The sequence below is a fragment of the Vulpes lagopus genome, chromosome 10 (assembly GCF_018345385.1).
Source record: "Vulpes lagopus strain Blue_001 chromosome 10, ASM1834538v1, whole genome shotgun sequence".
In the NCBI taxonomy this organism is placed as follows: domain Eukaryota; kingdom Metazoa; phylum Chordata; class Mammalia; order Carnivora; family Canidae; genus Vulpes; species Vulpes lagopus.
The window spans coordinates 57,029,569-57,137,410 of NC_054833.1; the positions used below are offsets into that span (position 1 = coordinate 57,029,569).

The 107,842-nt window shown below is 56.6% G+C and overlaps 4 protein-coding genes across 11 annotated transcripts; 3 read left to right on the plus strand and 1 right to left on the minus strand.

Annotated features, from left to right (window-relative positions):
* Positions 1-5,710: 5,710 nt before the first annotated feature.
* Positions 5,711-27,426, plus strand: SLC13A5 (solute carrier family 13 member 5). 2 transcript variants are annotated; one of them, XM_041772494.1, is made up of 12 exons: positions 5,711-6,174; positions 11,175-11,303; positions 11,484-11,620; positions 13,223-13,410; positions 13,973-14,141; positions 15,130-15,252; positions 16,157-16,372; positions 16,988-17,088; positions 18,092-18,210; positions 20,149-20,310; positions 22,579-22,716; positions 23,446-27,426. In XM_041772494.1, exons 1-12 carry the CDS (start codon positions 6,073-6,075, stop codon positions 23,575-23,577), a joined length of 1,716 nt encoding a protein of 571 aa, XP_041628428.1. In that variant the 5' UTR covers positions 5,711-6,072; the 3' UTR covers positions 23,578-27,426. The 2 variants fall into 2 exon arrangements, with proteins under 2 accessions (XP_041628428.1, XP_041628429.1); XM_041772495.1 differs by having other exon boundaries at positions 13,274-13,410.
* Positions 27,427-43,606: 16,180 nt separating this feature from the next.
* MED31 (mediator complex subunit 31) lies at positions 43,607-50,845 on the plus strand. Its single transcript, XM_041772326.1, has 4 exons — positions 43,607-43,742; positions 44,496-44,573; positions 44,861-44,957; positions 50,409-50,845. Exons 1-4 carry the CDS (start codon positions 43,715-43,717, stop codon positions 50,599-50,601), a joined length of 396 nt encoding a protein of 131 aa, XP_041628260.1. The 5' UTR covers positions 43,607-43,714; the 3' UTR covers positions 50,602-50,845.
* A 1,078-nt stretch (positions 50,846-51,923) lies between these two features.
* Positions 51,924-54,444, minus strand: TXNDC17 (thioredoxin domain containing 17). Its single transcript, XM_041772327.1, has 4 exons — positions 54,192-54,444; positions 53,313-53,394; positions 52,697-52,772; positions 51,924-52,102 (listed from the first exon to the last, which is right to left on the minus strand). Exons 1-4 carry the CDS (start codon positions 54,334-54,336, stop codon positions 52,034-52,036), a joined length of 372 nt encoding a protein of 123 aa, XP_041628261.1. The 5' UTR covers positions 54,337-54,444; the 3' UTR covers positions 51,924-52,033.
* Positions 54,445-54,660: 216 nt separating this feature from the next.
* Positions 54,661-99,656, plus strand: KIAA0753 (KIAA0753 ortholog). 7 transcript variants are annotated; one of them, XM_041771049.1, is made up of 18 exons: positions 54,661-55,012; positions 59,454-59,616; positions 63,852-64,458; positions 66,954-67,060; positions 67,721-67,783; positions 68,165-68,380; positions 69,848-70,058; positions 78,391-78,614; positions 80,790-80,956; positions 82,314-82,433; positions 83,276-83,365; positions 85,759-85,837; positions 86,682-86,765; positions 90,142-90,252; positions 91,074-91,155; positions 94,698-94,818; positions 95,115-95,339; positions 98,561-99,656. In XM_041771049.1, the coding sequence occupies exons 2-18, from the start codon at positions 59,524-59,526 to the stop codon at positions 98,676-98,678; spliced, it is 2,718 nt and encodes a 905-aa protein (XP_041626983.1). In that variant the 5' UTR covers positions 54,661-55,012; positions 59,454-59,523; the 3' UTR covers positions 98,679-99,656. The 7 variants fall into 7 exon arrangements, with proteins under 7 accessions (XP_041626983.1, XP_041626985.1, XP_041626986.1 ...); XM_041771051.1 differs by having other exon boundaries at positions 54,661-55,008; XM_041771052.1 differs by lacking the exon at positions 54,661-55,012 and adding an exon at positions 57,647-57,739.
* Positions 99,657-107,842: the final 8,186 nt, after the last annotated feature.

Sequence of the window (107,842 nt, forward strand, 5' to 3'; positions counted from 1 at the left end):
GGCCTGTCTCTGGCACTCGGCCCTCAGGGGTCAGCAGTGTGAGGCTGATTCCTGCGGAGGTGAAGCCCCCTGGGTTGTGCCCTGTGGCCCAGAGCAGCATGTCCCCGGTGGTGTGCACGTCTTCAGCCCAGCCTCAGGGTGGGGGGGAGCATGTGGGGCAGACCCCCAGCCAGGCGCACCGTGGTGAGGCCACACACCGCCTGCGGTATGTGGCGCTGGAATTAATATTTGTCGTTGTAGGACTGACCTATGGGGAGGGGACCACACTGTATTTTAAGCGGCCACGCCCTGTGGGGCTGACCGGGCTTTTTAGCAACCAAAGCCCAAAGCACGCTCACAAACAAAGCAGTGTCCCTGAGGGACCACGTGGAAACAAGGGACACCCATTCTGTGACCCGGCTTGGGAGACGCCCTCCCAGGAGGAAGGTCACGATCCATGCCCGCTGTGTGCAAGCAGGCTCAAGAGGAAATACCCAAAGCCTAAGCAACGCCGCTCCTAGCTCCTTTCCCATCTCACCAGCAGCGCTGGTTCTTTGCTGTAGTGTCAGCCGTGCGGCAGGAACTGGGACAGAGTAGATGTGTCCATCCCTAAAGTGTGTTTTTTGTTCACCTCAATTTTTTTTTTAAATGATAGTCACACACACACACACAGAGAGAGAGAGAGAGAGAGAGAGAAAGGCAGAGACACAGGCAGAGGGAGAAGCAGGCTCCATACACCGGGAGCCTGACTTGGGATTCGATCCCGGGTCTCCAGGATCTCGCCCTGGGCCAAAGGCAGACGCTAAACCGCTGCGCCACCCAGGGATCCCTGTTCACCACAATTTTTAAAGGATTTTTAAAATGTTGAAAGAGCCTGATTCATAAGGAGGACTTGCAAAAATAGTCCAGAGGCTTTCCCAACACTGTCCCCCAGACGGGCGCTGCTGAATGTCCTGGGAGCAGGTGTCGCCCTCACGGAGCTCAACGGGCACTGGCTGGCTCATTCAGTGCCATCAACTTGTGTCTGACGGCCCTGACGCCAGCGTCCAAGGCTGCCGTGACTCTGGGAAACGCATGTCTCCGTTCCCTCTTCGGTTCCTGCAAAGTTGTTTTGACTTTATTAGTGTCACCTCCCGATGTTCCTTTGTGGATTCTCATGATTTACAGTCACCAGGTCAGCCTCGGAAGGTTCGCGGTGACACACGTATGTTTTGGTTATTGATTGTTCCTCTAGGCCGCGAATACCACCCCTTCCCTCCTTTGCCTGTTGGATCTATCACTTGTTCTGGTTTCACACGACCTGCCTGGACTCCCATAGGGTAGGGGAAGCCCTGGCACCAAGGATGGCCTGGTGCTGCCCTGAGATCGCAGCTGTGCTCAGACTTTTCCGCGTGATTTCATAGTGTTTTCTCCAATGGCTTCACGTCAAATTCCCACAGCTCCCTTTCCTTTTGTGTGAGACTCATTAATACTGTAAGATGTTGCTAATTGTACCTAATGATGACAGTGCAGCCACTGCGCTGTATGCGTCCAACACTGAGATTGCCTAGTTTCAAAAATTTTAAACTTTACTTTATTTGATCCATTTGGATTAGGGACAGAGTGGCTGCCATTGGGCCTCCGAGGAAACCCCCTAGTGGTCCCACAGGAGCCATGAGGGTTTGTTTCCTGCTGTGGAATCGTTTCCCGCCCCGGTTGTAAACAGCGTAGACGCTGATGGATAGAGTGAGCAAGCTCTGGAGACCTGTATCCGGCTTGGAAGTCCCGTGTATTAAATTTCAGGCCACAGGGTACTGATACTGTAAACTCCGACGTGAGCAGGAGAGGCTTGATGAACAGAGCTTCCCGTCTCCTTGCGGTAGAAATCTGTGGTTTGAGATAGATGCCACATGTATACCACCACCATACAGAGTGCATTAGATGCTACACTTTTTAAAAAAAGATTTTATTTATTTATTAATGAGAGACACAGAGAGAGGCAGAGACACAGGCAGAGGGAGAAGCAGGCTCCCTGTGGGGAGCCCGATGCGGGACTCAATCCTGGTCACGACCTCACCTGCTGAGCCCCCCAGGTACCTCCACATGCTACATTTCTGACGTGTCGTCTGTACACCTTACAAGGCATCCGTGTTGTTTAAAAGTCTGGACATAGAGTCCACACATCTCTTGCTCAGTTTCTAATTGGCTGATAAGGGATTAAACAGTGTAAGTCAAAACTGTCGGAAATAATCAATTTCTGGCCTATTTATAGCTAAATAAATTAAATAAATGCCAATTCTGTGTATTTAACAGCTGCCCTTCTACAAAAACGTCAGCTCACAAAGTACATCAGGAACTAAATACAGGTTATTTTCATGGTCCAGCGCTGCGCTCGGTTCAGTAAGGTAAGTTGGTGCCGCCGGCAGACTCGCGGCAGTGTACACACTGGGCCGCGATGCCAAGGGCCAGCGAGTCATTCAGGCCAGTCTTCGCCATCCAGATCGGAGTCCGAGAGGCGAGGCTGTTCAGGATCCTCGTCGGCCCCCGTGGGGAGTAAAGGGGCAGCTCCACTGGGGCATCAGCTTCCCCACGAATCCAGCTCCCGCGGTGACCGGGGGTTTCCCTGGGAGCAGGTGGTGCCGACAGCGGAGGGCAGGGTGGAGGCGCCGGGAACCTGGTGGTGGCCCCGGGGCACTCAGCGATGCCACCGAAGGCAGAGCTGGGCTTACACCAGAGCGGGGCCTCCCACTTGGGGGGGGCTGGAGGGTTGCTCATGCCAAAGCTGTCAGGAGAGCATCTGTAGCAGATTCTGGCTGTTTGCCGGGGCCTCGGCTTGTGTGTCTGAGTCAAGGCGCCAGCGCCTCTTCCTGGAGGACACCCCGGCCAGCAGGCCCGACCCAGACTTCACTCTACCCCCACGGCCTGCACTCTATCCCCCAGCCTCGTCCGCCAGGGCCTTTCCAGCCCTATCTGAGTGGCCTCGTGGCTCAGTGTGTTTTATTTTAGTCGTCCTAGCAGGTGTGCAAATAACGGCCGCTTTGACAAAATTTGCTAATCAGTGACATCTGCCTCTTCCGCCCTGAGTAGAGTGCAGCGGTATCTGCCGAGGAGGCAGATTTTTTTTTTTTAAATTAGTTTCTTTTTAAATTTAAATTCAGTTTGCCAACATATACTATAACACCCAGGGTTTATCTCATAAGGAGGCAGATTTAGTTGAAAAACAATGAACTTGGCATCAGCGGTGTACCCACTATGAATATTTCTTTCTTTCTTTTTTTTTTTTTTTATTCACAAGACACCCAGAAAGGCAGAAACACAGGCAGAGGGAGACGATTCCTAAGAGCATTTCAGGCTACATACGGAGCGACACTAGTCTTCACGCATTTTCCAGAGCTCACTGTGATGACCCTGTGAAAACGTTGAGCTTGCTTCACATTCTTATTAACATTCTCACTTTTCCTCATAAAAAATTTAACAGGTGTACTTTCAGAAGCTGACTGCTTTGCAAACTGCTTTTGCTCAACAGATGGTTTTGTGAATCAACAACTTTGCTCAAGAGGTAGCGCAGAGGACCCAGCAGGGCACCCGTTTTGCTGTGGTTGTGCCTGGGTTTTGTGGGATTGAAAAACTGTTCCTATAGTTGTATAGTTTCTGGAGTCTGCCTTTATGAGAAATTGCATTGGCGGCCTTAGTGTACCTAACAGAATTCTCATCTCTAGTCTCATCAACATCCCCATTTCAGTTTATTAGAAATTCACCCATAGTTTGGTGAATTTTCAAAAACTTAAACTGCATACGATACTAATTAACTATGGTCCATAATTCTGTAATGCAACTTTTATCCCCATGTGAATAATTTAATAGAATTTCAATCTTAAAACTGAGGTAGTAGAAGTCTACCTATTGGTACAAAATTTTTTTGATTAGGTGTGTTTCATCAATTTGATCTCAGTTCCAATTTGCAGTTGTTTTTTTCTGATCAGAATTATGACAAAATAGTCCAAGATGATTTTAATTATAATTAAGAACAATTCCAAAATAATTTTAATTTTGTGTATATCAGTAACATATTTTATTTTAGTAACACCATGTTTTTAGGTAGGGAACTATTTACTGAAGAACTGAACATAAATTCAAAAAATATAATCTAAGGTTTGATTTTGTATTTTGAGGAACATGATTCAAAAGAAAAAAAACAAGAAAAAAATACAAAACACATTCTGATGACTGATACTACAAGCAGCCACATCCCAATACAATGTTTGACACCTAATATAATTAATTTTTTGATAAGTTATCAATAAAACATATAAATTGATATGCTTTTTTCATTACTTTATTTGTTACCATGCAATGTAACAGGCCAAAAGTACATTACATTATTTGTAAATGAGAATTTGATAAAAAATATAGAATGTTCTTTTGGTATATATGTTTGCATTCAAAAATCAAACCCATGCACTAAATTAAAACGCAAGTTGAGAAACCCCTCCCCCACCATCCTAGCTCTCCCTTGATCCCTTCCCCCAACTGTCCCCAAATAAAACCCATGTCCATGGGAAAAAAAAAAAATCAAACCCTTAGGGGCACCTGGGTGGCTCAGCTGGTGAAGTGTCTGCCTTTGGCTCAGGTCACGATCACAGGGTCTGCATCAGGCTCCCTGCTCAGGGAGGAGTCTGCTTCTCCATCTCCCTCTGCCCCCTTCCCTGCTTGTGCTCTCTCTCTGTCTCTCAAACAAATAAATAAAATATTTAAAAATTGAAACTTTATGTTTAGTTTTGGGGAATAACTAAATAAAACTCATGAATAAACAATAAATTTCATTAATTTGTTAGATATTATCATCAAACTGTTCTTATGTATTAACCATATTTTGGGAAGGAAACCTCTCTCCACTGCTAAAAACTACTAGGGTTTAGGCTCTGAGTGCACCAGGCACGGAGGGGGCTGCCGGCTAGATGAGTCAGGCAGACAGTAGGTAAGAACCACACCAATACATATATGGGTACTGTTGTGCTGAGGGCGGGGGAGGCGGGGTGCAGTGGGGAGGAAAGGGCCAGGGGACCTCCTGGGGTCACAGGGAAAGTCATTCAGGTGTTTGGGTCCCCGCAGCACATCCAGGCTGGGAGAGCTGCGGCTCTAGCAGCAGGCCACCTGGAGACAGGCCCGTCACCACTAAGGGGCAGGCTGGGGTTCACTTAAGGCTGGGTAGACTCTCCAAGGACAGACCCGGCTGGCCCGGGAGAAGGGAAGGAGGAAGAGAGTGACAGAGGAGGAGCTGTCTGCATCCCTGCGTCTCCAGCACCCAGGGCAGGCACGGCGCAGAACAGGTGCTCAGTACCTGCATGCGACACACCCGGCGCAGCCTGGGGCAGGTCCCTTCCTCTCCGGACGCCCGTTTCCCTCTGCAGGGCGGTCACGGAGCCCAAAGGCGCTTGGGCGGCCCGAGGACCTTGGGCTTGCCCTCCCTCTGCGATGGCTGGAGAGCGCGCCGGGCGCGCGGGGCGCGCGGGGCGGGGGAGGGCGCGCGGGGCGGTTGTTGGGGGGATGCTGGGCCCAGAGCAGCGCCGGGTGACCGGCTGACCGGCAGGAGTAGGGCCTGCGGCGCGGAGGGCGCGGACGCCGTCATCGTCTCTGCCGGACACCCTCCGGGACACGGGAGCGGAGGTAGGGGCGGGAGACACGGCGAGAAGAGGAGGGAGAGGCCGGGATTCGTTCTGAGGGACCCAGGGGCCGGCGGAGGGGTCCCGAATGGCCCCCGTTGAGCCCAGAAGGCGGCAGGTGCGGACGCGGACGGGGGCGCACGCCAGTGGAGCCCCGCTGACCCGCAGCCCCCGGCCCGCCTCCGTCTAGGTGGAGGCTCTGGGAGGTGCCAGGGCCCAGGGCGCGCCCCGAGCGCCTCCCGCAGGCGGATGCCGGGTGGCAGGCGGAGTTGGGGGCAGGCGCGCCCCCCTGACCCCGGGGGTGGCCCCGCCCCGTGGCCGCGGGGAGGCCTCGGCGCGGGGGGCGGAGTTGGCACGGTCCCCCAATCCGCGATGGCTGCGGCCCCGTCTTAAGCCCGCGGAGCTGCGGGCCCCCCTCACTCGCCTGTCCCGCTGGCCTCCCTCCAGCGCTATGGCCTCGGCGCTCAGCTATGTCTCCAAGTTCAAGTCCTTCGTGATCTTGTTCATCACCCCGCTACTGCTGCTGCCACTCGTCATTCTGATGCCCGCCAAGGTCAGTAGGAGCTCCGCGGACCCCGGGCGCCCTATGCCAGCAGCGGCCCCGGCCCCGGCGCGCAGAGGTGGAGCGCTGAGCTGGGTGCACACCGGGAGGTTGCCTGCCAGACGGGAGGTGCCGGCACAGACTTTGGAGGGGCGCGGAGACCCCGGGGTGCACCCCACTGGGCACACAGATCCCAGGGCACAGGACCTAGAAGGTGGCATCGATCTTGGCCACGCAGCTGTTCGCAGGCTCAGCCCCATCTCAGAATCTCCCAGAAGTGAAGCATCGCATCCCTGCCCATCACCCCCAATGTCGCCTGGTGCCCATGGGGAGCCTGGGCACCTGGCTTTCCCTCCATCTCTCCCTTTAGCAAATGGAGACTTGGCAGCCATGGGTGACTTCCCAGGCCAGCCGGGGTCCCAAAAGGAAAGATCTCCTCCTGAGTGGATCTGGAGTGCTGTCTTTCCACCCCCCACCCTGCCCCCCTCGGGTCTGGTTCCCTATCCAGGATCTGCTTCTTCCCTGCTCCAAAGCCTTGGAGGCCACAGCCCAGCCCAGAGCCTCTCCGGCTGAAAGGAGGTCGGAGTTGGCTGCTGGGCCGAGGTGGGCAGCGGCTGGGTAGGAGGCGGACGCGTTCCCAGGCTCACGCCTTGGGTGGCACGACCCAGGGCTGCAGGGGAAGCCGCATCCGTCGCCTGCGCCCAGCGCTCCCAGGAGGGAGGGAGGCCTGGGATGAATGGCCTTGGCCGCCGGGCGGGGGTGGGCCAGGAGCCCTGGCCGGGGCTGGCTGCGCTGGGCTTCCTGGCTGCGCTGGCTGGTGGAAGCTCCGTTGGCAGAGGCCCGAGCCCTTTGAAGCCTTTTGTGGCTGCTGGCTGCTCCTGCCTCCTTCCCTCTTTCAGCGCCTTCTCTCTGCGCCCGGACAGGAAACCTCCGCTGCCACCCCCACCTCCCACCCCTGGCCAGGTTTGGGGAACAGAGGAGCTCTTCAGGGGATGCTCTGTGGGCAGTCCTGAGGCAGGGCGGTGGGGGGACGGAGGGTGTCGAGGGCCCACCTGCATGAGGACTGCACTCCCACCACTCACACGTCCCTGTGGATTTAGCCACGACCTTGTCCTTTCTCCACCTTGGTGTGCTCATCTGTACAATGGGTTTGGTTCTGACACTTTTGACTCTGGGTGCCATAAGTCCTAGGGTGGGGGAGAGAGGACCCTTGGGCGGGCTGAGCATGACCCTGGTGGGGCCGAGGACAGCACCCGCCACCTTGCCCCGTACCAGGGCCACCCCTTATTTCCATAGACACAGAGGGAGTGAGGTTCCCTGGAGTAATAGTGTCGGCTCTGGCTCCGTGGACCTTCTGGCTCACAGAGACTGTGATCTAGAGCCCATTCCCATCCTGACACATGCACACCCATGCACGCATGCACGCAGGAAGATCCATGCTGGGACCCTCAACTCAGGCTGTGTCTGCCGCTCCGCCACCTGCCCTGGGAGTGAAGGTCAGGCTAGGCAGGCCTGGCAGGTCAGGCCACCCTCTGGGAGGATCAGTGATTGGGTGCCGGAGCCCCGTGGTCTTGTGCTGGGGTCACCCCTCCCGAGCTCCCTGCCCCCACAGCTGTGCTGCTGTGCAAGGGAACCCGGGGCTACCGGCAGCATGGGGGGAACCCGGGGTACCCGCGGCATGGGGCAGGGCCTCTGGGAAGCCAGTAGGTGCCTGGCAGTGTGGGCTACTGGCTGAGTGGGGCGCAGCGGCTCCCGCATGGCCATCCTCCATAGCTATGGGGGCCTCCTCCCTGGCTTTCCTCCCATTCCACCTGGTCCCCTTCTGGCTTCAGTCCTTTCTCTAGGTCCTTTCTTCAAAAGATGGCTCTTTAACAGCCCAAGATGGCTCATGGTATTGGTGGTTTTATTAAAACTACTTGATAGTTCTTGTTTCCCTGAAGCAGGAAGGAGAAACGAGAAAGCCCTCAAATACTGCCCTCGGACCCACACACGGCTGCGCTCCGCTGCCTGCATTTTCCCATTACGTACTGTGTCCTGGACTCCCTTGCCTGTGAATAATTAGATAAATAGAGAGCCATGGGTTGTATTCGGTTGTGCCTTTAACATATAGTTGTTGAGTCATCGCGGGTGCTGGGGGTTGAGTGCTGGGTGCTGCCCTGTCCACCCACTGCCCGCCTGTCTCTGCATCAAGCGCCCTTCTAGACATACTCCTAGCTGGTTACGTTTGGTGCTTCCAGGGACAGTGCTGCCAAGCACTTCCAGTGCCCAGGATGTTAACTCTTGAGGAAGCAGGGTGAGGGAGGACTGGGGCTATGCGTGGGGCAAGTATTTTGTGGGTGACATTGTTGGGAATGGCAACAGCACGATGATGATAAAGAGGATTTGTGGACAGTGTTGCTGGGTTTTTAAAAAAATTTATTTATTGGAGACAGAGAGAGAGGAAGGGGCAGATGGAGAAGGAGACTCAGATGCCCTGTGGAGCAGGGAGCCTGACGTGGACTCGACCCCAGGATCCTGGGATCATGACCCAAGCTGAAGGCAGACGTTTAACCCACTGAGCCACCCAGGTGCCCCTGTTGTTAAATTCTCTGTAAGGCCCCCCCTTATTGGCTGTCCCTGGAGGGGATCATTCCTACTTCCCTCCGCCCCCAGCACCAAGGTCCAGGGGCACCTGGGATGCTGAAGATGCAATGGCAGGCAGTGGACATGGGTCAGGTCTGTCTGGTGCCTAAGCTGGGGCTGGTAGCTGCACTGCTGTCCTGCCCGGAGGCCATGGGTCCCACAGGTGTGGACACTTACAGGCCCTGAGCCCCGTGACCTTGGAAAGCCTGGGGGTACTCTGTACGGTTGCAACCAGAGAGGGTTTTCCAAGCGTGCAGTAGGGCAGAGGCTCCATAGGCTGCACCCTACTCAGTTCCCGCCTGCCCCCCCCGCCCCCATGCAGAACCATTGGAGCCAAGATGTCAGGTTTGGACAGTAGGGAGCCACCCTGGGGTGCCCCTGGGAGACCCAAGGGAGGTTTCTGCTTTATGACTGATAACAAGTACCGACGAAGAACTTCCAGGGCTTCGTGCAGTGTTCCGTGCACACAGTAGGTGCCCTTCTGAGTGATGGGAGAGTGAGGGGTGCAGGTGCATTAGCTTTCAGGCAAACAGCTGGGTACTGCTGGCCCATCCCCCTCACACACACGAGCAGTGTCTGCTGAGCGTCCGGCCCATGCCAGGACTCCCAGGTTGCTCACTGTTTGGGTGTGTGCTGGGGTAGGGTCAGATGGGGGCAACCCAGGCAGGAGCTGCCAGGGGCACAGGTGGGTGGAGGGGCGCAGGGCTGGGCTTTGGGGAGCTGGGTGGTCAGTGAAGAGAAGAGCCCAGGCTCTGCCACAGCTGGTGGGTGCGGGGGCTCGGGGTGCCTGTTGGCAGGGAGGGGACAGCGCAGGCCTGCAGGACCCGCTCCTCGCAGAGGTTCCCCGAAGCCATACTGAGGCCTCTTGGCTTTGTTCTCAAGGCGGCAGACACAGGGAAATGCCCCCAACAGATTTGTAGGTGGGAAGACAGAGCCCCGCGGTGCTGGACAGGGAGATCAGACTGGGAGGGTCCGGGTGGAAGGTGGACGGGGAGGCCAGATTGGGAAGGTCCAGGTGGGAGGGTGGAAGGGAGGTCAGGTTGGGAGGGTCTAGGTAGAGGGTGGACGGGGTGGAGATGCACAGGGATGGTGCTGGGGAGTAAGAGGAAGGAACTGCCGGTATTGGTGGCAGATTTGTGGCGGGGCTGGGAGCCAGGAGAGGCCGGACAGGCAGGTGCTAGTGCTGCCCTTGAAAAGGCTGGGGACGCACAGAACAGCCCAGGGAGGTGGCCAACATTACCCACACCTCCAGAGGTTCCCAACTCAGGACGAAGACCTCGCATCAGGAACCCAAAGCCCGCCAAGCTAGGAAGCGTCCAGGCATGGGCTTGCATGGGAACCAGGTCGGCCTCCTGGCAAAGCCAAGGTCCCGGGGCTCCTGGTGAAAGGGTGCAGGAGGTGGTTCACCGAGATTAAACACAGGGAACGAAGGTCCAGGCCTGAGTGAATGGAGATGCGAATGAGAACACTGAGTGCCATCTTCCCTGTCCGCCCGTCCTCCCTGTCCCCTCTGTCCCCTCCATCATCGTCATCATCGTCGTTGCCGTAAAACCGCTGCTGATGCTCGGGAGCAGCACTTTCTGAATGAGCGGGTTGGCGGCTGCACGTCTGGGAGTGGGATTCCAGGCCGTGTCTGAGCGGCTCAGAGTAGTGAGTGGAGCAGGTGGGGTGACCCAGGGCAGACACAGCACATCCCCCCAGGAGGCCGTGGCAGTGGGGAACCTGTCTATGGAATCAGTGGAGCACATGCTACTCTAAGAGTGACCCACGTGGGACTAAGAATGGCACAAGTCCTCCTGGATGCCACGGGGGCTGTGTCCCTGTCAACCCACCGCATGTTAACGTATCCAGGCAGAAAATGCAGGCAGCATGTGTGCCCTGGGGCGCCTCCCAGACACTCAGGTCATCCTGCAGTGATGCATCTTCACGAAGGCTATTTGACAGTCAAGCGTCTCCTGTGACTGCTGGAGTCCTGACCCAGGTCAAGGGCAACAAATGGAAGGGCGGGGTGGGTGCTCTTTGCCTGGAGAGCGTGCCACTGCCCAGCACCATGAGGCCAGCGCACTGCGCAGAGAGCCCGGGGAAAGATCCACACTCAGGATGCCCAGGTGGCTCCTGCTGCGTGCAAACCGCTTTGGCGCCACCGGAGGGCGGAAGAACCGCCAAGGGGAGCCTTCGACATGGGGGCTTCTGTGTTCAAGTCCTCCCGGTCCCCGTGCGCACACTCCTCTCCTCAGGGCTGCACTGGAAAACAAGGGTCCCTAGTGGGCAGGTCCTGGGCCGCAACGCTGTGCTGACAGCGGCGGGGAGGCGACGGTACTCCCTCCAACACTGCGGCCCCTGTGGTGGACACGCCGCCAGCACGCAAGGTCTCAGGGCTGGCTCCTCAGTTTGTCAGGTGCGCCTACGTCATCATCCTCATGGCCGTTTACTGGTGCACAGAAGTCATCCCTCTGGCAGTCACCTCCCTCCTGCCCGCTGTGCTCTTCCCGCTCCTGAAGATCCTGGACTCCAAGCAGGTGAGCATCCCCCGCCCCAGCCCCTCTCAGAGCCACCTAGGCCCCAGGGGGGAGACACAGACCACCTGCCTGACCATCCGTCTCTGCGCTGAGGGGCCCCCATGGGCGACATGTGGTCTTCTCACCTATCCTGTGGTGAGGTGGCCGGGGTGGGCCTGACGGGCCCCATGCTGTCCCCAGGTATGTGTCCAGTACATGAAGGACACCAACATGCTGTTCCTGGGTGGCCTCATCATGGCCGTGGCCGTGGAGCATTGGAATCTGCACAAGAGGATAGCGCTGCGCACGCTCCTCTGGGTGGGAGCCAAGCCTGCACAGTGAGCGCTGTCCTATGTCTCTGTCTCTGTCTCTGTCTCTGTCTCTCTCTCTCCATGGGGCCCCAGGGACACAGGCAAGGGCGGCTGCAGGCTGCCTGGGGCTTGGTGGGCAGGGAGACCCCTGGGTGAGCAGGGGTGGGTTCTCTCTGAACGCTGGGGAGGTGGGGCAGGGAAGACTGCCCCCACTAGCTCCTTCAGAAGATAGGTTCCCCAGGAAACAGGGTGGACGGAGGCTGGATCAAGCTCTACCTGACACCCCTGGGGGTTTTGTGGGGAGAGCACAGGGAGTGGCCCAACAAGCCAGCTCAGGGGACACAGGGAGGTCACCCCTCCAAAGCTGCATACCTACCCCCCCACACCCCCATCCCCCTCAAAGGAGCTGCGGCCTCGTCTTCCCCCACGTGGCTCAGCCCTGCCCTGACGTGAGCAAACACCCTGGTGTGCTGAGCACTCGTGTGCCTGGGTGCTGAGCAAGATGGGGCTGGATGACGTGCTGACGGCTCACAGGCCTGAGCCTCTCCCCCCACTGGGTTCTTGGGCTGCTCCTCTCTGGAGGGTACAGCGAGCTCACTCAGCGATGGGCCCTGCACACCTGGACCCCGTGGACCCCAGATGAAGGGCTTGTGAGTCCTCCTGTGTCGGGGCCCAGATACTTCACAGGGTCGAGGGCAGAGCCACTGTGCGTCCTGGGACCTCAAGGCCTCAGCAACGTCCTGCCGGGGTCCTGGGAGGGTCTCCGTCCTCTCTGCCACCAGGTCGGCCTCCTTCTGGGGTGTGAGTCCAGGGAGGTCACACACACTCCTCCACTCCCTGTGCCCTGGTTCCTCCTGGGACCCTGCCTGTGGCCGTCCATGGCACTGCCCATCTGGGGCCGGGGGTCTTTACCTGTGCCTTGCAGAGCCCAGATGCGTGTGTCACTCAGTCATGTGGACCCTGGCCGAGTCCTGGTCTCTGTTCTGACAGGTCCCTGCAGGCCACCCACCCAGGCAGCAGGCTGGCCCCCAGTTCAGCCCTGGGCTCCCCTGCCCCGGGCTGACCAATGACCCCGAGTGGGTCCCATAAGCACCTTGTGCTCCTGGCCCTGAGCCATGGAGAAGAGTCAGACCCTGCCCCTACCGGGGACACAGCTCCTCTGGATCCAGCCGGGGACAAGCGTCCATCCCAGGGAGGATGGACAGTGGACGGTGGATGGTGGAGGGTAGATGGTGGAGGGTAGACAGTTCAGGGGATGCTCCACCCGAGCTACCGGGTGCTGGGAGGGAGGCCGTTGGACAGGGAGTAGGTCAGGCAGGTGACAGAGGTGGGCCCTGGGGCCGACTGCCCAGCCCTGAACGGCACTGGGGCCAGCTGTCCCCACCGGGCCGGCACCTTTGGGTTGTTATGTGGTCCTACCTGGTGGGAGCCCCTGATGGCCATGACTGTGTGGCATCAGGAACATTTGGAGGGGAGAGGCACAGGGGCAGCCCTGCAGTGACGCTTCCCTCCATGCCGTCCGGGCAGAACGGGCCCCGGTGCCTGGCATCCTCGCAGGGCCACAGAGTCCACCCCCACTGTTGCTCCCTGCGGGACTCTCTGGCCTCCCTGCCCACCCCTCCTCTGCAGGCTGATGCTGGGCTTCATGGGCGTCACGGCCTTTCTCTCCATGTGGATCAGCAACACGGCCACCACGGCCATGATGGTGCCCATCGTGGAGGCCATGCTGCAGCAGATGGAGGCCACCAGCCCAGCCACCGAGGCCGGCCTGGGGGCCCTGGAGCTGTCGGACAAGAACAAGGCTGGAGAGCTGCCAGGTGAGCCCAGGAGCCGGGCGACCACAAGCCCCCCTCCTCTCTGCAGCCTGAAGCTCTGTGCCTGGAGCCTCCTGAAAACAGGCGTTCAGCTAAATGCTCAGAAAGCGCTGTTTCTGTAAGTTGTAGGAACATGACTGTTGCAGAAAAGTTAGATCCTGCAGTAGAGCTTGTGGCGAGGTCCCACGCTCGAGTCCCAGGGTCCTGCCAGCCACAGAAATCGGTGTCTGAGCACCAGATTCACCACTTGGGCCTGCTGGGTGTGCCTCCTGCCGTCCACGCCGCTCCCATTTGGGGGGCCAGCGGCTCTCCGCTTCCACGGGCGGTGGGGTGGTGGCCCCACCTTGGCTCCCCGACGAGGCCCTGAGCTCAGGGACGGCAGAGAGCAGTCCCCGGGCCAGGTTCCTGCCACAGAGCTGCCATGGACAGACGGACGGGGACCATGAGGCCCAGGGGAGCAGTGGTGGGCTGGCCCGTCCCCCAGCAGGGCAGGGCAGGGCAGGGTCGGGAGCTGTGGCTGGCGGCCCGCCCCAGCTCAGCCCATGGCATGCCCCCCCCCCCACAGGGAGCCAAGTGACCTTTGAAGGCCCCTCTGAGGTGCAGCAGGCCGACTGCGACAGGAGGCGCATATGCAAGGCCATGACTCTGTGCGTGTGCTACGCGGCCAGCATTGGGGGCACCGCCACGCTGACTGGGACGGGACCCAACGTGGTGCTTCTGGGCCAGATGCACGAGTGAGTGGTGGGTGAGCCTTCTGGGGATGGAAGGGGCCCCCGGGGGAAGGGGGCCTGCAGCAAAGCAGCTGTCCAGGACCCCGCAGGGGTGGGAGCTGCTGTGCACGGACCTGGACACTTCTGCCATGGGATACGTCCAGCCCTTCTTCCCCGGCTCTCACTCAGACTAGGACCCTATACCCATCACAGAGCTCAGGTCATGGGAAAGCCTGTGGGGCTGGACTCTGGTCCCGGGTCACTGCTTGCAGAAAATAGACGTCCCTACAGCTGGCTCACGGCCCTTGGTAACAGTGGTGCCCCGTGGTGGCCGCTTACTCTCGGTGGACCCTGGCCGGAGCCTAGGGCTTGTCTGCACCCTCCTGCCGGGACCACACAGGGTCACAGGCCTCGGGCGGTGGCTGGGATCATGGGGAACCACCCCGCCATGGGGCAGCCCTTGCAGAGTCCCTGGTTGAAGGCGGAGGAGCCGGGGCCCAGTGGGTGGGGCAGCTGGGGGTGGGCAGGAGCCCAGTCCGCAGACACTTGAGGCCCAACATGCTGGCGGTTTTGATCTTGAGAGGACTCTCCATAATGATAGCCTGCGGTTTTCCCTGACGCTGGCTGGGGTGGCGTAGGGACGGATGTGCCCACATCCACACCCAGGGCTGGGCTGGGCTGTAGCACGAGGGCTGCTCAACCAGCACCAGTGGGGGTCCCCGTCCACCCTGGGGACCTCCACAGGGTCTCTTTCCTGTGACCCTCCAGGTCCCTGGGGTGTGGGCTCTGAAGTGTCTAGGCACCCAGCTCCCGTGTGTAGGAAGGCGTGTTCCTCTGGAGGGAGGGGCCTTGACTTTTGCAAGGCCCTTCGTGGGGTCTGGACCCGCAGGCAGGGTGATTGGCTGCCCCCCAGGCTCGTGGTGTGTGTATGGGGGAGGTCTCGGGGCCGGGTTGCCACTGGGCATCCCCTAGGGGCCGGGCCGGGGAGTCGGACCAGCATCTTCCTCTCTAGGCTATTTCCTGCCAGCAAGGACGTGGTGAACTTTGCCTCATGGTTCAGCTTTGCCTTCCCCAACATGGTGGCAATGCTGCTGCTGGCGTGGCTATGGCTTCAGTGTGTCTACATGAGGTCCAGGTGAGCACTGCCGCCGCGCCCCTGCCACCCCTCACCCCCGGGAGAGCCGCTAGCCCGCCCGCTGCTGCTCTTCTCACAGGGGAGTAGGTGGGGGCCAGTGGGTCAGAGCAGCTCAGAAGAAGCCCTGTGCACACATCTCTGCAGGACAAACTTCCACATGGCTGCTGTGCCCGTTGGTCCCCTCAGATTTCCAGCCTCCTGACCTCACATGAACCTAATTACTCTCAAAGGTCCCACTCCTCATGCCAGCACTCGGGGGGGTTAGGGCATCAGCGGGTGGATGTGGGGGACACAGTCCTATCTTGGGGGGCCCAAGGTGCAGCCAGGGGTCAGGGGCACCAGGTGTGGCCTCTGCTCAGGTGGGCGGCTTCCCCGAAGCCCCGAGGCCCCTGAGCTCCCTGCAGAGCGAGCAGGGGGCGCTGGGCTGGCCCCAAGGTCACGAGGGTCTCACTGTCAGGACCCCCAGCCGTGGCCGCCCAGCCCATGGCCATGTTCAGGGCTGCTGTTCGCTGACGCTGCCCATCAGGTGCTCCAGCTCAGGGGCCCAGCCAACCCAACGTGGAGCATGGGGGGGTGGGGTAGCCTGGAACAGTGGGGGTGGCTAGGTGTCCTCCGGCCCAGACCCTGCCTGCTACGTCCGGGGCCCCAGTAGGTGCTGCCCCTAGGTCTTGTGGATGCCCTCACTGGGGCCAGGGAGGTCATCCTCACTTGGGTCCCTTGTCTGGGTGGTCGTGGAAGCAACATCAGGGTGGAAAGTACCCTCCTGAGTTCATGGGTGGCCTCGGAGGCCATGTCCAGCCATGGGACCCAGGACCAATGGGACGTCGCTGCTGGCTCACACCTGGCTTTGCTGACCAGCCTGCCCCACTGGCCTCTCACCATGGCCCCCACCCCACCCCCCCAGTCTTAGGAAGTTCTGGGGCTGCGGGCTGCAGAGCAGGAACCATGAGAAGGTAGCCTATGAGGTGCTGCGGGAGGAGTACCGGAAGCTGGGGTCCTTCTCCTTCGCCGAGGCCAACGTCCTGCTCTGCTTCGTCCTGATGGTCGGCCTGTGGTTCTCCCGGGACCCTGGCTTCATGCCCGGCTGGGTGTCCCTGGCCTGGGAGGACGGCAAGACCAAGTAAGTCGGGGGTGCATCTGTGCTGCCTGAGTCCTGCAGCTCTTTGTCATCTCCCTGTCCCCACGATAAACCCGTGGACATGTCCCTGCTGGGCAAGCAGGGTGGCTGGGTGGGGATCAGAGTCAGGAGCTAAGCTGGGAGCCCTGGCTTCCAAACCTCCGTGCTGCCGTCCATCCCCTCCGAAGGCAGATGCCGGGGCCCACAGCCTGTGCAGAGACCTGCAGAGAGGCCACTTCTTGGCAGGTCGGCCACTCTGTGGTCAGAGGGAACGAGGCCCCTCGCCGGGCAGGCGATGCAGGGGTGGGAGATACCACTCGTTTTACCTGTTGCCTTTGGTGCACTGCGGGGGTTAGGACCCTGGGGAAGCAGGACCCTGGCAGTCTGATGAGAAGAGGTCAGGACACGCCTATGGAGCCACACAGACCTACGGGGAGGGGAGGACGGCAGTCAGGGTCACCCTGCTGGGGGCAGAGCTGGGCCAGCGAGTGGCTGTCCTGGTGTTGGCTCTCGAGATCCCAGTCCTTGCGCTCTGCCCCACCTGCGGACACAGAGCAGGTGTGTAGACTGGCGGCCCCCAAGCCCAGCTGGGCATGTCCTGCGTGCTGTCCCCTGTAGGTACGCGTCTGACGCCACCGTGGCTACCTTTGTGGCCACCCTACTGTTCATCGTGCCTTCCCAGAGGCCCCAGTTCAACTTCCGCAGCCAGACGGAGGAGGGTAAGGCTGGGGGCTGGCCCGGCGCATGTCAGGATGGGACCCCAAGGGAGAGAGCCCCCAGCCTGGGTGGAGAAGCCTGGCTGGGCTGTGAGGTCGGGGCGGGGGTGTCCCTCAGTCCTGGCCTGGGGACTATCCAGGGCCAACCCTCCTCTCCTGTGCTCTGCACACGTTGGGAACCTTACCAGCCCTACAACAAGCACAGCAATGCCATCAGTATTTGGTGTCTCTCTTCCCGTTTATTTTTTTTTTAAAGACTTTATTTATTCATGAGAGACACACAGAGAGAGGCAGAGACACAGGCAGAGGGAGAAGCAGGCTCCATGCAGGGAGCCCGATGTGGGACTCAATTCCGGGACTCCAGCATCACACCTTGGGCCGAAGGCAGGCTCTAAACTACTGAGCCACCCAGGGAGCCCCTGTCTTCCCGTCTTTGCAAGGATGCATGTGTGTGTGTGTGTGTGTGTGTGCATGTGCATGCGTGTGTGACTGACACCCATAGAGCTCAGATTCCTTGTGGGTTTTTGTGTTTTTAGGCTGTGTACCTATCAAAGACACAGCCTCCAACTCTTATTTTCTCATAAGAGCCTCTTGTCGTATCAACTGGCTGTGCTGTTCTCTTATGGAACGTTCTGGCTCTTTCGGATTTTTCATGTTTATAAACGCGTGTTTTCATGAGCACGCTTCTCTGAGAGTGTTTCTTTAGGGTGAGTTTCCAGGAGCAGGGCTGTTGTGTGAGTGTATATGTCTCGACGACTCTCAGATGTGATGTGTTGCCAGATTGCTTCTCAAAGAGATGCTGCTGATGTCTCTGCTACTGGGAGCATGTGTGGGTTTTACCACGTCTTCACCGCAGTGGGGGCAGTGATTGCTTTGAGTTTTGGCTGATTTATGGATGTGAGAGGGGCACCTGTCGTCCTCACGGTTTTCGTTCCCCCGATTAGATCTCTCTTGCGTCCTGGTGCTGCCCTGGGTTGTGCATGTGTATTCTATGGTTTCTTCTCAGAACGTAAAGCTCCGTTTTATCCTCCTGCGCTGCTGACCTGGAAGGTGACCCAGGAGAAGGTGCCCTGGGGCATTGTGCTGCTGCTGGGAGGCGGCTTCGCACTGGCCAAAGGATGTGAGGTAAGACCCCCTCCCCACCGCCTGCTGCAGGCTGCCGGGCCCCTTTTACACCAGAGGGCATCACAGAGCTGCTTCGTGCCTCCCCCGCCCCGGGGCCTGTATGTCGTGGCTCTGTGTCTGTCTGCTCCAGATTAGCTGCCGGTGTCCTGAGGGCAGGGACTCTTGTCACCAAGGAGGAGATGGATGGGTGGACGGACCTGGAATATAGAAAGTGCTCCTTGAGTGGTTGCAGCAAAGAGTGAATAAGAGACCAAGAGGCTAAGTTAGCCCAGAGATGCAGAGGATGCTGTGAGGTCTCCTCTTGGGTTTGGCGGCAATGATCCCTGCTTTGATTTGTTCTGGGAGGTCTCTTTCTCTACTAGATCTTGTTCTTCTATTTGCTGGACTCTTTGTTGATACAGTTGACATTTAACATTTTTTTCTCTATCTAAAAATATATTTCTAGAGAAAAATATTTCTCTAGGTATATGGCAGCGAAGGAGGAGAGGAACAGCTTTGGGGAGAAAACACCCAAAAATGTAACCTTCTTACTCCCGCCGCCCCTTCCTCAATAGCAAAGAAATGAGGCAGAGAGAGGGATGAGCCCACTGGTGCTACGATCCTCCATCCATCCATCTGTCCATCCATCTGTCCATCTACCCATCCTTTCATCCATCCATCCATCCATCCATCCATCCATTGATCCATCCATCCATCCATCCATCCATCCATCTATCCATCCATCCATTGATCCATCCATCCACCCATCCACCTATCCATTGATCCATCCATCTGTCCATCCATCCATCCATCCATCCGCCATCCATCCATCCATCCATCCATCCATCCATCTGTCCATCCATTCATCATTCCATCTTTTGGTCCCTCATTCCATCCAACCATCCATCTATCCATCCATTCTTTCATCCCTTCATCCCTCCATCCAGGAGTAGAATGTCATAGACAGACTTGGTCTATCTTGTTTTTGCTGTTCCTTCCGCATCTAGAATGGAGCCTGATGTATCACAGGGACATGAATATCTTTTGGATGAACAAATCCATCCATCTGGCCACCTCTCCATTCAGTCATTCATCCATCATCTCTCATTCTTTCATTCATTCATTCATTCATTCATTCATTCATGAAATGTTCCTATTATGCCCATGTTAGATCAGGCCTGGGAGTTACAGAAGAGGTTGAGAATGTTCCTGCACTTGAGGCCTTTGCAGACTGGAGAGGGGGTCATATCTGGAAGACTGTCAGCAAGAAGTGACTTCCTTGTCACTAATCATGCATTGTCAGGCTCAGGAGCAGAAGATGAAGCTGGTGTGGCTCGAAGAAGCCACTTCACTGAGAGTCAAGATGGGGGCATGGACTTTATTCCAGGGGCAACCACTGGAGGGTTAAGGCCAGATCTGCACTTGGGGAAACACCCCGATGTGTGGAGTAGAGATCCGGGTGGCAGGGGAGGGCTGAGAGAGTCCTGGGGTGCTCTGTACCTTCATCTAACTGAGTCTTAGCACGAGGCTCCGCAAGCCACGCTCTCCTTCCTCAGACTCCCTCTTCCTCTGAATCCTCCATTTCTGGCTCAGATCCCTCTCCTGAGCATCAAGAGCTTCAGGGGGCTGAGAGAAGATGGCGGCAAGGCTCTTGGGGTGCCTCGGTGGCTGAGTGGGCATACAGGCACACAGGATGACACTCAGGTCCCAGATTGGAAGGCAAGTGGACAGGAAGCCCCAGGAAGCAGGCTCTGGGCCAAAATTCTGTCAATAGACCATCCGGGCTGGAAACAGATCAAGGAGACAGCAGGGTAAGGATGGAGCTTGAGTCTGGGATGTGGCAGAGAGAGGGTCATGGGTACAGGAGGGGCTGAGCTCCCCGGAGAAGGACCAGGGCCGTCTCCCGCCCCGAAGATGCAGGCCCGCCACCCTTGGTGACTGCCTTCCTGTGCTTCCCAGGCCTCGGGGCTATCAGAATGGATGGGGAAGCAGATGGAGCCCTTGCACTCTGTGCCCCCCGCAGCCATCACCCTGATCCTGTCCCTGCTTGTCGCCGCGTTCACCGAGTGCACAAGCAACGTGGCCACCACCACCCTGTTCCTGCCCATCTTTGCCTCCATGGTAAGTGACCTGCCGGGGAGATAACCCCTAGCCGTCAGGTCACAGGAAGCGGTCAACCTGTGACCCCATCCCAGGTCCCTGGAGGGACCATGAGTTGGGGGCCAGAGCCTGACCACTCTTCTGAGGTCCTTCTTTGTACCCCGCTTGCTCCCCAAGGTCCAGGCAAGAACCGGGCACTTAGCATTCGCTTTTAAAGGTGGCTGATTATTTCTCGAGCCAAGCAGATGGGATTCGCAGTGAGGAGGGGTGGGCCAGCACTGTGGGGGTGATGGAGGGCCTGGAGTGCATGGGGTACAAGGCACGATGGCCAGAGCCCACCCGGAGGCGTCCTGGGGAGCCAGGTCTCCAGGGTGGTGAGAGGTGGAGATGTCCGGGGGATGGAGCCTCCCAGGCCTCCGGGTGGTGGTGGTGGAATGGTTGGCACTGGGGGCCAGGCTGGCATGTATCTGAGATGGAACAGAGCCGAGAGCGGCTTTAGCAGAGGAGCAGCTGTGACCTTTCCTTGCACTTGCTTCCACCACTCGCTGTGCGGTGTTCCGACCTCGGGGGGGGGGTGCAGCCAGAGCTCTGGGCGGGGGGTCAGAGGACCTGAGTGTGAGCTGTGGGGTCCTCGAACATGTCGCCTCGGTTCTCACTTGTCCTCAGGGTCCAGTGAGGGACGAGGGGCCGTGGAAATCCCCATGAGCGACAGCACAGGCCTGGGAGGGAGCCCGACGCACAGTGGTCTTGGCTCAGGGTTCAAGTTGCCAGATTTCTGTGCAGCTGCCCCACGTTCATGCATGTGGACGTAAAACCTTCTGTTCTCGGTGAAGGTAAAAGCGTTGGCTCCCTCCGTCCTAAGCAGCCCCCGCCCACCCCACCCCCCAGAGCCACACAGATGGGGCTTCACCTGAGGTTGTGGCCAGGCCCTTTGAAAGCAGACTTTTCTAGAAGTAGACCTCACAGCTACCGCCCCGGCCCCCCTGGAGCCCCTGCCCCAGCGTCCGCCTGCGTGAGGGGATAGGAGCCAGCTGCCTGGCTGGGTCACAGAGGTACACAGAGCATGCTCATTGGGCACACCCCGGACCAGGGCAAATGGGGTGGGCAGGAAGCAGACGGGGACCCTGCCCGGGCTTCTCCACCATTGCCAGACGGCGTGCATTTGGGAGCAGCCTTTCCAGAGGGCGATCATAACCCGGAGCCGCTCATGCTCGCCCACCCGGACTCAGCAGTTTCGTGTCTGGGGATGTACCTCAGGAAGCTGGTCGGCTGTGCTCACAGGCATATATTACAGGATTGGTGGTTGTGGACTTGCATTCACAGCTGCAGGTGTGGGCGGGAGGGGACACAGTCATATGCTGCAGTAGTATCAAGGATTGGGGCAACACAGGTTTTTTAAAAAATATTTTATTTATTTATTCACGAGAGACACAGAGAGAGGCAGAGACACAGGCAGAGGGAGAAGCAGGCTCCCTGCGCAGAGCTGGATGCGGGACTCAATCCCAGGACCCCAGGGTCATGCCTTAAACCAAAGGCAGATGCTTAACCGCTGAGCCCCCCAGGTGTCCCACATGTTCTTTATCAACAGTGTCATTCCGTGGTCCTGCTCTGCACCTGAGTGTCATTCTCCTTGAAGTGTCTGTTGCGCTAGCACTTAGGACATGGCTGTTTGTACACGCGTGTCTCACCTGACCGCCCGCCTCCGTAGTGGTTGCTACACTGAGGAATCTGTCCCCGGGGGTCTTGCTGCTGTAATGTCACACGGGCATCTGTCCTCACATGTGCAAATCCGCACGGCGGGCTGTTGATTCCGACAGAGACGGGAGCGCATTGCGAATCACATCGCTGGCTCACTGAATGAATGCGTCGTGCATGTCTGGTCTGCACCCGGCGCTGCTGGGTGTGGCTGGAGGGTAGAAAGGTTAGGCACCGCATTCCCCAGGGCGTGGATGCACCCACACAGGCAGGAGGAAGTGGGCTCTGGAGGCCTGTGGCAGGGCGGGCAGGCGTGAGCACATGGTGGCTGTGGGAACAGGTCTGGTGTGGTCCCAGCACAGCGTGGTCTGTGGCACGTGGCTGGCAGCTGAGTGAACAGGGCGTTCGGAAGGGCCTCCCCAGGGAGGTGGCTCTGAGGTTCAGCCCTGGGAGGCTGGCATGGTTATTGTTCAGACCCAGAGCGGAGAGTCCAGGGGCCTGTGGGGCAAAGGCATGGGGCCGGGATGCACGCAGGGCACAGGGGAGTGTCAGCCTGTGGTGCCTGTGACCTCGCAGCCCTGTGTGTCTCCCCAGTCACGGTCCATCGGCCTCAACCCGCTGTACGTTATGCTGCCCTGCACTCTGAGCGCATCCTTTGCCTTCATGCTGCCCGTGGCCACCCCACCCAACGCCATTGTCTTCACCTATGGACACCTCAAGGTTTCTGACATGGTAAATGCAGCCCCTCCGCCTGCGCTGGGGCTGGATGCCTGTTTACTACGGACGTGGGATGTTGGGTCCCGTGCTCTCGATGGGCATCTATGCACAGCTTCAAATCTCTGTTGATGCTGTCTCAAGATCTGCAGATGGTGGTGTCTCCCAGAGCTGAGAGGCAGGCTCTGGAGGCTGCCACCTTGGGGAGCCCTTGATGAGCCCCCCGGAAGGCATGAGGGCAGGGGGCCCCTGGGGGCTGGGATGGATGTTGCAAACTAACGAGGACCCATGAGACCGGTCCAGGGCAGGTAATGGCGGAGATGCAGGAGCAGGGATAGGGACAGGGGCCCTGCTGGGAGCGAGGGATGTCTTGGAACAGATGCAGACAGAGGAAGACCCACCCCCTCCTGCTGTGGCTCCATCACCTGTCACCACCCGTCACCACCTGTCAACGGAGGGGGAGGGGGAGAGAGGAGGGGGGCATGTTTGGGGATCCCAGGGGCCCTGGGGGTTGTCTCACCCCACCTCCTGTGGGCTGTTGGTGGTGCTCATGGGGGCTCAGGGGACCCACCTGTGCTGCCCATTTCCCAGGGGTGCTGGTGGCACCTGCTCTGCCTGGGGGTAGGGTGAACACGCAGCCAGCCGGGCCCAGGACGGGCTCCCTTCCCTGAGGGCAGCAGTTCCCCGTCCCATTCCGACAGCCCGGCTGCCCAGGGGGTCCTGACGCTGACCCTGGTTCTTCCCCAGATGAAGACAGGACTCATCATGAACGTAATCGGAGTCTTCTGTGTCTTTCTGGCCATCAACACCTGGGGACGGGTCATATTTGACCTGGACCGTTTCCCTGCCTGGGCCAACGTGACGAATATCGAGACCTAGGGAAGAGCCCTGTGACCGCCGAGTATAGCGCCCCCGCCCTCCAAGGAGCCCCACGCCTTCCCGCACACCTTGCAGCAGAGTCTTGGGGTCCACTCCCCAGAGTGGCCCAGTGATGCCCACACCCCCACGGAGACTGAACCCAATGGGCTGCCTCTTCCTGCAGGCCCATGCCCAGCATGGGGAGTGGGGGATGGGCGGCGGCAGGGCGGAAGCGCAGGGAGCCCCTTGGGATGCTGGGGGGGTGTCTGCTTTTCCCCAGGGTTGGGAGGGGGGCACCTGCCAGCCCCAAGCTGGGCTCTGCTGTCCACCCACCGAGGCCCACAGTCGGCGGAGTGGGGGTTGGATCCCAGCTCAGGAAGCAAGAGAACAGCGGCCACCCAGAGCCTGTGCCTCCCCCAGCTCTCTGTGGCCCCATCCCGTCTCTCTCATTACTTGACAGGGGACACCCCCCCCAAGGGGCAGGCTGTCTGGTCCCAGGCAGCTTCCCACCGCTGGGGTCCGAGCCTCCTGGAGCCGCAGGGAGCACAGTGCTACCCTCGAAGGCTGACCCTGGGGCTGCTGACTTCTGGATGCTGCGGCCCACAGCTCCACACCGGCTGACGTGCTCTGTTGTGAGGGACGACGTGTACCCCTCCACTGTCAGGGCCATCGGGCGGTGGGTCCCCCTCCCTGGGGCCCTCCAGCGCCCTTACTTCCCCCAAGTGGCTGGGCTGGGGTCACATTCCTTGCGTGGGCAGCGATGGCTGCTCCAGCGGCAGGTGCAGAGTGGACACAGCTGTGCACGGCAGAACCAGAGCGGGGCCGCCAGAGCTGGTCGTGCTGGGGCTCGGGCTCCCCTCATTGCCAGGCTTTGGCAGCCACGCCTGGCGGTAACAAGGCTTCGCTGAGAACGAGCCGCGCTAGGCAGCCCCCAGGCAGTGTGGCTGCGGGGACGCCCACCCCTGCCTACCAATGCCTTACCTGTCCTCCTGGGGCTGCTCTGAAGGCCACACAGGAGCAGGAACACATCAGGTTCATTGGTGGCACTTGTCAGGGCCGGAGGACATCGGGGCTCAAGGAAAGGCCCCCCAAGGACTAGAGTGGGATGGTTCCCCTGGCCCAGTGTGTCCCCATGGGAAACTGGGCCTGGCTCTCTGCCATGCAGCAGGCAGTGGCAGGTGCCTGAGTGAACACGTGCTCAGGGCCCACCTCCTATCCATGCTGCTCCCCCTGGTCCTCACAGCAGCCCCATGATGTGGGCTCATGCTCTGGGGACACAGAGGCCCCAACAGGCTGAGCTGTTACAGGATCGTTGTCGCCCTCACACCCATGGGTTTTGGTCGCGGCCATCTGGGAGTGAAGACGTGGGGAGGGGAGTGGGCAGCAGAGCAGGCATCCTGGGTGATGGCACGAGGCCCGCAGGGATGGAGGGAACCTGAGCACGTGGCCCCCTCGGCATTCAGTGTTTTAGAGGCTCCTTTGAGGAGCTGTCTGGGGCCGTCCAAGAGTGGGCCCCATGGGTCGGCCACTGAGTGTGCTCGTTGGGGCCCTGATCACACTCCTATGTCCCCAGTGGGGGCCTCTCCGCGTGCGGATGGCCTCTGGGATGACCTCTGGACACTGACCCCTCCATTCCTGACACTGACCCTCACATCACAGCTCGTTGTTTAGCTTCAGGGACATCTTGGCAAAGTTGCTCCCACAGAGGCTATGAGATGGGATGCTGCTGTGGTGTCGTCTGCACCATCCAGTTCCCTGTGTCCTCGGGGGTCCCTGGCCCTGGTGACCCATGTGTCCTTTTAACACGTAACCAAGTCATGTGTCCAGACTTGTGCATCAAGTGAGCGGCTGTGACAACTCCAAGTAGACTTTCCACCCTCGCACCCGCTGCTCCTTGTGTACCCACCAAGGGCCTTGTGCACAGGCTGGCGAGGGGCCATGATCCCACCTACCCCAAGGCCTGTATGCTCAGGGAGGAGCCCCTGCGGATGTGGGCTTGGGGACTGTGGGCATCTGGCCCTCCCCTCAGAGGAGCCGGCCCGCTCCCGCTGTGGACGTCTGTCGGTGCCCGAGGACCCGTGCTGCCTGCCTCTCTGGGGCGGGGACGCCAGCTAACCCCGAGTGGCCCACAGCGGGTGTGCAGGGAACAGCACTGAGCCATCACTGTGGTCGTGAGTGAGGTCATGACGGCCACCATCCAGGGTACTGGCAGAGGGTGGGGGGTTCCGGAGAGCAGACTGCCAGCCCAAGGACTCGGACCACAGGCTCTTTCCAAACAGCTTCTCCTAAAGCCGCTGCTGCTCTGACCGTTATGGCCGATGGGGATGGTGTGTGGCTGCAGGTGATGGCAGTGTGAGCGTCTGGGTGTTCACAGTCAGCGGGACAGGGAGTCTGAGGTCCGCAGGGTCCTGAGAGCTCGAGCTGTGTGCACATGCAGGTCTACACCAGAGGCAGCAGGAAGGGTTCCCTCCTTTCAGGACAGCAAATGCCTTCTCTGGAGGCCAACTGTCTGCCCTGTGTGTGTATCTGGCCAGTACTTTGTCCTTAGCCACTGGCTGGCTGGTGGTGCGCAAGAGGTGATCCCAGCACTATTGCCACGGGCCCATCAGGATGCATCTCCTGGGCTCGGCGAGTTGGCCTGTCTGTTGAAACCAGGAAACATTCTCCCCCCAAACCTAGAGAAATGTGGGGGTGCTGCTGGGTGGGCAATGTGCAAGGCACGGGCTCCTGGCGGGGCCTCAGCTTCTATCAGGAAGGGTCCCCAGGCTGGCCTGGCGTGGAGTCGGTTCCCTGGCTTCTATCTGGGCTCAGTTGTTTGCCGGAAGCCCTCCCACACCTTCTCCCCCATTGATGTTGTGCCTCTAACGTCTTGGAAGGAGGTTGTGCCCAAGACCCCGTCCTCTCCTCTGAGTACCTGGCTCAGGTGGCTGAGGTCAGCTAGGGTCGTGATCCTGTGACCAGGACTACTCCAAGCCGCGCTGCCAGTGATAGAGGAACCCCACCAGGGTCACAAGTGATGCCAGAAATCCTCATCCTCGGCCCTGGAACTGGGTGTCTCGCTGATGCTCTGAGCCCAGACCCTCCTTAGGGGAGGATCCAGGTTCTGGCTTCCCTGGCCAGCCTGCCCAGATGGCCACGTCCACCCCGGAAACACAGGCTGCCCCCGGCTGCCTGCCACCCGCCAGCGCTGACGGCCCAGGGCAGACGAACATCGGGACTCAGCTTCTGAGACACTTTTTCATTTAAAAAGTGAACACTGTTAACCCAGCATGAGAAATTCCATGGGCACAAAGCCACTTCAAGAGGCCCCCAGCGGTTCCAGAATGGGATTTGCTGGCAGCATCTTTCTTGTCCTTCCAGAAACAGCCCGTCTGCATGAGCTTCTCCTGTAGACATGCATCTTCTCCGTCACACAGGGGCTGTGTCCTGCACAAAGCGCCCATCCATGTTTCCACCCCTCCCCTTAATTTATTTGGAGAACGTTCCATTTCAGGACATGTGAATTTTGACTCTTTTCTCATCCAATAGCCTGTTTTGTTTTTAAATTGAGGTAACGTGAAAATCCAGCCAACTGTGCGGGTCGTGAGCACACTGTTCCATGCATTGCTCACAACTGTGTGCAGCTTATGAGCGACACCCAGCCCCGCCTGTCCCCCGTCCCCATCTCCTCTTCCCTCCCTGTGCCCCCCCCCCCCCGCCACCACTGTTCCCCTAAACCTCTGCATCTGCTGAACAAAATGCTTGTGATGTTTGTTCCTTCGCAATTGTTGCTAAGTGGCTCCTAGGGCACGGCCGCGGTCTGGCCGCTCCCCCTGGGCGGCCTTGAGGGGTGTTCCGGTCTGGCCTGAATAAAGCTGTGTTCTCTCTGCAGGAATGTGTTTGTGAGCTCGAGCTTGCGTTTCTCCGGGTGAGGGCACCCCCAGGGTTAGAGGCCCCAGGTAGTTTGAAAGCTGCATCGTATTCCAGGGAGAGCGCAACCCGGCAAAGACACAAGCCCTGGGGACGGGCAGCCGGTCAGTGCTGGCCACGCCAGGCTTCTGCTAACACTGCAGTGACCGAGTCGATGCTGGCATCTCCCTGAACCTGTGTGAGGCGAGTCCTTTCCAGAATGGCAGGCTGGATGAAGGGGTGTGTGCATTTAAACCTGGGGCATGAGCACCTGGGGAGTCAGCAGTGCGGCATCTGCCTTTGTCTCAGGGCGTGACCCTGGGGTCCCAGTCGAGTCCTGCATTGGGCTCCCCACAGGGAGCCTGCTTCTTCCTCTGCTTGTGTCTCTCCCTCTCTGTGTCCCATGAATAAATAAAATCTTAAAAAATAATAATAATTAAAAAATAAGCCTGGGCCAGATACTGACCCTCTGCTACCCAAGAGAGTGGTGCCACCATTTATTATCAAAAACTGCACACAATGCCTTATTCTTGCACATCTTAGCAACATTGTGTACCATCAAACTTCTCAATCTTAACTTGAAAAATACTAAGTAGTTGAAAAATATTATCTCATGATTTTCATCCCATTTATTTAAATTACGTGGAACAAGAAGCATCAAAACATTTTTTCAGATATTTATCTGTTTGTGTCTCTTTTTGGTAACTCCGTTTTCTCCATTTTTCCTCCCCCAGAGGTCTTTTCTTACTCATTTGTAAGAACTCTTTATATATTAAGGAAACTAGTCAGTGAGCAGAGGAATAGTGAGAGTGTCTGTTAAGATCTGGTGAAGCTGGTTACTCTCTGTTTATTGTTTATAACCTACCCTCCCCCCTGGCAATTCTCACAAACTTTTCATAAGAATTTCTGAATCAGCTTCTCCAGTTCCAAAAACAACGTGGTCAGCATGCACCTCTCAGGCCATCTCTCCTACGCCTCTCCCTCCCTCTGTAGGGTTTCCTGGCCTCTGCGCTGGGGGTGTCTGGGGCCAGGATCATTCTTTCTGTGGGGAGCTGTACTGTGCGCTGTGGGATGTCCAGCAGCGTCTTGACCTCTATTCACCAGATGCCAAGAGCAGCCTCCATCTGCACCCCCTGGCTGCGATGATGAATACTCATTGCCAAGTGTCTGGGAACCATGGACTCAGCCTGACCTGGCAGCACGGGATAGCTTGCTGCTCCCAGCACCTATGGGGTGCTGTCCCACCTCTACCAGCCCCAAGCTGCCCTAACCAGCCTCGAGATGCTGTAACCGGCCCGAGCTCCCCTAACCAACCTCAAGCTGCCCTAACTGACCCTGGGCTCCCCTAACCTGCCCCAAGCTCCCCTAATCAGCCCTGAGCTCCCTGTACCGGCCCTGAGCTCTCCTAACCCGCCCTGAGCTCCCCTAACTTGCCTCGTGCTCCCCTAACCCACCCCGTGCTCTCCTAACCCACCCCGTTCTCCCCTAACCAGCCCCTAGCTCCCCTAACCCACCTGGAGCTCCCTAACCTGCCCCCTGCTTCCCTAACCGACCCGGTGCTCTCCTAACCTGCCCCGTTCTTCCCTAACTGGCCCCAAGCTCCCCTAACCCACCTGGAGCTCCCCTAACCTGCCCCAAGCTCCCCTAACTTGCTCTGTGCTCCCCTAACCTGTCCCGTGCTCCTCTAATTGGCCCTGAGCTCTCCTAACTTTCCCTGTGCTCCCCTAACCTGCCCTGAATTCCCCTAACTTGCCCCGTGCTCCCCTAACCCACCCCGAGCTTCCCTAACCGCTCTTCCTTTCTCCCTGTGGCTCTGTCCACCATCCAGCTAGGACATAATTTACTCCCGACATCCTTCCTCTGTCTCTCCCCCGCCTTCAAGAGTGGAAGGTCTTACTCCCACGTCCTCTGCACCTAGAGCACACCTGGTACATACATAGTATAGGCTGACTCTTTGGGTTTTTCCCATTTAATAGTTTTGTCTTTAAATTGGATAAATTAGGCTCACCTGTGTGGCTCAGCGGGTGAGTGTCTGCCCTCAGCTCAGGTCATGATCCCGGGGTCCTAAGATCAAATCCTGCACTGGGCTCCCTGCTCAGCAGGGAGCCTGCCTCTCCCTGCCCCTCTGTGCTCTCTTGCTCTCAAATAAATGAAATCTTTAGACATTTGGATAAATGAATAGATCAGAGCAGGCTCATAGATTAGGTTAGATGAGAAACGACTACTGATTCATTCTGCACAAAAAGATGGTATTTTCCCTCATATTAAAGTGTCCTCTTCTGCTCTCCTGCAAAGTGGACAGTCCATTGTAAATAAGAAATACTGAATGATTTTTATAGTAAATGTCTTGTCCAGCCTGTTTTTTTTTTATTTCCCCTAAAATTTCCCCTATTCCCTATTTCTCCTTCCCCTTGGGAAGCTTGGGAAGCACCGTCCCCTCATCGGCTGTGGGGCCAGGCCTCAGAGATGTCCCTAGCCCTGACCCTGGGCCTGGCATCATGTGTCTGGGAGCTCTAGCTGTGTCTCTCCCCAGCTCTCCCTCAAGTCTGGGGGGGTGGGGGCACGTGTGTCCACCGTCCTCCCTGAGGGCCTCCAGCCGACGGCCATGCTCAGGCCCCCATGTGGCTTCTCCAGAGATCTGGGGCTCATCTCTGAGCTCCCTGGGGGGCAGGTGACAGACGGGAGAGTGACCTTTGCTTTCTTGGCCAGTTCCCGAGCCTAATGGCAGGGGCTTGTGCCAGGGACAGACTGTCAGGGGTCAGGGTATTACAGGAGGGCAGGACCCTGCCTCCCATCTCTCTGTTTTCCCCGTACCTTCTGGACAGGCCTGTCCCCCACCTGGTCTGCAGGGTGGGAGTGGGGGAAGGCCGGGCACGGCCACTGCAGAGCTCTGGCTCTCCTTCCATCATCACTGCCTCTGCTGGGGCCTCCTGTTCGGCTATTCCTGGGAGGATGCCTGTCAGGGCCACACGGGCCCCGGGTCCACCCGAGGTCACCCTGAGTGTGCACGAGGTGGCCTCCAGATGGGTCTGAAGCTGTTACCTGGCACCACTCCGGGCAAAGAGAAGGCCCACAGAAGCACAAAGCTCCAGAAATATTACATAAAACAAGCTGATACTTGGCGGGGGTGGAGTGGGGGGGTGGGGAGCTGTAGGGGGGTGCTGGGCAGAGGCCCTGACCATGGGCACACTGAGTGCCCGCTAGCATACTGTCCATCCTGCCCCCAGCCGGGCTTTACCCAGGCCCTCCCTCCAGGGCCCCAGCAGCCTGGACAGAGCCCAAGCTGGGAGGCCGGCTTCCAAAGGCGGGGGTCTCCTGCCCACGGTGGGCTCTGCGGTGTCCGTGGTTGGCCACTTGACATTTATAGCTCCAGCGCTTCTCAGCTTACTGTCCCTGCGGTGGGGTCTGGCTCTCGGGACAGCACCGCTGCGGTGAGCCTGCTGCTGGCCACAGCCCAAGCCTAAGCTGGGAGGGAGGCCTGGTTCCTGCCGCTGGTTGCCCGGGGCCCTTTCCAGAACCTGGCTGGCTGCTGGGAAGCTGCCGGGATGCTGAGGGGCCCCTGGGACCCCTGGCCCAACAGGATCTCCCCCTGGCCTGCGTGGCACTCTGGGCCAAGGCGTGCTAGTACAGGGGTGAAGGAGCAGGGACACCAAAGAAGGGCTTGGGACAGGGCTGTATGGCCAGGGGCAGGGGTCTCTGTTGGGGGCAGGGGTCTCCGTTGGGGGCAGGGGACTCAAGGAGCACACAGGAAGCCCCCGTGTGTATGTGCCACTCCCCACTTGCAGGGTGGCCCACACAGCCCTTCGGGTGGCCAGGACACTCTCCCTGCTGCCTAGTGTGACCCTCCCTCATGTGAGGGAGGGTTTCTCTGTCCAGGGGTCTGAGCTAGGAGGGACTGAGGAAGTGGGCCGGGTGTCCCCAAACGCTGCAGCCCCAGTGCAGCCAACCCGGAAGGGATGCTGACTCCAAAGACCCACACTTCACTGTGCCATGTGGATTGGGGGTGTCTGAGGAGGGAAGGGGTGGGTCCTGCTGCCCCACAGAGACCCGGGAGGGGCCGGGCCTGGCTCCTGGCACCCAGTGTCCACTCTGCTCTGCTATGACTCAGGGAAGGGGCCACCGAGTCACAGACCAACTCCCTGCCCTCCCATCCCCCCACCCCCTCCCCCAGACCCAAGGCCTGACTCTGGCCTGCTCTTTGTGACCTCTGGGATTAGAAGATCATGTTGTGGAGGGAGGGAGGGAGGGAGGGAATGAAGAAGGGAGGGAGAGAGGGTCAGGCACAAGACAGGCCTCGGGTGTCTGGAACTCACACCCTACAATCCAGGGAAACCCCAAAGAGCAATCAGGGCAGAGGATGGGGGCAGGTGAGCCCTGATTATGGGGTGGGGTGTGGAGGGGGCTGTGGGAGGGCAGGGCCCGTCTTGGGGAGGTGAGGACAGCTACCTAAAAATGGAGCTGATTTTCATATAAATAGAACACCTTTTGGGCGTGTTTCTTTTTTAAAGTCAGGATTTATTTCAGTGCCCCCATCCTTAGCAAATAACCCTTGATGGGCCAGCCCACGGTGGTTTCAGCCTGATGACATGGATAGCTTCTTCCTGGGCTGCCCTCAAGGATAAGCCGGTTCTGTCCCACAGTGAGGGCTCAATGCCTGGTGCAGGCTGAGAGATGGGGTCACGGGGGTGGGCTCCAGTCAGTCCTCCAGAGCGCATGAACCCGAGGAGACAACCCGCGGCAGCTTGTGTGGACTGGTTCCTTCACTCAGGGTGTGTGAACCCACAAAGCTTCCGCTATTGATTTGAAGCAGTTATGAAGGATGAATAATTTTGCAGGTTCTCCTTACTTCTTTCTGTTTTTTTTTTTTAAGATTTTATTTATTTATTCATGAGAGACACAGAGAGAGGCAGAGACACAGATAGAGGGAGAAGCAGGCTCCCTGTGGGGAGCCCGATGTGGGACTTGATCCCAGGACCCGGGGATGACACCCTGAGCAGGAGGCTCAACCACTGAGCCCCTTGGATGTCCCTTCTTTCTTTTTTTTCTTTAACACACAGTAAGCACTTGCTAAGAGACGAAGAGATAGACACTGATCCTGCCCATAGAATTCCTCCAGCAGAGTCAGGAGCATGTGCAAGAGGAGACTGGCCAAAGGTGGGGAGGGAGGGGAGCCATCCAGGCCACAGGGGGCTGGCCCTGGGGCTTGGTTGAGGGAGGGGAGCTGTGTATGGCTGGACAGGTGTGCAGAGGAGCAGGTACTGGTGTCGGGCTCAGGCCCAAGTGCTAGTGAGGAGGCCCAGCTATGGGACCCCCGAGTGGCAGCCTGGGGTGGGGGGGTGGGGAGGGCTCGTGGTTTCAGGCCAGCTGCCTGTGGGGCAGGGGTGGGGAAGGCTGGGGCAACCTACAGGAAGCCTGGGGGCCTGTCTGGGCTGCGCGGATTATGTCTGAAGTGGGAATCACAATAACACAGGTTCCCACCGGCGGGGTGATGTGACTGAGCCGGGTGTGCACACCAAGGGCCAGTCCTTTCGTGTCTCGCAAGGCTACGGGTCGCAGGACGGTGTGGGGGGCCTTGGGGAGGAAGCAGCAGTGCAGCTGCAGGTTGGCCAGCAGGGGCCCAATCTCTTGTTCCCTCCCTCGGGCAGGGGAGTGTCCCTGGGGCTGACAAGTGCTCTCCCCTGGTGGGTCTGGGGACAGAGAGGGACCTAGGGGCCCTGTGTGTTAACTTGGCCCCTTTAGCCCAGCTTGTCTGTTGACGATGGTCCCTAGGGGCCAGCACTTGGCCTGACTCCAGGACCCCGCTCAGGGCCAGAGGTAGTGCAGCACTGGGGAACCTTCTGGAAGGCAGAGGCTGAGATCACCCCGACCAAGGGCAGCTCGCCTGCTCCACAGACAGGGCTCCCATCAGCTGTCCAGGCTCCTGGCTCGGGCCCCAGGCTGAAGCCCATTGGCTCCTAGGAGCCAGTGGTCTCCACCGAAACCGGTGCTGACTTGGCTTTGAGTGGGCTGCCTGGGAGGAGCTCCAGCAAGCCTGGCCCTGCGAAAAGGCCCGTTACCTGCCAGAGCTTGGCGTTCAAAATAGAATCTTGAGGAGCAGCAAACCCTTTAATTCAATGTGTCCCAACAGTGGGTCGGTGTAGGGATAACTATGATCCAGCCAGGCCCAGGCTATAATCACGGAGTCAGAATGAAAAATTATAGGCATTGTGTGGGCTTGTTTTAAATATAACGTAATGCATACTGCCCTCCCTCTTATTTGCTGGATTTGAAGTGGACTCCTTGGCAGTTGGCACAGATTTTGCCTGACGTGTAGCACATAAAAATGGCCCTTGCGCAGTGAAAGGGGCGTGGCAGGAGGCCTCCCCAGCCCCACGATGGTCCCTCCTGCCTGAGGCTCACAGCCCGTGGCCACCTGCATGGTCAGTGTAGGCACAGGCTCAGACCCCATGGTCCCACAGCTACCAAGCCATGTGTGAGCCCCGGCAGGTCACAGGTGTGTGGGTGGTCACCAGGAGGAGGTCGCACGTCCCAGGGCCACCCCGATGTGCCCCTTGCCCTCAGCTGACCCTGTACGAGGAAGCCGAGGACAGACAGCATTTCACACCCAACCAAGTTTCCCCAACATTCTGTGCCTCGGCGCTGCTGTGCGTGGTGAGGCTGTATGTCGGTCCTGCCTTTCTGGAAAGCCAAATAATACATATCCCTCCAGGTGGGAACCTAACCTAAGGGAGGGATCACATCGCGGACAAAAGTTGGTACTTAAAATATGTTGACTTTGGTGTGTTCTTCTACTCTTGGGAGGCAGTGAGATTTCGCAGTGTGTCCCATGGAGCCATTTCACACAGTCACTGAAGGTGTTGACGAAGGAAAATGCTCGCTAGAGAGTGGACACGACGGACACAGAGCTGTGTGGGCCGCAGGCTTGAGAGGAGAACATAGCAGAGGCACGTGAGGACAGGTCACAGTGATGATAGCTGTTGCACTTATAGGATCCCATCTCATTTCTGGCGTCTCCCACAGTTTCCAAATATCTCATATTGAGCATGACTTTAACCTCCAAAGAGCCGAGCGTGGAAAGTGTTAAATATGATGAGAGGGTGGGCCTTGCTGTCTGGGCTCCCGTCTGGGTTAGCAGGCCATCCGCAGGGTCTGCAAGGCGACCACAGGGATTTGCTGACCGGGGGGCTCCGCCGAAGGCATCCGGGAAGGTGAGCTTTCTGAAATCTTTCCATGAGCCCCGGCATGGGCATGGCTGCCAGCCCTGCTCTGGCCCAGCCACCCTGTGAGGGCCCACGACCCCCTGCCCAGCTGGGGCCAAGTGGGCTCTCTGTGGGCAAGGAACTCATCAGAGCAGGAAGACAGGCCAATAGCCCTTCTGCTGTCCCCACGTCTGGGCTCTGGGGACCCCATTCATGGGCCGTGTTAGACCACACACCCCCAGCTGCTGGACACCATCGGGTGAGGGTGGGGAGCCTGCAGAGCCTTGCTGGCAAGGGTCACGGAGGGACAGCCTGGTCTCTCCCAGCTGGTTCTCAGGAGGTCAACCCAGCTAAGGCCACCTGCAGAGATGAGATGGGGAGGGAGGCCGTAGAGGCCAGTGGCCAGCGTCCAGGTCTAGCAGGCAGCTGGTCAGGGCTTGTGCAGGACTTCCATGAACCAGCCACGTGCCTGCCCCATTAGCCACTGTGGGCAGACGGGACTCAGGAACTGAAAGGCTAGACAGATGGACGCAGTGCTTGTGAGATGGAAGATGCCCCTGCCAGGGGACACCTGGGTCTTAACCCAGCTCAGGTCTTAACCCCAGGGTCCTGGGATGGAGTTCCACATCGGGCTCCCTGCAGGGAGCCTGCTTCTCCCTCTGCCTGCGTCTCTGCCTCTCTCTCTCTGTGTCTCATGAATAAATAAGTAAAATTGTTAAAAAAAAAAAACAAAAACAAAAACGCAGCCCCTGGCAAGAGTGGGTGACAGCATGTAGGCCGACAGTGGACGTGCTAACTCATCCTGGCTGTAACAGGGAACTACTTGGGAAAGCCTCCCACTGTGCCATTTTGCACCTCCCCAATTAACACACGCTGAGGAAATTAGAACATTTCAGAGGCGTGGTAAAACCCTTCGACACCCCACCGGGAGGGAGCTCTGTCAATCAGCTCAGCCTTTTAGGGAAGAAACAGGGCAACATGGCTCTGGCTCCAGAGCTCCTAAAATGCTCATGCCACCCTTAGGTGGTCATTGCACCTCTGGGGACCTGGTGGATGGAAGTCACTAGCACAACGGAGATGCCACAGGTTTGTCTGTAAAAGACAACTCATGCTGTGTGATCCCTTATGTCCAAGGCACCGTGGCATGGCTGCCGTGGAGACTTAAAAACAGGGACTCTGAGAACGACAGTATGTGCAAACAGGCAGAAAATGAAACCACCTACATAAGAAAATTAATAAGTACGTATAACAGCTGCCTGAATGTGTGGACGGCTCCACCCGTGCTGGCGAACCGTGGCCCCGACGCCCTGCTGGGCACACAGACACTCCTGTCTCCCCCCGGGCATCTGCCCTGCCGCTCCCTGTCTGCGGTGCCCCGACCCTGAAGCCTGAGCCACAGACCTCAGCCTGGTGGGGACGCGGTCCCGGCCGAGCCTGCCCACCTGGCCAGCCTGGGTGAGGCCTGCTGACTCATGCTCAGTCACACCTCAAGCAGCGGAGCCAGAACAGATAGGGCAGAGCTGGGAGTCGGGCTGAAAAGAGGGATGCAGTAATTGTGAAGGCCCCGGAGAGGCTGGCTGTGTACGAGCGCAGCAATCCGTGCAAGCCCGCCGATGCCTGCCCTCCCTGGCGGGAGTGTCATGGGCTGGGGGGGGGGGGGGTGGTCAGGTATTGCAGGCTGGACTGTCCCTCCCAATCCGAGTCCCCATCTCATGGCCCTGGCTTCCCCGGTTCCTGGTGACCAACTGTCATGGAAACCAGTGCTGCATGGGGACTTGGTAGGTGCTGGAGAGCCGGGCAGGGAGGAGAGAGCATGCGGCATGTGAATGAACACGTGGCCTCAAACAGTTCTGTCTTTATTCAGGGTCTGTCCATCCTTTCCAAGAGTGCCCGTCCTGGTGCTGGGGAGATGCTGCACCCCTGCATGCCCCACTGCACAGGGCCAAGACGCTAGGTGACTGCGCCTGTGTCCAGACAAACTGGACCTTGTTCATGGTCCCTGCGGGCTCACTGGACACAAAAGGGCTTTATGATGATCCCTGCCCTTCATGAGCTTTTCGTCTCACGGGAGACACGGCAGCCGACTTCATTAAGCATAGTCTGAGGGCGGTCACACAGGTGTCATCAGAGGTGGCAGTGGGGCATGGAAACACCCAGGAGGTGGGCTGGGGGTCAACTGAGGCCGGCGCCAGACATGGAGCGGGGCCCTTGGGGACAGGCTGCAGGTCACCTGGTAGAAGGCGCATCGGGGCCCCAGGGTCCACGGAGGCCTCCCTACCCCTATCGCCAGGGAGCAGCAGACACTTATAGGGACGTGGCACAGAGGTTGCTGCCCTCCACAATGCCAGACCCTGCGGTTTCACTGAGCCCTGTGCCCCTGTGTCCTTCCCTGGAGGAACCATGGGTCACCAGAGGGTGCATGGTGGCCAGGAGTGAGTACGGTGTCCGGGGGCACCTGATGGCGGAAAGCTGCAGGCCAGGCTAGGTATCGTGCAGAAGGCAGGAGGAGGGGGAACAAGAGCGTGAACTGCTTTAGAAACACAGCCTGGGGGCTCCTGGGGGGCTCAGAGGTGGAGCATCTGCCTTTGGCTCAGGGATGACCCCAGAGTCTGGGGATCGAGTTCTGCATCGGGCTCCCTGCAGGGAGCCTACTTCTCCCTCTGCCTGTATCTCTGCCTCTCTGTCTCTGTGTCTGTCATGAATAAATGAATAAAATCTTTAAGGAAAGAAGAAAAGAAACAGCCCAAGCGGGGAGGGTACCTCTGCACCAGGGCAGCTGCTGGGCTGGCCAGATGCAGGGATGGGCGCAGTTGCATGAGGTGCTCACTGTGGGGAGGAAGTCAGGTGACAGGGATGCAGCAGGACCAGCAGGTGGAGGAGTGTAGGAAACAGACCCGAGGTGATGGTGGGAAGTCGAGGGGCAGGGGGACCAGTTCTGTTGGAAAGACGTCGTGGATCTAGGCCACCAAGGACAGGAAGTCCTGGCGCTCGGGAGGGTCCAGGTGGAGGGTGGTCAAGCCAGGCGGCAGTGAAGGCCAGCGGTAGAGCATGCAAATGAGGAAGGAGTTCTGGGGACCCGAAGTCTGGGGTAGAGGAGGGACAGGACACAGAGACCAGAGGAGGGATATCTGTGGGGGCGCATGGCCCTCAGGGTCAGATGCCACGCACAGGTCAGGGAGGGTGGGCTGTAGGCCTGGCAGGGGCAGCAGGGAGAGCTCTGGGAGGAGCAGCCAGGCCCTCGGGTCGGGCAGCTCTGCAGCGAGCGCACGCAGCTCTGGCTTAGGGTGGGGCAGGTGGGAACCAGACAGACAGACAGATGGGACATCTTTATGGATCTGAGGGAAGGAGCAGGAGGAGAGGGACCAGGCCCCACACACTCCACGTCGTCTCCTCACCCTCAAGCCTTGGGCCCTCCTGGCCAGCAGGACTCTCTTCCCCAAGGCTGGTCTAGCCTCACATCTGTCAGTCCGTCAGTCTGTGATCCGCGAGGAGGAGCTCACGGCCCGCACAAGGTAGGCAGCCTAGCCCATCGCGGACGGCCCAGCAGTGTGGGGATTTCAGTGGAGCCATCTTCTGTTTGTCTGTAGATTTTTTTTTTAAGATTTTCCTTTCTTTCTTTCTTTTCTTTCTTTCTTTCTTTCTTTCTTTCTTTCTTTCTTTCTTTCTTTCTTTCTTCTTTCTTTCTTTCTTTCTTTCTTCACTTTTTAAAAAGATTTTATTTATTTATTCATGATAGAGAGAGAGAGGCAGAGGGAGAAGCAGGCTCCATGCCGGGAGCCCGACACGGGACTCTATCCTGGAACTCCAGGATCGCGCCCTGGACCAAAGGCAGGCACCAAACCGCTGAGCCACCCAGGGATCCCCTAAAGATTTTATTTAAAGAAATAAAATGTATTTGCTTCCCCGGGGAAGTCACCTCACCTCTCAGCACCGTGTCCTGACCTCCCTGGTTCGTGGTGGGGGCGGGCACGCAGTGCTCTGACCGTGGACGGGGGAGGGAGTGCTCGGCGCATGTCCAGTCCCATTGGGATACACGTGGCTCCTTCTGGGAGAGAATGGGGAGCAGGGTCGTTCCCCCCACCCAATTGTGCGGGCATGATGTGAGAAGATGCTGATTTTCCAAGATGAATATGGCGGCAGTGGCGGTGGCAGTGGCGAGGGCCCCAACCTACATCTGGGGACCTCGGCCCGAGTGCAACTAGACCAGGGTGTCTTGGGTCCCGAGACAAGAGTCCAGCGTGGGGTGGACAGCTGGGAGTGGCTGTGCCTCACTGCAGGGGGACTGGTGCCTTGGAGGTCGTGGGGCTCCTGGGGAGGAGTCGCTCAAAGGCAGTTGGCCAGGGTCAGGGGCAGGCCTGGCCAGCCCAGGCTTCCCCAGCTGAGGATGGACCTCACCGCTGTGCAGGGATCCACTGACCTCTGCTGTCCACTGCCCGTCATGGCACTTCCCTGGGGCACCGCAGCGGGAGGGGGCAGACCGCAGACGCCCACTTCCTCCACAGTGACTCCCCCTCAGAATATATTTGACGCTGTGACAGCTCATGAAGTTTTGCGTGCACACTCAGGTCCATTCCACATTTCTCTGTGTTTATTCCGTTAGTAAGAAAAAGGCTGGTTTACAATCCACAACATGCATGTCACAGTCCCAAGATTTTCTTCTGATGTTCAGAAAACACTCACTGAGTGTGCTTTCTTGTTTAAATCAATTCACCAGAATGTGTTTATTTTTATTTTATTCATTTATTTATTTTTAAAGATTTTATTTATTCATGAGAGACACAGAGAGAGAGAGGCAGAGACACAGGCAGAGGGAAAAGCAGGCTCCCAGTGGGGAGCCCGATGTGGGACTAGATGCCAGGACCCCGGGATCGCTCCCTGAGCGGAAGGCAGACGCTCAACCGCTGAGCCCCTCAGGCATCCCAACAATGGGCCAACTTAGCAAGAAGAGACCGTGAAGCTTCTGTCCCTAAGAACACCTTTGACAAAGCCATAATGAGACATTTCCCGAGTCCCGGGAATGTTATTCCTGTCTTTCTTTCTTTTTTGTTTTTTATTCTTGTCCACGGTGTTCCCCATAAGTGAAACGTAGGGACCCCGTTGCTCACCTTGACTTGGTGACCAAGAATTCTGGAGGTTCTGGGAGGCCGTGAGCAGCGGTTGCAAGAACCTCTGCTCCTTGCCAAACTGTGTTTGGCTGCCTCAGACTGCAGTTTTTCCATCTGTGCCATGAAGATCAACTGTGATGGGATATTTGAGGGCGGGGGGAGAGACAGAGACTCTCCAGCAGGGTTCACGCCCAGCGTCTAGCTGGTGGTGCAGGGCTCCACCTCACAACCCTGAGACCACGACCCAAGCTGGAGTCAAGACGCAGATGCCTAACTGACCAAGCTACCCAGGCGCCTCCCTCCTCTTCCCCTCAAAAGTGACATCTTTGTCCAGGCTACCGTGTGTGGAAGCCTCTAGAAGCTGGATCAAGTGTCCGGAGCAGGTACTTGTTGGGCTGCCCTGGGATGGCAGGGGCAGCAGCAGCAGAGTGCTAGGAATCTGTACTCTGGGCATGTACGTGATGGCCAGAGCTGGATCTTGGGTGGTTCTTCCCATGGCTTGCAGGATCGGAGGTGCTCTTCCACTTCTAGTACGTTCAGCACAACTGACAGCAACACACACATGCTGAATTTTGAAAGCTGTTCTCTGCTTGCACATAAATAGATGGATCATGAGGATGACAAGTGCTGACCTTACCGCCACACTAACTGGGTTGGCAACCACTGAAGGCAAGTCCTGGCGCTTCGCAGGCTCGGGGGTTCTGAGGGATGAGTCCATGGAGCCATTAATTGAGTCGCTGGCAGGGGCCACTCTGCACTTTGCTTTCTGGAGGCCATGATGGGCTTGGCCTTGGACACCACATCACAGCTACAGAAGCCCCCGGGCTCCTTTGGAGCTTCCAAAGCACCTGCACAGGCTGCTGCAGGTACATCACAAGTCACGGCAGAGAGAAACTTCCCTAACATGCAGGGTCACGTGAGCGGAGGCTGTGGAATCTGATATGCAACACAGTATAGGTGACAAATATCTCGTGACACCCTTTTCCTTCCTGACGCTTGTCTTTTTTTTTTTTGGATACTTTCTTGCTCTGTGTGGATTTCAGCTTTGAAACAGATAAATGAATTTGGAAGGGACAAACCTACACAAAACCATTCATATGGAATATGTGTAACAAAACAGAAGGAAGGTGCCAGAAGCCTCTATCCTTTCAAGAGAATCGGTCAAAAAAAAAAAAAAAAAAAAAAGAGAGAGAGAGAGAGAGAGAGAGAGAGAGAATCGATGGTCTAGAAAGCCAGCTTTTGGCTTTTCCACAGTGACCTTCCAGCCAGTCTTCCAGAGCCTACTAGAAAGGGGGAGAGAAGCAGTGAATGCAGAAAGGTCTGGAAGGGTATTACTATCAGCACCAGGCTGATATTAGTGAATTAATGAAATAATTAACCTCAGCACCAGGCTGCTGACACTAATTATCCCCATGGGATTGCAATGGAAAGGAATGATGACAAATTAATAAATTTCCCTTTACATATTTTTCAATCATTTCATGTTACATTGAATGCATATCACCTTTGTGATGAAAGCATTAAGTAGAAACCCTGTCAGAGAAAACCAACTATTTTGTTCATCAAAAAAACAAACACAATTAAGAGAAGGTCTGTATGTAATGCACGTGGTCTGTCATGTTAAAACAATGAGTAAGCTCACCAAAGCCTAATGATTAGTTTATAGCACAAGTTTTCTGAGTCAGAAGACTTAACGGTGGCCTTTGGGGTTTTATAACACCCCTTGGCCTGAGATGCTATTCCACTGGGCAGCCCAGGGCACTGCCTGGTCATTAAATGAAGTTGCGTGAGGGTGCGTGGGTGAAGTTGCATGGGTGGCTCAGCAGTTGAGCATCTGCGTTTGGCTCAGGGTGTGACCTCGGGGTCCTGGGATCGAGTCCCACATCGGGCTCCCCATAGGGAGCCTGCTTCTCCCTGCCTCTCTCTGTGTGTCTTTCAGGAATAAATAAATATAAAATCTTAAAAAAATAAAAGTTGCATGAGCAATGACTTAGCACTGTGTCTGGCTGCAGCAGGTGCTCCGCCTGGCAACGAGGTCCTGCAGAATCAAGGTCACTAACACCCTAAGCTAGGGACCACCTGTCTTTCCTCAGGGACAAATATCACAGAAGTCATTGGCAGCAGGGAGGTAAGGTCTCCTTGAAACCAACATCTCTCTCTTGAGAGCCCGTCTTGACCTTTGACAGAGATCACTACCTCTAATTCTCTCCCTCAGCAAATCCTGCTACAAAGTGGGGTGCTTTCCCCCCATAGCTGGAGGACTATGCTCTAGCCCTCTACAGCTGCTAGAATCTTCACAATTTTCAACCTTGGTACTGCTGATATTTGGGACTGAGTGATCCTTTGCTGTCGGGGGTGGGGTGGGAGGGAGACCTTCACATTGTAGGAGGTTTAGGGCATCCCTGGGCTCCACTCATTAGGTACCACCACCACCCCTCAATTTGCCACAAAAATGTCTCCAGAGAGAGCCAGATGTCTCCCTGGGGGGCACAATCACCCCTGGTCAAGAGCCCCTATCCTACATCCTCCACACAGAAGCCAAGATATTTCTGAAAATGGGATTGCATTACGCAACTCCCCTGCTGAAAACACTGCGGTGTCTTCCCATTGACCTTAGAATAAAACCCAAGCCCCTTTCTATGGCTTCCAAGACCCTTTGTGAACTTGCTGCTGCTTCTTTCGCTAACGTCCTCTCTCCTGTACCACGCTTGTCCCTCACATAGCTCCAACAACGCTGGTCTTCTTTCTGTTCCAGAACATTCCAAGATTGCTCCCGTCCAGCCCTTGCATTGCTGTCCCAGACCCCTGCACGGCTCACTGTTCACCCACACAAGCCTCAGATCCAAGTCCCCTAACCAAGGCCTTCCCTGACACTTCTGAGGGAGGAACCCCTCCCTAGACTCTCTGTCCCATTACCTGTTTCCTTCAGTTACTCATTGCGATAGAAAATGGTCTTTTCATCATTTGCCATGTGCCCCTTCAGCAGTGTGAGCTCCTGAGAGCCTGGGTCCTGCCTACCTTGTCCAAGTGCCCACAGAGGAGGGGCTCCATAAATAGTACTGCCCTCCCCGCCCTCTGCGAGACTCGGGTCGGGTTCCCTTCCTAGATCACGCCTCATGGTAGATGTTGACTTTTATCTAGTCTGACCTGTATGGAAATGTGTGTGACTGGGGGTGCCCGTATAGGGCACAGGGCTTAGCATAAACAAAATACCTGCTTGGTTTGAAACACAAAGGCCAACTGGTTAATTAATGGAGGTCTGTTTCTTGCCCCTCGGGTTTCCGGCCGCGGTGTGATCCTCCCAGTGGTCACGGTTTGGGTTTGCTCCCTGTCCCGAAGTCTGGATCGTGAGGTTGGAACAACAGCCTCCCTATCCATCAGCCCATCAGGCTGACGGAGCGTCGCGGGCCTGCAGACCTCCAGTGCTGGCTTGCTGCAAGGGGGCTCCCGGGGTCAACGGTGCGGCGACCCGGCTGACGCGCGGCGGAGGGGGCTGGCCCAGTTCCGACCCCGCACCTGCGGGGACTTGGATCTGAGGCTTGTGTGGGTGAACCTGCCGCACCTGCCGCACCTGCCGCACCTGCGCTCGGGTGGGGGTGGGGGGCCCTGCGGGTTGGATCACCTGCGCCGGGCCGCGCTCCGGCCGCTGGGCGTTCTCCCGGCTGAGGACTGCCCCCGCGGGAGACCCCACCGAGGCGATGTAGGCGCTCCCGGAGGCGCTCGGGACCCCCGCGGCTACGTCACTGGGCGAGCAGAGAGGCGGGGACAGGACCCCTCCCGCGCTCGGAGCGCCCCAGCTCCGCCCCTCGCCCCTTGCGAGTCTGCGCGAGGCCGGTGGGCGGGGCCTGAGAGGACCGCCCCGCCTCGCATCCCATACTGCCCCGCGACAGGAAGTGGGGCCGCAGCTTCCGGGGCCTTCGGGAAGCTGCTCGTCGTGCTGGTGACGTCTCGGCGCTTTTGCTGGCGATGGCCGCCGCCGTCGCTATGGAGACAGGTAGGTAGCGGCCGGAGCCCTGGCAAACACAGCTACAGCTACAGCTGGCTGGTTTCCTCCTCCAGCTTCCCCCAGGACTCCTGTGTGACGTGACTTCGGCGGGGCTCCTGTCCGCGGCTACCTCCTTCTCGCTTGCCGCGCAGACGCCGACCACCCCCCAGCCTCAGCCCCTCCCGGGCCCCGACCCCCCGGCCTCCCGACTTCTCCTGGGCCCCGAGCCCCCGGCCCCCACCCCCCGGCCTCCCGACCCATCCCAGGCTCTGGCCCCCCAGCCTCCGGGCTCTGACACCCCCCTCCCCCGGGCGTTCCAAATCCTGCCGCCCGAACCAGTCCCCCTCCCCGCCAGGTCCTAGCGGGAGCATACTCGCCCCCTCCTCTTGCTTAGCTTGCAGCCCTCCGCCACTGGTCACCCTGGAGGTCCTGGGGAGTGGCTGCCAGAGGGTGAACATCCTGCCTAGGGGGCGCCCGCTTCCTTGGACTTCTCCTTAAGGAGTTACTGGTCTCATTAATCAGGGCCCTGCTCTCTAGACTTGGGAGGAAACGGCCCTCTCTTCCCACATCCAGCTTAGGACAATCATCCCTGCCTTATGCCTTCAGAGATACTCTCAGCAATACTCAGAACACTCCACTGCTGTTTTCTTTCTACAAACCAGCACTTTAGATAGTCACCTTTATTTTTTGTTGTTGTTGTTTATTTTATTTTATTTTTTAGTCACCTTTATTTTGGATGATTTTTGCTCACTTCCCTCCTAGATGATGCCGGAAATCGACTTCGGTTTCAGTTGGAGCTGGAATTTGTGCAGTGCCTAGCCAACCCCAATTATCTTAACTGTAAGTCCTTGAGCTCTTACTGACTTGAGTAGCTGTTAGTGATCTCTGGCAGAAGAACTGAAGTTCCTAATGATACCTATTTTTATATGTTCTCAATCCAGTGGAATTAACTGCTACGCTTATACTGGTGTGTGTGAGAACAAATTGGGACTTATGTTCTGCATTTAGTGTGTGTTGGTGGTGGGGAAGTTATATAAGTAGATGCTTTATGTGAGGGGTCACAAATCAGTAGTCCGAGGATTGGTTTGCTCTACAGATTTTTTTGTTTGTTTGTTTATGCCTTTCAGTTCTTGCCCAAAGAGGTTACTTCAAAGACAAAGCTTTTGTTAATTATCTTAAGTACTTGCTTTACTGGAAAGAACCAGAATATGCCAAGTATCTAAAGTAAGTTTAATTTTTATAGTCCTAAATATGTGTATAGTTATTATATTAAAAAATACTGATATTTGACAGATTTTCTCGTTTCACATTGGAAAAAAGTATATTTTGAATCTCTCCACTTCTTTCAGTTGCCTCCACCATAATACAAAGCCACCCCCTCTCCAGCTTGGATTATTGCGGTGTCCACCCCCCTGCTTCTCCCTGCTTGTGCTCTTACCTTCCTCCTGTGTCCTCCCTCCCCCAAGCCAAACCAAGCAAAACAGTTTTCCACAGGGAAGCCAACTTGATCTTTCAAAAATGTAAATTATGACGTGATATTTTCTTGCTTAAAACCTCCCAGTGGTTTCCCATTGCATGTGAAACAAAATCCTCTCTCTTTTCTCAGGTCTCTCTTTATCTATCTACCACTCACTCCATCTCACTGAATTTCTGACCCTAATGAACCCACAGTCTGTAGATGCAGTGGTATTGCCTGAGGCTGAAGATTAAAGAACATCAGGTACTTAGAAAGAAGGTTTTCTGGAGGAGGTGACCTTACCTGACTCTTAATACAGGCATTCCTTGGATACTGTCAATGTGGTTCCAGGCCACTGCAATGCGGTGAATATTGCAATAAAGTGACCCAAGTTTTGGGGTTTTCTAGTGCATATAAGGGTTATGTTAACACTGTAGCATTAAGTCAAGAAAGAGGTACATACCTTAATTTAAAAATATTGTTAAAAAACACTGTCATCTGAGGTTTTATGGAGTCTGATCACAGATCACCCTAACAAATACAATGATAAAAGTTTGAAATGTGAGAATTATCAAATAATGACAGAAAGTGAGCAAATGTAGTTGGAAAAATGGTGCCCATAGACTTGCTTGCTGATGGGTTGCCACACGCCTTTAATTTGTAAACAAAAAGTCCAAAAAACAAACCCAAACCAGTGTGTCTATAACTGCTGTGCCTCCTCTGTGTCAAGCATCCCACTTGTTTCAACCTTGAAACCATCCCTCTTCTTTGTCTTCACTAGATAGTCAGAAAGCAATAGTTGAACTTCTTGTCTTTCTTTTAAACAAACAACGTTTGATAGGAAAATGATTCAGACTTGTACTTTATCCAAGTCACTTTTTATTTTTTTTATTTTTATTTTTTTTCCAAGTCACTTTTTTGATCTGTGTCAACTGATTCACAAAACGCACATCCTTCTCCCTGCAGGACCCTGTACACCCTGACTGCTCCTTTATGAACAGCCACTTATTCATTGAATAATCCGGAGAAAAGCTTTTTCATTAGCTGTTGTGTGCATGTGTAGACTTGGAGACTCCATTTTGACCTGGAGACACAAGCAAGGTCGAGTTCAGGGCTGGCCGTCTACACTCTGCATGGGTCCAATGAGCACCTGTTCTCCATTTAGGGACAGTTGCACCATTAGCTGGATACTGGAAAGTTTTTCCTTATTTTGGGATATAATAGATCTCTGTGTAGCTTCAACCCATTTTTCCAGTTTTGTTCCTGAATTAACCCTGAACCAGTCTGTGCCCTCTGGAGGCACCTGCCTGGAGGCTCACATTTGGGAAGGGTTACAAGTTGACCCCTATGGGCGTTCAGCCGGCACAGGGTTTGTTTGTTTCATAGTCACCAACATTTGAAGATCGTCAAGTCTCCTACAATGATCCACATTCTGGAGGAGCTGATAGCTTCAGGTCCTTGTGCTTCCAGGTCGGTTCCTAGCTGAGATGAGCCGCCTCGCAGGCCTGCACCACCTGACCTGCTTCAGCAGGAGCCAGCACCTGCACCCATGGTGGGCTCCTCACATCCGTGCTTCTCACCACCTTCAGCCACTTCTCAGCGCTCTCCTTTGGCTATTTGGCAGTTGTGCCTTTCACTGCGCAGCCAAGATCTAAACACAGGCCTTTAGATGTGGTTAGGGTACGCTGCAGCAGACACATTTCTTCACGTGGGCATGACCCTGGAGTTGATGTTACTGTGCTTGGGCGGGGGAGGGGGGAGGATGCCTTTGCTGGCTTGCTGGGAACTCCTTGTCTCCTCAGGCCCTTCACTTTCAGTTCTTCTTTTTCTTTGTTGGTGCTATTAGCTGAGTTCTCCATTTATGTCTTACTTTTTATTTTTATTTTTTTTTTTTATTTTTTTTTTTTTATTTATTTTTTTTTTTTTATGTCTTACTTTTTAAAAATCTAAGTGCAGAACTTCCCTTTTGTATCTTTTATTTCCTCTTATTGGTTAATGCTGTAATTGTAGCTCATAAAAATATCTATTCTCATACTGTTATTTAATGTACTCTGAGCATTGTTTTTGCAGGTTTGAGATATGATCACTGCTTGTTTAAATTCCATTAATGACTAAATGCTACTTGAGACCATTCTCTTGGTTGTCACATTAGTTTATTTTCCAGATGAGGAAGCTAAACCTGAGAGAGGTTGGGGACCTTCTATGAGGTCCCCCATCTGGTGAGTGGCAGAGGTGGTCTTTAAACCCAGGTCTCTTCTTTTCTTTTCTCTTTTTTCTTTTCTTTTCTTTTCTTTCTTTTCTTTTTTCTTTTTCTTTTTCTTTTTCTTTCTTCTCTTTCTTCTCTTTTCTCTTTTCTCTTCTTTTCTTCTTTTCTTCTTTCTCTCTCTTTTCTCTTTTCTTTCTTTTCTTTTCTTTTCTTTTCTTTCTTTCTTTCTTTCTTTCTTTCTTTCTTTCTTTCTTTCTTTCTTTCTTTCTTTCTTTCTTTCTTTCTTTTCTTGAGAGGAGTGGGGGAGGGATGAGCAGAGGGAGAGGGGGAATCTGAAGCAGACTCCATGCCCAGTGCAGAGCCCAACAGGGGCTCAATCCCCCAACCCTGAGGTCACGACTTGAGCTGAAATCCAGTCAGATGCTTCACCGACTGAGCCCGCCAGGCACCCTTCAAACCTGGATCTTCTTAACTACCAATGCCTGCATGGAAAGGAAAGAGCCAGGTTAGGTGTGAGCAGGGGCATTTCAGGCGAAGCTGCCAACAGCTACAAGCAATTGTACTTTTGGAGTGTAGACAGTGTACTTTTTTAGAAGGACCCCATACCCCACTGGTGTGGTCCTCAGAGCAGCAACATTGTTGTCACGGGAGCCTGTTTAGAAATGCAGAGCTCAGGCCCCACCCCGACCTACCTGATCAGTCAGAATCTGCACTTAAGGGGATCCCTGGGAGGCTCGGCAGTTTGGCGCCTGCCTTCAGCCCAGGGCCTGATCCTGGAGACCCAGGATCGAGTTCCACATCCTGCTCCCTGCATGGAGCCTGATTCTCCCTCTGCCTGTGTCTCTGCCTCTCTCTCTCTTTCTCTGTCTCATGAATAAATAAATACAATCTTTAAAAAAAAATCTGCACTTAAGAAATGATTCATATGCTCATTAAAATTTGAGAATCCTTAGTAATATACTGTTTTCACACTTCAGCCATTTGTATACTGCTTGCACAGTTACGCCTCTGTGTGTTCTCTGTAGAAGTTATCTTGGGCAACCCTGGTGGCTTAGTGGTTTAGTGCTGCCTTTGGCCCAGGGCATGATCCTGGAGACCCGGGATCAATTCCCACGTCGGGCTCCCTGCATGGAGCTTGCTTCTCCCTCTGCCTGTGTCTCTGCCTCTCTTTCTCTCTGTGTCTCTCATGAATAAATAAATAAATAAAATCTTAAAAAAAAAAAAAGTTTTCTTAATGGACTCACTTAGATTTTGTACCTTTTCTATTTGAAATAATGTCACGTACAAAATAGCTGGAAAAAAATAGTAAAGAGAATTCCTGTATATTCTTCACCCAGATATTGTAAATGTTAACATCTTCCTGAGAACATTGATGTTAATATATTCTGTAGTCTGCAGACCATTCTGATTTTTTTTTAAAGATTTTATTTATTCATGAAAGAGAGAGAGGCAGAGACACAGGCAGAGGGAGAAGCAGGTTCCATGCAGGGAGCCTGATGTGGGACTCGATGTGTCCCCCCATTATGATTTTGTTGGCTGTCTCATTAATGTGCTGTGTCTGAGGCAGTACCCAGTCTAGGCTTCTAGGTGACATTTTGTCTCTGGGTCTTCTTAGTCTTAACCTGAGTTTCCTGGTACTATTTCCCTTATACCTGTGACCCCAAAGTGATACTGTAAGCTTCTTGGTATATCCCACCAGGGTTCCTAGGAAGTCAACCTGACCTACTACTTGTGATGTTAATTTTGATCCCTTGGTTGAGGTGGTGGCTGCCAGGTTTCTCCATGTCAAGTTACTAGTTTTCCTTTGTATTTAGTAAGTATCTTGTGAGGAAATTTTTTGAGACTATGTAAACTCTTTGTTTCACGTTATCCTTCTACCCCCTAATTTTGGCTCTATGGAACAATTTTTACTGCTCTATGGAACGATTTTTACTGTGATTTTCTATAATTTTTTTCTATGTTTTTTTGTTGTAGTTTAGGCATAAGGAAGGAACATTCTCTTATTCCCTGTTTATTTAAAAGTTATATCCGTGTGGACTCTTGGATTCTATTTATCTCTTGGATTGTAATCATGTGTTTTCTTGGTGCAGATTTGGCCTGTAGGAGCCCCTTCAGGTTGGCTCCTGAGTACCTGGGACATATGCCCTTAGTGTTTTGAGTACTTGGCTTTCTGGTACTACATAAATGTCCCCAGCTCATCTTATGGAATCAGCCATTTCCCCCATGGAACGCTGGAAGATACTGTTGGAAATGTATGATCTGGGTGCTGAGTGTGCTTATTGGTACCACAGGGTCCTTTCTTCTAGGCCATCTTTGGAAGGGGTGTGTGTGTGTGTGTGTGTGTGTTTGTATTATTGTGTCTACTTCTAATCTTGAAAAGTGATCATGCTGATGTTTTCAACTGCTGCTCCATAACATAGGTCCATCCTAGCCTCCCGCCTTTCCCGGTAACTCCTTTTTTCATAGTCGGAAACTTGGCTTTTGTTATCTACGGTGTATTATTCACTTACTTGGCTGCTCAGGTTTAGAGTGTATGTGAAGTAATTCCAGAATTGCTCTATCCTCATGGGACTCTAGAACACAATGTTCATACATAGTTCTTTGTGAAATGGACTCGCTTTTGAATAAAAGTTGTCTTTATCACTATTGATGGAAAACCAGTAGTTATCAATTAAACAGATAATTACTAAAATAGAGTGTTCATCTTCCTCACCTTGGATGCCATTAGAATAGAGTAGCTTGGTTTGCCCTCAAGGCTTGATTCTGCCTACCAGTTATTGTGTGGTCTTGGGCAGATTGTTGAATCTTTCTGAACTTTTTTTACTTTTTGAAAATTTTGCATCTTGCTGGCTCTTGCTGCCTGGCTTCTCTGCATTAGCAGGGAAAGAGAAGTGACCTGAGACAATGTTCTAGAAACGGCCGGTTCCAAGATCACTTTGAGTGAGTGACTGGACTGCAGCTTGGTGCTGTTGACTGGATCACGTGGATGACTAACTTATGCCCTTAAATCCAGGTACCCTCAGTGTCTGCACATGTTAGAGCTGCTTCAGTATGAACACTTCCGCAAGGAGCTGGTGAATGCTCAGTGCGCCAAGTTCATTGACGAGCAGCAGATTCTGCATTGGCAGCACTACTCGAGGAAGCGGATGCGCCTTCAGCAAGCCCTGGCCGAGCAGCAGCAGCAGAACCACGCGGCGGGAAAATGAAACCCTGGGGCCACCCCGGTCCTGATGTGTACATGTTGCTTTTGTACCATGAACACACAGACTCTCTAGCTGCCTTGGCGGGGGTAGCACCTAGAAGCTTTAGTGTACTGTTTCATCCAAATAACTTTCTCTTGTTAATAGATTACTTCTGTCAACCAGCGTTGTTCTACTTTGGTTTCCTTGTGAATTTGTAAGTTACTAGTACTTAACCAACTGAATAAAAACAAACGTTAGGTGATTTAAACCAGCCCAAGGATGCAGTGAGGGATGGGGTAAGGTGGGGGGGGGGGGCACCAAACGTTCCGAATTCTGAGCCGAGCTCTGTTCCCCACATACAGTGGGGCCTGGGCAAGTCCATTGCCTCTGACCTTCCTGTCTTCTTGTCTACAGAATAAGAGGAACAGAGTCAGTGATTTCCTTAAATGAGAGCAGGATCTGCAGGAAGGAGTTACATCACCACTTGCTGTGCGAGAGGGCTTCAAGAAACAGTTGTTGGCAGTCACTGACCTACTCGTGGTGGGGAGATAGATCAGTGGCTAACTTCTAATTGGACTCTTGACTTTGGACTAGAATAAGGATGAGAAGCCTCAAATATGTGCAGTCATCCAACCGCTAACATTTATGTGGCATGTGCTTCATCTGTTCATGGTTCACCTGCAGAACCAGGCTTGTCTGCAGTTACACAGCTCAGAACTGCTCATCAGTGTCACTTATGCATGAATTGGGGCTCTTGCCACTATGAGGTTATATAACAGTCTCCAAGCTCTCTCTGCCACCCACCTCATCCAGCATAGTAAAAGCAAAGTGCCTGCAGTGAGTAGAGGCTGGATTAAGTGTGCTCTGCTCTCCACTGGTTAGGTTCAGTTCCACTTTCTAGAGCCAAAGAAGATGCTTTAGGAGTAACAGTTCTTTATAAATTTGTAGCATTTATGGTAAAAGATGCCAACTCCTTTTGAGATTTGGAATTTGTTTTCTGTACTGATAGAGACTTTTAGACATTTCTGTCACCTCCATAATCCATTCCCTTGTGCTATTACTGTCACCCTTGAAGACTTATCTTACCTACATCTTAAAGATTCCCATATATTACAAGCAAATTGAGAGGTTTATGAGCATTTTAATAACACTTAAAAAAAAAAAAGATTTTATTTGACAGAGAGAACACAAGCAGGGGGAAAGGCAGAGGGAGAAGCAGACTCCAGGCTGAGCAGGGAGCCCGATGTGGAGCTTCCAGGACCCTGAGATCATGACCTGAGCTGAAGGCAGACGCTCAACCAACTGAGCCACCCAGACGTCCCTTAATGGCACTTTTTAGACATAAATCATTTTTTACATCATTTATTTATTGCTAACATAAATTCAAAGCAAGTATGCAATTGCCTTTATACTACAGCAAATCAGGAATTCAAGACACAATTGCTATCATCAAATCTTAATCTTCAGAGAACAACATCTCCACGAGATTGGCCTGAAGACACTCAGATTCCACCAGTTTTTGAGGCTGTAAGAGAACAGTCTAATCTTACCTGACAGCTACAAAACTGTTATTGGGAGGGAATGTGGTGTTCCACCTGGAGTGACACAAATCTCACAGCAGAGAACTTATCGCCTTTCAAAAACTATCAACTAGTTGTAACAAGTCTTATGAAATAGTTAAGCTACTTGGCTCTGCATACTAAGACAAGAGACAGCAAGCCCAGTGCTATTCCCTCCCCTCAGCTCTTTAATTTAGAATGCCAGGGCCATGGCTAAACTTTCAATGAGGATTCTGGGTGAAATGGGAAACAAGTACTGTGCTAGTGTAAGAAATGAGGTGTTTACCACCATTCTGAGCAGTGAGCGGCACTTAAGAGAATTTTAAAATGGAGTGCCTTTTACAAAGCATGAAGATAAAATGTTTAGATATTTGCATTATTAATAGTCTATTGGAATTAGCCCCAGGGATGGACAGCCAGTCTGTTTATTTTTAATGCACTCTGAAGACCAATGTGATATTTGGGATGAAACGCCAAGATCTTTTCAAATTTGAATCCAGAACAAAGAGTTCTGATGTGGTGAATTGTAGCCCCAGCATGATGAAAACAAAGACACTTACTGTTCCATATTTAAGTAGTGTAGGCACTGCTGTTACTTTCAGGTTTTTTCTGAAGTCATTATTTGGATCTTTCCAACTGTTTTGAAAAGAAAAAGTGATCATGGTTTCTTGTAGGTTACTTAATATTTGATATATTCCCACATTTAGTCTTTTAGTAATCACTTTTTGTTGTAAACATCAAACCTTGAGGGTTATGACTTTGGGACTATGCACAGTTTTTCTTCTTTTTTTAAAGATTTATTCATGAGAAACAGAGAGAGAGGCAGAGACAGGCAGAGGGAGAAGCGGGCTCCTTGCAGGAGCCCGAGGATCACGACCCCAGCAGAAGGCAGACGCCCAACTGCTGAGCCACCCAGGCGTCCTCACGTCTTTTAAAGCGTGACTATGATCTCAAATAAACGTAGACTGCTAAGTTCTGAACTAATAATAAGCCAAATTCATTGACGTCACCTGTAACATAAGCAGATAAATGCTCAAAATTTGTACATTCACTTCTAATGGCACGACTTTCCCCACTCCTGAGGACGGAGAACCTGAGTCCGGAGGCCCCTCCCGCCTAAGTCTGCAAAGGTCCAGAGCCATGTCTGGGAAGTAAAGGGAAGGCACACACACTTACTAAGGTCTCTCTCCCACTTGGCAGTAAATGAACACACATCCTTCACTAATATGCTTCAGCCCCTCTCGCACGACAGGCTCAGCTTGAAAAACAAAACAAAAAAGGTATAAATAATTACATATGAGCTGTGGAACGTGGCACAGAGAAATGACATCTGGGTGAGTAGGCAGGCTTGCACCTGCCCTGAGAGCAGCAGTACCCGTGCCCCGAGAGCGTCCTGAGCGCCCTGGAGAGGCAGGATGGCTGATTCACAGGCATGGAGTGCCGGGGAGTGGGGGGGGGACCAGCAGGGCTAGGGACCCAAGGAGCTGGATAGGGTGCTGGACGGGCTGAAGCCGGGGGGGTTGGGGGAACAGCAGGGCTAGGGGCCTGGGGTGCTGGACGGGGTGTTGGGGTGGAGCGGGAAGGCGGGGGTGGGAGGAGCAGGGCTAGGGGCCGGGGTGCTGGACGGGCTGGAGCGGGAAGGCGGGGGTGGGGGGAGCAGGGCTAGGGGCCGGGGTGCTGGACGGGGTGTTGGGGTGGAGCGGGAAGGCGGGGGTGGGGGGAGCAGGGCTAGGGGCCGGGGTGCTGGACGGGCTGGAGCGGGAAGGCGGGGGTGGGGGGAGCAGGGCTAGGGGCCGGGGTGCTGGACGGGGTGTTGGGGTGGAGCGGGAAGGCGGGGGTGGGGGGAGCAGGGCTAGGGGCCGGGGTGCTGGACGGGCTGGAGCGGGAAGGCGGGGGTGGGGGGAGCAGGGCTAGGGGCCGGGGTGCTGGACGGGGTGTTGGGGTGGAGCGGGAAGGCGGGGGTGGGGGGAGCAGGGCTAGGGGCCGGGGTGCTGGACGGGCTGGAGCTGGGGGAGCAGGAGGACTAGCCACGGGCGCCCCCGCCCCCCGCCTCACCCTGCACGCAGTCGGGGCACCAGCTCCTGCCCCCGGCGTCTTTGGAGCCGGTGAAGTAGGCGAAGATGGTCTTGCCGTGGTGCTGCTCCACCGCCCGGCTGAACTCCTCGAAGCCGGACACGCTCACCTCCTCGCAGCCCGCCATCTGGACAGCGCGCCGCGCTGGGCTGGCCGGGACCCCGAGAGGCTGGGGCTCCGGGCCGGACAGCCTGCAGGGCGGGGCGCGGCTGCTTCCGGCGGGGTTGGCAGCAGGGGCGGGGCCGGCCGCAGGGGCGGGGCTGGCCGCAGGGGCGGGGGGGCCGGCATCAGGGGCGGGGCGGGCAGCGGGGGCGGGGCGGGCAGCAGGAGCGGGGCTGGCAGCGGGGGCGGGGGGGCCGGCATCAGGGGCGGGGCGGGCAGCGGGGGCGGGGGGGCCGACGGCAGGGGCGGGGGGGCCGGCGGCAGGGGCGGGGCCGACGGCAGGGGCGGGGCGGGCGGCAGGGGTGGGGCCGACGGCAGGGGCGGTCCGCGGCGCTACGGAGGCCTCAGGCGGCCATACGGCGTCGGTGTTGCCCCTGTGCGCCCGTCTCTCCGCGCCCCCGGCGCCGGCCCTACGCTGATAGCCGAGTCTCTGCCCCAGCCGCCCCGGCCCCGGCCCCGGCCCCATGAGCGGTGGCTGCCCGGCCCGCCGCCACGCCGCCCGGGGACCCCTGGCTGGCTCGAGAGCCCTAACGGCTCCCAGGCCGCCCCGCGCCCGTTGCTATGGCGACCGGGCGAGCGGCCGGAAGCTCGGCCTAGCCGGCTCCCAGGCGGCCTCCCGGTAGCCGCCGCGCCGCAGGCAGGTGGGCTCGGGCCGGGACTGGGGGGTGCCGGGAGGTCGCGCCGGGAGCCGCGCCCCGGGCGCTGGGGACGCCGAGCCGCCCGAGCAGCGCGCTCCTGCCGCGTGTGGGGGTCCCCGGGGCGGGGTCGGGGCGGCGGCGGCGGGGTGCGTGCGCGCGTGCGGCCGGGAAGGCGGTAGGGGAGCGCGCGGGCCTGCGGCCATGAGCGGGGCGGCCGGCCGCTGCGTGGGGCCCAGCCGGCCGGGGCGGGGGCGCGGGCAGCCGTGGGGGAGGCGGTGCCCCGCGGGGACGCCGCGAGGCCGGGGAGCGGGCCGTCGGGCCCGGGGCGCCGCGTGGGAGGCGCGCTGCGTGAGCGCGGACAGGCCACCCGGCTTCGGGCAGCCGCCGGGGACGGGGGCCGCGGCGGGGGCCGGGGGGCCGGAGGCGGCGGGGAGCCCTGGCGCCGCAGGCCCCGTAGCGGGGGCCCCGGGGGTCGTGTGGGTGGACGGCGCGGTTGGGGAGCCCCAGGTGGTGGGGCCGGTGGGGTCGGTGTGGGTGACCGGGGCCGGGGCGGAGGCGGAGAGGGAGGGGGCGGCGGGCCCGAGCCCCCGGGGCTGCGAGAGGAAGGGGCGGCCGGGCTCCGCGGGCCACGAGAGCATCCTGGAACTGTGGCTAAAGGTGCAGGCCGTGCGGGCGGCCTCGGGGTGCGGGGCGGGCAGCAGGGTGCAGCTCCACCCGGTGCCGGTGGAGGGCCCGCTCGAAAGGGGCATCCCGGGCCGGGCTTCCTGGGTGGAGACAAGCCGCGCTGGCCTCACGGGGCCCTGGGTGAAGGGGCAGGCCGGGGTGGCCCCCCGGGCACCAGGACTGTCCGCCGCTCCTGGGCCAGGGGCTGGCTGGTGCGGGCAGCAACAGGCTGTGGGGCTGCTCCCCGGGGGTGTGCCCACCACCCTGGCCACCAGTTGTGGGCTTGTCCCCCACATGGTGGGGAGGGGGCAGGCTGTGGGGGTGCCCCGGGCCACGGGGTGGCCTGAGGCCATGCAGAGAGAGGTGGGCTGTCCATGGGACAGGAGGCAGTCGCCGCTGGTGCCCAGGGCGTTAGCTGGAGAGGCAGTCTGCGGGGACACCCCAGGCCTATGGGGAAGTGGACAGGCTGCAAGGGTGCCCCATGCCGTGGGGGCACCCAGAGGCTTGGAAGGGGAAGCCACCCCTGCGGGTGCCCTGGACATATGGCGGAGGATGCAGGCTGCAGAAGAGATGGGCTCCGGGGTTGTTCCTGGCATATGGGGCACTGGACAACCAGTTGGGGTGCCTTGTGCTACGGCGGAGGAAACCAGATTTGGGGGTGACCCAGGATTCAGGGACAGAGAACAGACTGTGTGGGTAGAGACAGACCCTGGAGGTGATCCAGGGCCCTGGGCAGCCATGCACGCAGCAGAGATGTGTGGTCATGCCACGCAGGAGGTGGGCTCTGGGGGCGCTCCAGGCCCGTGGGGGGTAGGGCCGGGAATGGGGAAGGACACTGGCTGTGGGAGCGTGCCAGGTCTGTGGGGGGCTGAGCAGCCGGTGGGGGTGTCCCAGGCTGTGCTGCTGCCAGGAGCTCTGGGGGAACAGGCAGGCTACGGGGGCACCGCAGGCCTGTGGGAGAGGCAGCAGGCCCTGGGGGTGCCTCCGGCTGACGCGGTGCCCGGGGTCCCCCAGGGGGACACAGGCAACGGGAACGTTGTGGGGCTGTGGGAAAGGAGGCAGGCTGTGGGGGAGCAGGACGCCCTGGCCACGGCTTTGGAGGTACCCAGGGCTGAGGATCAGGAGGCTGGCTGTGGCGACGTGTCCTGTCTGTGCAGGAGGAGACAGGTTGTGGGCTCGTCTGGCCCCCAGGGGATGCCCGAGTCCACAGTTTTGCCCAAGCACAGGTGTGCCCTGGATGGGGTACCTGCAGCGGTAGGTGTGCCTGGGCCTGGCAGGGGGCCTGCCGCCGTGTGGGTGTCTGGCCCTGCGTGTCGGGAAGGCAGCTCCAGTGAGGTCTGGAACCTGTGGTCCGGGGTTCATGACGTGGCGGGACCCGTGGCCCCCGGGGGACTGTGGTCTATGGGTGAGGATGCTGGTTCTGCAGCCTTCCCCAGGCCATGGGGAAGGAAGCAGGCTCTTGGGGTCCCTGCGGCGCCAGGGCTGGTTGGGGAGGAGACAGGCCCCGGGGATGTCCCGAGATCCTGGGCAAGGAGGCCGAGCACCAGGGCTCCTGCGGCTGCCGAGCCACCTGCAGCTGCTGGGGAACCTGATCCTCTAGGGGTGGAGGCCGGCTCCGGGGCGTTCTCAGGCCTGCCTGGGCGGAGGCTGACTGCGGGGGTGTCCGCAGCAGGCGGGGTGCCCATGGCCCCCAGGACACTGAGGCCTGCCTGGGAGGAGTGCACTTCCGCAGGTGTCGCAGGCCTGTGGGGGCAGAGGGAGGCAGTGCCAGGACACACAGACACCTGGGCTCCCACAGGGCAGGGGGTGCCCAGCACCATTAGGATGCCAGGGCCCAGGGGGGATAGGCTGGGCCCAGGGGTTCCCTCAAGCTTATTAGGGAGACAGGCTGCTGAGGTGCCTGTGATGCTGGCCAATGCTGGCTCTAGGGACGCCTCAGGGGCGTGGGGACAGAGAGGGGTGATGGAGGTGGCTGCTACTGTGGGGGCTGCAGGACCCGTGGACGGAACAGTCGGCGCTGAAGGCCTGTGGAGGAGAGCCAGCGGGTCAGCCACTGAGGCTGCGCAGGTGCCCGTGTCTCTGGGGGTGCTCGCGGCTGTAGGGGTTCCCACAACGGGGCGTGTGCCTGCCGCCGTGTGGGTGACGGGGTGTGTGGAGGAAGAAGGGGCCTCGGGGGAAGAGGCTGGGGCCCCGAGTCTGGAGCTGCCTGGGGAGAGCCAGGCAGCGGGGGTGTCTCCAGCCCGCAGCTACAGAACTGGGTCGTGGAACAGTGGGAGGCCTGACCGGGGAGAGCCCGAGCTGGAGAGTGTGGGTACCGGGTCAGGGCCTGGGACCATACCGGGGGTGGCCCCGGGTTTGAGGCTGGAGGGAGGCCGTGGCCGATTGAGGGGTCTCCCGCAGCAGGGTGGTGGTAGGGCCCCTGGAAGAGAGCTGTGTGGGGGAGGACAGGTTGAGGGGGGCCTCCCAGTAGTGTAGGGAACAGGTGGGGGGGCCTGGGCTCTGGGGGAGGGGGCTTTGGGGGGAGGTGTGGCCTGGCTCATGGACGAGGGCACAGGCTGCAGGGGCATCCCTAGGATGGGAGAAGTGCTTCACAGAGATGTCCTGGGGCCGTCAGTCACAAACGGGGAGGTGTCCTGGCGCCCGGGGGAGGGACAGGCTGCAAAGAGGGGTATCTCCCGCATTTGTACAGGGGGCCGCGTGGGGGTGGGTGTCCCTGGACCATGTGCACGTGTGTATGTGTGGTGTCACTCGAGGTCTCCTGAGGCGGGGTCACCGGGCGTGTCCTAGTAGATAGTGGGTTATGAGGCCTTGGGCTCCAGGGGACGACCTGCAGATGCCCTGGCCCACTCCATGCCCTCTCTGCGCTGCCGTCTCCGCTCACTGTCACCCTATCGCTTGGCCTCCCCGCCTTCCCGGCATCAGGGCCCGAGGCGAAGGGAGTCTTGAACAGCCGTCCTCATGTTCCAGCATGTGTTTCTGTCTCGAAGCAAATCCAGTCTGCAAACCTTGGGTTTATTCAAGCTGAAGTGAGGCATTTATCTCTAAGATCTGGCTGTTCCCCGTTGACTTACTGTAGGATTGTTTGACAGAACAAATACTCCCGTACATTTAAAACTAATCAGTTTGTGGAAAACCAGCTGAATTCAACAAGTGTTGAGTTAAAGCGTCTGCCATGCTCAAAATATCAGAGGAGAGCAAGACAGGCCCTTACCGCCCACGAGCCTTGTCTAGCCGGGACGATGGCACTTATCCCCGTTACCTGGGTAGGTGACCAGGTGAGGCGAGAAAGTGACCTGCATGTGCTGACTGCACGGGTGACTTGGTGTCTGGGGGGCCCTGGTGTGAGCATAGAAGGCCCGCCGTCCCTCAGCCCGTGGTGAGCGGGGCCTCTAGCTAGTTAGTGGCTCCCCCACCCTGCAGGCCTAGGCGAGTGGGCATGCTGAGCCCGCAGGCTGGAACCTGGGCTACCCGCTCCACCTGGCAGTTAGGGCTCGTGACCTCCATTAGGGCTTGTGGACTCGGACCCCTGCTCTCCCGGGGCCCTTGAGATCTGGGATTTGGAGCCACCCAACATGGGGTTGTTAGACTGGCATGCCCCAGTTCTCAGAAAGGAGGATTTCTAAAGCGAGGGCGCTTCTGTAGGTGGAGGACACTGCCCTGGACCTGTCCTGGGGCCCTCGCTGCTTGGCGGGAGGCTGCCACACACGCTCGCCACTCTGTCCCCATCTCTCCTCCCCGCACTGGAACGTGTTGTCCTGACGGCCACTTTCTCTCATTTCAGGCGATGACTGTGGGAGAGCAGTGCTGGCCGGCAGCGAGGCTCCCAGCAGTGGCCCCTGCGCCCTGACGGGATGGGCCCGGGCAGGCCAGCCTCAGCCTGTGCCCACCTGGTGCCCAGCATCCAGGTGGACGGGAGGACTGAGCCCCACATGTGTCAGACCCAGGTACTTCTGTTTGTGTCTTTGCATTTTTCTCATGAGATGTCTTGAACAAAAGCTGGAACAAGAGGACAGTGAACACCTATGAAACTAGCTTTGAGTGGTAGCAGTTGTCAGCGGTCTGTCCCTCTTTCCTCTCAGGTGTTTGCAGGACCACATCCTGATGTCTGGGGTCGACGTTTCAGAGTACTAGGTGCTGTACCGTAGTCCCGAGAGTAAACTCTGCTACATAACCATTTCTATACCTAGCGAAAAGGACAAAATGAGTTCCCTGATATTATCCGGAGGCCAGTTTTCCTTTGGCGCCGCCCTGTTGCTGCCCAAGTGTGTTTTTCCCCAGCACCAAATTTATGACAATGTCGGTATATCAGTGTTGAGTTCCATGTGAACACCAAGATCCTGCCACGAGCTCCCGGTGTTTGCTTCACTGTGTGTCTGACCCTGAGCCCAACGTCGGAGGCAGACACGAGCCCCCTGCCCGCCTCACATGCGCGTCTCCTGTTAGATTCTGGTCTTGGAGCTCATTCTTAGGCTATGTCAGGACGTACACATGTGGTCCTGTTTGCTGAGTTTATACACACATATGCACCTGTGTCACTCATTCCTATATCAGGGCAGAGGTCTTGTCCGTTGCTCTAGAAAGTTCTCCATGCCCCTTCCTACCTTTCAGAGGCCAGTGTCATCGTGGTTTCCCCGCCATGCATTGATTCTGTGTGTTCCCAGTGCTCCTGTGAGTGCTACCACACCCAGCTGCTCTCCTGGGTCAGGCCTCGTTCGGTGGGCGTAACGTGCTGCTGCTGCTCTGCCCGCGCTGATCTCTGGTGAGGGGCACCGTCCCCTAGTGGAGCTGGGATGGCTGGTGTGTTCTTGGTCGCTGTGATGCAGCTGCCATGAGGCCCTGGTACACCTCTGGGTAATTGTGAAGTAGAGTCACTGGGTCATGGGTGGGTGTGTGTTCAGGCTTCAGCGAGCCCGCGGGCGTTTTTCCTGGGGCCCTGCAGATGGTGAGCCAGCATAGCACTTGTTCACTGCTCTGCCAGCCTGGGGTCTTTGCTCTTTTTCTTTCTTTTTTTTTTTAAAGATTTTATTCATGAGAGACAGAGGCAGAGACATAGGCAGAGGGAGAAGCAGGCTCTATGCAGGGAGCCTGATGCGGAACTCGATCCCAGGACCCTGGGGTCATGCCCTGAGCCAAAGGCAGACACTCAACCACTGAGCTCCCCAGGCGTTCCTAGAAATAATTTTTGACATGGTTTGAGATGGACATGAAAGCACAGCAGCGTTGTCCCGAGCTCCTGGGTGCGTGTCTCTCCCCTGTGTGTCTCCATGTGCGCTCACATGCACACCCCTGCACATGCACATGCACGGTCTAACCGGGAAGCTGTAACTTGCAGGCGTGATGCCTGTGTGCTGCTGAGCACACGGTATCTTGTACCAGAAGCACTTCTGTGACATGACCCTAACGACGGGAGCCGGCGAGTCCCTGTTGAGGTGGCGCCGCCATGGCTGTGCAGGCCTCACTCAGATGTCCTGGGGTATACCAACATGTCCTATACGGGGAAGGGATCCCATGTCACCTCGAGGCGAGCTTGTGTGTTTGTTTCGTTCAGTCGGAGACTCTGACATTCTTGAAACATACGGGCGGGTATTTCACGGGTTCTGTCAGTCTGGGCTTCCTGAGGTGTCTCATGTACCCCTGACAAGAAAACTGTGCGGAACAATGCTGAGCCTTTCTTGTGCGTCAGGAGGTGCCCGCTGCGGCCCTTGTTCCACTTTCAGCGGGACAGCCCCCCCCCCCCCACAGCCTCCCCTGCACACTTGCTGACGCTTCTCCCCTTGTGGCTGCAAGTGTCCGTCCTCCTGACCCTGTTACCGTGCTGACCAACTGATGGACTAGATGAGCGTTCGTGGATAATGGATTTAACATTTATTAGAGAGAGAGAGAGAGAGAGAGAGAGAGAGAGAGAGAGAGAACATGACAGGGGAGGCAGAGGGAGAAGCAGGCCCCCTGCTGAGCTGGGAGCCCCACACCAGACTGGATCCCAGGACCCTGAGGTCATGACTTGAGATGAAGGCAGATGCTTCACCGATAGAGCTCCTCCAGGCATCCCTTCATTTGTGGATAATTTTTGCCTGAATCGGTTTTCTGTTCTGCTGGGGCACCGCTGGCCCCCTACCCCCACCCCCGGCACACCCCAGCCCCCACACCCCTGCCCCTCTGCACACTCCCATGCACCCCCATCCCTTGCACACACACCCCCCCCCCCCACCTAGGCTTGCCGTCTCTGGTGTCCTTGGTTTCTTTTGCATGAGTGATGAGATGCTACGAGTGATGAGATGCTGTGTGGTCTCCCAGGAGAAATCCCTCCCACTTGCCAAGGCCGGTACCTCACACATTCTGTCTGCACTTGGGCTTCTCCTCACAGGGGTTTGTTCCAGAAACCCCCACAGGTCACAGAGGTGCCCTTGGAGGTCTACCTTGCGGAGGGCTCCTGGGGGCATGCAGCTTGGCTGCTCAGCCACTCCCACGGGGCCTGCAGGTTCCTTCTGGAGCATGAGGACCCTGGGGATGCCCCGGGACGTGCTGCCTGTAGCCCCCACCCCAGCCTCACCAGCAGCGTGTCCATGCCTGTACTTGATGCCAGCCTGGTGCTGGGCAGGGCATATGTAATTTGTATGTTTACAAGATTGATCATTGTTCCATATGTTAAAGGGCCACGTTTATATCTTTTTTTTGTAAACAGTCTACTTATGTATTTTCCCATTTTCTATTGAGTTTTGGTCTCTTTTCATGTTGATTTTAAACATTTCTTTATATAGAGAGCTGTTTGTATTTACAAATTTTTTTCCCGAATTTCGGTTCTTTGGCTTTGTTTATGGTGTTTCTAATCATGAAAAAAAAAACCCACCACAGGCCTGTTGTTTTTAAAATTTGTATTTTAGGGGTACCTGGGTGGCTTACTTAGGCATCTGCCTTCGGCTCAGGTCATGATCTCTGGGTCCTGGAATGGAGTCGCGCACCGGGCTCCCTGCTCAGCACAGAGTTTGCTCCGCCTCTGCTCCTCTCCCCCTGCTTGTATGTGCACATGTATGCTCTCTCTCTTTCTCTCTCTCTTTCTGTCTGAAATTAAAAAAAAAATATCATATTTTAATGGAGCAAAATTTATCACTCTCTAGTTTCATTGCAAATGGATTTTGAGTTGGAGTTAGAAAGCCTTTCTATAGCTGGGCTGAAGAGGAATCCTCCCGTACATGATTTTTCCACTGCTTATATCACCCCCTCAGGTATTTCGGTTATTTTTACTTTTGGAGGATAAACCTTCTCCCAGTAAAGCTGGGAGTCTCGTCCCGCCTGTAAGTCTGTGCCCTTCAGATGGCATTGCTTCCAGTGAGGTTTTTGACTTCTTTGTTTCTGAAATACCTTCCTGAAGTTTTACCACAGTGTCTCATTTTAAACTGACCCTTTGTCCTATGACCTAGAGCACCTCTGTCCTGAGGGCAGGAAGCTGTCCTGGGGGTTAGGGCAGGTGACCTACAGGTGTAAACTCCTTTGTTCCCTTGCCATAGTCATCCCACAACAGGTACTTCATCTTAAAGAAAGACTCTAAAGAGAAAAACACTGAAGACTTGAAGGTATTAATTAAAGTAATATTTCTATTAGTGGAAAACTGGAACCATCTAAATGTTTAACGAGGTTATCGCAAGGCTAAGCATGAAAAGGCCATTGGTGGGATTTTGGGAAATGCCACTGCGAAAATGATAGACTCTGAAACATGCTTCTGTTCCCTGAGAAAAAACAAACCAAACCTCCTATTTTCATGATTGAAACTGACGAACCTGAGGCCTGAGTGGGAAAGTGATGGACTGTGGGCGTGGGGCGTAGGGCGTGGTGCCGCCAGCAGGTGCACAGCCTGGTCGCTGGGGGGTCCTGTGTGGTGGGGCCGGGGGCAGCATTGGCAGAGCTTCTGGAAGGCCACGCTGTCCCTGCCACCGCCCGACGGCGTGAGCCAGTGCAGTTGGTAATGGGGGTGAGGTGCCTACGGGTTACTGCAGGCAGGAGGGTGGGATGGGGCCTGGTGATGTGGGGGGAGCCGGGGCATGTGACTGGCTGCCTCGGTCCGTGTGAATCAGGAGCAAGTGTTAGCCCTGACGGTGGGGCGGCAGGGTTGGGAGCTTGGCCTTAGGCATCTGCCATTGTGCAGTGTGTTCTTGTTCTAACGTGCTTTTTTGTTTTTTTAAAGAACCAGCTGCAGTTTAATAGGAGTGTTCCCACGCATTCCAGCAACTTGGCAGTCCGCTATTCTTGCCCACATGCAATCAGAATTGAAAAACTGAGGCACTCGTACAACGAGTCGCACCATCATCAGGATCTGGGTTTTAGGGACGGTCCTGATGTCAGCAGCTCTGCTTCCTTCTCCATCATCTCAGAGGAGAGGCTCAGCTTTGCCGTCCACCTGGCCAAGAGAGATGTGAAGCGCAGGCACTTTGAGGAGCATGTGAAGCAGCACCATCTCAGCAGGGAGCCGCAGGTCTCCCAGGCATGGGGACCCCACAAGCACAGCGTGCCTGAGCATAGGACGCAAAGGAAGGAGTTGAGTACCCGGGAGACGTGTCTGTGCGGCTGCCAGCCATCCCTGGTGGGAGCTTCATGCTCAAGCGCTAAGGTATACCTGCACACGCCTCGTCCCACACTGTCCTGGCCAGCCGAGCTACACTCGCCCCCCACCTGTGACCCAGGGCTGGAGCCACACACCAGGACAGGCAGCCACCATGGCCTGCTGGAGGTCCAACGACTCCAGAAGGAACTGAACACCTGTATCCAGAAAATGGAAAAAGTAGCTCAGAGAGGTGAGACACACTGTATTCCTTACTTGGAAGAGCTGTCTGGGGAGTGGCATAGATCCAGCACATTCCTTTGGGACCCTGCCCACTCCAGTCCCATGCGCACTGTAATGGGGTGAGCTCACAGTCCACGAGGCAGGAGGACTTTGACTCTGCCTGGAGTCTGTCTTCCTGAGGAGCCAGCCCCGCCCTGGCCCCCAAGTCGGCAGAGGCACCTGACATAGTTGCGTCCTATAGGTTGGGGCGCTGGTTGGTGAGGCCTGGTGGCCAGGTACCTGCTATCTGAGCCTCTGGTCTTGTGGGTCCTGATGGCATTTTATTCTGTAATGTTTCCTGTTTTACTTAGTTCTTCTGGCAAAATTATTTTTAATTTGCTCCAAAAAGAGCATAATATGTGCATGTTTAGGTAATGCCAGTAATGTGGTGGCGTTTGCCTGGAGCTGGGGGCATGGGGGGACGTCTGACCCCCAGGCACAGGGGAGGTGCTTGTGCCCCCCATGGGTGCTCTGGAGGCCCTGTACTGCTCTGGGAGTAGAGAACCCACCTTGTGGGGAGTCTGGGGCTAGACCAGCAGGTGGGGGGACAGAGGAGCCCAGCTTCCCGATTGGGGAGTGGGGGAGCCATGGCTGGGATGACACGGGATCCGTCATGAGCCTCTGCACTTGGGGTATGTGGGCAAGGTGTTTGTGGTGCCCTACAGAGCTAGCCGTGGTTGGATGACGTAGAACAGAAGCAGGTTGGTGAGGCTGTGGTGGCCCGGGAAACAGGACTTGTCTTGAGCTTCCAAGCAGCCAGCGGAAGGGGGACCTGTTATGGGGGTGGAATTCACCACGTGTATGACAAAGCTGTATGTTTGGAAGGCCCCTCTCCGTGGCTGCCCTGACGAGTGTGCTGTGTGGCACCATGGGTGTCACAGTGAGAGCACGGCTGCTCCGGATGGTCGCTGTGTGTCCCCGGCGCCCCTGATGAAGCCTTGCTGTCAGGAGCTGTGCCCCGAGGATGGAGCCTGACGCAGGGAATAGGGAGCTTGCGGTTAGGTGCCCTATCGTTTATTTTATTCTTTAAGATTTTGTGTATTTATCTTAGCGAGCAGGTGTGCACCTGCAGAGGAGGGGGTGGGGTGGAGGGAGCTCAATAGACCCCCTCCCGAGTTCGGAGCTCCCTCCCACGGCCCTGAGATCAGGACCCGAGCTGAAATCAGGAGTCAGACACTTAGACTGACCTACCCCAGTGCCCCTTGTGTGTTTATTTTTTAGTTTAAAATTTCGTTTTGTTAGAAATCCATACTTCTAACCTATAGCAGAAACGTTGCAAACCCACCGCCATAGCGCCGGGCACTTTGCTGTGGCCCCTCTGCGGACGTGCCCCTGCGCTCTCAGGTGCTGCTCTGTAGATGGCTCGTCGCAGAACCACCAGCAGGGTCCTTAGTGGAACCCTGCCCGAGCCAGCATCCCACATGACCCACGTGTGTGGCGCCAGAGTGTGTCAATGCCGTGCAGCCCCAGCGAGACAGAAGCTGTGTGGTTTGTGGGCGCCCATGAGGGGGTGTGTGTAGCCACAACTCAGATTTCAGAGTTTTGCTTTTCTCAAAATTCTTTTCATCATTTGGCCTCTAAATGAGTAAATATTAAGTATTTGAATCATAAAATATACTTGCATTAACAAAACATGGCTTTTGTCTGACTTGCATTCTGGGGTTTTATGTAGGAGCTTGTTTTGGATAAAGGTATTTGAAAACCACTCCCCCAGGAATGGATGCCCGCGCGCCCCTCAGACTCTCCCAGAAACAATTTCTTTGCGTGTTTTGAAAACGTGGAGCACCCATGTATACATGCGTGTGCTTCCTGGCAGACATAGGAAGGCTTTGCACACTCAAGCAGTCTTAATGTGTAAGAAAGAATTATTCTTTTGGATTCAAGATAAAGTATCAAAGAAACCTCCCAGAATATAAAATAGGCCAGTAAAGGGTTTTTGAAAAAATAGAGAGCATTACAGGTTTCGGCTCAATATAAAGAATTTTAGGGGCATCTGGATGGCTTTGTCGGTGAAGCATCTGCCTGCGCCTCAGGTCATGATCTTGGGGTCATGGGGTGGAGTCCCTTGTCGGGCTCCCTGCTCTGCGGAGCATCTGCTTCTCCTTCGGTGGCTCCCCCCGCTCATGCTCGCTCTCTCTGTCAAATAAATAAATAAAACCTTTGAGATATATGGATTTCAGTGGTAAGGTGCTTCTTGGTGGTGTAGGCCGACTGCTGGGGACTGGTTCTGGGACTCCACCCATGGTGGAAGCATAGCCTGAGGTTCTTGCATCTCTTCCGTCTGTGAGCCACACATGGGCCTGTTCCTTCCTCGTTTCGTGGCTCGTGGAAGTTTTTTTTTTGTGGGAGCCCCAATTTTTTTTTTAAATAAAACTAGAGATCTTCCACTGTGTTATGACTTACAATGACTGAATTTTTCATGTGATTACGTGGCACCTAATCCACTTTTGGGGAAACACTTTTCAGATAGAACGGAAGAAGCTTTGGATCCAGATGAGGAGCGGCGCGTCCGCATCAGGAGGCAGGAGCAAGCTGTGCGCTCTGCCCGGATGCTGTATGTGCTGCAGCAGCAGGTACGGGGGTGGGGACCAAGGGTGGGGGCGGGGCAGCGGTATGGGTGGGTACCACACAGAACCTCAGTGTCTCCTGTCTCAGCCTCGCGGCCCACTGTGTCCTATGTGTCTTGTGTTCATGAGGCTGCATTTCCTGAACACGAGCACAGGTGATTCTTTTCTTCCTGTCGTCTGCCTTTGTGGTGTTTGTGACCCATTTCATGGCTGACTCGCATTCTTTAGTTGTAGAGATGCTTGTAAATGTGCATTTGAACTGTGATGCCTCCTCCTGAGTTGGCCTCTGACTCACTTCCCGTCACCTGAGTCACATGTCAGCTTTGTTGCTTGAACTGAAAACTCAACATTTTTGTCTCAAAGAAGGTGCCTGCGTTAGCTGTAGCTCTGTGTTCTCGTTGGGGGGTGTTTCCATCCTCGCTCCACACTGTGGCCGTGGAGGTGGTTCTGGAACATGCCCTCGCATGCCTGGGGAACGCTGTGCTCTGTCACTACCTTGACCCTGAAGTTGGGGACTGTTTTGGGTGCATGAGGGGACAGCCTGGTCTTGTTTCAGGTGACTTGACTTAAATAGTGTTGTGCTTGGACAAGACATGCTGTGTCCTTTCCTATGGAGAAGATAGTGGACGGGGCTGAAGTCTCCACTTTTTCCTCTTTACCACACAGGTGAAGGAGATCCAGGAGGAGTTGGATAAGTTGAGCCCACAGAAGATCAGACACACCAAGAAGGTAGGACGCGGTTCAGTTTGTCATAAGCTGCCCTTGCGGTGTTTGTGGGACGTGGGCGCGGGTTCTCTGCTCCACCATGTGCTCAGGGCACATGGATGTGTGTCCCTGGTGCACGTGCACGGTGAACGTTCTTAATGGGGGGGGGTCGCCCTCCAGGGAACAGAAGGTAGATTCTGCTGCTGCTGCTGGTGTGAGAAGTGGGCGGGAGGGAGGGAAGGACCATTTGTCACCAGAAAGCTGTTACGCACTCGCATTCCCTCATCGTGAGGCGGTTTCATGGCGGAGCACTGTCCAGGAAGAAGACAGGCTGCGAGTGCCCATGGGGGGTTCATGTGCAGAAGTTCTGACTGTGGAATGACCCTCCGCCCCCGTTCTTTCCAGTCGTGGGCGATGTCACGGCTGGCCGCTGCCCACCGAGGAGCTATCCGGGCCTTACAGGTGCTGGTCACCCAGCTTACTGACCGCGGGGAGCACCCCGTCCCTGCACGGTGCAGGGAGCTGGGAAGCCTCATCCGCCAGCTCTCACTCTGCTCCGCCAGGCTGGACGCAGACCCCTCTGTGCCCGACGTGGTTGTGGACATCTTGCGGCAAATTGAGGTACGAACTGGACGCCAGGTTTCGTTAAACGTGCCTTATTTCCAAGCAGGGAAGTGATGTTTGCTGTCTGGTTTCGCTGGGATCTGTGAGGAAGACAGGATAGCGTGGCTGCCTGGTGACGTGAGCTCCATGGAGGATGGAGGAAGTGCTCTGTTTTTCACTTGCTGCTTTTGTAGTCTAGTCTGTAACGCTGCACGTCAAGTCGTGTGAGAAGGGCGGCTTGGGAATGGAATGTGCGTTGACCCCTGGCCGGGTCTGCAGATGTGGTGCTGGCCAGGATACTCCACTCCCTGGCCGTGCCCATGAGGGTTCACAGGAAGGCAGCAGCACCCTCTGCGGGTAGCACCTTGATGGGCGCGTGCTCCAGCTGGAGTTTTGGGAAGAGGTGCTTGGAGACTTAGGACAGCTTGTAGCTTTGTGCTGTGGGCCGGCAGGTACTGGCCTGGACGACACGGCAAGAGCAGGATGCCCCACTCTGCCCTTCTGCCACCCTGCGGTGCCATCACATTGTCCTCACACTCTCCCATTGCTCCCTCCCCAGAGTTGGCTCCCTCCACCCATCCACAGGGACTCCGGAGGACAGTACGCTGGGGGATACCTCAGGGTGACTGTACCGTTAAGCAGCCTTGGTGGCCCCCACGGCCCCTCCACCTTGAGTATCGCCGGCCTGATGGGTGTGGTTTGCGGGGGCACCAGGCATGGGGAACTCACCACAGGAGAGCTGTGGGGGTGCACACCTTCCAACAGCGTGGCTGGTCATGCAGTGCTTTTTAAACTTTCTTGTCAGACACGTTTTGGGCATGGGGATCTGTTCAGAGGGTGCGTCTTCGCCGTCCTGGGGAGGCCCCGGGGGCTTCCGGTCCCTTCCCAGATCTGAGCAGGAGCCCCGGAATGTGACGCTTCTTCACGTGTCTGTCTGCCCCACTTTGGAAAACACTCAGTAACCCAGGACACTCCTTGAGTCCTGCTGACGAGCTTCCTGTCCCACAGCTTGACGTCCTTCTGCTGTACTGCCACCCCGAGAGCCCCTCGGGCCGCATTCAGTCATCCTCAGCAAGTGTGGAGCGGCTGCAGGCCAGGCCCTCAGTGCGCGGATGAGTGAGGGGCCAGGCAGAGAGGAAGTGACCACAGCCCTAGAGACGTATGCTACACATGAACCTTGTGCTTGACCTTTGAGATTTTTTTTATTGAGAGTTAAGATGCTTGTGAAGCCCATGGGATCAGGTTCCGAAGACCGTGTGAGTTATAACATGCGGTGGATTTGGATGCCTGTAAAGTACTTCTGCTCATGATCTCCGTGCCCCTGGCTTCAGTGAGCGGGCTGCAGGACAAAGTGTGCAGGATTCCGTTCAGTGGGTAGATGCCCTAAATAAGGTTTTCAGGCTGAATGACACACCGCTGGCTGTTGGATGACGCAGCTGTGTGACCACATATTCACGTGGGGCCTGGTTTCTGGGTTTCGTGCAGGCTCTGGAATCCCTCCTGGAAAAGAAGCTGTCGCCAAAGAAGGTAAAGACATGTTCAACGGACCTGCAGCGCAAGTTTCCCATGGGCAGCCACGGGGCCTCGGAGAGACGGCACAGCCCTTCGCCGCAGAGCCAGAGGAGGCCCCTCGTGGCGAAGGAGACACTTCCACAGGAAGCCACGAGGTCTTCCGGCACCAGGAAGCTCTCCGCTGGTAGGTACCTGGATGGTCCGAGGCAGGAGCTGGGTTCTCACGTTCGCTGCACTGAGGAGGCAGGGCCTAAGCCCAGCCCATAGCAGGTGCACTGGAGTCCAGAGAAGCCAGTGGCAACCAAAATGTGTCCTGGGGCGGGAGGGTGGAGGGTCCCCTACAGAGGAGGGTGGGTGATGTCAGGTTCTTTCTTCCCCCGTCATGGTGTTGAGGTCACCCAGGGGAGATTTCCTCAAGGGCTGGTGGTTAGAACTCTGCCTCTGAAGGTTCTGTATGTAGATGTCAGCACCGGGTGCACATGCAGACACACAGGAGCACACACAGGGGCACACACAGATAAACGGGCATGTGTGTTTCCCTGGCATTGGGAGTAGGTAATCTCTTGTTCCCCCAGAACTGGAGGGTTGGCCGCTGTATGTTTAAATAGTCCTCCGCTCCCGTGCCCCCTGTCTTCTCCCCGTACCCTCATGGGTGTTTGGGCTCCCCCTGCACTCTGGACCTCTTCCGCATCTGCGTTTATTGCAGGTATTTCGTCATTTGCTCCAGAAACCATGGGCAGATCCCTATGGTTTCCTCTTAACGTTGTACTTGAGTGTATAAAGATTTTTTACTGAGAGTTAAGACACTTGTGAAGCCTGTGGAATCAGGTTCAGTTTCAGGAGGTTGCTGTTCTCTTTGTTCTTCTTTTTCAAACTTCTGCTGATGGCGATTGCTGATCTTCAGAGGAATTTAGAAGGAGTTCGTCAGGTTCCGGGTCAGGCGCGATGGGGGTGAGCCAGGCCTCCTGAGTTCACAGGCTGGACTGGGGAGGGTGGGGGGACCGCACTGTGCCCACCGTGGTCCTGTGCTGTTTCCCCCTGCAGGTGAAGGGACAGCACTCGGCATAGAATTCCTGACTCTCAGATACTAGGGACCCCTAGATCCCCGGTCTGGTTCTGCTCCATGTTTCTCATGTCATGGTTTTCATTGCGGCTCGAAGGGGATCTTCTCTTTATCACGTGTGGCAGTGGGTTAGACCTCCTTCCAGTGTAGTCATGGTCCTGGCCCAGATCCCAGACGGTGCCCACAGTCCTTCCCTTGGTTCTGAGACTGGGGTGAGCTGCTACGTTGCTGAGATCTTACATTTAATTGGCAGTATTTTAAAATCTCCTGTTGGTGTATAAATAACGATAGGTCTTGGTGTTTTGGATTTGATGAAATAACGAGATTTTGTTTGTTCTTGTGTTTTTCCAGGTAGATGAGATCACCCACAAATAAGTTCTGCTTCTCTCTTTGCAGTTCTGTATCTTTTCTTTTTTTTTTCTTTTTTACTGATGTGGTTCAGAGTAACACTGGCCGACAGCTGTAGTGAGGGCATCACTCCCACCAGATGTAATAGATCCGTTTATATGCAACACCTGCTCTTGGGAGGGACATATCCGAGTGCAGAGTCGGAAATGTTCTTGTGTCGTCTCCTAATTTTTTAGATTTTCTTTTCATCTGCTTTTTCCTTTCTTTTTTGTTAAAGTAATGGAGATGTGTGTTGACAGTGACTTGAAATTGTTTTTAAGATTTTAATATTGGACTTTTAATTTGCCAATGGTGTTGGGGTGGATGAATCCAGTAACCTAATGTTCCTTTTTCATTTTTAAAAAAAAGATGTTATTTATTTATTCATGAGAAACACAGAGAGAGAGGCAGAGACACACGCGGAGGGAGAAGCAGGCTCCCTGCAGGGAGCCCGATGTGGGACTCCATCCCTGTGACTCCAGGATCACACCCTGGGCCGAAGGTGGCGCTAAACCACTGAGCCACCTGAGCTGCCCTAACATTCCTTTTTCAGCTGGAGTAGAACATAGAGGTGGAAAGTGTGCACAATTTAAGTTGAGAGCTCAGGCTGTCATCAGAAGATGACATCTGTGAAACCACTACATAGGTCGAGAGGTAGAGCATTAGAAGCTCCCAGAAATCCCCTCTTCCCATCTCCCTGCCTTACCTCCGTCCCCAGATTAATGGTTATTCTGATTGTTTATGCCGTACTTTGGTTTTTGCCAGATTTAAGACTTTACTAAGCTTTATAAAACTAGAATTGCATGTGATGTACCACATTGGGACTGGCCACTTTCACCTCCTGTTCTGTGGGAGGTGTGTTTGTGGAGCCGTTCATTGCCGCATTCCACTGTGTGAACCTACACAGATTCTGGCATCTTCATGAGCGGGTTTTTCACGCTTTGGGGTGATGGCAGACAAAGCCTCGGTTTTCACCGTGTCTCTGGCCGGCGTGAGTCGGGTCGTAGTGGATGCGTTTGTTCAGCTGTAGCAGGTACAGACTTTTCAAAGTGGTCTGACCGGTTAGATGCCGACCAGCAGCGGACGTGAGCCTCCGCCACACATCCTTGCTGGCACTTGCTGTTACCAGTCTTAGTGAGTTTGGCTGCCTGCTCAGTGTGTAAACTATCATTCTGGTTAGTTTTTTTTTTTTTTTTTTTAAGATTCATTTATTTACTTTAGAGAGAGCGAGAGGAGGCAGGAGGGAGCAGGGGGAGGGTAGGGAATCCAGGAAGACTGCACTGAGCATGGATACAACATGGGGTTGGATCCCGCGACTCTGAGGCCATTACCTGAGCCGGAACCACGGGTCGGATGCTTACCTGAGGGGCCGCCCAGGTGCCCCGATTGTTGCTCTGGCTTCCTTTCATGTCTGTGCTTGTGTAACGGGGTGAGTATTTGCAGGTGTTTATAGGCCAGTACTTGCCACCTTTTGGAAAGTGCTCGCTCCAGTCTCCTGCCCTCTCGCCCACCTCTTTCACATTCTCCTCCTTGTCCTTTTTTTCCTTCCTCTCTCTTTTTTTAAAATTGGTTAGCAGTTCTTCTTTTGGGGGGGTTTTGTGCGTGTGGACCTAGTCAGTGTGTGTGCTGGAAACCGTCAAGTGAGATGGCACTGGTTAGATGTTGCCATGGGATCTCCAGGGAAGCAGAGAAGTGGTTTCACCATGTCCCACATCACCATCTTTTCCCGGAAGTGTCCCTGCGTCTCTCCTTATGTCCGGTTTAAGCCTTTCCCAGTGCCAAAGTTAGTAAAACGTGCTCCCGTGTGTTTCCTTGAGGACTTGCATCTGAAATGATGATTATTTCCCCAAACTGACAACGTGTGCTGCTCCCGCCGTACATGGCGTGTCCGCAATCGGGGTCAGTTTCCAGGCCCAGGTTCTCTGCTGCTGGTCTCGGCTGGGCCGGGGTGCATGTGCCGTCGTTAATCTGACTCTTGACCGGGACGCTTGGCCCCTGGTTCTTCCAGAATGCCTTTGTTGACCTTGACCCTTGGCACGTCCACAGAAATTTTAGGATCAGGATGTGATTCCCACCAGCAGCCCCCACCCACCCCCGAGACGACAGATGACATGGTGGGTCATGACGAGGAGCTGACATCTCCAATGCCAGGTGTCGCCGTATGCAGGGGTTGACCATACGTCCTCTTGTAGGTGCAGACTACGTGCATTAATGCTGGTTCCTCTTCCCCTCAGCTCGTTCCTCTGTGGGGCCGTGCTCAGAGCTCTTGCACATGACATCCTCTAAGACGTGCGCCACTGGCACAGACGTCTGACTGGCTCTAGGCGTCGTCTTGTGCCAGTGGCTCCACTGTGTGCATGGTCGTACTGTCTGTGGGGAACCACGGGTTCGTTTCCAGCTCCTGTTGCTTTTCCTCCTATCGTGCTCTGGTTTGAGTTATGGAATCGGCAGCCGGCTGACATGATGGTGTGCGCATGTCTCCTGGGATTTCTGCATCGTGGCCCTGAGCTTGTGCTGTGAGCTGCCCAGAGGTCTGGCTGTGGCCTGTTCCTGGCAGTTCTCTGTGATGCTGTTGCTGGGCACCACGGAGTCAGGTCTGCTGAGCCTGTGTGACACTTGCCTTGATCTGCATTCCCACCCTGGGCTTCACGCTCCACTGACCTTCTGGGAGCTTCTGTGAAGAGCTGGCAGTGGGTGTTCTTCCCTCGGCTGAGAGGTTATGTTTCTCCCACTCAGGTTCCTTGGGACTAAGGACGCACCTGAACTTTGAACCTCGTTCATGGGTCTCCTTGGCCAGGGCTTTCTGTGCTGTGCTTTACTATGTGCATCAAGGTCTCATGTTTTGCTGTTTCCTCTGTTGAGTTGAAAGTTAGTAATCAGGCCCGGTCTGTCCCTGCCACCAATGCTGAGGTGCCACCTCTGCCGTGGAGGTCACAACCCCGTGTGCTGGCTGTGGTTCCCCGTTGCCCTCACGGTGGGCAGTAGAGCCGGGACAGTGCCTTCCCCTTGCCTGGAGTTAGCCTCCTGTCCCTTGGGGCACCTGCCGTGTCCCTGATCCAGTGATCGGGGGCAGCGCATCAGGAGGAAGAGGCCTCCGAGTGGTAGGCCACGGTGTCTTCGGTTCTGGGTGTTGAGGGCTCACGGTCCTTGGGGGCACAGCCTGTGCACTGGACTGTGGACTGCCCAGGAGAGCAGCGCCCAGGGGAGCAGCCACACGACCACACTGTGACCGCAGCCGAGGATGTTCTGTGTCTGAGCGGCACTGCGTCATCATGGGGTGTGGATCCTTGTCCTTGTCCCATGGTGGGCTCAGGTGTCAGTGGCGCTCTGGATAGTCACCAAGTGCTGTAAAAATGCGGGTGTGTTTGGTTCCTGAGGACAGTCAGACGACAAGGGGACGTTGGATTGTGTCAGGCACCTTGTAGCTGAGGAAACTGATCTCTGGTGGCCACTTGAGAATGAGTTCTGTCACTTTTCAAATCCTAAAGCTGTTGTATCGTGGAAGTAAGCAGGCTGGCATCCGTGGCAGGTGTTTCTGCTAGTTGTTGCAGCCTCCCTGATGGTAGAGGACCCAAGGTCAAGATGCGTCCACCCAGTGGTCTGCCTCTCGGTTTGGCCTGCCCGCCATGGGTTCCATGGGCACCGTGAGAGGGCATGGGTGCGAGTGTGGATGCTGGCCCGAGACAGGACCGTGCTGCTCAGCCTTGTCTTGGCTCCTGTGGACTGAGGAGCGGGCGAAGCCACTTTGCAAGTTTAGCGTGTTTGTCATTTGGCTGGGGGCGGGGGGGGGGCTCTTACCTTTATTTGTTTGGTTAATGTTTCCCGTGTCCTCGCAGCCTGGGTGCAGGATCCCCCCTCCACGTCTGTGCCGCGGCTCTTGCAACCTGGTCCCCCACGTGCATGTCCTGCGGTCTCCTCCCCCTGGCTGCCCTCTCCAGGATATTTGTGATGACCCAACTTGATCTCGTGGCTGACGTAATTGTTGGCCGGTGCGGTTCTTCAGCAGCTTCTGGAATGTTCTTGCGGTGTGTCTGTACAGCTGGTCAGGGAAGGGTGGTGGCAATGTCCCGCCATCAGCCAGGCCCTCAGACTGTGCGGCCCCATCTCCTGCCTTGGCAGCTGGTTCCTGCAAACCCAAAACAGGCTTCAGGACCTGCAGGTCAGGTTTGGGCTCTAGTCGCGGTGTGTTAACCGGTCCTGGCCCGCGGTCATGTTCCTTCTGCCCATGTTAGGTTTCTGGCTGTGCAGCTGCCTCTGGCTCAGAGAGGTACCGGGTTGGAGGTCCGGGCCCTGATGCTGGCAGGAGTCTGAATGCAGTTTTCCTCATAGCATGAAATATTTAGAACATACAAAAAAAGAATGAAAATTACAGATACTTGTGTACTCTCCAGGCTTAAGAGATTTTAACTTTTTTGCTTTATTTGCTTTAGTGTTTTTTAAATTTTTATTTATTTTTTAAAGATTTTATTTATTTATTCATGAGAGACACACACAGAGAGGCAGAGACACAGGCCCAGGGAGAAGCAGGCTCCATGCAGGGAGCCTGATATGGGACTTGATGCCCGGACTCCAGGATCACGCCCTGGGCTGAAGGCAGACACCCAGCCACTGAGCCCCCCAGGGATCCCTGTATTTTGTTTTTAGACGTAAAATAGAAAGGTGCAATTCGGCTCTTCTTTTTTTTTTTGTTTTTAAGTAAACTCTACGCCCATGTGGGACTCAAACTCACGACCCGGGATCCAGCGTGGCTCCCCTGAGCCGGCTGGGCACCCCCCAACCCTTTCATGTTTCCTGTCCCCTCCCTCCCTCCCCTAAGGTCCTCCTGTGTTGATTATCGGGTGGGCCTGCCTGCCGGTGCCGCTGGGTATCCATCTGTAGATGCGCTGTTGTTTGCTACCATCTGGACCTGGCACCCGCATCATCCTTCTGCAGTCAGCTCCTCAGGCTCGTCCGTGCTGATGCGTGAGCTCTGACTCAGGAGATTCACGGCTGCATAGTTTCCCTGTGGGAGCACTGGGGCTGTCAGCGTGTGCTCATGGGCACGAGTATGGCTGTGTAAACACCAACAGGATGGGAGCCTTTCTAGGCCAAGCATGGGCCCAGGGATGAGGCTGCAGTGTGGACAAGCCTCAGGCTTCATTAGAGCTCCCGAGTTGCCCTGCATTCTGGGCTGGTTCACGCCTGCAGCCCCCGGTGTTTCCCCAGTGCTCCCCTCAATGCTACCCCAGTGTTCCTGTCAGTGCTCCCTTGGTGCTCCCTCCGTGCTCTCTGGGCACCATTGTCCATCCTCGCCCCTGTCATCCCTGGGATCGCCTTGGGATCGTCACCTTAAGCCTCTCCCCCAGTCTCAGATGTGAAACGGTACTTTGTTGTTTCAGTTTGGATTTTTCTGATAACTGGGGACCATCTCATGTTTTTATTGACACTTCAGATTCTCTCTGAATTGTCTATTTGTATCCTTTGCCTGTTTTTCTGTTAGATTATTCATTTTTCTTACAGATTTCTAGATGTTTTTACTATCTCCTAGATATTAACCACATGTCCGTTGCATGCATCACAGACCCCTACTTCAGACTCTGGCCTTTCTGTTGAGTTTACTACACCTTCTTGTCCGGAGGAAGTTGCAGCTGCTGTAGTTAATTCAGGTGTATTGGGGATGTTCTTAAGAATGGCTCCTGCACCCCAACATCTTCATCCTATCTCCTGTACTTTTTTCTGAAACCTTTAATGTTTTCCTGTCACATTTATGTCTTCATTTAATTTAAACATGAGCAATCCTGAGCGTAGGGCGAGGCCTGTGTTTGTTTTGTCCCCATGGATGCTGGGCACTCTGCCTTGTGCTGTGTGCCATGCCCTGCACTTCACCAGGCATGGGGACCTCTGGGGGTCCATCCCCACGCACCCCTGCCTGGTTGTGCTTCTCCGGAACCATCTGGGCTGACATGGTACTTGTAGTCTTATGAAGAACATTGGGACTAGCCTATTTTGATCCACAAAAACATCTGCTTAGATTTTTTTTTTTTAATTTTCTTTTTATTTATGATAGTCACAGAGAGAGAGAGAGAGAGAGAGAGAGAGAGAGAGGCAGAGACACAGGCAGAGGGAGAAGCAGGCTCCATGCACCGGGAGCCTGATGTGGGATTCGATCCCGGGTCTCCAGGATCGCGCCCTGGGCCAAAGGCAGGCGCTAAACCGCTGCGCCACCCAGGGATCCCATCTGCTTAGATTTTAATTGAATTTGAATTTGAAAGGATAGGCTACTTGGGAGAGGACTGACAACGTCACCGTGTTCTTTCCATTCATGAAAACAACTTACTCAGATCTTCCTTCATGTCCTTTAAAATGCCTTTGAACATTTTCTGTGAGTCTTATACATCTTTTCTTAGATTTGTTTTTAAGTGTCTTATAGTTTTTGTTGCCAATGCTAACAGGATAATTTTCTCTTATATTTTCTCTTATATTTGATACATGAGAATGATACTAACTTTCGTATATTTTTCTTTTATCCAGAAACCCTCTTTCTCATTTAACTTATGTGTAGATTGCCTGGGATTTTCTATGTAGAAAATATCGTCTCATCTTCAAATACAGATGTTTTATTTCTTTTCCTGTTGCAAGATGAACATCACAGATGGAGCTCAGAGTGCGTTCTGTATCAGATTGGGGGCCAGTGCAAGTTATGAGAAGTGACACTTAAATGCTTACATCGTAGGAAAAACACATCTGGTAGCCAGGTGGGGTGACCAGGGACAACGAAGGGGTCGGTCAGGAGATGCTGATACTATAGTCGCGGGTCTGCCCTGGGAGCTAGCAGGACAGCAGGAGGGGCAGGCAGGGCTGGGCCGAGGGGCCGGGAAGGAGCACGCGTGGGCAGTGAGCCCCAATGTTAGCCACAGCCCCTGGGTTTCTGTGTGTGGGTCCATGTGAGAGTCACAGGGCAATCAATGACTCTGGCAGCAGCGCGCCTCGGTGTTTATGTGCTGGGCGGGATGTCTGCAGGCTAGAAATCCTTGTCACCCACTTAAGTAGCATTTCCCTCTGTTTGTCTTTCTGAAATGTCCTACAGAGAAGTGTCTCCTTGGGGCAGTGCCCGCAGCGACCCAGAGCTCGGAGGATGCGATGGATGCGGAGATCCTTCTGGAAGAAGCGCTGCCTGCTCCAGACCCCAGTGCCAGCCTCTTGGCAGAGCCACTGGTCCTGGCAAGGGCCAGAGCAGCGGTAGTGAGGCCCGTGGCCGGGAGCACAGCGCTCGGAAAGAAGGAGGCCCAGGTGCCGGTGAGGCTGCCACAGGTATGGGGCGGCCCCCTCCATGGCCATGTCCATGCTCAGTGGCTGCTTGGTGGTGGCTCCGGGTAGTTTTTGCTTTTTTAACAAAAAATAACAGTTTCTAATGCTGCTCCCAGACCGGGCATTCTCTCTTGTCCTGGTTTGCTGAGACCCAAATTGATACCAAGGTCATGACTGGGCAGGTTATTTGAAAATTCAGTTTCTTCTGCTTCTGCTTTGGAAGATGTGAACTGGGAGGGGACAGAGATTCGCTTCCCACTGAAGGTAGGTCCTGACACATCACCAAGCGACGTGGCACAAAGGCAGCCTAAGGTCAGCACCTGCTGTATGGAGCCAGCTGGCTTGAAGCTACCTCAGGTCTTAAGTGTAGCTAAGTGGTGAACAGGCCGGAGGACGCCTCCTGAGCTAAAGCCCTGATGGAGTTACTGCCACTGGACAGGCCGTGTGTGGGCTTCCACAGCCACACGAGTCTCGGCAGGTGGCCCTCGGGATGGTGCTGGACCCTTGTCACCAGGGACTGATGGGTCCTGCTTGGATCAGGTCTGTTTCCGTCCCGGGCAGCTCCTTGGGGGTGCCATCGGCAGTGAGGACCGGCCCTTCCCAGTGTCATGGGTGCTCTTGGCCAGATAGCCCCATGCTTCTCCTCCATGAGATCACGGAGTATTCTAGAAACACAGGAAGAAACTAGCTCCTCTTCTGCAGATGAGAATGTCATGAAATTTATCTCTTTTTTTTCTTTGCTTAGGAAAAAACATACATATGTATAAAATACATATATGTAAAACATATAAAAACATACAGTTACATGTATACATGTATATATTATTTTATATATATATATATGTATGTGTATATATATATATAAAGATGGCAAATGCAGGGTGTCCAGCTTCAGTCCTCACCCCACACCGCCCCTGGCCCGGGAGGGAATATGGTGTGTACACTCAGTGTGAGTGCGCTCCGTGTATGGGCATGCTCCGTGTATGAGGTGCACTGTGTGAGTGCACTCTGAGTAAGGTATGTGAGTGCATTCTGTGTGTGAGTGCACTCATAGGTGTGGTGTGCTCCATGTGTGAGGTGCGTTCTGTGTGTGAGTACACTCTGTGTATGAGGTGTGTTCTGTGTGTGAGGTGTGTTCCATGTGTGAGTGTGCCCCTTGCGTGAGGTGCTTTCTGTGTGTGAGTAGGTGCGTTCGTGTGTGAGGTGTTTTCCATGTGTGCGTGTGCTCCTTGTGAGCTGCTTTCCATGTGTGAGTACACTCTGTATGAGGTACGTTCTGTGTGTGAGTGCACTCCATGTGTGAGGTGCACTCCGTGTGTGAGGTGTGTTCCATGTATGAATGTGCTCCTTGGGTGAGTGCACTCCTTGTGTGAGCTACGTTCCGTGCATGAGTGCACTCTGGGTGAGTGTACTCTGTGTGTGAGGTACAATCCATGTGTGAGTGTGTTCCTTGTGTGAGGCATACTCTGTGTGTGAGATGCATTCCATGTGCGAGTGCACTCTGTGAAGTGCATTCCGTATGGAGTGTGCTCCTTGTGTGAAGTGCTTTCCGTGTGTGAGTACACTCTGTGAGGTACGTTCCATGTGTGCCTGCACTCCATGTGTGAGGTGCATTCCATGTGTGAGTACACTGTGAGGTGCGTTCCGTGTATGTGCATTCCCATGTGTGAGATACATTCCATGTGTGAGTGTGCTCCTTGTATAAGGTGCGTTCCGTGTGTGAGATGTGTTCAGTGTGGAGTGTGCTCCTTGTGTGAGTGTGTGCCTCGTGTGAGGTGCTTTCCGTGTGTGAGTGCACTCTGTGTGAGGTGCGTTCCGTGTGTGAGTGTGCTCCTTGTGTGAATGTGTTCCTTGTGTGAGGCACGTTCTGTGTGCGAGTGCACTCCATGTGTGAGATGCGTTCCGTGTGAGGTGCGTTCCATGTGTGAGTGCACTTCGTGTGTGAGGTGTGTTCTGTGTGTGAGTGTGCCCCTTGTGTGAATGCATTCCTTGTGTGAGGTGCGCTCCTTGTGTGAGGTGCTCCTTGTGTGTGAGTGTGCTCCTTGTGTGAGGTGCGCCCACCCCCAGGTTTCTGCCTCAGTGATTTCCACACAGGGTTCTGGTACAGCATGGGGACCCCAAAGCTTCTGTCCACCAGAGGTTAAAATGAGCTCCTTTGAGTACGTTTCTGTCTTTCAGGGCCCCCACAGAGCCGAGAGAAGTAGACCCCCTGCATCGCAGAGCAGAAGCCGCTTGCAACGCACGACGGTGTCATCCAGACTGAAAGTGAGCCAGCAGCCCATGAGGGAGCACAGAGCCCCGTGGGTGCCTCCGAATCCCACATCCCCACCGGCGTCTCCTAAGTGGTAGGTGCTGGTGCTTGTGCTCTGTGGGGCCAAAGCCACCTGGCCGCCCATCACTTAGAGCTGACAAAGCAGTAGCCTTAGTGTCCTTGAGGAGAGAAGCTATTTGGGTGAGAAATAAGTGAGAGGAGCTTGTCTAGGAGCCTGTTGGTTCCCTTTTCCTTCCTGACCCCTGTGGACGCCCCTGTGTCCACACGATAGATTCTAGTGCCTTCCTCATAGCTGAGTGTCCAGGGGCTGGTGTGGGGCCTCCGCCCTCACGGATCGTCGTAGGCGTGAGCAGATCTTGGCTGAACAGATGAGGATTTAAAAATAATCTTGATTTCAAGACAAGGTTTAGAATCACAGACCCCTGTGGGTCTCATGCTGTGGGGTCAGTGAGAATGGCGGCGATGTCATTGTGTGTCTCTATGGTTGCCACATGGCAGCGATGAGGCCCTATTCCACAGAGGTAGGGCAGGCAGGTCCTCGGCACCAGCAGCCAGTAGGTGGAACTGGATGAGATAAAGAGGCGTCTTTACCATGGGTCAGGAGCTGTGGAAAGCGCAGGGGAAGGGCAGGGGGAGGCGCCAGGGAGACAGTGGGGCCCTCGGGCCACCTTTCCTGAGGCCGGCGAGGTGGTGAGGAGCAGCCAGGCGGGGTGGGCACCTCTGAGACTCAGTGGACACGCTTGCCCATCCACGCTCACTTTATGGTTGAAGAAGCAGCGTCTAGAGGATATAATGCCTCATGTACGCAGCGCAGCTGGATCTCAAGTCTGTGTCCTGCTGTGCGTTGTGTTCGTTGGTTCTAAATTCTGTTTCTTTTTTTTTTTCTTTTTAAGATTTTATTTATTTATTCATGGAGACACAGAGAGAGGGAGAGGCAGAGACACAGGCAGAGGGAGAAGCAGGCTCCATGCAGGGAGCCCGATGTGGGAATCTATCCCGGGTCTCCAGGATCATACCCCGGACTGCAGGTGGTGCTAAACCGCTGCGCCACCGGGGCTGCCCAAATTCTATGTTTCTATGGGTGTGTTTGTGTGGATTCAGGCAGACGCTCATTAAAACCTCGGTCGGTGAACATGTACGCCGCCGACCCAGGAGCCCATGCCTGTGGCCGGCGTGCACGGGGAGGGCAGCAGTGATGGTGCCTGGATGGCCTCCAGGGCATCCAAGGGGAGAGAACTTAGCGACACAGGTGTCTATTACAGTGGGCCTACTGCTCCCTGTCTGCTGACCTAGTGGTGGTGCGTGTGGGGCAGGAGACCGTGTCCCCAGGCACTGGGCCGGGCTCTGTCCAGGCCCTGCCAAGGACCGCCAGCTGCGCAGGTGCCGGGGGTGGCACGCAAGGTCCCAGGGGTGCTTCCCACATTTTGCAGTGCTGCCTGGCTGAAGGTGAAGCCGAGCCCCAGAGGTGCCACACGGGAACCATCGGTCCCACAAGCCGAGGCTCAGGTGCAGAGTCCGTCGAGGGGCACTGTTGTGCAGGAAGCTGCAAGGTTTGTGCTGCTGGTTTTCCGGGGCCCCAGGGAGCCAGCTCTGGGGGGCTCCATGCTCCTGTGTGGGGATACAGCTCTTTATGTCAACCATCAGACCCCAGGCTCTGTTCTCAGGGGCGCGGTGCGGCACGGACAGTGAATTCCTGCACTTGCTTCCTTCACTGTATCCCGTAGGCGCCTGTTGTCCGCCAGCTGCTTGTCTGTCTGTTGCGGCCATGAGCTCCATGGAGACTTCTAGAAATGGAGCAAAAAGACTCCTGGCCCCTGTGACCTATGGTCGTAGAAGGGGTGTTTATGACTGTGATGTGAGGCAGAGCCGAAGGGTGAAAAACGGGGGCGGGAGGGGGACAGAGAGATTTGTGGGCCTGGGAACAGGCTCCCATTGGGGGGTGGGGAGAACGTTCTGGAGGGAGCAGTGCCGACGGGCTCTGTGCTTGTGTGGCCGACGTGTTTGTATTGCGGGAAAGTGAAAACGAGTGTCGGCTGTTAGGTAATTGGACTTGGAGTTAGCTTTTCCCTTCTGACCTCACGTGATGGAGCCATGCCTGGGCCCTGAACTGAAGATACAGCAGCAGTGTTTTTTTGCGGTCAGGCCAGGAGTTGTAAGGACAGCATGGCTCGCTTTCCTGAAGATGTTTGTGGTCGTTTTGGCACCATCCCGGGGTGTGTGCATGTCAGCGTGTGCACGGGGCCTCACGTGGGGAGCTCCCCCGTTAGCTGTGTCTCCATGGAGTGCCCACTGGTCCCACAGCAGTGTCCCGGGGGCCCTCACCCTGGCCAGCCTGGGGTGCTGCGGCCTGCCAGGCAAGGTGCATTGGTCTGACTCGGTTTCCCTCCGCCAGACTCGCTTGGCTTGACGCCGAAGCTTGTAAGACATTGAAGGAGCTGGAGGAGCTAAAGGCGGAGGGCTCAGACCAGACGCAGCAGCAGAGGTGAGTCCCTGCAGCCGGGGAGGAGGAGGCATCCTCCCGTGGAGCACACATTGGTGGAGGTGGCAGGGTCGCTGAGAGGTCGGCGTGCGCTGCCACTGCCTGCCCCGTGCCAAGCTCCCGGTGGAGGAGGTGGATACAGTCAGGTGGGGAGCGCGAGGCAGGTTATGGCTCCTGTGTGGACTTGAATGCAGACCTGATGCCCATTGGGTGCTGAAGCATGGGATTTCAGCACTCTGGTGCCATCACGGGCTGTCCTCTCACTCCCATCGTAATGCCCTGCAACCGGGCGGCCAGGGCGGTCCTCCGTACAGTGTGTGCTCTGTTAGTGTCATTCCCTGCCATGGCCCAGCAGCTTCCCTGTGTGGTTGCCGTGTCAAGCTGCACGATGTCTGGGACACCTGGGGCGTGGTCAACTGAGTGCCCGACTCTTGGTTTTGGCTCAGGTTGTGCTCTCAGGGTCCTGGGGTTGAGGTCATGTCGGGTCTGTGCTCAGCAGGGTGTCTGCCAGAGTCTCCCTCTGCCCTCCTCATCCCCTCCCCTCCCTGCTTGCCTGCTCTAAAAAAATAAATTTTAAATAAACAGAACAGCTGCACGGTCATGGAGCTTCACAGTTGGAAGGTTGGTGGCATTTGCAATGGGATGGTCCCCAGTGAGGCTGTCTGTTGCCTTAGAGGGGGCCCTGGGACCCCTCCCCACTGCCCTTCGTCTAGATAGCAGGATGGTTGCCCGGGTGTCCTGCCATCCCCGTGGGTGGTCATACGTGATAAATGCAAGTGCACAGCCCAGGACACCACGCAGGGAACGGGTGTCACCGACTGTCTCCCCACCTCCCCACCCCGGTGGGAACCCCGGTTCCTTCTCCCCCAGGGCGACCCACCATCCTGATCCACAGATGTGTCCCCTGCGGATGGGTCCCTGACACTTTGCTGTGCATGCTGGAAACCTAAGAAGCAAGCATAGAGCAGGGACAGGTGGTGCTTTCACTGTGACGGGAGGAGCCCGGGCTCCCCTGGGACCCGTGTGTCCATGCAGGAGGTCACAGCAGGTCAGGGGCGAGTCCTTGTGTTTGGAGGGCGTGTGGACGAGCCGGGTCCCGTGGACCTGCGGGAGAGTGCGGGGCCTCAACCTGTTTGTTTCCCGACCGTGCTGACACTGGTGGCATCCCTAACATTAGACACTGCTGAGACTGGCGGAGCCTCGTGGTTCGAGTTTGCACTTCCTTGCCATTGACCAGGGATGCGAGCCTTCCTGGTGCACACTGTGAAGCGTCTGTCTGGGTTCTTTGCCCGTGTATTATTTTCATTGTTTTAATTACTGATTTCTGAGGCTGTTTGGTGTGGGCAGCTGGCAGGCGGACGTGCAGCAGCGTGGCTCACCTGTGCACTTCCTTGTGGTGGCTTCTGAAGGAGGAGCTTCGAGTTTTGAGTAGGATCCGTATGTTGATGTTTTCCTGTGCAGTTGATTTTGTTCTATGACTGGTCTCAGAAGGCTTTGCCACGCTGGGGCCCCCAGACATTGTGTGCTCTTCTGAGTGTAGTGGCCACAGTCGTAGCCCAGTGAGTTCCTGGCTGTCACACCAGGGGCTGCCTAGCCTCGCGGCCTGTGGAGGTGTGCTGTCCGGGCGCCACTGTGAGTCCTTCCCTTTGTGTGGGTCAGGACATCTAGAGCAGGTGGTCTGGTGCCCGGGGTGTGAGCAGCTGGCTGCCAGTGTCCCGGGAGTGCCCGGCACGCCTGCAGGTCTCCCATTTCCAGGACTCGTGCCACCCCCTGGTCAGAGGGCTCTGGGGAGGAGTGGCCAGACCTCTGTCCAGTCAGAGGGGCCTAGGATGCAGCGTCTTCCATGTGCAGGCGCCTTGGCCCAGAGTCCTGGTCCAGCAGCCCCGGGCCCATTGGCATCCATGGGGCATGTGCGTGGGTTCTGCGCTTCCCCCGTTACTGGCCTTGAGTTCGGCTTCTTCAGCTGGCTGCAGTGGGTTACATGTTGTCCTGTCATCCAGCACTTTCCCCGTCGTCTCTGGGTGTGTGTCCAACTGCATCATGTGGACTTTGGGGAGGGAATAGATGAGTGAGATGTGTCCCATCTTTCGCCTTTAGTTGTTTAAATGTAGCTGTTATTCCTTTGAAGTGTACAGAGAGCCTGATGCAGCTGTTGGAACATCCAGAAGCATCCCCAGCGGCTCAGGACTGGTGGTGGCACAGCACCTGGGCTCTTGTTGGAAAGGCTGCAACCTCTGCTCTCTCACAGGCCCAGGGGCTTGCTTGGCCCTTGGGATCAGGGAAGCTCCATACTTTGGTCATCGTTCAATTTCCCTCCGCCTGGAGTCATATCTGAATATACAAAATGGCATATTTTCTTGCTTTTGATTTTAATCCTTGGTTTTATTTCTACATAGTGTCTCTGCCACCCAGTTAGCAGAAAAGGTGGAGGTGGCGGTTCTGGAGCATCTGCAGCCTCTCCTGCTCAAGGCCCAGGTAATGCACTTGCTTCCCTTTGGACGTTCTCAAAACGGTTGGCGTCCGTTGCTGAGAGGCCACCTGGCCCTCCCCTGCACACTGTGGCCGTGGCTGTGGCCGGGTCCTCCAATGCACACAAGACACAGACACGGGGCAGAGAGGAAGCTCCACTTTTGAGAAAAGGGAGATTTTAGTTTAGGGAACGAGTTCAGGTTCTGATTTCCATCCTCAATGAAGTAGATGTGGTGGTGGTGTTCGCCTGGTCCTGGCCCACACCCTACAGTTTGCAACAATGGGCACACTTTCCTGTGGGCGGCGCTGGTGCACATGCGGTCCCTCCTGGAGGAGGAAGTAACAGATGCAGGCACCGTCCACCGTGGGCCGGAAGCTAGCAGCCTGTCCGGACCCCATGGGTCCACCGGTTATGGGAGTTGTCTGGTCTGTGTGAACAGATGAGCTGAGGGCCCATCACGTGTACATGGCGTGTGGTGTCCTGGTCCCTGAACAGGCCACCGGAGACAGGTATGCTCCGTGTATGGTATGTGCTGCCGTCACTAGAGGCCTGGGAGGCTTGGGCGTGGAGAAGATGGGGGCTCCCGGCCACCCACTGGGGTGGCCTCCTCGCTCGGCACCCAGTTGTAGGTTCTTTGGGTGGAGACACAGCTGCCCCAACCGAGTTTCTGAGGGGAGAGAAGGAAAGGACAGACACCAGGACAAACGTGCACCTCTGCACATGGCCCTGAACAGAAGATTCCTGCAGAGCCTGACGTGGCCCAAGCTGGGAGCAGCTCCACGCAGCAGTTCCCTGGTCCTGACACGGGCTGTAGGTCCTCATGATGCACAGACATGCTTGTCTCAACAGAGAGTCAACTCCTCCCTGGAGGCAGATGCTAACCCGAGGGACCAGCCGCCCACAGATACGGCAATGGCACAGCCTGTGCAGGAGGTGCGTGTGGGTGTCCAGAGGATGTCCGGGGGCCGGGGGGTTCTGCTTGGGCAGTGGGAGCTGACGGTTCCTCTGTGGCTGGTGGAGTCTTTGCACCCACGTCAGGAGCCGCTCACCGAAGCATCTGGACCCCGGGGCTCTGTTCGGGGCTCTCTTCTCCCGAGGACAGATTGTGGCCATGGTGCTCAGGGCCTCCGTGGCCTGGTTTCCTCCTCACCCGGGGCCTCATGTCGGCGTTTGGTAGGCACGTGCCTAGCTGGGTAACAAGTGGGATCTGGCCTGGCACAGAGAATGCTGGGATTGGAGAGGACTGGTATTGGGCTCGTGTGGGAGTGAACTTTCCCGTCCGTGGAGCTCAGGTTGTGGGGCGGGGGCTGCAGGTGGTGCCCGGGACCTGCTGGGGTCTGGAAACAGTTGCGGCCACCCGTGCAGAGCAGACACGGGCAAAGCAGGTCTGCGGGCTTGGGGCAGTGGAGCAAAGCTGCCCATGGGCTTGGAGCAGGGGTGGGGGTGGGCCTGGGGAGCACGTCTGCCGGGCCGAGGCCTCACTGTCCCAGCACACCATGGCAGAGTTGGGTCAGAAGGCTCCTGTGCTGGAGCCCAGAGCCTACCATCCACGCGCAGCCCATCTCAGCAATCCCGTCCTGGCCGTGTCCCCGTGCCGTCACTGTGTTTGAGGGTTACCAGCCTCATTCCTGAGAATTACTCTGTGAGCATACATGGGTGTGAGGAGACCCCGCTGCCAGCAGCTCGCGTCCCGGTTACATTGGCCCATGGCTGAGGTCCCAGGTGGCACTTGACAGCATGTTGGTAAATAACTGAACAAACAGGGAGGGAGACCCCAGGTGTTGACTTGTGTGCCTTGCTCACAGTGTCCCAGGACTTGTCTCCAGGAGGTTGGGGGCATTTGGTCTCCTCGTGAACCACAGTTCTCTGTGGCCTCACCATCTCTGATGCCCAGAGGGAGCGTGGGGAGGTTTGGGGATGATGTGTTGCTCTGGCCATGCATCGACCCCTGCAGTGTGTCTTTCCAAAACGCAGGAGTGTTTTTTTGTTTTTGTTTTTTAAGATTTTATTTATTTATTCATGAGAGACACAGAGAGAGGCAGAGACACAGGCAGAGGGAGAAGCAGGCTCCCTGCACAGAGCCGGATGTGGGACTCAATTCCAGGACCCCGGGGTCATGCCCTGAGCCAAAGGCAGGCACTCAACCACTGAGCCACCAGGGATCCTTTTAAGATTAAAAGTGATGTGCACATGGCTAAAAATTCAAATAGCTCAGCTAAGTGTGATGTGACCAGCTAACCCATACTACCGAGAGCAGCTACGCGGTGTGGGACCTCGCTTCTCAGTTCATACGGCTGTGATGCCGTCAGCGTGGGCTTGCTTCCTCTCTGCGACGGCGCTGGGGTCCTTGACATTCTATTTCTGGCCGATGGGAAATCTTAAACATGAACATACGTCTTCATTCACTAGACCCATGTGCCTGAGTTTGCATTCTCTATATTTTTCTGTAATTTTATTCTGATTTTTCAGCTGATTTTTGTTTCATTAAAGATTTTATTTATTTATTCATGATAAGACATAGAGAGGCAGAGACACAGGCAGAGGGAGAAGCAGGCTCCATGGTGGGAACCAGAAGTGGGACTAGATCCCGGGTCTCCAGATCATGCCCTGGACCAAAGGCAGTACTAAACTGCTGAGCCACCTGGGCTGCTCTGGAGATTTCTTTTAAGAAGGATCGGCTATTCTTTTTGAAGTGAATTTTGACACTTTGTGTCTTGGGGGAATTTATGCATTTCATTTTTTAAAAAGATTTTATTTGTTCATAGAGAGAGGCAGAGACACAGGCAGAGGGAGCAGCAGGCTCCATGCCGGGAGCCTGACGTGGGACTCAATCCCAGGACTCCAGGATCGCGCCCTGGGCCTAAGGCAGGCGCTAAACTGCTGAGCCACCCAAGGATCCCCTTTCAGCTGATTTTTATTTAGAGTTGTCCATTTCTTTATATTTTTAGTGGCCATTTTTATTTTTTTCTGTGATAGGATAGAATGTTTTTTTTAAGTTGCCATGGCAGGAGCTGTTCACGGCTGTCTCCACACGCATGGGCTCACACAGCCCTTTCAGCTCTGAGGCAGGACTGTTCCCGTCCCGCAGGGGGTGAGCACATGGCACAGTGGGCAGAGCCAGGATTCCGCGCCTTGCACGTGCCCCGTTCTAGAGCCTAATGCCCTCACTGCCCAGCAGATGTTCTCTGAGGGCCTCCCTCAGACTAGATGGTAGACATATCTTAGGATCTGAAGAAACGAAGCACATGTGGCCATGTCTACAAAGCATAAAGCACATAGTGAATGTAAGAAATATAAGATCAGGAAATGCTAGTAGAGGCCTCCAGGGTCATGGGTACAGAGAGTGAGGACGGGGAGCCTTGTGGCATCAGGAGCAGATGCTTTACAGAAGCCTGGAACACACCTGTCACTGCAGTGTCACACGCCCGCCAGTGGACTGTCCTGGGCACAGCCCAAGACAGCGCCGCCCTACCGCACAGGAGGCCACTGTGCTCTGGGCTTGCTGAGGGGGGATGGGCGCCAGGCTTCCTGGGGGTCCCTGGGCTACTTGGCCAGCGTCCCTTCAGGTCTTTGACTGCCTTTTCCCCCCCTCACTTCTCTCTGCTCTCCGCCCTCTCCCCTCCACCCTTCCGCCCTCTCCCTCTTCTTCCCCTCCCTCCTCTCCCTCCCCTAACCTTTCCTCCCCTAACCTCCCCTCCCTCCTCTCGCCCTCTCCCTTCTCTCCCTCCTTCCCCTCCGCCCTCTCCCTCCCCCACTGCCCTCTCCCTTCTCTCCCTCCCCTCCTTCCCCTCCGCCCTCTCCCTCCCCCACTGCCCTCTCCCTTCTCTCCCTCCCCTCCTTCCCCTCCACCCTCTCCCTCTCCTCCGCCTTCCCCTATCCCCCACTGCCCTCTCCCTTCTCTCCCTCCCCTCCTTCCCCTCCACCCTCTCCCTCCCCTCCCTCCCTTCTGCCTTCCCCTATCCCCCTCTGCCCTCTCCCTTGCCTCCCTACCTCCCTCCCCTCCCTCCCCTCACCTCCCCTCACTCCTCTCCCTCCCTTCTGCCCCCTCCCTCCTCTCCTCTCCACTCTCTCCCTCCCCTCCCTCCCTCCCTTCTGCCTTCCCCTCCCTCCCCTCTGGTCTCTCCTCCCTCCCTTTCCTCCCTCCCCTCCCTCCCATCCCTCCACCCTCTCCCTCTGCTCTCTCCCCTCCCTCCACCTTTTCCCTCTCCTCCTTCCCCCCCTTCTACCCTCTCCCTCTCCCCTCCTTCCACTCTCTCCATCCCCTCCCACCCCTCCCTTCCCTGCCTCCTCTCCCTCACTTGCTTTGTAGGCTGCTGTCCTGGACCCACTGAGGGACCATTTGGAAGTCTCAGCTCCCGTGGGGGGTGGCAGGGACAGCCCGTACCTGGAGACCCTGATGCTGCGGATGGAGGAAATAGAGGTGAGGTCTGGGGCCGCCCCCAACACTTCTGCTGCCCAGGTCTGGAGAGTCATGCGGTCCTGGGCCACAGCACAGCCTGACTGCAGCCATGTGGGGCCTGGGGACAGTCACTCATCCTCCCCAATGGTCAGGTGTCCTTGAGGCTAAGGTGAGGAGGTATCCGTGGAACCCAGGGGTGGCCGTTCTCCTCCCTTGACTTCTTTGGTAGGTAATGACTGGAGCCAGGACCATCAACATCCCTCCTGGTGTGGGGTCCCAGCAGGTCCCAGACCCTCTTACCTTCTTGGGTTCCCACGATTCACAAGGCTTTTATCACACGTTTAGACCTCAGATCTGCCGCGGCGCAGCCCTGGATTGTTCAACGCAGGGACATGAGACACAGCGAGGGGATGGGGTGTGGCCAGGGTCCCAGAGCTGGGGTTACTGTGAAGGAGACACATCGGGAAGACAGTCTTCTGTTGGTGTTTGAAAGAGACGTGTGGTTTGCTCTGGTGCTGCCACGGGGTCCCCTCTCAGGGCAGCTGTCGGGGCCTGCAGCATCTGGCGTGAAACACACGGCTCACGTGGGACGTGGTCAGTACTTGGCATATGGCACAGTCCTCTTGTCACAGCAAGTTCTGGGGGATGGTGCTGTTCTCTGTTACACGTGTTACAGCAATTGCTTCACTAGTTTTAGACTTTGCCTCATGAGCTCCCATCCTGGCCTGTCAGCTGCCCATCTAGCATGGGTCTCATGTGTGGAGCTGCTGCATCCTGAGCAGTTACAGTTTGTAATGAAACTGATCTTTTCTCATAAATTAAACTTTTTTTTTTTTTTGAAGAACTACCAGGAGATCGTTCGCCAAAGATACAATAAAATCGTATATGCTGACCCTCATCATTGGATGCAGGAAGGAAAAACGGGTGAGTGTCCCCCACGTGGGTCTCCTCACCTCAAACAGGAAAGCTGCAAACCTTTGGCCATGGATACACGTGGATCCACTCGGCCTCTGTCCACCTGCCAGTCACGCTGTTTGGATGCTTGCCTTGGTTGCAGATTCTGCGTATGGGACCCTGAGCACAGCAACGTGTATCAGAAACGTGTTACGGAAAAAAAAAAAAAAAAAAAAAAAAAGAAACGTGTTACGTTTCTTTATGGCTTTTCTTTTTTTTTTTTTTTGAGATAGAATTTACATGTAATAAAAAGCACGAATATTAATTGTGTTTTTAGATGGGTTTTGGCAAATGGGTCCGCTTTGCAGCTCCTGTCAGAAGTCAGATGTCACCTCAGAAAAGTCCCTGCGCTCGTCCCCCATCGGGGGCCCCACCGGCCCGGCTCCACTGTGCGGCTTGCAGGCTAGGACGGCACACGCACTATGTCGCACGGCCTTGTCCCTCACTGGTGGGAGCACCCTTTCCCGCGTCCCGCGGGCTGCAAGCATGAGGCGAGGCTCCACAGGCCAACACGGAGGGGCTGGCAGGGCCGGACGCCCACCTTCCGTGGCTCGTGGCCCCGTCCCTCCAGACACTGCTTCCTTGTCACCCATCCCTACCTGCCCTGGCGGTCAGGACCCTGGCCTTTCTGGCAGGAGGACACTTGGGCCCACCTGATAGTTCAGGATGCTCTCCCCATCCCAGGGTCTCCAACATCAAGTCCCCATTGCTGTAGGGGATGCTCGCAGTGTCCAGGACCATTGGCAGGCATGTCGGGGGCCGCTGCCCTGCTGCCATGCTCGGGTCAGTGCTTATCGCGGGCTTCTCCTGGCAGGCACGCCCTGTTCATCATCTGCCTGTGATCTATGCTCGGTTACGTCTGGCTTGGACTGTAGGGGGTATGTGTGCTGTGAACACAGTCACATATAGTCGTGTGTGGATGTCGGCTTCTGTTTCTTTTGGATAAACACCGGAGCAGGCTTGCCAGGTTGCAGCATGGGGGTGTAACTTGGTCATGGACTACTAGGCCTCCCTGCAGAGTGGCATTGCCCACTGAGGCCAGTGGTCAGTGATTGCAGCCGTGGCGATGGGCGTGGACCATGTCCCCTCAGTTTTAATTTCATTTTATTGATGAATAAGGACATTTAGGGTGTTTTCCTGTGATTATTAGCCAGTGTTGTGTGTCTTCACAAGGCCTCCAGATACTTTGTATGTTTTTAAAAATTGGGTTGTTTTTTGTGCATTACATACGTTGTTTTAATACCAGCTTTTCTGGGATGGGATTCAGGTTGTGTAGGATTCACCCATTGGGAGCGCAGCTCCGTCTGTTGTGTGCTTGCAGAGTGTGCAGACCTCACCCCGTCCGACTCCAGCATGCGTCCCCCCGGAAGGAAGCCCTGTGCGTGCGGCCGCCTTGCCTTGGCAGCCGTGAGTCTCCTGGCAAATATCTGCCAACATCTTGCCCGGTTTTCTCAGATGTGTTTTGTTGGAAGCAGACGTTTTTAATATCGAAAAGTCTTAGGTCAATTTTTTCTTAGATTCTCGTGTTTGACCTAAGAAACTGTTGCATGCCACCAGGTTGAGAAGGGGGTCTGTTGTTTTCTTGGAGGAACTTTGAGGTCTGGTTCTTGTGTGTGGGTTCATGGTCTGTTCCCAACAATGGTTTGCCTGTGACCTGAGGTAGAGATGAAGGTTCATTTTTCTGTTTTCCTAAAAGAAGGCCCTTTGTTCTTGCCCCATTTGTTGAAAAGACGTGCACATTTCTCCTCGTTTCATGAGGGGCAGATGCAGGCCTGTGAAGCTCCAGCAGGAGGCCCGTTTCTGGAGCGGGATGGTTGGTTGCTCATCAGCGGCCACTCTGTGGATGCGGGGAGGTGCTGGAGGTGTGCACAGAGCAGGTGCACAAGCATCGGGGGCGGGAGGCCGCAATGCTGCCCAGGTCCAGGCGGGGGTTGGGGGTTTCGGGATGCACCCACCACACTGCACTTTCACAGGAGGGTGAGTCAGGTGAACACAGAGCTCATCTGGGCCTGTTGTGTTTTCTGTGATTCCCAAGCCCCTGTTCTCTCTGCGGCTCATGCGGCCAGCTGTGGAGCAGCTCTGGGAGGCAGGTCACATGGCCCCACCTATGGGGGCTCCCCCATCCCCCTCTGGAGCTGGGCCCCCCTCCCTTTCTCCCTCCCTCCCCGCCAGCTCCCACCCACCTGTCATGACCACCGTATGTCAGAGTCGCTGCTGGAGGGTCTCCTGTCCCACCTAAGCCGCAGGTTCCTGAGCCAGTGTGTACCCTCCTCTGTTGCGTGTCCTACGACACGTAGCATGGGCTTCCTGGCCTGGGAATCCGTGGCTTCCAGCATCTGTTGGTGTGGGAGCCAGGTGCTGGGGTGGGTCACCCTGAGAGCCGTTTGGCCCCTGGCCATAGAGTGGGCAGCCTCATGCAGAAGCCCATCTTACCCAGGACTCCCAGTGGGCATCCCCTTTTCCAGGCCAGTTTAGAGGTCTAGTGGCTGCTGATGACTGTGTGGAAGCCAGTGCACCCTGGGGAGGTGTCCTGCAGACCCCGAGAGCTGATGCTCCCGCCCTGGAAGTCCCAGTGGGCATCCTGTTGCCCTTGCTCTGGGTATGAGCTCATTGGCATCACAAAACCTCACAGAGAGTGATTTTTATTTGTGCGGCATTCCATCTGTACCTTCCTCTCCTTGGGTGAAAAACTGAAAACTTCTCAGTAGTATTTTTACAGAAACGGACACAGGCAGCATCTCTACCGTGTAGGAAATCATGGTTGTATCGCTGGGTCAGGCCCGCGGTGCCACTTACCTCAGGGAAGGACATGCTTCCTCTACACTTGGAACACATTTAATGTGATAAGTAACCCGAAGCCCAGAAGAGCTGTCGAGCTGCGAGGTCTAGTCAGTCAGTGCTGACTGTGCTTGTGCAGGTTCCCAGCCAGGCTGAGAGATGAGCAGGATCGGCTCATTAGTGTTGAGATGTGAGCGCTTTTCCTTCCCCAGTCACAAGACCATTTAAAGGTCAAACGCTCGAGACTCCCCAGCGGGTGGCTGGTCCTCACTGAGCCAGAGCCCAGGGCTTTGCACACATTGGTTCGCGGCATGTCCTTGGGGCTCACTGGTCGTCTCACCGCTTTCTTATGGTGACTTTAAATTTGTCTTTTCTTGGGACACCTGGGTGGTTCAGTGGTTGAGCATCTGCCTTCAGCCCCAGGCATGATCCTGGGGTCCTGGGATCGAGTCCTGCGTCGGGCTCCCCGCAGGGAGCCTGCTTCTCCCTCTGCCTGTGTCTCTGCCTCTCTGTGTGTTTCTCAGGAATAAATAAATAAAATCTTAAAATAAATAATAATGATAAAATAAATTTGCCTTTGCTTTGAAAACCAGAGCGTTTTTGCACTGCTGGCTGCCCCGTCAGGCTTGAGAGATGATGGTGCGGCCTCCTGAGGGGCCTGGGCACTAGGACGGCGCTGGGAAGCTTGCCGGCCTCTCTGTATGTGCGGTCACTGTTTGCCTCTCCTCTTCTAGAGCAAACACTCGCAGCAGTAAGTGAAAGGCCTCTCTCTCCTCATCCAATCAGGATCACCAAGACCCCCGCTCGCAAAAACCCAGACGTGAACATCGTGCTGGAAAAGCCCCAGACTGGCAAGTGAGTGGGCTGGGGTGGCTGTGTGTGCTGGCTGGCCCGTGGTGTTGGCACATGCGGGGCCCTGATCCCCCAGCCGGGCCTCGCCACGCTCTTGGACAGGTGCCAGCGCCACCTGGCTTGTCTTTCCAGGGCAGTGTCACAGGGCTTCTGCCTCCAGCACTGCCTACAGGATGGGGACCCCTTTGCGGTTGGGCGGTCAGGGTGGGTGGGGGCCTTGGGTTTGTTCAGGTGGAAGGAAGACAGGCCTTGTGATCTGGGATCCCAAAATCTCTGTGCCCATTTCTTCTTTGTGTCAGTTCCTTGGATGAAAGCGTGGGGCCCGACGAGAGGTCTGACAAGAGAGGGGTTCCCCTGCTGCCCCTTCCAGAGGACTATCCGCGGAAGGAAGGCCAGGCTGCCCTGCGGGTGCCCCCGGGCCTGCGGCACAGCATCGGCGACTACTGCAGCCGCTTCGAACAGTACCTCCGCCTGGTTGGGCATGAGGCCGTGGGCACCTTCAACCCCTGGCTGCTGGCTGAGAGGTCAGTATTGTGTCTCAGCCGCACCTGAGAGCCAGGTGCCCGGTGCTCACCTACGGAAGGCTGCCGGGGAGACTGGGCTGTGTCTGGGCCCATCTGCGGGCTTTGTCTGCCAGCTGCCGCTTTGGGCAGGGGAGCTAGAGGGACAGGTGTGTGATTCTGCGTGAGGAGTGCTGGGCAGCCTGCTGTTAGGTCTGGGACAGGATATATGACACCATAGGGTGCGGCGGGCAGGTGGGGGGTGGCCACCTGGGTCCTTTCACTCCTGGATGGGGCCCTTCCTGTGCATACACGGTGCTGTGACAGAGACGTGTACATCCAGTCCTTTACCTGCACCAGATGCAGATCCTGTGTGGGGCGGCACCTGACACTGGAGCTGCAGACCGCAGCCCCTCCCCACCTCCCACCCCCCCCACCCCCCGCCCCTGGCCCCTAATGGTGACCAGCCCCTCCACAGCAGCCTCAGGCCAGGGGCAGGATGGAGGATGGGATCACCTCTTTCAGTGGCTGATTCTTTTAAATGCTTCTGCCCCTTCCACGCGGCTTCCTGCACACCGACCCCCACAGCCCGATAGGCCCCTTAGTCTGTCTCTGGCCTCTGCCCCCAGTTTTCTCTGAGACCCTCTCTCCTTCCACCCAGATCAACAGGTGGCTTGCATTCTGGGCGTCCCTTCACCACCACCTACACATCTGGAAACCACCCCCCCCCCCCCCCAGGGCCTCCACCTGGGGCTTCTCTCTGGTTTGCAGTGCACACCCTGCTCTGTGTGGGGAAGATGCTCCCAACACGTCAGGTCCTCATGCTCCCTCCATGATCCACACATCCACGTGGCTTCCTTCTTTCGCAGGAGAGGGCAGGTGGAGGCCTCATTCCCTGGCTCTCACCTGGGTCCCCCCCCAACTCCCCTGCCATCATTCCCTATGCCTGGGGGGCCATTGGCCTCAGGTTTCTCCTCCCTTGGAGCTGCTAGTCTGTTTGGATCCCACCTCCCGCCCCCCCCTTCCTTCTGAGTCTGGGTCGTTTTTCATTGGGTCCTGTCCCCTCGTGGCTGAGGCACATCTGTTTCCTTCTTTTTTTTTTTTTTTTTTTAACATCTGTTTCCTTCTGTGGTGGGATCGTGTATGGTCCTTCAGCTGACCCTGAGCCTTCCTCTTGCGGAGTGTCTGGGGCCCAATCTGGTTGAGCCGCACATGTATTTTCTAGAAGGGGAAGGGGACGGGGAAACCTGACTGGTTCCGTGTGGTCACTTGCACACCATCCCCAAACTGACCGGTTGTGGGTCACCTGGCATGTTGGAAAATCCAGAAAAGGCCGAGGAAGACGGTTCTCTGAGGGTCCTTCGCGTGATTCTGCCATCCTGCAGACGTAGGAAGCACTCAGCCCATGAGGAGCACACAGCATATGGGCACCTGGTCCCTCCAGTGACAGTTCCCACACATCACAGCTGCTGGGAGGCTTCCCTCCCCGCCTCTCATTCCTTGTGTGCATGTGCTGTAGGTCGGGGCTGCAAGGACTGGATCTTGGAAGAGCAGCCAGGGAGCGGCATCATCCCAGAGCCGCGGGCATGAGGGCAGTGGGTGTCTCGGCGCCTCCTTCCCCCCAGGAGAAGCGCTCCTCCTATTGGAGAGCAGCAGACATTGTGCACGGGCAGAGGTGGGAGCGCTCGCGGCCCAGGCAGTGATGTGTTTATGGGAGCAGACTCGCCAGGCGTCTGGGACACTTGTGATCAGAAAGGGCAGGCGGAAGCTGCATGTTTATCTGTCCACCCTGAATCCCCACCTCGGTCGTGTCCCCAGTGGCTACGTAAAGCATGAAGCCATAGGTGACGGCAGGCAGATGAGCAGTACAGGGTGGAAGGCAGCATGCAGCCAGACGGGGGTGGAAGGCCCGGCAGACGGGAGAGCCAGTGCCAGCCAGGGTGCCGCCAGGGCCGTGGAGACCGGGGATGAGGAGCCAGACACCCACGCTTGAGCACAGCCGATGGGCCAGGCCGGGCGCCACAGCAGGTGGACCCAGAGAAGCAGGGAAAGCCCCAAACCAACTTGGAGTCAAGGACACAGTCACCCCAGGAACCGAGCCCGGGATACAGTAAGAAAGGGGGAAGTTCTTAGAAATTAGAGGCGTGATGGCCACAGTAGCTCACCGGGGAGCTTCGCATGAGAAGCCAAGTCTCCCATTAGGAGAGGAACGGACCCGAAAACAATAGGGTGTGTGTGCGGGGAGCTGGTGTGCATGTAGGGCTGGGAGTGCGTGGGGCTGGTGTGTGCAGAGCTGGTGTGTGTGCGGGGCTAGGTGTGTGTGCGGGGAGCTAGGTGTGCGGGGCTGAGTGTCCACAGAGCTGGTGTGCGTGTGCATGAGGACACCCACTGCCTTAAGGCAGGAGCAACATAAGCAGCTGCTCCCAGGGGCTCTGGGCTCATCTGGGGACGTGCTGACAATGTCTGTGGTCAGGCTGAGGTCAGTGCTCATGGGAATGCAGGGTGGCCGCTAACACAAGAGCGGAGAGTCAGGGTCCAGGTTGCGGCACGAAGATCGTCACAGAACCTCACGACACCCGGAGGCAGGAGAAAGAAGGCAGAGGATACCCCACATTTTCGTAGCAGGAGCCGAGATGTAGCAGAGTCGCATTACCTGGAAGAGACCATGCATGTCAGCGGGATGGGGGTGGGGGGCAGCTCAGCGGCGGCACCAGACGTCCAGGTGGGGCTCTGTCTGTCTGTGGGAGTCACACGTCCCTTTGACCCATGTGAACGGGGCCCTAAGTTGGACCAAGTGGAAATGTGCACCTCCTGGTATTTCCCATAAACAAAGTGATTTTGGGGAAAGGGCGGCAGCCGGTGGTGGGAGCAGCATGGACCCTGAGTGCGCCCTCGGTAGAGGCATAACCACAGCTGCACAATAGCTTCCGCTGTGTGGGCGTCTCTGGCCAGGGGCTGCCAGCTGTGCACACCTGCTGTGCGGGAACTCGATCCTGCTGCAGGGCGGATGCCACGCAGACACTGGCGGACGCGAGCGCACTTCAGTCGGTGGGCAGCCTTGGGTTCTTGACTGTCGTGGTCCTTCCCGTGATGTGCCTGAGTGGAGCATTGCGGGCAGGGGTAGGCTGTGGGGCCCAGGCACTGCCCTCTGCTCTGGGAAGTGGGGCCTCTTGCCTCCCCGCCGCCCCCTGGGTGAGTCCCACTCCGTGGCCCCTCCGCTTGCAGCCCTGCTGTTTGTCTTCCAGCTTCTCCGAGGAGCTGGTGGACGAGGCGCTCGGGGCCGTGGCCGCGGAGCTGGAAGATGCCTGCGAGGACTATGCGGAGGCTGTGTTCACCTCGGAGTTCCTGGAGCCCGCGACCTGAAGGTGCCCCCTCGGGGCTGGGGTCTTGCCCGTGGCTGTGCCTCTGCATCTCCTTGTTGTGGTGACGGCTCTGGTGGTTGATGATGGAGGCGAGGTGCTTCCTGGGGCCCAGGAATCGTGAACGATGACAATATAATATTTTCTCAATGTGTGATTTTCCTACTGAAGTAACTGTGTTCGTCCCACTGCTGAGTTTGGGGACATGAGCGTTTGGACAGGTGCCAGCAGGTGTCCTTCCCTGGGGGCAGCCAATCCCTGGGGCTGCCAAAGGCTCCTGAGCTTTGGGCCCGCAGCTCACGTGCAGATGGAGCCTGGTGCCCCCTGCTTGGTCACGGCCCTCAGCCTGCTTCTGCCCCACAGATGAACTATGACGTCCAGACTATGGGGTCGTAGCTCTGTCAGGGTCCTCGAGAGGGTCCTAGGCTCTGTCCCTGCGTCCCGGGCCAGTGCTGCCTATGTGTGTGACCCATGGAGGAGCCGGGGCAGGAGGAAAGGCCCGGCAGATGCGGGGAAGCCCTGGTCCTGGAGAGGAAGACACGTGGGGCCACGGTAGCTAGGTCCTCACGCCCCCGCCCAGTGGTGCTTTTCCAGGAAAGCCTCTGATTTTCCAGAAAAAGAGAAGGAATGTGCATAGAAATAAGGCCACTTCCTGGAAAAGTTTCCTTCCATCGGCAGCCTGAGGTGTGTATGTGCCACGAATGGCAGGTGGCATGAGGCTCCCCCAGGGGCAGGGGGAATCCTTGTGGTGCCTGCGGTGTGGATACATGTTTGGGTGACCACGTGAGCTGCTGGGTCACACCGACTCCTGCAGAACCGGGCTGCATGTGATGCAGGGGATCAGCAAGGCTCTGGGGTCAGAGGTCTTCACCAGGAGGGCACGTGGGCACGGGGGTCGGCGGGCAGTGGCTCCAGGAGCTCCAAGTGGCTTGTGGGGCAGTTTGTAGTGTGCGGATTCTTTAAATAAACTCAGGATTTTACATCTGTGCGTGTCTGCCTGAAATCATTCCGCCTCCCTTCTCCCCAAACACAGGACTGTGACTTAGACGCCCCGCCGACACCTGGAGGGCGCACCAGGGCCTCTGCTGCCTGTCCACCCCTTCCCCCCGCCAGAGAAACGGCGGTAAGGTTCGTGTTCATGGAGCCTTCCCTGGACGGGATGCTCATGGCACTGCATTCCTGCTTCCAGGGGAGACAGGGCCCGGCCATCTGACCCTGACGCACCTGCTCCTATGTGGAGCTCCGCTCCAGGGCACCCTCCTGCCTCATGGGCCGCAGGCAGTGACCCCACGCTCCTCACCCCCCGCCCTGCTGGGAGGGTTCCACAGGCCCAGGGCTCCGGGTTTCCCTGTGTGGACACTTGAAGAAGGGAAGGGCCGTGGCCGTGCTGCCCACCCCACAGCCAGGGTCCCCTGGGCCCAGGCTGACGACCCAGCCGGTCCCTGAGATGCCTGTTCTGAGGCTGGAGGCCAAGGCTGGGTGAGGGGCCGCCCTCTACCCGCCTCCCCTGCTGTACGCCTCTGTGTCAATCCTGCCTGGTATGCTGGGTGGGGTGGGGTGGGATGGAGAGCCGAGATTCCCCCCGGGACGTTGGTCACCGGAGGATGGAGGAGAGAACCCACCCCAGCAGGGACATTGGTCACCGGAGGATGGAGGAGAGAACCCACGCCAGCATCTCTGTGGATGTTGGCTATTAGCTTTGCCCCAGGAGCCTCCCCAGCCTCCACCCTCCTCTGGGCCTTCCTGCCCATGACCCCAGCTTCCCCCTGCCTCACTGTCGAGCCCAGCATGTGGTCCCCACACACCTTCATCGCTTGTGGCCGCGGACAGTCTCCCAGGAGCTGCCAGGACTTTGCAGTCCGGGCCACATCCTGAGGCAGGGGCCGCAGAGCCAGTAGGGGTAAGCCCGGGATGGGGCATGCCCCCTGCGGCCTGTGCTCCGGTTCCGTGAATGCCTGTCAGGTAGACAAGCTGGGGTGGCTGACAGACCGTGGGGGACATAACTTGCAGCATGGCGTCCAGCCTGAAGTGTTCACGGTGCCCCTGCTCTCCTGTGACTTCAGCAGCCCCAGCCCTGCCCTGGCCTCCACCTCACCTCCTAGGGGCATCCTTCCAAGCAGCAAGGGCCCCCACCTGGTGACACACTACACACCCAGCGCCCTGGCCCCACAGTCCCTGGGGGCCCCTCCCTGGCCTGTAACAGGTCCATCCTGACCTCACCCCGGGTCACGTGCTCCCCGCAGCCACGCTGACGGACCAGGCGGGGATGGGAGGGCAGCTTCGCTTCGAGGGCAGCCAGGGCACCTGCCCGGGGGCGCCTCCAGAGCCACTTGTCTTCCGAGGCTGGGCAGCCTGTGCTCCGCTTGTGGAAGGTTGGCTGCCTGCCATGGAGACGCAGGGACAGCGGAGGCCATTCCCTCCTCCAGGGGCCTGAGCACGGAGGCGAGAGAATGAGAGAATGGGAGCTGCGGTTGGGGCCGAGGGGCTGACTCCTCTTTCCTGAGCCAGGGCTGTGTTGTTGGTGGTCTTCATGGGGGAGGTGGCATTTAAAAGGGGCCTTGAAAGATGGGCAGGGCTGCGGCAAGGGCAGAGGGACCTGAAGGCAAAGGGGACGGCCCGGAGGGAAGGCCACAGGTGGAACATGGTATGGTTAGGTGAACGCAACAGGGCGGGATGGCCCCCCCAGTCCCACAGGTGGCCCCAGGCACGCAGCTCCCCGGCTGTGTCCACCCTCCCTGGGAAGCAGGATCCACCCCAGCCTGGGTCCCGGCCTTTCCTCCGTGTCTACACGGGGGAGCCCCGGCCACACGCCCAGCCTTGTCTGGTCCAGCCTCACAAAACCCAGCCTGGGACAGGTGTGTGAGGATCTGGACGCTGCCCCCGACAATGAAATGGGGCACAGGGTGACCCATGAGGCCCGTGGGAGGCCAGCAAATCCTGGGGCCGAGCCTGCAGGAGGCTGAGGGCCCACGGGCAGCCTCTCAGTGGCTGGCTCCATCCATGGTGGCCTCCTCACATGTCTGCTCCTGGTGACAGATTTTGCATCTGCTCAGTGTGATGGGGACCTGCAGGACATCCTGGTGCTTTGCTGCTGACATTTACTCCGGGATCATGAGAGAATCCCAGCGGCAGGGCCAACAGGGAACAGTGCAGTCCTCCCCGTGAATGTGGGCCCCGCCGTCTTGGCATTTGGAGGGAGGTGGAGGGGTGCCCACGTGGCAGGAGGCGTCTGGGGGATACCATGAGCCCTCCCAGTGTCCTCATGAACTCAGTGGTTCTCGCCTCAGGCAAGATCCCGGCCCCCACCCCAGCCCTGACCTGGGGCCTGTTCCCAGCTGCACAAGTGGCTTAACCAGTGGTCAGGGTCTTGATGTTTGGAAGGGTCGTCTCTGAAAGTCTGGTAAAAGCTATAGAAAACATGCAGACACATGTACATGCATACAGGCATGTGTACACACATGTACACATACACACGTGTGCACCGCCTGCATGTACAGACCTATGCACACATACAGAACACACTGCACACATATGCACATGCACACTACCCATGTGTACACAGTGCACATGTGCTCATATATACACACAATCATGTACACCCATGCACACAAACATGACGTCCACGGTGCACTGTTATGTGCACACATACATGTGCATAGTGCACAGACAAAACAGTGCAAACATTTACGCGGGCATGAGCACATGTATGCACACGTACACACATGTAACACACACAGCTGCACTTTCGGGGGCTCACAGAAGGCCCCCTCCCAAGTGCTCCGCAGCGTGCCTGTGTGCTCAGCAGGGCCCCGCTGGAGGTGTGTTCTGACCACACTCTGGGTGGACCGGGGAGGGTCCATTGCCCCCCGTCCTGCAGAGCCAGGGTGGGCCAGCAGCACTGAGCCCGAGGTCCCATGTCTGGTATCCCCAGATTTGCAGTAACCTGGCGGGAGGCAGAGACCTGCCCAGGCTGGTGGCATTGGAGGCCCAGCAGCTTTCACCAAGTTTTACTTCCTGCAGGTCAAAGCGGAGTTTGAGTGCCAATGATCACAGGTGTCGTTATTCCCCAGGTGTGAATGCTCAAGACGCTAGAGACCACGCGGGCCATAGTAGCCCCTGCAGGGCAGCGGTGCCTGGGGGCTGCAGGGGTGCCACCAACCCAGGACCTGGCGCGTGGAGGGGTGGCAGGCACTGGTGACCCTGGCTCCCCTGACACAGCCCCTGGAGGTTCCCGGCGCCAGTAACTCTGGCCTCAGGACCAAGCGCTGGGGATGGCGAGGTCCCGAGCATCTGATCTGGGTTCACGGTGCAGCCTCCCCTCAGAAGCCTGCGCACCTTCCCCTTAGAGTGGAGTTAGGGTGAGACCGGATGTGCCCATGGTCTCCGGCATGGCCAGGCTGGCCTGAGGAGCAGTGCAGAGATGCGGCCCCTCAGCCCAGCGGGCGACCGTGGTGGAGGCTGAGCAGTGTTGGGCTTGGGCAGCTGGGTTCCTGCTGGCTTCCCAGGGCGTCCACGCAGCCCCCTGGGGTCTCCCAGGCCCTGGCACACTCTACTTTTGCTTGAGACCCCAGGCGTGCGCGTGTTGCCACAGGATGTGCCGCACCATGTGCACACTGTCTATGCTGAGAGCTGCAGGTCGGTGGACACTCGCTGCTGCCCCTGGCAGTGGGGGCAGGACCGCAGGACAGGAATGGGGTGGAAGGGCTCCTACTAGACAGCGATCACCCCTCCTCAGGGCACTGGGATCCCCATCTGACCCCCAGAACTGCCCCCCCCCCCCGCATCCCCACCTGCGCAGGGAAGTGCCGGCCGGCAGGGGGAGCTGGCCTCAAGTGGGAGGCTGGGGTGGGGGGGGTCCCTCCTCGCCTGCCTCACAGGCAGAGACGATGTCAGCATCTTGGGGTTCCCTCCCGGGACCCCAGATCTGAAAATGTAGCGCAGTGTGTGCCCTTCCCAGCTCCTGGCCACTGCACCCCTTCCTTCTGTGAGCACAGGTGGTCTTCAGCCTTTGGAAGCGGGTTTACACCCAAAGGGGATTTGTGTTCCATCTGCGGATCCCCCTCAGCCCTCCCAACCCAGAGGGTTTCTGTGACCCTCCGTGCTCCTTCCATGGCTCATCTCGTTGGCACCTGCTCAGGGAGGTGTCTCCCGCCAGGGACATGGCTGCGCTGCCCACATCCCCGAGGTGCTTGGCACTCTGCGAGAAATCCAGTATAACCTTAATAGGTGGATTCAACTCAGTTCCAAACACTTGTAAAATTCAGCATCTTGGTCATTAGTCCGCAGCCCTACAGCAGTGGCCGGAGGCCTCCCAGGCCAGGCCGCTGTGCCCCTGTGGGCAGGGTGTGGGCCTGGGGTGGGGGCAGCAGGAGGGCGGCCAGGTGAGGGTGGGCAGGGAGCGGGGGACTGGGGAGGGGGGTACTGGGTGGGGGAGAGCAGGGAGTGGGGGACCGGGGAGAGGTGGTATGGGGGTAGGGGGGGTGGGGAGGCAGGGAGAGGGGGAGTGGGGGGTTTGGGGTCCGGGGGTCCTGGCAGGCGGTCCTCCAAGGCTGCACCTGCGCAGATGGGCCGAGCCCCTGCTCACGGCTGCCCTGCTCCATCGCTGGCCCTGTCTCCCCGCTGGAGGTAAGGGGATCGTGGGTGGCAGTGGCTGCGGTTGGACGCCCAGTCCAGCTTCTGTGTCCTTGTCTGTGACATGGGAGCATCTGATGGGCTGCTGTCCACAGTCACTGAAGTACCGAACACCCGCTGGAGCATGGCGGGTCTTGGGGGGCACCGGGTACCGCAGTTCCGGGGGGAGGGACAGCGGACAGGAGGCAGAGCTCCTGGCCTGATAGGGACCCCAGTTCCTGGCAAAGCCTGGGGACGGGGGGTGGACACCATGGCCCTTCGTGTGGGTCCCCACCCCCAGGCCTGTTTTGGCATATCATCCGCTGCAAGAGCCCCATGCCACAGGCTCTCCTGGGAGCCGCTGCACCCAGGGTGGACTGTGCCTCACGGCTGCTGCAGAACCCCGCCCCCCCTTTTCCCTGAACCCCGTCCGCTTTCCCCCGCCCCCGACCTGCAGACGTGGAGCTGAACTGTGTACCACAGTCATGCCGAGGGACCCCGGGGGCGGAGGACAGTTCCAGGCCGTGGGCCCCGGCAGGAAGTCAGGTTCTTGCATGGGCCAGTCGTACCACGTGTCCAAGAGCAGTTTGCAATGCCATGTTTAGGGAAAGCGTGTCCCTGTCAGCCCCACCATGGCCATGCTGTGTGTGCCCGGAGTCTCCCGGCTGGGGGCACAGGCACACACAGCGAGGTCCACAGGCAAGAAGCCATCAGGTCCACGCGGCCCCTGAGGGCTACAAGAATGAGACGCCGTGTTCTTACACTGAAATGCTCCGCAGGAGGAAGTGAAGAGGCCAAATCTGCTGTCAGCGTGGACGCAGCTCAGAACCACAGCAATGCTTTCCAGCAGCTGCCAGCAGCGGCGTGGAGTCTATGCACGCTCACCCAGGACACGGAGGCTGCACCCGTCCTGCTCTGTGCCATCATGTGCCCCGCAGAGGTAAGGCTCCTGCAGAGGAAGGGGCCCAAGGCCGGCACACCAGGGCCAGTGCAGGCGTGGAGCAGGGACGCAGACACCCGTGCGCGTGGTGGGACTTGGTCTCCTGTCCTGTTGCACAGCTGCAGGTGTGATCGGGAACTGCTGGGGTCCTTGTCACTCACGCCCACGTGTGGTTGTGCATCCTGGAATCTGTGCCAACCATTCAAGAGTGTGGGGCCGGGATACAGTGGAGGCTCAGCTGATGGGTGAGCGGACTGCGAGCGCTCCTGCTGCACGTGGTGTGAGTGTGAGGTGCACACAGTGGCCTTGCTGGGGCCCCACACTCAGTAGCCCTGATGGCAAGCGCAGCTCGCCATAGTGGGAGGCAGCGGGGGGAGAGGAGAGGGACCTACTGGGCCACACAGCACAGCACAGCACAGCGGCTCCATCCCACTGTGTGTGCCGTCCCTGGAAACCCAGCCCGCAGCCCCGCAGGCGTCCTGTGCTCAGCAACGCAAAGCAGGCTGGGGAGCACCGTGCCCCTCCATGACCTTGGCAGGCAAGTTCTGCGAGACGTCACCCCCACGTCCTCAGACAACACCGAGGATGTCTAGATGCTGCATCCGTGCTCGGAGGCAACCAGCAGGAATGGTACACACCCATTCAGTGTGGCCTGTGGGGCAGGGCTGCCCCAGTGGGGGGTCCTCACCAGGTCCACACCAGGTCCGAGGCTCGCACAAGGGGTCACTAGCTCATCTTCAGGGATCTTCTTGCCTCTTCTGGAGATTGCAAGTGAGCACACGGGCCACCCGGCACCTCCTTTACTGACTCTGCTGTGCAGGGCTGCACTGGTCCAGCTCCGGGGGTGGAAGGTAGATGCAAAGGCCAGATAGGCCACAGCTGCCAGCCAGGAGGGCAGGGCGCAGGGACCCTGGGTCTCCTGTGGGGGGGCAGGAGTTGGGGCAGCTCCACATCAGGGAGGAGCCTCTGAGGGTGAGTCTGTGAACTGAGTGGCCCCAATGGCAGCAGACAACACCCGGAACTTCCTGGTGTGGGAGCTGGGGAACAGGGGCCAGGGAGGTGCCTCCAGAGGTTCGGGTAGGGCCAGAGGTGAGGCCAATGAGGCCTCAGGCCCTGCCCCAGGCCCTCCCTTAATGTGCACCAGCAGCAGGCAGGGATGAGCAGCCGTGCCAGGCCTGGTGGCCACCGCAGGACCTTCCCCGCCAGCCAGCGTGTCCAGAAAGGAAATGAGTGTAGCTGGGCGTGAGTGCCTTTCTGTGGGGCTGTGTGGGCTCCTGATGACGGTCACTTGCCTTTCCAAGTGCCCGGACACCAGCTGTCCCGACCCAGTCCAGGCCAGCCCCTGCCTCCTGGTGCCCAGGGCTCTGTGATGGGTCCATTCTGTACACATGTCCTTGGGCCTGGGAGCTGCCCCAGCGGGGACACCGGCCACAGAGCAAGGCGCCCAGGAAGTGTCCTCCCTCAGACAGCCCAGGGCAGTGCCTCTAAATGGTTGGTTAGTTCTTCTTCAGGTTAGAATGACCTCTGTGATGCAGAAAGTTCCCCGCCCACCCCGTTAATCTGAGGGTGTTTGGTCCCGTGTCTGCTCTGCCTGGAGGCAGGGCCAGAACTTCCTTGGCAGCTGGTGATGCCACCCGCCGTGCACCTTCCTTGAGCAGGATGTGTTTGTGTGTGTTTGCATGTGCATGTGCACACATGCATATGCACACAAGCATGTACATATCTGCATACCACACACATGCCCATACACACACACATATGTGTGCTGCACGTGCATATATACATACCAACACATACATTCATATACATCCCACACATACATGCACATCCATACAAACCCACACACCACACATGCATTTATAACCCACATATACAAGCACACATGCCCATATACACATGAACACACATGCATATACACCCATACACATCTTACACATGCACACACATCTATACACATCTACATGTACATGCCTCTAGACACATGTACACATGCATATGCATGCACACGTACACATCTATACACATCTACACACAAGCATACATACACATGCACACACCTCCATATACATATACCCACATACATGCACACACATACCCACACACATGCATGTACACGTGTATACAATACATGCACAGCAACACATATACCCACCCATATGCCCATATACACATGTACACATCCATATACACACATGCACACACATACATACACATGCACACACATCTGTACACATCCATACATCAGGCATGCATATATACACAGCCACATACATATGTACACATATGCATATACACACATGCACACACATATATATCTAGACACATTTACACCCACAAATGCCTATTCACACATGCACACACATACCCATATACACAAGCATATATGGACATACACCCATATACACATCTACACCCATGCCACACACATGTCTATACACACTTGCATATACCTACAAATCCACAGATACACACACATGTGCCTATGCACACTTATACGTATACATGCACACACATCTATACACATCCACACATCACACATGCATATACACAGTCACATACACATGCACACATATGCATTTAAACCCACAATCCCATATACACATGTACACATACAGACA

Coding starts and splice junctions, on each gene's coding strand:
- TXNDC17 (XM_041772327.1), bottom strand. CDS start 54,336: ATGGCGGGCTGCGAGGAGGTGAGCGTGTCCGGCTTCGAGGAGTTCAGC. Junction 53,395..54,191: donor GTGCCCCGACTGCGTGCAGG/GTGAGGCGGGGG, acceptor TTGTTTTTCAAG/CTGAGCCTGTCGTGCGAGAG. Junction 52,773..53,312: donor CAAGTGGGAGAGAGACCTTA/GTAAGTGTGTGT, acceptor TTTTCAAAACAG/TTGGAAAGATCCAAATAATG.
- SLC13A5 (XM_041772494.1), top strand. CDS start 6,073: ATGGCCTCGGCGCTCAGCTATGTCTCCAAGTTCAAGTCCTTCGTGATC. Junction 17,089..18,091: donor CCGCAGCCAGACGGAGGAGG/GTAAGGCTGGGG, acceptor GTTTCTTCTCAG/AACGTAAAGCTCCGTTTTAT. Junction 20,311..22,578: donor TGCCCATCTTTGCCTCCATG/GTAAGTGACCTG, acceptor GTGTCTCCCCAG/TCACGGTCCATCGGCCTCAA.
- MED31 (XM_041772326.1), top strand. CDS start 43,715: ATGGCCGCCGCCGTCGCTATGGAGACAG. Junction 44,574..44,860: donor CAACCCCAATTATCTTAACT/GTAAGTCCTTGA, acceptor TATGCCTTTCAG/TTCTTGCCCAAAGAGGTTAC. Junction 44,958..50,408: donor GAATATGCCAAGTATCTAAA/GTAAGTTTAATT, acceptor CCTTAAATCCAG/GTACCCTCAGTGTCTGCACA.
- KIAA0753 (XM_041771049.1), top strand. CDS start 59,524: ATGGGCCCGGGCAGGCCAGCCTCAGCCTGTGCCCACCTGGTGCCCAGC. Junction 70,059..78,390: donor CACCAGGAAGCTCTCCGCTG/GTAGGTACCTGG, acceptor AATGTCCTACAG/AGAAGTGTCTCCTTGGGGCA. Junction 91,156..94,697: donor GATGCAGGAAGGAAAAACGG/GTGAGTGTCCCC, acceptor CTCCTCTTCTAG/AGCAAACACTCGCAGCAGTA.